Here is a 144,179-nt window from a genome sequence, read left to right on the forward strand (position 1 = left end):
CCCACACTCCCGCATGCCCCAGGGGCCGCCGAGTCCCGAGGCAGCGCGGTGCCGTGGGACTTACTTGCATAGGCAGGTTGTTGGCCATGGTGAAGCTAGGCATGGGCGGCAGCGCACTGTACGTGTTTGTGAGCGCCGTGTCCGTTCTGCCCAACATGGAACCTGATGTGAAAGAGGAAACTATAATGGAATAGACAGACAGATGAACACATTAGTTTAACAATTACAACTGGCGATACGCTCTCAGAGTCTCATTTTCCCAAGAGGATGGAGGAACGTGAGCGGGTTGGTGGCATTACCGGGGGTGGTCGGTTGTGGGATCGGCTGGTAAACGCTTGTGCTGAAACTACTACTGATGGGAATGTGGCTGGGAGTGTTGCTGGCTTGTCTTCGCTGGTTCCTCAGCTTCTCTTCCCTTCTCCACTTGGCCCTTCTGTTAGAAAACCACACCTGAAAACACAGCGTTTGAGAGACGTGAACGAGCTTACAGGGACCTCCCCCGCGTAGCTCAAGGCCGTGCTGACGGAAAGCTGGCGCGCAGCGCAGCGAAGCAGCGCGCAAAAGCAAACCCCGGCTGCTGTTATTCTCCTCAAGGAAGAGATGGACAAATACCCCATCATAAACAGGGGGCCGCCCTGTGCTTCGAGAAGCCACGAATAACAAAATGAGAACGGTAATAGTGAAAATAATAATAGGCACAACTGCACGGCAGCTCAGTACCTGTATCCTTGCTTCAGGCAGGTCTATTTTAGCAGCTAGTCTCTCTCTTGCAAACACATCGGGATAGTGGGTCCTCTCAAATTCTGCAGAAGGAAATCGTGTTGTGTTAGTCGCGGAAGAGTTAACGTGGCCGACTGTAAAGTCAGAGTCATTCTTGCGCTGCCTGGGCTCTAAACGTTCTTAAGAAACATCGCTGTTAAGGCAAAGCTGAGCTTTCTCTGCGTATGTGTGTGTGTGTGTGTGTATTTGTGTGTTTGTGTGTTAGGGAGGAGGACGCCTTGCCTGCTGGGGGATATTGCCAAGGGGACAGGCAGGCTCGGGTGCAACGCTGCATCTTTCAAGAAGCAGTGAGGGCTTCTGCCTCTGCTGAGGGGGTCCCCAAGGCAGCTCTGACCCTGTGACCAAGAAGCGAAATGGCACGTCGCTAAATAACAGCGGAAAATAAGAAGGAAGATGCGGAGCGGGTCAGAGGCGAGGTGCACCCGGGCTGGTGAGGGAAAAGGGCACCTGCTCCCAGCCCCGGGCAGCAGCAGCAGCGCTGGGGATGGGGAGCGAGCGTGGGGGCAGGCACGGAGGGCTGCTGCCAGCCCCGGCTGCCCGCCCTCGCCTCCCCGGCGTACGGCAACATGGCCTGGCCGGGGATGCGGCACAGTCGGCGGGAGGGGATTTATCCCCAGGGAGAGGAGCCCGGGGTGTAACACCGATATTTCAGTATGATCTGTGCCCGGAGTACGTTCCCTTTGAAAACATTTTAACAGCTTTTGGGGGCACATCGCAGCCACCGATGAATATTTGGAGCTCAATGAATAAAAGAGCATGGAGGGAGCCACAGACTTAAAATATATACATATATATAAGGCACGTGAGTGCCATGTTCAGCTCTTAATACAGCCAGAGCACATTTTGCTCTTCTCTGCTGCTTCTGCCGTAGGAAAATGTCACTCACCTTTCTCAAGGGCTTCGATTTGCTCTTGGGTAAAGGATGTCCTATTTCTCTGCAGCTTTCTTTTCAGCTGGAGTCTCATTTGGGCCTCGTCTGAATCTTCTCCGTTAGAGCTGATGGAGTTAGTGTTTTCCCCTCCTCCCTCTTGTTGCGGACAGCCATCTGCGGAACCAAGAGTTGGAAAGTGAAACGCGGGTACCCTTGTTTTAAGATCCCTATCAGAGAAATAACGTGATCAGAAACAAGTCCGGCCATGTTTGCTGACACCCTCCCTTAAAAACGTCTTGGGTATCAAAGCAACGTTGTGCTAATGAGACGGCTAACACGAAAACATTTCAGTTTCCAGCGTTATCGTAAACATCGGAGACGAGGAATTACGATTGCCTGGTCTTAATTTCATTTTGTTTTTCCTCTGGAATAAAACCCGCACAAAAATACTTTCCCCTGAAAGTGATTCTTTCCATGAATCATTGCTGAAGTGCTATGGCAGTCTCCTCTGCCTGCTGCATTTATTTACCTATTGCTATATTTAAAATAGTGATGTTCAGTATTTCAGATTATCTATAATCAGTAATTCCTATCTAATCAATTAGATGTTGATAGGTTTGCAGAAAATGCTATTAAGAAACCAAACCAAGCTTGTAATCTTTTTTAAAAAATATTTATCCAGTTTTTATTTGAATTCTGCACAGTCAATTTCATTTTAAAGGTTGTGAATTTAGAAGTGCCTGCATTGTTCTGCAGTTTTATTCAACTATTGTATGAGTGTGCATTGCCTTGACACCTATTACTGAGCACAGCTGTAATTATATCATCACCAAGAACAGGCTATAATTGCTGAAAATGGAATTTTATATTTAGATAAAAGGACTGTCCATTCTTTGTAATGTGTTGCACCAGAGAAAAGTAAGATTTCTTTTAAAATTTTAACATGTAATTTTAAAAGAAATAGTAGCGAGTTCACTAACTAGCTAAATACGCTATTCTGCAGCTGAACGTTTGGCATATCATTTAAGCGGTACATTTTTAATTAGGGCATTTCCACCACTTTTAATGTAATTTCTGTCATTAAACAAGGGGGAAAGTTTCATTGTGCTGTGCTTTCGGGCGGTCGCAGGGATGCGTCCCGGGGCCGGGCGGCTTTGCGGGGCGCTGCGGGCACCCCAGGCCGCCGTGGGCCAAAGGAGCGCACGTTTCTCTCGTGGTCCCTAAATTAGCTCTCCCTCTCCTTTCAAAGCATATTTTTCGAGGCGGTTTGATGTCGCATAAAGGGGGAGACGGGCCGAGGGCCGCATGGGCTACTTATGCTAATTCCCTTGAAAAGTTACGCCAAAAATAAATAGCGACACTCCCGCTACATCCTTTAAATATTGTGGGAAATCAACTTTAAAGTAATATCATTTATAATCGGCGAACAATGGCCCCGGCCTTCAAAGCTCGGGGGGAATTGTGACAGGGTCTGGTGGGACCCTTTCAACCACTTTGAAATGTTTTAAAACCCGAACTTTCTCCCCCATTTAAACACAGGGATTCAGCGGCCGTGGTCACCATATGGGCGGCCGCAGCCCCATTGAGGCGGCCGGCGGCGGGTGAATAGCCGGGGGGGGGAGGTTTCGGGGGGGGGGGGGGGGGGAGTTGCTGCCTTTCAGGGGCACACAAAGCCGCCGAGCCCGGGGAGCTCCGCCGCGGCGGGGCAGCCGCCCTGCCCAGCGCCGGTGGCAGCGCCGGGGGCCGCGCCCGCCCGCTGCGGGGGCCGCCGCTTAACCTCCGCCACCGCGCTCATCCATCACTGTCCGCACCGAGCGGACCGGCGCGGACCGGGGGGGGGGAGCGAAGGGGACAGAGGAGGAAGGGGGGGGGGGGGGAGATTGCGGGGGGAGCCGCCCAAAGGCGGCGGGGATGGCCGCCCCCCCCCCCCCCCCGCCCCGCGCCGTCGGGGCCGCGCAGCGCGTCCTGCCTGCGCCGGGCAGCGGAGCGCACCCGCGGAGCCGCCGCCGTGCTTCGCAGGGCCGAGCCCGAACCGGGCACCCCCATTGCCACCCTTCCCACACCCCTCTTACACACTTATTTTTAAACTTTTGCAGCCACATTTTTTTTTTTTTTGTCACCTCGTCTCGGTGCGCTCTCCACCGCCCTCCAAACCTTCGAGCCCGCTAAAACTTTCACCTAGAGTTTAACTCCCTTCTGATTATTTAAGACCCCCGCGCCTGACAATTAAGATATCTTCTTTTTAGACACCCCCCTTTTTTTTTTTTTTTTAAAAAAAAAGCCCCTAAAAGGAACGATCTCAATAGGGCTGTTCCACCTTCCAGACCTAATCCGTAAGAAAGAGAGTGAATGTCCGTCCCTATTATCCTATAGCCAGACCATCTGACGCTGGGTATAGGATTTGTTTCCTGGAAAGAAGAGAAAAAAAAAAAAAAAAAAAAAAAAGACGCTGGGAAATAAAATCATTCCTTAGTTTCTTAGTGTCTTAATCAGTGAGGCGGAAAACAAGCAAAAAAAGATAGCAAACCAATTGCGGCACCTCTCAGCTATAGAGCTGGGATCAAAACATTGTAGCATCTGTTGAAAGAGAAAGTGTCTAAATCCTATAGAAGGCTTTAGTCTTATAAGAGAGGGAGGGAAAAAAAAAAAAAAAAAAAAGATAAGAAACAGTGTCTCGGTGATCCCTAAAACCACTAAATCACTGGAGAATTTCTCCCGGATAGAGATGTCTCTTTTTGTTCTGTCAGCCCTCATGTATCCATTATTTTATTCACTGCTGCATGGCGTTTATCAGATTGAGACCATATTTGTACCCCTCTGAGACCTAACCTCGCCTTATGCTTTTTGAGTAATGGACTCTTAAAATCCAGTAACATACCCCTGCAAGGGAAAAACATTAGAGGGAGCATGAATATTCCAGAGGAAATCCATTTTATTAATTTTAATTTTGCCATGCGGATGTTTTAAGTGCCTGCCTGCCTCCCCCTCGCCTCTCCTGCCCACGCACCCGCGCACCCCCGGCCCCAGACAGCCCTGCCCCGACCCGCACCGAGCTCCGCACCGCTCCGCACCGCTTTATTTCGGTTGCTAATTTGGGAGATGGCTCCCGGGCTCCTGCCGCCCCGGCACGCTCCTGCCCGCGGTACCCCGCGGAAATTGCGCACATCCCCACGCCACGGGGTCGTAGGGGGGTGTCACCACAAGCCTCCAGCAGCTCCACCGACACCCCACCGCACCCACCACTACCACCCCCCCAGACACAGGCGCCTCCACCGCAGCGGCCAAGGGCTGCCTGGCCCCAGGTGCGCCCGCACCGCGCCCGCGCACACCGCGCGGAGCTGGGCCCGCAGACACCGCGCTGCGGCGGGGAGAGCAAGCAGGGGGGCATCCTAAATATCTCCATTGAACACTTTTTTCTAAACAAAAGGAAAAAAAAAACAAACAAACAAACACGATGGGAACGGAGGGCGCCCGGGCCGGTTAGAGCCGCATGGGCGGAAAGTGCGCTGCCCTGCGCCGCGCTCCGCGGTTTGGCTCTCGGATGCGGGGCAGAGAAGGGAGGATGGGGAACCGCGACGGCGGCCCCGGGGCGGGCAGGGATGCGGGGCAGGGATGCGGGGCAGGAGCAGCCCCCGCCCGGCCCCGGGCGCCGCAGGTAGGGGCGAACCGGCGGGCGGCTGTCGGTAGGGTCCGTCCCGGCTCCGGGGGGAGACATCGGGCAAAACAAAATTAAAAAAAAAAAAAAAAAAAAAAAAAGTGGGGGTGGGGGGAAGCGAGGGCTCCGCTCTATCTTTCTAGTGTCCTTCATAGATTGTTTTCTTCTCTTAAAACTGACATGTCTAATTGGCAAGCGGTGCCATATCGTGTCCAGAGGTCTCCTGTGGAACATTTCTACAGCTGTCTCCTTCAACTAGACGCTTATTCATGTCGCCTTAATGAGAAACAAAACGATCTCTAATGAGCAATTACATAGCGACAGAATTGTTCCCATAACAAATTCTTGCGTGTGACAGAAACATCCTTTGTACCAGATATTCCGCACACTGTTACCGATTTTTTTTTCCTTGCGGGGTGAAAACAAAAAGCAGGTTGTTGTATATAGACACCTCTTCTAAAGGAATGACCACAGCCAGGGAGAGAGCCGAGCCTCAACAGAGCCCGTATTCAAAAAGAAGCCATTAACCATCTTAAGTATGTAACGTAACATCCCATTATCCTTCATATTATCCCCTTGTCATTCCTACTACAAATACCTATTAATCTTCAGGATAAACAGTTTCCTATATTTACAAAGTTGTTTCGGGTCCATTGAGGAGGAACTATAATCAGCCCTACGGAGATAGTGACCGATCCTCCCGGCTTCGCAGCCCCCGGCGCGGGAAGGCGGCCGCGGCGGGGAGCGGGAGCCCTAATTACCGGGCTGACGGGCGAGGTTAAGGATCAGCCCCGGAACCCACCCGGCTGCCGGCACCGCACCTCGGCGGCCGCGGCGGCTGCTCCCGGGCCGGGGCCGGGGCTGGAAGCCCTCCCGCCCGCCACCCACCCGCCCGCGGCCGCCCGGGGGGACGCCCTGAGCCACCGTCCCCGGAAAATTGCGCGGCGGTCGGGGAAGGGGCGAGGGGGACCGGCGTCGGGGCCACCTCCGCCGGGCGAGGCCGAGCCGAGCCGGGTCGCCCCGGGCCGTGGAGCGGCGGCCGGGCTGTCCCTTACCTTGGGCGGGCTGCCCGGGTACCGAGGTGCCGGGGTACCAGCCGGGCCGGGTGCCCCATGTCCCCGTCTGCCCGTTCAGCATCCTTAGCTTGTCGTACATCCCGTCGGCACCCATCTGTTGCTTTTCGCTAGCCAGGTTGCGTAGGACTCTGTTTATCGACGACACCTGGAAGGCAAAGGACAGGAAAGGCAATGGTAGTGCGGTAGCGCGCTCCCCGCGAGCCACCCGCGCAACCCCCGCGCCCCTTCCGCGCTGCGGGCGGCCCGACCTGGGCGCAAGTCAGGGGTCCCCCGAGCGCCGGCTGCGCTGCGGCCGCCCCGTCCCGCCGTGTCCCCGACTCGCTTACTGCTGGTGGTGGTGCAAACAAACAAACAAACCACGGGAGGGGGAGAAAAAAAGAAAAAAAAAAAAAAAGGGAAAAAAAAAAACCAAACTAAAAAAAAAAGCCCCAAACCCAACCCTGCAAAACCAGAGTGATGGCTTCGACTGATGCTGGCAGTCCTGAGGCGCTAGGCGCAGGGGTGACCCGCATGTTTTTATTTTTTACTTTTTTTTTTCCCCTCCTTAAAGGCATTTGTCAGATTCTGTATGAAAAAATGCGCCTGACCCTGCCACATGCAAATGATGTGAACCTGCTATCCTCTCATCTGAGACCAAAACAAAGGAAGCAGAGGCTCGCTACGCTACCCAGCATTGTACACAGCACACAGGAAGGTTTTTTTCATGAACTTACACTGGGTATATTATCGTTGGTACAGACCCCCTCTGATAGTAATCTGTCTCGAATCTCCCACGCAAAGATGGAGGGGCACTCTCGTTTATACTGCGCTATTTTGCTTACAACTTCTGGAGTCGCTACTCTCGGTTTACTACCTCCGATTGCCCTGGGTCTGATGGAGCCAGTTTCGTAATACCTGCCCAAAATTTTACTCACACATCCATTCGACACCTGGATAGGGAAGCGGACAGAAAATCACATTATTAATAATTTCAAGACAAAAATAAAATTGTTTAAGTATGCATTAAACAATGACAAGCTTACGTTTTGATTGTCCAGCACTTGGACTTTTGCATCTGCATGGGTCTATAACACAAAAATATACCTTAAATGGTATGAGAACTTACTTAGAGAGTCTTTTTTTTCTTAAAAAAAAAAAAAAAAAAAAACATTCGTGGCCCTACCCTCTACAAAAGTGATACTTTAAAAACATTTGGAAGGAAAAAAAAATCTGGTCAAAACGTAATTCTTTTAGTATTAATGTTAAAATACGCCTTAAATGCGAACAATAGCTAAGCCAGACTAGTCTCCATCGTCCTCACTGCTCTTAGACAGAGTACTTGCGGGGGACAGGGTGAGTGAGGGGTTATCAAGACCTACATTTACAATGTACCCCTGAGCTGCGCCAGATCGCGTTAGTGTCCGTAAAGACAGATTCCGGGCTAAAACAGCGTGGCTTCGAGGGGGGTTCTTTTTATTTTTTTTTTCTTTTGCCTCTTTTTTTTTTTTTCGTTTTTCTTTTTTGAAGAAAAAAAAAAAGGTAAAAATAAAAAAGCAGTAAGCCACGCCAAATGCATACAGATCTCACAAAATCATAAGTAAATATGGGGGGAAGAGGAGGAAGGAGAGGAAACTGAAATTATGCCAAGCCGTATAATTCAGTTTATTACAGCCAACTAACTGTAACGAGAGTGCAGGTTATCACCGGATGGAAATAAAGGGGAACAAAAAAAAAGGGGAAAAAAAAAAAAGAAAAAAAAAAAAAGAAAACATTTTAAAAGGTGTATATATATACGCGTAGAAAGGTCTATTTGCAGCAACAATCAAGATAAGCAGATGGATCGTTTTATTAGGCTGGAAGGCGGGTGGTGGTGGCGGTGATGGTGGGTGGGTGGGTGTGTGGGGGGGGTCGGCAATTAGCGCCTTGGCGGCCAGCGGTGGACAAAGCGGCTCTGGAGCGGAGCGGAGCGGAGCGGTGGGAGGACGGGGGACGCCGCCGCCTTCACCTGCAGGATCCGGGAGATGTCGCAGGGCCGGGCGCCGCTGTGAGCGAGTTCCACGATCTTCTGCCGCGTGGAGTCGGGCAGCGGCCTCCCGTTGACGAACACCCCGCCGAGCTGGTTCACGCCGCTGTGACCTGCGGGGGAAGCACAGCGCCCACCATAGCACCCTCCGCTCCCGCGCACATCCCGCGCCGCTCCGCTCTCCGCGCCCCGCCGCGCAGCGCCGCCGCTCCGCTCCGCTCCCGCCCGGCCCCGCCGCCGTCTTCGCCCGCCGCTCCCGGGGAGCCCACGGCGGCTCCGAGATGCAAACCCCGTCTGTAAAACCCGCGGCAGCGGCGAACCCCCAAACCCAGCGCAAAAAGCCCAGAACATTCCGGGCTGGATCGCCTTGACTTGCTTCCTTGCTTTGCCCTTTTATTTCCCTCCCCCCCCCCCTCCTTTTTCCTCCCCAGCGAAAAAAATAATAAAAACCCCCAAACCCAACCAAAAAAGCCCAAGCCCAACCCCAAGCCCAACCAAGCCTGCCTGCGTCCGCACAGCCGCAGCTCGCTTGGCCGAAAGCAAAGCGAGAGGCTGCCCCGGCAGTGCCCAACCTGAAGCTCCAGGCTTTGGAGGAAGTCTCCCTGGAGAAGCTCTGCTCTACGCGCTCTCCGCTCTCCTCTCTTTGGAGCCTCCTGATAAATTGACTCCAAGAGCCCAGGCTTCTTAGCAATAAATAAGCTCCAAATATAGAAGAGGGGGAAAATATGATGAGCCTCTCTGACATTTGTCTTTAAAATAAAACTAGCTGCACGTCAAGTTTGAGCTTAATTTCTGGAAATAGGCGGAAGTCGCCCCGGATCATGCATGGAAGGCTAATTGAAAAGATCAGTTGGAGCACTTGTGGCAGGCGTGTCACTTTATGACAGTACTCTGCTTTTGAAAATTGCATCGTCACGACAAATAGTAGCATGATAAAACGACCCTTTCTGTCCGCATTTGGATATCACTCAGACTAGATTGAACTCTACTCGCTCTCCCTCCGAGGGAGGCTGCGGTTCGAGGTAGCCGCGGGCTCTGCGCGGACACAACCGAGGGGGCGCGCTCCCCCGCGCAATGGATTCAAAGTGACATCGGGGCTGGGGAATTTGCCGCCCCGGCCCAGCAGCGCGGCCGGCGTGGCGACCCGCGCTTCCCACCGCGGGCGGAGGAGCCCCGCGTCCCTCCCCGCCTGCGCCCCGGGGGTCGGGGCGGCGGGGGGCGGCCGGGGGGCACCGTCCCTCGCCGGCTCCCCCCCGCCACCGCCACCTCCAGCCCCCGTCTATGTCGTGTGTCGTCCCCCCCCCCGCCCCATCCCCGTCGATGCGTGCGGGGAGCCCGTTTCGGAGGGGGGGGGGGGGGGGGGGGGGAGAGACGCTCGCCGACATAAAAAATGGCAGCGGGGAAAGCAAAATCAAAGTTTCACTTAAAAGGTTAAGCCTTAATCATTATATAATTTCCCTGGAGAGCGGTGTAGATCTCGCCCAGTGGCAATGATTATGCGCCTTGTATTCTATTGCTAGTCATCTAATAGGAAAACATATGGTGTCAATTTGGATGCTCTGCACCATATACACCCAGGAGTTATTAACACAAAGCCTGAAGAGCCCGCCGCGACCTTTAAACAAAATAAAGGCTTCACCCGAATGATATCTTTTCTGCGTTTTGCAGTGGCGATCCCAAACGGCCGAGTGAAGGCATTCCCCCCATTACCATAAACCCTCGGCACGCCACGGCCAAGGGCAGCACCGTCGCCGTCCCTGCCAGCCGCAGGTGACACCCTTTCCCCGGGCCTCCGGGGCTCCCTATTTCTCGGGATAAATGAAAATACATCGCACGCACACGCGCAAAACAAAACAACAACAACAACAAAAATTGAAAAAAAAAAAAATTCGAAAAAAAATCAAATTAAAACCACTTCCACCCGAGGTTTTCTGAGAAACCCTCAAAACCAGTGTTTTTCCTGATGCTCATCACACGGAGGGAACACAACGTATTAAGCGATCTAACGAGGGGATGGTAAAAGGGGTCCCGGAGCCGCGCATCCCCCGCGGGATGCCGGGGGTGAGGGCCTGGGGTGAGGGGCGAGCGTCCCGCGCAAGGGCCGCGCAACTCGGCCTGCGCTCCTGCGCAAAGATAAGCGCTCTCCCCCGCGCCGGAGCGCGGCGGGGTTGCGCGACCTCGCAAAATCGCGACGGCCGTCGCGATTTTGCGAGGTCGCGCAACCCCGCCGCGCTCCGGCGCGAAGCTCACCCCGCGGAAGATCCGCGTCCCGGGAAGATGGGGCCTGCTCCGAACTGGCTGGGACCTCATCCCCGGTGTTCCGTGTCCCCCCCGACCTCCGCGCATCCCCTTCCGCCGGCGCGCAAGGAGAGGCCGCTTCTCGCCAACCTCCGCGCCCGACCGCGGGGCCGTGCGCCCCCGCGTTGTTCAAGCGCTTTCCCTTCCGAGAGGCGCGCAGGCCCATCGGCGAGCAACATCAACAACAACAACAACAAAAGGGCCAATAAATAAATAATAAGAATAATAAAAAGGAATAAAATTAATAATCCGCAAAAGCCGTCGGAACCGGGAAGCAAATAAAACCAGGAGGTGGTGGGGAACCGCACCTAGCGCGGTGGTGGCTTTTTCCTGCCCAACTCCCACTGCGGACAGAGCAGGTGGGGGCACACACCGGGGCCTGGGCCACGAACCGGGCGAGCCCCGCTGGCCCGGGGGCCGTGACAGCGCTGCCGACCCCTTCCACGCCGTTACCCGCGCCCCGACGGGGCGGGCTGCGCTCCCGACCGCGCAGGCACCACCGCTCCTCCCTCCCCCGCTCCTGCGCGCCCGCGGCCGCCCCCGCCTGCCCTCCGCGGCCGCGAAGGGGCGCGGAGTCACTTACTGTTCTGCATGTTGGGCTGATAGAGCAGTATCCCACGGGGCTCGCCTATAGCAGTCTATCAGTGACAAAATAGGCGTTAATCAGGGGAGGTAGTGCACACGGTTAAGCTGCAGAGAGGCTAATATCTCACAGGCTTACTTTGTTATGCTTAGGCGTCTTCCCCCGATTAGTTTAAGGATTTGGGGGCTTTAATACCTCAAGGCGAAAATGTACATATGTATCCCTAACACGCGAAAAAAAAAAGAAAAAAAAAAATTAAGAAAAGCAACCCGCCAAGTGGTCTCTCGTTTTAATTGCATGCAGGTGGCGTATTGCCTCGTCGTTAGTGCCCTTCGCTGAGGTGGTGTATTAAGCGGAGCGACAACAATCACAAAGAGAGTCCGAAGTCATGTTTTTAAACTTGCCTGAAAGCGGGGTGGACTGTCCTCTCATACAATTTAGGGACTCGCACATCTGCGTGTCACTAGTTAAAGTCTTCCCTCTAGGACAAAGCAGAAGAAGTACATTAAAAAGTGCGGAGCGACGCCGGGGAAGGTGTGCGGTGCGGTGCGGTGCGGTGCGGGCCGGGGGGAGCGGAGAGGAGGGAGCGGAGAGGAGCGGGCGGCGCTGCGCGGGGGCTGCGCGGTTACCGGCGGCGGGGGCGGGGGGGGGGACACACACAACCCTTAACCGGCTCTCCTGCTTGCTGGGAGCGGGGCTCCATTTTTACCTCCGGGTATTTCCTCGAGGTTTTTTTTTTTTTTTTTTCCCTCCTTTCCCCGCGCCACTACCAACTTTTTTTTTTTTCTCCCCCAAACTCCCCGTCTTGTGATTAACTTCTTTTTTGGTCTTTAGATCTTCCCCTTTTTCACTGTACTGTGACACACGCTGTCTACCTCGCCTCACTGCTTTAAAAAGTAAGAACAGGAGGGGGTGAGAACTGTTAAACAAAGCCTACAGAAAGCGAACAATGGCCTCCATTCTGCTCCTCTACCCAAACCCCGAGTGCAGAAACCCAGGCTCCTTAACCGGCCGCGCAGCTTCCCAACTCAACGGACCAACAACCCTCCAACTTACAAAGAGCAGAGAAACAAGCCCCTTCTCCCTTCATTAGTGCCTGCCTTGACCCAGCGCCTGGACAGTCCCCAGCGCCTTTTTTTTTTTTTCTCTCTTTCCCCCCCCTCCCATTCCTCCCCCCCCGCTCCCTCCTTCCTTGCTCCCTCTCTCCTCCTCTCGCCACCTTCCCTCCCTCCCTCCTTCCCTCTCCCCCCCCCCTACCACCACCCCGGGCCACTTATTTATTTATTTATGCGTCCCCCATGTATTTATTTGAAATCGTCGCGGGTGAAAATGGAAAAGTAATTTCTCGTTATAAATATCTGGCGGTAATTGTGTTACTGGTGCGAGTTGTTAGGGGTTGTAAAAAGATACAACAGCTCAGTGGGGTGCTCAATTGGGGAGGGACAATTACAATAAAGAGCCCATTCAAGGGGGTTGCTAAAAAAAAGGAGGTAAAATAATGAAATAGTCGCAGCCTTCATTTTCTCTCCCTTTTTTTCGCCTAAAAATACTCATTCTCTTTCTTTTGCGCCTATAATGAATATTAATTTTACTCTTCCTGCATATGATGGAGAATTCAAAGAGGCACGTTTCCCCATTCAGGACTAGCCATGGTATAATTTATTAAGTAGCTTTTAGTAATCTTAAATCCATAAAAATAAACATCAAACAAGTACTTTCTCGCAGCATGAAGACTTTAACTGGTAAATATTTACTGCTCTTTGGAGAGCTACCTGATTAGCAGCAGAGCAAGCTGCACTGTACTTCAATGGAGACGTGGCGGTATCTCCTTCAGCTGAACTGAACGTGAAGCCATCCCTTTAATACACCGAACACGTCTGCATAGACACACACCGAACGGGAAACCCACTTCTTCAGACACAATTTCCTCACATATTTCACGCACAACTCATAAACGTGGGGCCTACGGGGTTAAAGAAGCCAGCCGGGAAGCCACCATTAAACTTCCAGCCCTCAGCTCTGCCAGCACGGACCTCCGAAATGACAATGACTGGAATTAAAAGCGGAAAAAAAAAAAAAAAAAAAGAAAAGAAAAGAAAAGAAAGGGGGGGGGGGGGGGGAAGCCACGAAACAAAACAAAACCAAACCCCAAACACAGCCGAAAGCGTTTTACAATAGAGGGCGAGGGTAGCCAAGTGCTTCAGCAAGGTAAGAGGAGGTGCGGGGCGAGGGAGCTGCCGTTCTGCTCGCCAACTCTCCAACGCCTCCAGCAACCGGCCCGGCAGCCCCAGGCCGGCTCCGCCGACCCGCACTCCCACGCAACACCATCGCAAAATCGCTTCCCCCCCCCCCGCAACCCGAATTCGCTGCTGCCCTGCGGGGACCTGCGGGGACCTGCGGTCCCGCACCGGGGCCGGCGGGACCCGGCCGGCTCCTGGGCGAGGAAGGGAATGCAATTCGCCGTCTCTTAATAGGCCGGGCCTAATCTGCAAATCGGTTTTTAATCTCGAAATCTTGATATAATCTGACGGCGGAAAGCATTCCCTCCCCCCTCTCCGGGTGAAACCGTAATTAGACGTTAAGATGACAAAGTTTCGCGTTCTCGGGGCAAATAAGAAAAAGATAAAAACGAATCGGTTTGCGATTAGGCGTTAGTAAAGGTCAGCAGCTATAAACATTTATTGTCAAGGGCCACTTTTATTATTTTATGTCCCTAAGATGGAGAAGATCCAGCCACTTTTCTTCTCTAGGACGTTGTTGTTTTTTTCCTAAACAGCCTCTGCCAGGTACATTTAATCGTTCCACAAAGTTTGTTTTTAAACTTCTCGGAAATCATTCCTGCTCTGCGCGTCCATGTAACACCTCCGTGCAAAGCGTTACAAGGTTAAATTCAAATCCAGTTTTTTTTTTTCCAATTGCACTTGCGAGAGGAAAAAGAATCAAGTTTATTGTTGTGCTTCCCAGGAGCAATTTTTTTTTTTTTCACGCCGAAGAGTTTGTAACTTCTTAAAGAAAAAAAAAAAAAAGGCTTGGCTATAGCAGGGCGGGGGGATCAAAGGGGCGATTACGAGACTCTTGCAGAAATAAGAGAGATTAGGGTTTGTTTTTTAAAGAAAAAAAAAAATAAAGCATATCGATTTTAAAAGGCACAAAAAAAAAAATCCCCAAGCCGGGACCACGGCTCGCCCCGGTGCCGAGGAGGGACGGGGCGGTGCGGGGTCGCCCGGCGGGGCCCGCGGTGCGGACGGCTCCGCGCCCCCGGCGCTTCTCCCGCTACCGGAGCTGGGAAAGTTGCCGGCACTAGGGACAAGTTGGGAAGATCCCCGGGTGGCTGATTAAAGCTGACAGCCCTTCAGCTCCGCTCAGCTCCCCGCCTGTACCGCGCCTGGGAGCTGACTTGGCCTAGGATGTGATTTATTTTTTTTCTTTTTCTTCCTTTTTTTTTTTTTTTTTCCTTTCCCAACGCAACTCTCCCGACCTCTCTCTCCCTCTTTTTCCCCACCATCGCGGGTGATCCTTCCCTAACCGAGACCGCGGGAACACAAAGCTAAAGCCGCGGACGGGGCCGCCCCCGGGGCAACGAGGCGCCGCTTCCCTCCTTCCCTCCCTCCATCCTTCCCTCCCACGCGGCGTGGCGTGGGGCCGGAGCCCGGGTCCGGCCCCGCCGGCCCTACGAGCTGGGGGTACCGGCAGCATCGGCAACACAGACACCGGCGCTTGTGGTCTCCCTGGCCAGCAAAAGCTGCGTGGGAATTAACTGCTGCTGGTGTTGGCATTGGTTTCCCGGTCAGATGCTTTAGCTTTTCCAGAGGACACGGGCTTATGTGAAAGGCAGAAAGTTTGTGAGCTCCTGGGCTGGAAAGTTCCCTGGGAAGCTCTCCGGAATGCAAATGGGAATATGAGAGACACACACAGAGAGAGAGAGAGAGAAAGAGAGGAGGAGAGAGCGAGAGCCCTGCCTAAATATTAAAATGCAAGGAGGGAGAAGTTGGGAGAAGAAATGAGCAGACTCACCTTTATGAGGCATCCTGTCTTGTTGTCAAAGCTCCTGTCAATAGTTTAAGAGCGCACTGATTTGAAATGATGGTGCTTTAAAAAGAGTTGCCAGCAAAATAGTTTTTCTCCACTGAAGCTGCTGGTTGTGTGATCTTGAATTCCTGGGAAGGAGACAGAGATTGACAATAAAATGGGCTGTCAGTGACTGGAGAGCGAGAGATAAAAGAGTGTGTGAGTGAAGTGGGGAGAGAGAGACAGAGCACACCTATGCTGATTGGTGATGGTTCAAGTGTATTAATGTATGTGCGCCTTGGTCTCTGCCTCGCCTCCACTGCTCTTCACTGGCCCATTAGCAAAGCCTGACCTCTGTCATCATCTTCCAGCAAAACACTTCCTCCCTGCGCCTTAACCAGAGCGGGAAATGCGGCGGAGCCGGGGTTGGCTTTTCAAACCCACTAATCACTCCGCAACATGCAAATGCTCCCTTCGCTCCCACACAAAATATTGCTTTATGCAAAGCAACGCCAGCGCCTCCCCGCCGCCCATTGGCCGCCCGCCGCCGGGAACGGCTCAATTGGCCCAACCGTTTGAATATGAATGCGCTGGGCCCGGCTCTCGGTTCCCCGCTCCGGCTCCGCACCCGCCGCCCAGCCCCGGGCTCCGCCGCCGCCGCCGCCCCGGCCCCGGCGCCCGCCGCCTCCGAGCCGGGCCTCCCCCGAGCCGGGGACCGGAGCGCTTTCAGGTCGGGCTGGGGGGGGGGGGGCGGGGGGGCGAGGGGCGGGAGGGGGCCGGGGGTGGTGGGGGTGGAAGGGGCAGGGGGGGGTTGGGGGTGGTGTGGGGGGGAAAGGTCAATTTGCATTTAAACAGTTCGCTCCCGTCCGACAATGGAGATAAGGGGAAAATAACATTCAAATGGTAAAGACATAAATATTTGGGAGACAGGCGCTTTGTCAGCGGTGAATCGGCCGGAGCTCCCCGAGGCCGGCAGCCCCCACCCCCCCCCACCCCCCCGTCCCCGCTCCCAGCGCCGGGAGCCTCCCGCTCTGCCCGGCCGGGAAAGAGCAGAGCAAATACACCATTTACTTTGTGTATTGAGGGCTCTTGTGAAAGGCCCTGAAGAGTCCTTTACCAAACACTCACAAACTTCTCCCACGTGCCATTTGTTGACTAAGGGCTGCCGGGCTGGTTTGGGGTTTTTTGGTTTGTTTTGGGTTTTTTGTTTGTGGGTTTTTTTGTTGTTGTTGTTTGGGGTTTGTTTTTGTTTTTTTTTTTTTTTTTTAAGACACCACGAAGGAACTGGAGTGGTGGGGGGGGTTGTCCCGCAGGCTGCGGCGGGGGCGGGCAGTGACCGGGCGCTGGGCAGTGCCGCTGCTTTGTGCCCGGCCGCTGAAGGGGCTTCCCCCCCCCCCCCGCGCCCCCCTCCTTTTGCAAAGGGAGCCCCTTCACCGGCTGCCAGAAACTCGAGGGGGAAAGTAAGTAAATGACTTTGCTGCTCTGACCACACACCACAAGTACATTTGTTGAATGCCGGACTATTAAGACACACCTCAGTAAACTCTAAAGCAACCCCTCAGCGCATGCATTTAAGGTTACACTGGGAGCACCAGTCCGAGCTCAGGGTGTCCCATTCGGTTATGGCGAGTGGTTCGGGGGGGAGGGGAGAGGAGGGGGGGGGGTCTGCACAGGGGGAGGGAAAGAAAAAAAAAAAAAAAAAAAAAAAAAAAGGCTTGGGGCAAAGAAAGGGAAGAAGGAGAAGGGACAGGAAAAAGAAATTCCAAGAGCCACGGCGGAAAGTGGAGAGTATGAACGCGCAAAGCATAAAATGAAGTCGTAGCCGCATACACTTGACTTCTCTTGACATGTGAAAAGTGCTAAAAGTCAAAGCTCATCAATAAAGTATCTTGAAATTGAATAAGAGCCCTGACAACCATTGCATTCTTAAATAAAGTACAATGAGGAGACAAACGACTCTGCCAAGGAGTTTGCATGTGAGTGAAAGGGCGCCTCAATGGGAGCGGGATAATGGGCTGCCCGGCCGTCATGCACTGTCATCCCCGGTCCCGCCGAGAAGCTGCCACAGCTCCCTAATAGCACAAAATGGGCTCTTAAGAGACTGCTGCCTTCCCCTCCGCCGCTTGCTCCCCTTCCCCCGACGCCGGGGTGCCGCCGTGGCCACCCCCGCACCGCGCCCGGCGGGGAGGCCCGGGGAGGCAGGGGCCGAGGCGGGCAGCCTCCCCCCGGCCCTCCCGTGAAGCCGGGACCGGGCCGAGCAAAGTCTTTCCCCGGAGGCTGCGGGGACGGGAGAGCCGCCGGCGCTCCTGCCCCGGCACCCGGCCGGTCCCACACGCAGCGGCGAGGGACCGGGGGCCGCTCCCCCGGGCCGATCTCGGCTCCTGCCGCCTTGTCCAGGCCTAAAACAACCTGCTGGTTTGGTGGTTTGGTTGTTTGGGTTTTTTTTTCTCCCCCCTCTAACTCATGCATATTTATGGCAACGGAGCCGAACATCGCGATGGACGTACGGGAGCATTTGGGGGTGATGGGATCTCCCCTGAAGGTAAGGCAGGGCAGGAGCGGGGGAGCCCGGCCGTGGGGCTGCGGGGCACCCCGAGATGGGCTCTGCCAAAACTAGGGGCTCGGGCAGGACCCCCCTTCCCCCGGCAGCCCCCTGTTCACCGCGCTCACCTCATCTCCTCCTCCCCAAAACTTTCCCAAGTACCAGCGGCCTCTAAGTTAACCTGCCCGCGGCCAAACATCACTTCGGGGGCGCCGAGGAGAACTTGCAGAGCGACAAAAGAGAACCGAAACAAAGGCCAAAAGAAAGTACGAACCGCTGTCCCGCTTGTGTCCCCCTCCAGGGCGAGTCCCGGCGAGCCGTCCCGCGGAGCAGCCGGGTTGCCCTCCTACTTGCCGGTGGCCGAGGCCGGGCGTCCCGCCGCACGCATCCTGCAGGCGAGAGAAAGAGGCTGCGATTTGTAAGCTCGCACAAATCTCGGAGGCTCCAAAGGGATTTTAAGAGCTGGGATCTAGTCCTTTTTCTCGAGTGAAGTCAGTCGTGTCCGTGGGCTTTGCTTTTGGGTTTTTGTTGCTTTTGGTTTTGTTTTGTTTTGGTTTTTTTTTTCCTCTTGCTTTCTCTTTTCCCCCTGTTGCACTCTCTCTCTAGCAAATAAGCGATTTTTTTTTACTCTCATCCACGGGGCGTTAAAGGGGGAAAAGAGAGAAACCGCTTTGTCCGAAATCGCAGGCAAATATCATTTTTACAAGCTCTCAATTAGCCATCCCTTGGATTAGCACCTTCTTACGCTTCCTCGCCAGAATAAAGCAGCCGTAATCTTGTTGCTATTTTCCCCTCGGGCGCAGCGGGCTTTGTGTTCCCTCCCCCCAAAAAAACTTTTCACGCCCCCCCCCGAGCCGGAAAAAAAAAAAAAAAATACCCGGGCAGGGAGGGGAGGGCAGGGGTGAAGCTGGTGACGTCACGGCGGAGGGGGGGGGCGCCGGTGGAGCGGGAGCCCCGAGCGAAAGTTGAGAGGAAGAAAGAGCAGCAGGGCGGGCCGCCGGGGGGGCCACGAGTGTCGGAGTACGCGCGTGGGTGAACGCGGAGCGGGGATTGCGCGCACGCGTTGGGGGTGCGCGCAGCGGTGCGGTGTTGCGCGGGGACCGGCCCTCCCGCCGGTCCGCCCCGTCGCGTCCCGCGAAGCCGGGTCTGTCCCGGCGCGGAGACTCCGCGGGGTCCGGCCCGGCTCCGCGCCGCCATTTTACCTCCGCCCGCGGCGGAGAGCGCGGAGGGGCTGCGCGGGAGCGGCCCCGACCCAGACCGGCCCCTCCACCGCCGCCCCGGTTCGCCCCCTGCCCGCCCCCCCGAGGAGCGGGAGGCCCGTCCGGCCCCCGCCGCCGCGCCCTCCCCGGCGCCCCCGGGCAGCGGTGCCCGGCCGGGGGAAAGGGGACTTGCCGGGACTGCCGAGCCTGGATACCTCCGAGGGAAACGCTCGCTTTTCTGTGCCTTTTTCCTCTTTTCCACCAAGCAGCTTTCCAGCCGCCGCTCTCCCTTCCGAGAAGGCTGCCGCCCGCCCGGCCTGTTTTTCCTTTTCCTTCTATTTTTCCCTTCCTATTTTTAATTATTATTATTTTTTTAAATTGGTTTTTAGGGAAGTGATTTTTCGACTTTTAAAAATGCTCCGCTCGCCTTTTTAATTAGGCGTAGAGGGAGGAGAAGCAGTGCTGCGAGGTGCTTGGCGTTACCCCTTCCCAAAAGCCCTGCCCTCCTCCAAGCGCTCACCGAGACCGCCCCCCCCCCCTCCTTCCCACGGGTGCGGGTTGCGCCGGCGGCACCCGCGCCCGCCCGAGGTGCGCCCTGGGACCCCGCGGTCCCGGCCGTGGCTCTCGGCACGGACTGAGGCACCTTTGGAAGATTTCTACTTTAAAATCCGCACAGGATTGTTGTAACTACCATTTTCCTGCAGCTGTTTTTTTTTTTTTTTTTTTTCTTCCTCCCGCCCCCATTTTTTTTGGTAACTATTCCAAACAAAAAGAAAAAAAAAAGAGCATAATTAAAAAAGGTTTTTTTAAAAAGGTAAGTAACTATTATATCTGGCAAGGCTTTTTTTGTTGTTGTTGTTATTTTTCCTAATTAAAAAAAAAAAAAAGTTTCAACGTGATCTCGTGCCTGGGTATTGATTTGTGTAAAGCAGCAGCGTTTGCTTCCCTTTCGTATTTTGTTAGGTGTTGAAAGCAGAAAGTGCTGAGTTAGAGACTCCGGTATCGTCTCGTTGTATTAATATCTGGGCTGCAAACTACCTTTTTTAATACCCAGAAAAATGCTTAAAGTCCTCTTGTCCAGTTCGGTCTAAAACTGAAGAGATACACAAATCCTGACGTCTTAGACTACAATGCTTTTGCCTTCGGGACACTTAATGCCTATTTGTATATGTAGAGACAGTGTTTGAAACCTATAATGCACAGGACACTGAGTTAAGTGGAGCTTTTCTAGTTTATAAACAATCTGCAAAAAGTTTGGAATCGATTTAACCTCTTTTATGTTGGCCTTTTGCATAAGGCACAGCTTTGTGTGGAAGGATAAAAAAAAAAAAAAAAAAAAGAAAAAGAAAAAAAAAGGCTTTCTGGACCCTGCCGAAGTCGCTCTGAAACTGGAAGACGAATATACCTCTTTCTGTACGCGAAAGCCTTTGATTATAGATATGTGAAAAGTGTCATGCAACCGGACCCGCTCGAAAAGCCTTCAGAAAAGAAGGGGGGGTGGAAGCTTAGCGCATCCTGACGGGCTTTTTAAATGCTATTGATTGGGACAAGCTGTTCAAAACCCCAGTAACAGTTAATCTGCCTGTTAATCAAGCCACTAAGGAGCTCAATGCGAGTTTTATTAGCAACTGGAGAACACAGGCAGCAGAAAGGATCAAAAGCCTGCACCCTTGATATTTGTAAAACCAGCCTTTCCCAAAAATATATTTTCAATTACAGAGTAATTCCGAGCTTATCAGGGCTCGCTCGCAGCCCCACGCAGATGGTTCCGCAGGCGCTGCCAACGCCACAAACGCGAGTGAACCAGCATCGCCCCGCACCGGCCCCGCCGAGGTGCGGGGTTTAAAAATAACGCGGTTAAGGCGGGGGAGGAGGGGGCGTCCCGCTCTCGCCTCTCCCCCACCTCGGGCTCTCCTGGCCTCCCAAATTAGCAGCAAAACCTAAATTTGGCAAAGCACGAGGAAGCGATAGAAAAACTCCTCGGATTCACGTCAATTGTGTTATTAGGCTGAGGGGTCGAGGGCTCTTTCTCTTTTAGCCGGCACGATTTGATTTATCGCGGCAAGTTTGCAGGGGACGTTTCCCTTTGCCCATCCTTTTGGTGGACCCGTTCATATAATTCTTTTTATTAAAAAAAAAAAAAGTTTAAATCGCAAGATTCGTAATTTGGAGAGCCTGAAAGTTGAATTTCAATTAATTTAATGACCAGAAATATTATTAGATCGGCTAAAATCAACATTTGATCTTGTCATTTTTAATGCAAACCGATTGCTTTATATGTCAGCGAGATATGCATATAAAAGACTATCTGGTCAGAGGTAATTATGTCACAGCTTTTTCTCGGCATGACAGCTGGATAAACACCATCTCCAATAAACATCTCTAATTAGGGAGGAGGATCTGAGATAGATGGTGTTTGATTTATTACTGAAGGAGAATGTCCATTTACCGGTATATTATAGTGAAGCATCACAGGGAGCGTTCCCGCTAACGCACCGTAAGGAATATTTGGAGACGCTCGAGGACAGGTAAGCGGTGTTTCAGGTTTTTCGCTGTTATTTTGTTTCGTGTTATTTCGGAGGAAGAACGACCTTTCTAGGGTATCTCTCTCTCCCACCGACGCCCCGATTTAGCAGGGGCACCTAGTGCTGGGGAGGCGAACCTGAGTTTGCGGGGTGAGAGGTGGGCGCCTCTCGGCTGCCGGACCTTAACCCAGCCCGAGAAGGGCGACAGAGCCTGCACGGCGACCGGCGAGCCCTCGGCGTTAGCCCGGGCAGGGCGGCTGGGACGCGGTCCCCGACGACAGCCCACCTCCCCTCCCCGCAGCCCCGCCGCCCGCCCGCCTTTCCGCGCCCCTCCGCAGGGGCGTGCGGGCCCGCCGCGCCGGAACCTCCGCTTCCCGCTCCCGCCCCGTCCAGCCGGCCCAGGGGCTGGGGCCCGAGCCGGCAGCCGGTTGCTCCAGGGCCCGGGGGCTGAGGAGCGGGGCCCCCCGACAGACTCGGTAACCTGCAGCTGCCCCCGCCACCTGAGAGGGGGAACGGCGAGGGAGCGGGTCACGGGGAGGGGGAGGGGGCCGCACCGCCCGCACGGAGGGGGGCGGGGGGGGGGGGAAGTTTGGGAGGCAGCTCGCACCGCAGGCCGCCCCGGGGCACCCCCCCCGACGGGCGGGCAGCGGCCGGAACCGCTCCTTCCCACCCCCACCTGTTGTGCGGGGCTCCAGCCCGCTCCCCTCGCCTTCCCCCCGCGGGGTGGGGGTGCCCGGTTCCCCCCCTCTCCCCCCCCCGCCCTTCCCCCGTCGGGCCGGCGGCGAGGAGCAGCCCCGCGGCGGGGCGAGCGGCCGGGGGTGAAGGGAGGAGGGAGGGGGGGGGCGTGCGGAGACGTTACCTGTCAGCGGGCGCGGAGGGCCCGGGCGCGGCGGTCCCGCGGCCGGCAGGAGGTACCTGGCGGCTCCGGTCGCCAATTTCCACGCAAGAACCTGCCACACAGTTTAAATGTCAATGACAGCAAAAAGAGGGGTGCTGCCTTTGCACTAACTTTCCCTTAATATCCACGCCAGCGCCTCCCCCATTGGCTGGGCCGCCCCGGTGACGTCACGGCGGACAGTAGTTAGCTAATGAGACATTTTAGGCGGCACGAGCGCGGCCGGCGCGAGCCCGGACACCGCCCGCCCCGACGGCGGGTACGGCCCGGCACGGCCCCGCTCCGCTCCGGGGCCCCTCTCCGGGGCCGGGCCGCGGGTCGGGGCTCCCCAAGCCGCTCCTCCGGGCCCGCGCCGCTGCCTCCGCCGGCAAACGGGGGCTGCGGCCCGACGGCTCGCCCCAGCCGCTGCCCGTCCCCGCGCTAAGGTTTAGGCTGAGGTTTCCCCTGTGAAACTCCCTCCGAAGGGGGGACGCTCGTGAGTGGGTGCAAAGAAACCCCCCAAAACCCGACCCAGCCCCGCGGCTCCTCGGAAACGCCGTGGCCGCCCCAGCCCGCCCTCCTCGGGGAGTGGGATGCTGACCCCTGCGAGACGGAGGGCGAAGGCCGCGGAGAGCCCGGGACACGCGTGGGCCGCCCCCGCAGCCCGCCCGCGCTGAGACAGCCCCTGCGGGTGATGCGGGCCCTGCTCGGGCTCTCCGCTCTCCCCACCCGCACTCTCTCCCATTAGAGAGGGAGGGAGCGCGGCCGTTATTTGCACACACTTGTCAGGGTAAATAATTTATCCGCAAAGAGCCCCCTTCCCCCCCCCCCCCTCCCCCGCAGCCGATAATTTTATTGAACCGCACTTAAATGTTTCATGAACTGCCGCCTGCCCGGGACGAGGCGGGGGCTGCCGGATAACGTTAGATGGAGCCTTTGACGGCGGGTGGGAGGAGAGGGCTTTGCGGGGCACGGGGGTGCCGCGGGGCTGCTCCCCCGGTCTCCCGCTCCGGTTCTGCGAGTCGGGGTCCGGCGGGTCCCGGCTCGGACCCCAGGTGACACCCCTCCCCCCCCTTCTCCTTACGCGGCCGCCTAAGTCCCGCGCGTTGGCAGGTAGCGACGGCCCCGGGGGGGCGGCCCCGGCGGCGCTGCCAGGAAGGGGTTTCGCGGCGCGTTTGGAGCCGCTGCCATTAAGGGGCTTGCGGTTCCCTGCAACCCGGCAGGGTCCTCCAGGGAAGCGTTGGAAACACCACGGCTCCCGCCTGCTTATCTGGCTGTCAATAAAAGGAGATGGCTCCTAAAGCAGGGCCAGGTGCTGCCTCCCCTGCTCTCCAGCGCGCCGCTCTCCAGAAACTGCTCAGGCGTGAAGCCAAGTCTGCTTGGCCAGGCCTCGGCGGAGGCAGGCAAACAGTCCCCTCGCCAGCGCCAGAGCGCTCTCTGTTTGCCTTTTTATCTCCTAAAAAAAAAAAAAAAAAAAAAAAATTCGCGAGAGAGAAGGGGAAGCGAGGCAGGAAGGTCGGGGAGAGCACCGGGAGCAGAGTCCCTGTTTGGCTGTGAGATCGCCGCAGAGGCTAAAAAAAAAATAATAATGAAATAAAATTAAAATAATAATAATAAAAAAAAAAAAAAGGAAGGGGGGGTGGGGGAGCTGCAAAACGCTGCGCTCGGAGGCAGGCGGGACCCCGGGGGCGGCGGGGCCGGGCCGGGCAGCCTCTCCCCGCCGGGCGCTGGCTCGGGACGCTCCGTGGCGGGGGTGCCCCGGGACAGGCCCGGTGTCACCCCTCGGAGCGCGGAGACGGGGGTGTCCGGGCGGGGACAGCCGGGCGGGCAGCGCCCGGGGAACCCCGCGCCCCGCCGGGCACCGGGCGGCTCAGGCGGGGAGCAGTGCCGGGCAATCAGCCCCCCTATACCTCCCCGCGTGTCCCCATTATTTTTTTCTCCTGTCAAGGTCGGGTTTGCAGCCTTCACCTGGGCCGCGGAGGGGGGAGGCGGCTCCGCGGTGCTGCGCGGAGCGGAGCCCCGCGGGTGCGGAGTGGAGCGGGGCTCGGTGCGGGCGCCGCCGCGCCGGGCAGGGGATAGGAGCAGGGGCACGGCAACGTGTTACAAATTTATAAGCATTATACATATTTGATTTACACCAGGATACGAAGTTGGTTTGTTAGGCTTTTTTTTTTTTTCTTTCTTTTTTTTTTTTTTTTCCCGAGGATGCCCCAAACCCCCGTGTTCGCATAGATTGAGCAATTCTCAACACACACTGTAATAATGAGCTTTAATTCTCTATCCAAGCAGAACTTGAGCAATAATAATAAGCACATCAGAACAATTTGTTTACTGTGGCATTGCACAGGCTGCAGGGTCCAAGACTAGCTACAATAAACGGTAAAAACCAAAGGAAACTCTCTAGAACAGGAAAAATATTGCGATAGAAACGTGGTTTTGGCTTTCAAGGAAAGAGGCACTTGACTAGCATTTTAGCTGGGATATTTTGCCCTTGTCCAAGGTATGTGTTTTTAAATACTTTCTTTTTATTTTCCCCACACGTTTCTTTGCTTGTCTAACATTTCTCTTTTGCCCCCAGGATTGCGTTTAAACCTCCGTGCAGAAACGTAATTTTGCTCTAGTTTTGGTTTTGGTGTTTTTTTTTCTTTTCTCTTTTTTTTTTTTTTTTAAATCCTCTCGTCCTGTCGGTTCAGCCCTCTCGCTGTTTGATAGAAACTGAACGGCTCCATCTCTTCAAATAAAAAATACCTGAGTTATTCTTGAAATGGCTTTTTGCGTGTTGCCACGTAAAGGTCTGAGAGCTTTCCGCCTGTTGTGTGGATGGCAGCCTGCGAGGCTCTCCGGCAACCTGGTAAACGGTTGCACCTAGCCTTCTCCTGAGCAGTAGCCAAGAGCGGGCTGAACCGGCTGACACGGGGCACCCCGGTTCGGGAGCCCCGGCGAGCTGGAAACTTGTTGTAACAAGCGGGATTAGTGTGCCGGAGTGTGTGTTTGGGGGGGTTTAATTTAAGATGCTGCGAGAAACTTCTGTGAACTGAAGCGTCCTAAAGACAGAAATTTAGCAGAAAGATAACATTTCCTCTCGTGAAGAATCCCGCTGTAGCCGACTGTGTAATAAGACTATGATTTTCCATGCCGTAACCTTGTTTTCTCATCCAAAAAAAACCCCAAACCATTCAAGATTAAAAAAAAAAACAAAAAAAAACCCAACCAAAACAAACCACCAGCAACTTCTTGCTTAAAAAAGAAACATACAGCTATAAATCATTTCTTTATACCTTAACTTTGTAGCTGGGCTTTCTCTCGCTCCCTCTTTTTATTTTTTTTTTTTCTTTCTCCAGAGGATTCCAAATGCTATTAATTTGTCTAAAACTTTATTCTGGGCTGTCTTGAATTATTTCCCTTCTCTATCCTTTAAAACATTTTCATAATAAGCGTGACTCCGGACAATGTTTGATTTGTTTTTCTCCCCTCATCCCGGTTTAGACTGAGACATTAGCTGAATTCCCTGGGGGTGATTGGATGCAATTCGCTTAAAGTCGACAGGCACGTCCTGGATGTTAGAAATTCACTTTTCCTCAACGTGACAAGGCTGAGTTCGATCTACAATTGTATTTGAAAGGGCAATGAGCGGAAAGATCTCCCATCATTAAAGCCTCCCTCTTCTTTAGCAAAATAACAAGATACTTCATTTGCACACAAACACTCAGGAAAAAAAAATCCCCAAACCCCAACCGACCCGCGATAACTCTTTAATAAAACGCTATGTCCGCATAATTTGGGAGGGGGGGGACACACACGACATATCAAAAGGTATCGGAGGTCCCCCAAAGCGCCCATGTGATCAAGTTGACTTTTTACTTTAAATCTTGAATAAGATGTGAGTTGTAACAAGGGGATTTGCACTTACTCCATGACCCTTGTAATTGGATTAAATATAGACTGAGACGTACAAAAACATACCAAGATTGACACCTGCCAACTGGACTTCCTTATGATTGATTGTGATGCTTCGTGCTGGCAACAATAATGAAATAAATTGTATGGATAAAACAGCACATTTGTCATTTCCGTGCCATAAGAGAGGAAGGCAGCGTGTTAGGCAAGCTGTTATCTGACAGGCACGAACAGCAGACACAACTAAAGAGCTAAACAAGGATTCCAGACATTGACAAGACAAATTATAACTTGTCACAACCTTTTTAAATTCAGAAGTTTTCAATTAACATATATATTGCTGTTACATATAAGATCGGGTGGACTTAAAACATAAACAGGCAGGGACGGAGGGCGTCGGGGGGCGGCGGGAGGCTGCGGCGCCGGCTCTGCCCCGGCTACCGGCGCTCACCGGAGCCGCGGCCCCGGCGACGACGCCCCGCAGCCGCCCCGGGAGCCGTCCCGCCGCCCCTGCCCCCGGAGGACGGCTCTCCCGGGGCAGCGGGACCAGCCGGCGGGGACCGCACCCGCCCGCCTTTGTCCGCTCCCGCCGCCCGGCCGCGGCGCGGAGGGGCGCGGAGAGGGACGGGGCGGGGGGGGGAGGGTACCAGCGCAGGTAGCGCATCACCTCGCGGTGTGCCGGTCTTCCCGGTGATCAACCACCGGGCTGCAAAACGCGGTCGGCGGTGGCGGTGTGTCCCCTTAGGTAATTGATTGGGATTTACGGCTCCCGGCGGCGATTCGCGGCGGGGAGGGGGGAGGGGGGGGGGGGATGGATGCGGCGCAGGCGGGCTGCCGCGCTCCTCCGCGGCCGGCCGCACCCGCGCAACGCGGCCAGTGCCGGGCCGGGCCGGGGTCTCCGCCTCCCCCGCCCGCCGGGTCCTCTCCGGGAGCGGGGAGGGAGGCAGCCCCGGCGGGACCCCTCGGGGGGGGCCGGGACCCACAGCCGGCCCCAGCCCCGCTCGCCGGAGGGCGGCCCCGTCCTTCTGCTCCCCACGGCCACTCGTGACGGGGCTCTCCCCAGCACGGCCCGGGGGTCCCGGCGGGGAAAAGCCGCGGTCATGCCGAAGAGGGACACGTTCCCGGGCGGGGGCGGGGGGGACACATGGTGGCAGAAGGACTGGCGTTTGGGCTGGGGTTTGCAGGGTGCCCACAGAGGCAGCGTGCCCTGCCGGGGGCTGGGACCGGCGAGGTGGGTCAGGGGCCGGCTTTGGGCCACCTGGTCCCCGCCAGGTCATTTTTGGGTGAGCTCTGCCCATCCCGGTGTGCTGGGGAGGCGGGAGCGGGCTCACCGGGGAACGGAGCCGAGCCCCCCGCCCCAGCCCGCTCCTGTCGCGACCCTCCGCAAAATGCCAACGAAACACCCGAGCTCTTTTCACCCAGGACGTGGTGAGCTTTGCCCGAGGAGATGCTGACCCGACCCGGCCCGGCCCGGCCCGCACTCCCCGGGAGCAGAAAGAAATCCCGACTCTGCCTGAAAACTGTCGGGTCCCACTCGTGGTGCAACTCCGGCGCTTCTACAAACATTTCTCATCCCCTTTTCTTTTGTCTGAGCGGGTTTCTGCCGGGTCCGAGGTGACGAGTGGTAAAAGTGCAGGGCTGCAGCAGCGCGGCTCTCCCGGCCGTCGCCGGGGGCAGAGAGAAAAGGACACCCCCCCCCCCCCCCAAAAAAAAAAAAAATCCCAAAACCCACAACAAAACCAAACAAACCGAGTCCCAACTTGGGAAAAAATAACTAATATTCCAAGGCGACCTTTCCATTTGCTGTAATTACTGCCAAACTCATTCCTCTAAATTAAATGCTGCAAGTGATTTGAATCCTTGTAAAGCAAAAACCAAGTTCCATCGAATTAGTTGTAGCCTGCCTGCTTTCCCCAGTGACTGCATCTATTAACATTATAATCTCAAACACCATTTTTTATGTAACACTATTGTTAGTAAATCAACTCCTCAGGTCCACAGAGACGCTGACCCCTGGCAATTCAGTGAAAGTGTAATTATCTCCCCGAATCTTGGACAGATTTAAGAGATTACATTTCAACTAAATCTATATCAATGCTAATTTTTTCCAGACTCCAGGTGCTAGGCACTCCGAAATGGTGTTTCTGCCCAGCAGAATGGGTTACAAAGAGGAGAGGGCTTGCTGTGTAGAGGGCCAAAAGAAATGAAGCCCCACATAAAATTACACCTATTTTTTTGCTACAAAACCTGGTTCTTGTATGGCAAAGTTAAACAAAGCAGCTATGCTAAATTAGCGTTAAATAAAGGCTAGTTTAATGCTCGGTTACAGTCAACTGGTGTATATTTGATGGCTAATTGTCTATCAAAATTAAAAAGAAAAGAACAAATGATTCGTTATAAGAAGGTGTTAAAAGCTTCGACAAAAGGACATTTCACAAATATAATATCTGTGGATGGCGAATTGTCCTTTGGAAGCTTTTTTAATGTAGTAAAGGCCTGGGACTCCCTCGATATGAATAATGGGGAGAAACGCGCTCTTTTATTCGGAAAGAGCCTCTTTTAAACCAGTCGCTCTAATAAACCGGCAAGGACAATATTCCGGGAGGAACGGGGACCCGCGTTGCTGTGATTTCCGACGGCCACTTAAATAAATAATGCCTCGGCAGTAAAAAGGCATTTAAATGTTATTTGGTTTGCGCTTAAAGCGACCTAAGCGCCTTCCCGGTGGAGAGCAGCTCTCACTTGCAAATCAACCGATATCAGCAGGGAGAAAACAGGATTTGTAGGGCTGCGGGGACGGGGACGGGGATGGGGATGGGGACGGGGACGGGGACGGGCCGCCCGCCCCGCATTTATTTCTTTATCAGAGTAACGGGCCAGGAAATATTCCAGGCAGGGGGGTGCGAGAGGGGGAGAGCGGCGAAAATAAGAGGAAAAAAATGGGAAACGCACCAGCCCAACCCAAAACCTCTTGTGCGAAGTTAATTAAAGAGGATGGCGGCGAAGCGGGCGGTGGGGCAGGGTCAGCCCCGCCGCCTCCGCGGGCGCGGAGCCCTGCGCGGCCGGTCCGCGCGGGGAGGGAGCGGGTCCGCGCCCCCGCGGAGGGCGTGTGGGAGAGCCGCAGTATGCAAAAAAGCCCCGACTAAATCATGCAGCAAGAACGACAAACCGTCTGGAAAATGGACCTATGGAGCAGCAAGAATGTACTTTTTTATCTTTGACAACTTGTGTCCTAAAGAAACTATCTTGAAGATAATTGAAATGATTACAATTCATTGCTGCCTTACTTTGAGTAGGAACAGCCAAATAATGAAATCTTAGTAATACAGCAAAAATTTAATTTACATTACACCACTGCTCGAGGTTTCCCTTTCCCCCCCCCCTTTTTTTTTTATGTCCAGCTTCCGCTAGAAATTTTGTGCTCACACATAATTCTGCACTTCGTTGCATTATTCATATTTTTCGGGGTTATTTCGCATCCCCTCCCGCCCTTCTCCTTTAGCAATGGTCTTCCCTAAAACTTCCAGGTGCGGGGGGTTGGGGGGGCTTTTTTGGAAGGACAGTACCCCATAAGACAAGGAGGGACCCCAAAACTAACCCCAGCGAGGCCGGGGTGGCTGCTGCAGCCGGGCAGCAGAGGAGATGCCTCTGCCCCACAGCCAGAGAGGAGGTTTCAGCTACTCCCCCCACCCTCCCGCAAGCCCTGGTTGGAATAGCCGAAACCTCTGCTCAGGCTGCAATGAGTAAAGGCTGGGCAAGCAGACCCCATCAGGGTCTGTCCCACCTGGGGCAGCAGTGATAATTCATTTTTGGAAGCTGTTCTGGGGCTTGGTCCCTTTATCACTATCACTATCACTATTACTAAATTATCATCACTGTCAGTATTTATTGCTATTATTGTTATTACTATTACTTACTGTTTTCACCAGGAAAATGTTTTCTAGAAACCATAGGGTGTCCCAATGATGGGGGGGGGATTGATGGGGGGTGGTTTTTGCCAGAGCTTTGGGCTGGAGGAGGGCAACAGGGCTCACCTGCCCCAGGAAATGCGACGGAGCCAGGGTGACCCTCTGCTCCAAGGTCCCCCCAGTTCCCTCTTGGCCCCCCTTGTGGTTACCGGCCGTGCGGCTGCCCGGGATGCCCGAGCCCCTTTTCGGCCTCTCGCCTCGCAGATTGTGTGGGAGGCAGCCTGCCTTTTAATCCAAGTCAGAAATGGACCAGGATACATCCTCAATGCAACTACTAACTGTTTCTAAAAAAAAGACCATCTGGTAATTGTCTTCCTTTAGATCTTCCCTTAATTATGCTTTTAATTAAAGATGGTTCAAGGCATTGGACCACATGAAGGGCAGTAATTACAAATTACATTACAAACCCAACAGATGTAGCTCTATCTGCTGGGAAAAAGGTACCGGAATAAAATTTGACTAAACTTTAGGATAAATTAATCCGCTGCCTTGAGAACAGAAGCACATTTTTTATTATGCAGACTCTAGCCAGGATTTAAGTTCTCTGTCATGATTGTTTTCATATTTCTTTGACATCTATTGATTTGGAGGCAGCTGCAAGGCTTTGTCACAAGAGAGAAGAGCAGTCACAATATATTAGCTTGATGGCATAACTCGAATATGAGTAGGAAGGATAGAAACATGACAGGGAGCCACGTGACCGAGTGATGGGTCTCCAACAAAATAAAGAAATTAATTTTTAATAAAAAGCTTTAAAAATACCACAGCTAGTGCAACAGCGAGGGGAGCGACAGAACTTGTTAATTACTGGGTGTTGGAGCCTCTGAAATTTACCCCCAAAGACTCGGGAGGGGGGCAGGCTTTTAATTTCCAGTTAGGACATGCGCATCGGGCAGAAGTCACAAGGAGCAAAGCCCCCGCAAAGGCTGCGCTCGGCTGGAGCCCGCCCTGCCCCGGGAGCCAGCCCTGGCCTGGGGACGCGGGGGCACCCGGCCATCGCGCCAGGGCTCCCCTGCCCCGAAAGGCGCTGGAAATGAGCATCTCGTTTTGCCTGTGACCCGCTCAGAGGCAAAATTCCGAAACCCCAAGTGGAGTTAATGCGAAGCCCCCTCGGTGAGCGGATGGAAAGCAATGCAGACCCGATAGCCTCTGTAATGAGGGAAGGCGGTGCAGGCTCAAAGATTTCCAGCGGGAATATCGCCCCACTAATCTGTGGTCACTGATGGCTCCGCATAAACTACTTATAATGCATATTGCAGGGCTGCAGGAATACAGGCGTATGAACTCTTTTAAAATGACCTGGTTTGCAGAAGCTGGCTGGCACATCAGGAGGAGATCAAGAAATTACGGGCGTAAGGGTTTATGAAACCCAGTTCTGGTTCAGTGGATAAATACATCACTGACGATCAAGGGGCTGTTTTTAAGTCTACCTCCAGTTCAAAGTATGCGCCTCTCCCCCGTTTTTGCCAAAACCCTGTGCTAAATGTGTAACTGGGAGCTCAAAGTATTTGAGCAGGTTTGGGCAAGGTAACAGAATTTCCCTGTCTGGGGGAGGCTGTTTGTTAAAAGCAGTCATTGAAGTCAAGGTGGAGAGCAGGGACAGTGAAGATTCACATGTCAGACGCTCCATCAGACCATTAAAAAGAAATTAAGTTGGGACGTTCTGTCTTCCCCTCTCCCAACTTCACCTCTGTGGGAAACGCGCAACAAAAATCCCGCCAGCGCCTGAACGTGGGGGGTGAGGCTGTCTCCCCATCAAGCCGCAACACAGTCTGCGATGCCTTTGGCGTCTCTTGAAGGTGAAATTGGACACAGGAGACTTTGGGTGCGAGGTTGCTCGGAGTTCCCCCTTTTTTTTGCCTCCAACCGCTTGCACCTGCACCCCCCGAGACCTTACTGACTGGGGGAGCAGCGCACGGGCACCCCGAGCGCCCACGCTAAGCGCTCGTGGGGTGGTACCGCGTCTCTGGCTCCCCTCTCACGCCCGTAGACACGGTGATGCTCTTCCCGTCCTGTCTCAGGCGTGATTTCCAGCGTGCCTCTGCTTAGCTGAGCACTACAGGACCCGGCCCAGCTGCTTTCAGCCCCAGAAGATGCCGCAGCACAAACCAAAGACGGATTAACGCCCACGCACACCCCTTGCACCCCACCTCAGCTATACATTCACACTTCCACACACTCTCCGTTAATAGCGTCACATTTTTTTTTCCTTCTGAGGGGCACTAACCCCTGTGAGAGTCTAACCCCTCTTCGTACCAATTTCTGGATGTCGTCTTGCGTGTGGTGGAGAAACACGAACAGCTCCTCGTGGCTTCTCGGGGCCCCGGCGCCAGGAAGGCAGTTATTTGGGCAGACCTCTTCAAATGCTTCTTAATCAGCCGACTCTGGGTTTCCAGCAATACGGTAATTTATGATGGCCAAGTGTCAGTAGGTTTGGGTACGCACATACAACCTGCAACACACGACGGCTCCCGGACTCTCGTTTCGTTTTAAAATGGGCAAACACAACACTCCTCTCTTTGTTCAAATTTCAGCCCCATATTTCGCTCTCATTTCCCGCTTTCTAAAAGCGACCCCGATGACAGAATTCCGTATCAGAAACGCAGAATAATTTCAGGTTTAAAAATTACATTACTGTGAAAATTATGTACGTTAGCCAGGAAAACCTACGTCTATAATCCAGCTAGTCAATATGAGATCATAGATCTTCCTGAAAAGTTCATGCTGCATATTAATAGCAACATTTTGCATGTTTTTGCATATCAGCAAGCAAAAACTTTTGCAATAGTGCTTTAAAATCAGGTTTGGCATAGAATCTAGATTTAATCAAATATATTCATATTCTATATTTATATTTGTATAGTATATGTATAGTTTATATTTATATTCTACACAGAATATAAATATATTTAAATAAATCCATACATTGACTATGTTTATGTTATATACGGAATATGTAGAAATAGAATCTAGATTTCTACGATGCTTCATTTCTTTGCGATTCGATTGCTCTGCCTATGGCCCCACGTGTCGCCATTCAGAAATGATGCAGCGTGCTACCGGACAAACGTTTCTTTGTGAAATACGTGAAAGACTACAGATGTTTCACTGCTCTGCTGGGTAAATCTCAGACCATTTTTGGTGACGTGGTCCGTACTTGTTTACACAGCAAGTAAGCAAGTGAGGCGTGCTTTTCTTTGAGCCGCAAGGCTCACTTAGATATAAGGTTAAAGCCATACATACAGCCCTGGCTTTCAAAGGTCTGATCCAAAGCTTGCTGGCGTGATGGACAAATTCCCAGGTCCACGCGATACGGTCACTAGGCTGAAATCGCAGCTCGGACACTGCACGAGGGCGTTTATAGCCATAACTGAATACTGCAGGTTTTATTTCTATTCCTCTTCCATGATTAATACCGAGGACACTTTTTTTCCTATTATTGCCTAGAATCGAGCTTTTTCTTGAAAAACGAGGGTCCTTACAGCTATGTAGTGTGGAGAATGTGCAGCCTTCTACATGAATTACCCGGTTCTGGCGGTCTGCTCGGTGTGTTGGGTAGGGAGGGAAAGCAGACAGCAAACGGAGTATGTGGAGGAGTCTGAGCCTTTCACAGCGTATCTCACAGCCACGGTCGCTATTCGCGCGTGCATCGTATTTCATGCAGTAATGATGTTGCATAAACTAACAGTTCCAGAGGTGTAGAGTAGATGCAATAATGTCAGCCTTTTGCGGTGCAGAGGAGCATGTTCTGTGGAGTTTCTCCGAGCTGATGGTGTCTGCGGAGGGTCATGAGTTGGGAACGTCCGTAAGATTCACAGCAGCAAAATCCGGCTCTGCAGGTCCGTCTAAGTGACCAGAAAATCCTTCTGTCAGGCTGTCGTGCACTTCGTGAAGCCATGTTTTTAAATATATTTATAGGCGGAATATTGTACTCTTTCTCCAGTTTTAAAGAGAGATTATCTCAATCATCATAGCAAACGAAGGGTGAGAAAATACTCTCTCCACGCAGAACAGAAGCAAATTTAACACTTCCAAAAAGCCCTGACAATTACTTGCCTGGGCATCGGCGATGGCACATTTTTTTTAGGTGTCATATTTTGGAGTTCAGTCCCTGTTAGCCGTTTTTGTCAGGCATTTTATTCGGGGAATACCTTGCTCAGTGGCAGCAACTTCACCTGAAGCAGGTCAGATGTTGCAGGCTTTACACGGAGACTGGAAAACTGCCCATTCTGCACCTCTGCCAGAACGTTCTTTCCAGTTAAGTTTGGGAACAGATTACTGTTTGGGTAAAGAAAGGATATATATTGATATATTCGTCACAGGGTAAGTGGGGAAAGCTCGAAGCTGCTGTAGTGTTTGGAATGACAGAAATCGTCCCTGGCCATGACATCCAGGGTATTTGTGGGAATTCCCAGTAATTCCAGGGTATATCTATTACGTGGCTTTTGAGTGTAATACCCAAACACCTTGTCTGGGTGTGTATTAGATCTTAAAAATTAACTGAAATCTGAACATTTCTTCATACATTTTTACTTCTTTTTCTGATTAATTTAAAATTGAGAACTTCGAGACATTGCTGGGAACTTTTCCCTGCTTTCTTTAGCATATTATTCCATCGTCCTTAGCCGAGGAGCTGCGAACCGTTTCTTGTAAATATTTGCATTGCACTGAGGTTCAGTTACATGAAACATTGTGTAAGTGCGTAAGTTTGGAGAACTCTGTGTGTGTGTGTGTTCACACACCTATAGACAATTTTCTGGGTCTCTCAGAAAGAGAATCTTTTTGTTACAAGGACACGTTTGTCTGTACAGATCTGTACTGACTGGCGCTGAGAGCTAAATGCTTCTTTCACATCACCGCCTCACCAAACCCCACCAGGAACGGTACCTCCGCTTGTACAATACAAGCGGATTCCCAACCAAGGCAAATCTGGGGCAAAGCTGGAACGTTCGCAAACATTGAAACTGTTCTTTTCTTGTCTTAAAAAAGGCGACGATGTTGGTCTGTCTGCAAGTCCCCGGCTGTTAATTAGTGGTGTGCATCGCAGTTGGGTTTTGAAGGACCCACTCGTGGTTCTGAGCCTCCTCAGCTGGGCAGCAGCAGAGCACTCTCTGCTTACATTAACTTTTACACGGTCTCCCCAATGAAATCAGAAATCCAAAGGCAAACCCCATCGCTCAGGGACAATGTATAGATTTGGCACAGTCCTTGGAGGACTGAGAATCCTAAAATCAATGACTGGATTACACTGATCCGTATTTGTAGATGTCTCATCTGCCATAGATACAGTATTGATAGGTTGCTTCATTTTACTGAAGCGTTTCAGATCACCATGTGGGAAGGCACAATGGAAGGGTAATTACATTTTCTGGTGTGAGAAATACTTCTTAAGGAAGCCGAAGCCACGGCATTTGATGTGGCTGTAAATTGCTGCCACCTCCTGCAACATGTCTGAGCAGACAGTTGATTATGGTATCGCTCTCCTACCTATGTTTTTGCAATAACGACCGTACACTTCTGATTCAAGCACTGGGATGGAGAGACGTATACATGAGTATACGTGTGTGTGTGTGTGTGGACAGGGAGACAGAGCCTTTCCTGGAAATGTGCATTTCAAATATTTGATGCAGCTACACATACCCAGTCAATACTAAACAGTGTGATGCGAAAAATCCCATTAATAGTGAAATTAGCGGGACTATTAGGACATGAAAAAAAATCGGGACTGTAATGTTTTATGTTACATTTTGTGAGAAGTAGGACTTTACACTACCAGTAATAGTGGGGTTTGGGGGAGTATATAAATTGCTTTTTATAACCGCTATTTTTAAATACAGAGAGTTAGAGAATACAGAGCAGTGAGCAATTGCTACATGCATAAACCAGAGATTCATATTGATCTAAATGATATGTGATTAACACTAACCACAGCTGGCAGAAGTGCGCATCATAGCCCAAAGCCAGATTTACACCTAGATGTGAAAACCAGAGAGTAAAGCTGCGCAGAGGAAAGCTCAGTCTTTCTGAGGCCGATGGAAGTTTAGGCATTGCCTTCTTTCCCTGTCTGCTGCTCGGTGCTTTACCGCACACATCACTTACTCGATCCACTATCCGCAGGTAAAAGGAAAGAGATATGACTCAGATATTGCAAATTTTGCGGATTTTGCACTTGGATGTCCAAGTTTTCCAGACAATAACGTGTTTTTCTAAGGGTTTTTCATGAAGTCCCGGTATCCTGTGTGATTTCTCTCTGAGTCACATTCCAAATCCCCCTATTTAAACAAAAAATCCCCTTTGCTGTCAGATTTTGACTAACAGCCATAATACCCTCAGATGGTTGTTTCAAAATCTGCTGTATAGTTTGTGCACCAGCACGCAGCTCGCATTCATGAATAATTGTATGTCCCATACTCTTACATTCATGAGGGTGCAATGGAGGCTTGGGCACATCAGTAGGTGTTGAAATTCTTAGATGAGAAGGAATTTTCAGCAGCTTTATCATAGATTTTTTTTTTTCTTGTCTTCAGCCATGCCCTTAGCGATGTTTATTGCACATAGCCGTATTCTTTGCATATTTGGAGGAGTAAATTAAGCATCTGTGTTACATGCACATCTCTTGGAGCCTGTGTCTGAAGTAAGATAAAAAGGATCTAAAATTAAGGGAGTGTTATATTTTCCCTAAAAGTATTATCCAAAGAATGAAGCGGACACAAATCGTGTGCTTTATCGTAAATAAGTATAAACAAATTCATTACTTTTAGATACCGCCCTAACAGTTCCAGTTTGACTCAAACCAAACCACTGAAAAAAGCCATGGTAAAAGCAGGAGACATCAGCGAGGAAGGATAGACGTTAAGAGAGAGGAAAGTCTAATGAAAGGAAACCCAATATCGACGGATTACGTAGAGCAGAAGGAGATGGGGTAGAAAAAAGCAGTCCAACACAGACAGAAATAGGCTGTTAAGCAGGAGGGGGCAGCTACATAAGCCAGCTCCAATTTGCGCTATTTGCCGTTCCCCTAAAACGTAAGGCAAGCTCTCTTTAACGCAGAAAACTTTCTGCGGCCCCGAATCCTGGGGGGGGGAAGGCTGCAAAGGGAACAAACGCCGAGCCTTCGGTGAGCTCTGAGCCGCGGACGGCCCACCTGCCTGCACCCCGGGCTGCCACGTCTTTCTGGGTCCCGCAGATTCAGTTGGGTTTGGTTGGGACAGAAGGTGCCGCCCGCACATCTCAGCCGGAGAGCGTGGGACGAAATCTGCAGCGACCTCCGAAAGTGCAAGGGTGGCCCAGCCGGGCTTTAAGACGATTTCTTTCTAGTTTGTCCCTGAGACAGACAGCGGTGGTGAGAGTGTGGCGATGGTCCTTGAGGGGTGCTTCTACAGCCCCCGCTGCTAAAAATATTCCGCCCGTGCTTTCGCCCGTGCTTTCACCGGGGTTCTGAGCTTCCTCGCTGTGCGCAGAGGTAAAGCTCTGCCCGAATCTTTGCGGGCTCAGGGGTCTGTGTCTGAATTACAAAGCGGCATCCACGGGCGTAACTGATTTGTGGCTAAGAAAAGTCTTCGTATATCACATCTAATGAGTTCATGGTTACGGTAACGATGGAGCAAAAGCAGCCCTTGCGTTACAGAGCTTACAACTGAATTGGATTCAGTTAGCTTTGGTGCACTGTTTTGCGAAGGGCTTTTGTCTCGTGTTACATGAAATAATTTTATTTTACTGATACGAGACACTTCAAAGTAATAAAGACTCTCTCCCAGTATCTGGTGCTCGCTTAATGCTAGTAATTTATGTTGACTGTGTGCATTCTTCTCTTAACCACTATTCAGCCATCTATAAATCAATCACCTGAGGAAATTCATTGAGAAAAGCGCAGAAATGCATTTTTGAGCACAAATCTCTCACGCGGTAGAATGCTGAAGTTTTACTAAGTGGATTTTACCTCCAGGAATAAAGCCTTGCACGCATTAATTTTGCACATTTTTAATTATATTTTATTGCCCAGCAAAGCATATCCACAAATCCCCCCCCCCCCCCCGTACACGGAGAGCTGGTATCGCGGCAGAGCAGGTCTGTGCCTGTGTCTGAAGGGGGGCACTGGAAACTAAATGTGCGAGTTCCCGCACGGCAGCATAAACCCGCCAAATATTAACAGCAGTTTATACAGGCAGCTCCGATGTAGCAAAACAGTCTTCCAGCTTGCACGTAAGCGGTAAAAATACAGAAAAATATTACACAGACAGCGAGCGCTTTTGAAACATCAACATCACGGTCACAGTCATATAATAATTTTGGAAGGCTCTTGGGTGGTAGGTTCAAAATATGGATTAAAAGCCAGAAAAATGCAGTGTTAAATAGTGTGACTGTACTCTCCCAAGCACAAACCACGGTATGAAATACCAGGAAAACACACCGTTACGCTCCGAGCATTTTTTTTATCAAGGCAAGAAAGTGTTCATAGATGTTCAGCGCCCGGGACCCGCCTGAAACCCTTGTGCCTGATTTTCAGCAGCTTTGTACCCCTGTCCCTGGGACGGGGACAGACTCTGGATCAGGCCCTGCAGGAACACTCCTGAAAACTGTCAAGCACTGGCAATTTTCGTTTGCTGCAAAAGCTTGACAAATGTATATACAAAAGGTAACGGAATAACGAGCCCAGATACTGCCTCGAAATTGTAAAGTGATTTCCTAAGTTATTTCACTCATATCTGCAAAATATTATCCAAATATTAACTGCATAGTGCAATAGGAAAGGGAAAAGATCAGCCTTGGAAGGTCTCAGACTCGTTAATGATTTCCTCCGGCAACAAGAAAACCTCCCCATACCTCCAACTTTAGGAAGGGCAACTATACTCACAGAAATCCCTGCTAGTCTCTGCCCTGAAGCCAGCTTCTTAGCTTTCGGATCACTTTTATTTAAGTTTCTTACACTTCAGCAAAATGCAGCAGAGCTTGACAAATTCATTTTGCAAGAGAAGGTCTGCTACATCTTGTTTTCTTTCTGGTTTCGAAACGGGGACGCAGTGGAAAGCATTCCTAAAAAAAAAAAAAAAAAAAGAAATTCACCACAGTTAACCTAAATTTTGCAGCGACTGTAACACGCCATGCTGTACACCGGGAGATATTAGCTTTGGTTGATAGGCAGCCTTGGTAAAAATCCTTGTATACATTTCAGGTGCAGTTCAGTTGTTTGGGCTTACAGATTTTACCGTCGTAGGCAAAAAAAAAATAATTATATTTTGTAAATAAAATTTTTTTGAATGCAAAGCTACAATTAGCTTCTGAATGGCAAGAAATGATTATTAGAAACTAATGAATTCTGTCAGGACCTTGAAATTATAAGTATGCACTGAACTGGATGGCTGTGTTTAATCTCCAGTGTCTTTGACTTCACTAAGTAGGTCAGACCAGCAGCAAGTACAGATGTCACAAGATAAGGTTAAAAATCCCAGCAAAAATATGGAAAATGTGTGATACCCAACCTCTGCAACTCAACGAATACTTAAAAACACTCAAACCTGTTCTTGGGTAAGAAGTGATATCTGCAGAAGATCTAAGTATGATTTTCTTCTAAAGAAACAATTCAGAGACAGTTGGTGGTGGCAGAGGCCATCTAAGGAGAAATGAGATGATATATGGGTTCATTAGGACTCTGTCTTTATTTTGCACAGGGGGCCGTCTGCAGGCAGTGGGACGGGTCAGGCAGGACAGACGTGTGTCCTTGCGAGTCTCCATCCTGAACCACAGAACTGTGCTTGGACAGCAGGAGCCATCTCAGCCATCTCCGGGAAAAGGCACGTGGTTCTCCTTTCTGATGTAGGCTACCAAAGACTTCAAGGGGCTTCACAGAAAATGACTTATTGCCACGGTGCTGCATGAAAATATCCCAAATATACACTGTGCCCACCCTCGGGAGTCTAGGATCGTGGTAGCCAAAATGAGGTCTGGGGTGGAAGGCCCAGCCTGGGAGGGCGCGGAGTTTGCACCTCAGCCTTGCGGCACTGCCCACGGTGAGGACAGGGTGTGACGGGGTAGATGCGTCCTGAGGTGTGACCTGGGTTGGCATGTCCCGAGATGTGACCAGGGATGGCATGTGCCGCGATGTGGTTGAGAGCAGCAACTGCCCAGGGGCAGGGCTGGGGCCCGGGGGGGGAACAAGGAGGTACCTGAGTCACAGGGCTGTCACGGTGTCACCTCGGTCTGCCGGCCCCAGCGGGCACGGGGGTGCAGCCCGGGCACTGCCCTTTCCCCGGGAGCTCCCAGGCACCGCAGGGCACCGCTGCAAGGGGACATCAGCCCCGGCGGCCTGGAGATGTCCCTGGCTGGGGGACGAGCGGGTGGCGCAAATATGCGCAAATAATTTGTAAGGAGACTTAGGCCATGAGGGAGCTGATTTAAACCCGCAGAGGGTCTACGCAGGGAGAAACGAGCCCAGGCGAGTGTTGGCCTGCGGACACGATGCCGCTTAGACCGGCCGCAGCGGCTGCTGCCCCACTTTGCCTTCTGAAAGGGTTAGGCAGTGCCCTTGCCTAAAATCGTGGAAAGGCTATAAAACCAGCACATTCAGGGGTACCCTCTGTCTCCTATTTTTTGAGGTTTCCGTCCCAGTCAGGTAGACTGGAAGTGTACCTCTGAATGAAAACTGAGCTTCTTGCAGAAGAGCCAGACCCCCAACAGCAGCGCGTACTGCCTGGTGCTGGGAGCATCCCGGTGCTTTCAGGGGGGGGTGTCCTCAAACTTCCACCTTCTCGCGCTAGAGGTGAATGTGGGAGATGCTGACATTGGATGCTGACGTGGGATGTTGATGTGTAGCGAGGAATCTGGCGTGTATCCTGCCCATGTAGGAGGCTGGCCACGGTGCCCCGAGGCCGGAGGAGACCTTCGGGGAGGATGCCCCGAACATGGGACTGACCCTGCACAGTCACGGCCACCTGCAGCAGCGGGGAGGCTGCGGGGGGGTGGCTGCGGGCTGGGTGCTGGCAGCAGCGAGCCTTTCCTGGGGCCTGGCTGTGCCCGATCCTCTGCCACGATCCCAGTTTCGGCTGTTGCTGCGGCGGGAGCAGGCGTGAGTCCAGGTCACCCGGGCTGTCACCCCGGTTCGCTCTCCCTGCAGCGCTCGCTGCCGCCTGCCAAGCGAGCGGCATAGGGGAGACAGTGGATAATGCGCCGCATTGTGCTCTCCCACCACCTTTTTCTCTTCCACAGTCTACCCATTGTGCGTGCTTTATCGCGATTAAACTCCAGATGAACATCAAAGGGAAAGAAGTTCATCAAAACAGGAACGAAACAAAAGGCTTTCAAAGGGCGGCTATCGTGCACCGAGCAAGGCTTTTCAAAGGCAGAAAAGTTCACGTTAAATATAGACTACCTTACTGGCACTGCCTTAATGGCGAGAGCACCCAGGCGGCCCTCCGCGCCATCCGGCAGCCGTACTTGTTGCTGGAGCTGACAGCAAATCCCTCTCGGTTTTGGAGGCTCTGTCATGCGTGGGTGCCGGAGCTGGCCGAGGCCGCTGGCGAGCAGGGAACAGCCAGCAACGGCCTGGGAAAGCACATGCTTTATTCATACAAGCGAGTGGCACTTTTCTGCTCAAAATATAAATAGTGAATGTTTCTATTTTTTTTTCTAATGAAGTGCTCTCTAATGACAGTTGGGAGACTTTGCTTTTCCCCAGGTGTAAACGCTGGGAACTCAAATAACTAGTAATAGTTTTGCAATTTGCAATCCTGTTTATAAGCTATAAACTGTGCAAAATGTACTGGCCGCTAGAGAATTTTAAAATGTAGTTGCAGCTCATGCACAAGCTCATTTTTTTTCACTAAAAAGCAAAAAACAACTAGGAGGAGATGGGGCGAGGGAAGGGCTGGCTATGCGATTAGCACTTCTTGCCCAGGGAAGGCAGAGCGGGTTCTCCTTAGGAAGAAGTCCATTAGCTAAGGTCTTGTTCCAAGAACGAGCCTGAGGTCTGATCCAAAGTCCCTGGAATCTGGAATAAAAATTAATGGGATTTTGAACTCACAAATAAATATTTATTACTTGATTACTTACTTTTCCCCCTTAAATCAGAAGATTTTTTTGTTAAGACAAGTTGACGTCTTCCCATTTCCTATTGCTCCGGTGAGAGAAAACACAACAAAGTGGAGCAGAAGGCGAAAAATGTTTCAGCCCTCGGTGAAAGGAGTGAATAAAACTCATAGTCTCAGAGACAATAAAGAATATTTGTTTTTTTTTCAAATATCTGTGGAGAAATACGTTGTTTATAGATTTGGAGATCTAGATCCTGAACAAAAAAAAAAAAAAAAGAAAATGCCTCCTATTTACCAGCCCTGCAATCACCGAGCATGCCAAACTCCCGTTGAGGTGATGCTCATTTTGTGCCAGAGAGACAGCATATGGCACAAAGCAATTTTCTTTCTCAACTCTAAGTAAAAAGTTTGTTACCACACGCTTACATGGGATGGATTTATTCACCCCAAAAGTGGAAGCCTGAGGATGAAGGGCTGTAAGGTCTGTTTTGCGGGGGCGGGATACAGGCCACTTTCTCCCTTAACCCTATAAAGCAAAAGGTTTTGTATGCAGAGGGAGTACATTTTTTTTAATCTAACACAACAACCCTGCTATTAGTGACCAGAAAAACTGAAGGCAAAAACATCAAATAAAAATCAGAGTGTGAAAAAAAACCTCTTAAAGTCTTGTTTTATCCAAACCAGCCATGCCCTCTCCGCTAGCTTATGATTAAAAGCGATCCAGGCAGGGAATATACGTGCCACAGAAGTCCACGGGCTGAGGGTATTAAGCAGTGTGATCCCGACAAAGAGGATATTTTTTTGTAAGTCCATCTAAAGCTGAACCCAAAGGGAATCCACAGCTCCAGAGAGCCTGCAGGTTGCTACAAAAACCCCAAGAAAGCCTCTGCAAGAAGGGGTAAACAATTAACACAAATTTTAAATCAATGCGCTGTCACCTTAATAGCCAGCGAAGTCAGCTAAGATGGGTGTAATATGATGAGACAGTTTAATTCTTGTTATGACATTAGCTGCAGACTTTTACAACAGCTGAAAATGCCGGAGTGAGAAGAGTTTCCAATTATCACTGAGCTACGAGACACAACTCTGGATTAGACCGAGGCATGAACAAGGGCTCCTCAGCCTGACAAGAAACATGCAACAAAACCCACGGAAGTTCCTGAAATCCGATGAAGATCGTTTCCCTTCTCCCCTCTCGCCGATGCGCTTCTGAAAAGGTTTATTTCAGATAAAATGAAGCCATTTTTAAGAGCCTAGCAGCAGCACCAGCTCCCAGGCTGTGCGCGCTGCAATATTCTATATCATAAATCCGTACATCCAGGAGGTGAACTGAACCAATCTGAAGCGATTCTGTTTTCTCAGCATTAAGCTTCAAAAAATTAAAAGTCACCCAGGCTTGAAGCGCAGATAGACAGGTAATAAGCCATGACAGCACTTCACGGGAATCCGCAGGAATAGGCAAGTAGGTCTGGGTGTCAGCCATATAAATATGATCATCAGACCCAAAGCTCCGAATAATACCGCCAAGTGTGAGCATGTCAATATTAAAGGCAAGCGGGCTGTGAAGGGCCCGAGGGAGCGGCGAGGTTAGTGGATGGCCCGCAGGCCGGGGATGCTGCGCCCATTCCCCAGAGAGGGGCTAAGCCGGTCGGAAGACGCAGATCCCTGAGCTGGGAACGGGCTGTAATCCACATGCCGGCGGGAAGGCTCTCCTTCTGGGTAACACGGAGCTGTGCTCACTGGCAGGGGATTATTTTTTAGGTGTGTTTTGGAATGGTTTTGCTCCAGTTTTATTTCATAGCTTGTTTTAGACCTCTTTTTTTTTTTTTTTTTTGGGAAACCTTGCAAGAGCGACGCTCCTCCTGGACCCTGCGTACAGAGAAGGATTTATCATGCCAAACCACGCACCTCCTTCATAGCTTTTGTCAGTCTCTCAGGGGGGAATTTGCACATGTGGGAAGGAGCCGGGACGTTTGAAATAGCGACTCTTTAATCCAAAGGTGGCTCGTTTTGTATTGCTCATGTCGCATTGCTCTGCTTATTTTAATATCTCTTTTGGAAAAGTGGGTCACGGTTTCCTTTTCAGATCATACAGAGAGAAATCACTTTGTCAGGCCTCCCCCTGCATAGAGCTTCTGGGTTTCCTCCGCGTTATTTCTCCGTAGCTGAGAATATAAGGTCTAGAAAGGAGAAAAGTAGCCTGGTAAGAAGATAACTGGGGAAAGCCCCACCCTGACCTGGAAAAGGTCTTCACTGAAAAATAAGTTATAATTCTCTAAAAAGCCTTTTCCGCTCTCACGGAAGCCCCACGAGTGTTTCACATTCACTGATTATATCCCAGAAGTGCCCCCCCCGCCCCTCCCAGCTGCATAAGGCCTTTGCTGAAAAACAAGTCGTCTCTCTCTAAAATGCCTTTCCCCGCTCTTCTAAAAGCCCCGTGAGGGTTTGCGGAAGCCCCCTCAGGTGGCTCGGGCCGCAGAGAGCAGCAAGGGTCCTGCTGCCCCGGGTGCTGACAGCAGGCAAAGAGAAAGAGGGTGTCACAGAGGGAAGAAAAGCTGGAACTCCCCTCAACCCCCCCAAATCCTAGCAGGGGAGACCTGGCTGAAGTCAATTTTTTTTTTTTTTTTTTTCTTTTTTCTTTTTCAACAGTCTTTATTTGGCAACTCCTTTTTTAAAAAGGGTGACCCGAAAAGTCGCTGTGTCATGCAGTACCTTATTCTGCATGATAAGGTAAGATAATTTCTCATTAACACGGTTGGCTTTCGACCTCCTCCCCTCCCTGGTGAATGAATAAATAAATAAATACGCTTGACTATGTCCTGGATGTGCTCTCTCTGCTATTTGCAAAGCAGAAATGGAAGCTTTGCGTTTGGCATGTGCCACTCTCCCAGAGGCTCCGGGGGGCCGGGGGGCGGCTGAGGGGTGGCCGAGGGATGGTGGAGGGGTGGCCGAGGGAGGGCCGAGGGGCACCCATCCCCTTGCAGGTGCCCCGTGTCCTGCAAAACACTCCTTATCTGCTCGGCTCTGCCCTCAGCCCCTTCGCACGCGGTTTCCTTACCCCGGCGCAGCCCGCAAAATTCTCGGTTCAGGATGTCACTTGCTATCTGCTCCTCTCCCAAAAATTCACCTCCAGCTTTTTTGTTTCGCGATGCCAAACCCCTGGAGTGAAAAGGGGCTTTCGTGCCTTTATATGGAATTGCAAACCTGTATTAAGCTTCAAAAGATGTTTTTATCAAAAAATCTCGACAGCCGCCAACTTCCCTAAATCCCAAACTATCATTACGTGTTTAGTCTTAGACAGGGGATTTTTCTGGATCTTCCCTCCTGACCCAATGATAAAGCCAAGTTGGTTTGAGATTGAAGATTCATTTATCTCTCCTTGGCAATTATCTCTATTACTGCCCACAATCCTTCCCAATCTTTTTAAACAACATCCTGCTATTAAAGCCACTTGGCAAGCATTTAAAGCCCTGGGATAAGTTAACCATGCACAAAATATCCCACTTGGGGAAGGATCCAGCTATAAAAATAAATGGTTTACGTTCCGAAGGCCATGGTTCAGGATGGGTATTCTTCATTTGTGAAGAGAGGTCATCATTGCTGACAATAAAATTATGTAGGACCTGATCCTCCCCCACTGAGCTCAATAGCAAAATCCCTCCTGATTTCAATGGTGTTTTCCGGGGTCAGTCGCCGGGAAAGCCGACATTCCACAAAGTTGCTGAAAATCTATAATTGGATATATTAAGAGGGCTTTCAAAGAGATGTCAGATTTGGAGGCTTAGTGTAAACCGTGCTGCAAAGGGGATCATTTCGTATAACCGAATCAATAAAGCGTTTTTTTTTTTTTTTTTTTTTTTTTTAATGTTACTTTTCTACTTGATCTCTGATGGCGGAAAAGCTAAGCTCCAGAGACTCACCATCAGCACGGAGGAGGCGCCGGGGGCCTGGCCAGAGGGTGAGCCACTGCCCGGTGGGAAAGATCCCGCCAAGCGACCTGGTGTAAGCTGCCGATGCGAGGGGTGTAATCCTGCAAGCGTTTGATCCAGTGGCTTTGCTTATGCTACGGAGGTAACTCGTGCGTGTAAGTACTGGAATACCGAGCCCATATTTTCATGGGGTTGCTGGTCTCCTGTCACAACACATCTCTTTGGGAGATTTGATTGAGAGTTTTGATGAATTTTGCCGTGCCTTACATGTCTATATTTAGTAAAATGAAGCTTAGTTTGTATCTTTGGAACGAGATACGGATTTATCCCCCAAATGCATTTTTTTAAGTCACGGGCTGTACTTCAAAGTGTTCTTTAACGCCACTTTGAAAATGCTCACTGGTAGCTCTTTAGGAACTGGAAATCTTCCATTTCTACTTACATGGTGCTTTTCTGGCTGATGAGAATTGTTTTCTCTTTGGTTCTCACGTGGAGAAAGGTCCGCTTGGCGCAGAGCGGCTGTGCCGGGCAGGGCAGGCGCAGGGATGGCAGCCTCACGGCGATGGGCACCGATGTGCCCGAGGGGCTCCCTTGCCACAGGACCCCAGGGCAGGGACACCGGCATGGGGTTTGCCCCAGGTTGCTTCACCCTTGCAGCAGCCTGATTTGTAAACGTGTGCAGGTCACCTCCCCTCCAGTGTCCCCACGCCACGTGCCCCAGTCGTGCGGGTGGGAATGGGGAGACACCCACAGCTCCCGCAGGTGACACTGCCATCGCTGCCATCGGGACCTGCCGCAGGTCCCCTCAGTAGTTCAATCAGGTCCCCTCTGTTGTTCAATCACGCTTTCCTGTTGCTTCTCTTTCCCCACCATGTCTGCGAAGCAGCCCTCCGTGGGGCCACAGTCACAAAGCTTGCTCCTCATTCCTAGAGAGCCTGGGTTGGTTTTTTTTTTTTTCCTTCTTTCCTTTTCAGTGAAAGCTGAAATTCAGCAGAAACTGATGAGACCACCATGGAGAAACCCTGGTTCACCGCACTGGCTAGTACCAGCTTGATCTGGCTCTGGCTCCGGGATGTGCAGCATACAGACACAGTAATGAAAAGAAATATTCTGAAAAGGATGAGTCAGCTGGAGGCCGGTGGGGAGAGCGTGCGGGATCTGACTGGAATTTAAAAAGTTATGAGGCTACATGTTGTTTTGAGCCCTGCCAGCGGAGAAACTCGTACACGCGAAATGCTTTGTCATCTGGCATAACTATGTGACTTTGCTGATTAGCTGGTGAACTCTTTTCAAAATGTTTTTAGACAATAATAAATACATAAGGTATAAAACCTTCCTGCTGACACCACCGACAAGGTGGTGGCTTTAAGTGTTATGCGTTATTGTGAACTGTCTTCCCCAGAACCCTGCCAAACTACTGAATAGCCATGAAATTGTTTTCTTGCTATGTATTAGATGACTTATCCATGAAAACAGCTGAAGTAGCTTTACGCCTTCACTTCTGTGCTGTAAGTACATCTACACTCATGTGAGCTGTGGGTACACCCTCACTCATAGTGCAAAACATATTTCTGTGCTTTATTTTTGTACGTTTGCACCGATTGGGACACCAGCAGTTTGGTGCGAAGCTTCTTTGCTCACTTCTCCAGCCAGGTACCACTGCGTCCCTCCTGCCTTCCCTGGAAAGCAGTGCTCGGCATTCAATGCTTCAGAGGATAATTTGCAAGCCAGACAACAACTTCCAAAAATTTGAGGGTTTGCGTGTAGGGTTCTTTAAATAAATGACATCGGAACTACATTTGTTTGTTGTGTGAAAATACACACTTGCCATTCCCTCTTTATAAAGAGACGATAAGCCTAGCCCCGCTTCCCAAACCTGGTCAAACCAGTGGGGAGAGTCTGTGCTGGTTTCTGGAGCATCTTCAAGCAGGGGGTTGGGAAGGAAACGCCACTGACACCGGCTGTGACTGGCCACCCTTTGCAATGGCGCTATGCCCGCCTTTCCTGCCTTCCTTCACCTTTCCTTTCAATGAACCTTGTCATTTACAAAGATGCTGACATAAAGTGCCTAACCGGTAGTAAGAAAGACGGCTACGAGGAATAACTAATTGCTACCCCCTCTCAAAGAAGGCAGGTCTCGTTTCCACGTGTGGATGAACGAGACATCAGTTCAATCACACTAAATCAGAACAGGTAACTTCTCAAAGTTATTTCCTGTAATCTTTTGGGGGAACCAGGGAAGTATAAACCGTGTTTTATCGCTCTCGTTGACGTGGTGTGAGAGGTTATTCCCCAGCTGCCTGGGATGGTTAGCAAAGGGCCCGAAGCGGGCTCAGAGCCATTAGCGGTTTTCACCGAGGGCTTGTAGAGGACCTTTACACTGGGAAAAGAGGCACTGGTGAGTTTTAGACAAGGCAACCCTATTTCAACCCCAGAAAAGTGCTGGAGCAAACAATCATACAACTGTCTGTAAATGCCCAGAGGGGAAGCTACCAACGGGGGTTTGTCAAGAGCAAACTGTGTTAAACCACTCCAGTTATTTCCTATGTCAGAGGAAGTCCTGTCATGCAGAAGGAAGTAGTGGATGTACCCCTGCCTCCAGTTTTCTCTCACTTTAGGAAGGCAGCGCTTCACATGATGTTTTCTTGAGGTTGGGCAACATGGTTCAGATGAAGCCAGTGTAAGAGATGTTGCAAAACCACAGCAGCAGCAAAAGAGTAGTAGCTGATTCAGTGCCAGTTCAGACCAGCAGTGAGGTGGGCTTGAGGATGGTCAGCCTTGCAACCAGCCAATGCTAAATTGTCATTCCTGCCCTGGATGGCGGAACTGATATTACCTACTTACAGTCTCGGATGACTCAAAGCAAAGAGGACCAGTGGTACGTGAGGAGGTGGGACGACATTCAGGAGGACCATGTCAGGCTGGAAGAAGCAAGCTGCAAGGCAGGAGGGACAAGGGTGCTGCATCCAGGGATGGGTGAAGCACAGCCAGATGGATGCCATGCTCCCCTTTGGATGCTGTGCTTCAGGAGTTCAAGAGATGCTTGGACAGACTTCAGGCGTGAGCAGCAAAAATGGTGAAAGATCTGGAAAATACAACCTATGAGGAACAGCCGAATTACCTGGGGTTGCTGAGCTTACAAGAGGAGAAGGTGCTGGGCAGGAAATGATTATAACAACCTTCAAGTGCGCTAATAACAACCTTCAAGGTGGTCACAAAGGGGAAGAGAAGGACTTGCTCTCTGTGTTCATCCTGGGTAGGACAGGAGCAAACGAGCTTAGTGTGCAGCAAAGATTCAGTTCAAACCTAAAGCAAGTCTTCCCTGACAGTAAGGCCAACGAGACACCAGGACAGGCTGCTGGGGTGAGCCACGGGAGCTGCAGGGACCCATGGGATCTTGTCTAGGGGCAGAGGGATGGTCCAGATCACCCACTGAGATGCCTTCCTGGCCTTTTTTTTTTTTTTTGTACTGCCATGAAACAATCCTATGGATTTCATTATGTTACCTCCTGGAATAAAATTTCCTCCATGGGCTTGTTTCTCTGCCACAGCTCACCTGTGTGATCCTTCGCTCCAGTGCGAAGTGGGTGTGAAACGCTGCCGCTTGGATGTGTCGCTGTCGTACACCTCCTCTCCAAAGTGCAAATAACTCCCTGGGCTGCGAGCCGGGGGGACGGGCCCACGGTAAGCGGTGGGCTCTGATTGATGAATTTTCACAGCAGGTGAGAGCAGCAGGAGACACACACATTACAGATTTCATGTACAGACAGCAGCACTTGGGAAGACAAACTGAGTGAATACCCCAAGATGTGGCTGCCGGGCCAGACACCAGCCCCCAGCATTACCCAGTGGTGGACAAATCCCTGCCCTCAGCCCCTGCTCGAAGGTGGCACTCACTCTGTCTCGGCAGGGACAGAGGGGGTGACATCACTCCGGCGGCCGGCTCCCAATTTTCCTCATTACCTGCTCTAAGCTTCTCTCAAAGATAAGTGGTTCCTGTGCAAAGCCGCTAATTTAGTCCCAGCAAACAAGAAAATAAGTCTGGATGCAAAAGGCTGGTGGGATTTTGACAAGATGCATGTAGAGGTTGGGCGACTAGTCTTAATTAGGCCATCTTTGTTTACATTTGATGTTTATCAGCTAATTGGCATGGCAAGGTGTGAGTCACACAGCTTCCCTCTGGCATGAAATCAGTTCGCAGGAGAAAAACTGGGAGAACAAATGATCCCAATTATAAGAAAACCCACTGTGCTAATTACCATCCCACGGACGATGGAGCCTCCCACCCGCAGCCTCGCGCAGCCGCCTGCTCCGCCATCTCCCGCGCGCAGCCCCGGTGCCGGCACGCTCCTCCTGCCCGCGCCCAGCCCCTCGCTCCACCCGGGGACCTGCCGTGTCCCCCCGCTTCACCCTGGGAGCAAAGGTGACGCTTTGCCAGCCGGTCATTTGGTGCCACACAGCATTTCTAGGGACTAAGGCTGCTGCCTGTGCCGCTGCCCTTTCTTTTTTCTCCCCATTTTTTTTTTTAGCTTGGTGGAGACCATGTCACAGCAGCAGCTCGTAGAGAACATCTTGCGCTCCCAACATCGTGATGCCCGTCAAATCAAAGACTGGATGTTTGTGGAGGTGGAGCTGGACTGGAACCTCACTGCTTAGGCCAATTAAAACCAACATTCAAACCTTGCCTTGACTCTTTCCTCCTTCCCATCTTTTAAAAATATTTTTAGACCATCTGTAAGTTGGCCAGTTTCCTGCTCTACCCTCCTTCTACTGCCTTGGCACCTGAATGTGGTGCACACGCTCGAGGATAATTGCATGTATGTGTGTATGTATGTACTGTAAATCTCCATCTTTCTCCCTCCGTCTCCCTCTCTCTCTCCATCCTTTGGGGAGATGCGTTGTCCCTATATCCTTTCAGGCCTTTCGCCTCTACACTAAGGGTCCAGTGCGCAGGAATGTTGCTTGGCTGCCCTTGAGTTGAATGATGATCCTGGAGGCTTGGAAAAGCCACAAAGCTCAATGCTCTCTGTCTCCCTGTGTCTCTCTTGTCTTCCCTTCTTAGTAGGGGTAACAGATGGCTGAGGCTTTCACCAACAGTCCCGAACACATTGTCACTCCCAACTGAAAGTGAAATATTCAGTGGCATTTAAATTAAATAGACTCTAATGCTTCAGTAATATTAATTACGGTTTCATTCATCCCTGGCCTAATAAATCAACACATAAAGATAGGATGATCCCGTGGCTGGCAGCAAAGCAGGGCTATTCTGCCCTTTGTAAGGTTATGCACACAAAGCCCCCATTCTTATAGGGACATGATGGCCCCCGCAAACATCTGTGCTCAGCACCACTTGAGGAGAAGCCAAAGTGGTAACATTTAAACTTTTCTTGTCCAATTTGTCCACGCAACGGGGCTCAATTCAACAAGAACTTGCGAGTTAAAATTATAAAACCCGTGTTAAGCGGGTGAAAACTTTTTAGCAGTTTGGCCGGGGGGGGCCCAGATTTATTCCGGCAGTGCCGGCTGAAGCCAAGGGCAGGGCGTCCATTCTCGATGCTGAATTTGTTACCCCAGCTTCAACCTTTAAAAGAGGGGGGGTGGGGGCGGAGAAGGCTTGAAGGGTTTGAAAACATCATGGCGTTAAGCTAAATTTCAGGAGTTTGGGGAGGCCCTGGGCAACAATTTTTCACACAATTTTTGTGTGTGAATACCACAGGGGAAATAGGCTCGGTACTTCACCAACAACAGGTTTTTTCCCCTCACCGCTATACATATGTAAAAGGAGGCTAATAAAACGGTCGAAGAAAAGCTCGCTGCCTGTAAATCTTCTGGAGACAAAACCCTCCACTTGCGATGCTTCAAAGCTGCCCAGAGCTACCAGTTTACCCCAAAAGTCCCAACTCAGGGCTGCCGATTGGAAAATAAAAAGCCCTGCGCATAAAAACTTCACTCCAATTGTTATGCAGTGAGTGCGACGTTTACATACAGCAGCTTTCCTTGACCACATGACTCCCAAGTATACAAATGGAAAGCCTCTCCCCTATACAGTGTAGCTCCTTCGGAAAGGTCCAGCTAGAGAAGGTTTATAAAGAAAATAAATATATTATAACGACAAAGCAATGCCATATCTTGTAAGTGCCTCATGGAAAGCTGGACCACTTAAAAAACCAAAATGAAATGGGGAAAAAGCTACAGAGCCGCTCGATGAAGTGTTGGGAAGGTATAATTCGGCAGCAGCCCTTCTGGGAGACAGCGGAGAGGAGCAACCTCCTTCCCTGCAGAAACGCAGCCCCTCTCCGCCTGCATTTCGGCGCGGCTGCCCCGCGGTGATGTCTGCGCTGCAGACGGCAGCCTGGCGCAGCGGGGCTCCGGCTCGCTGCAAAGAAGGCAGCGCAGCGACCGGCAGTGGTCTTGAAGCAGCCTGAAAGGAGTGAGGTGGAGCCTGTTTCGGCAGGTAGCACGCATCCGAGCGCGGCCGGCGGCTCCCAGCCCTCCGCTGAGCCATCCCCTCTGGGGACACGCAACCCGAAGGAGGCCGGTCTGCGCCAGCAAGCTGACCTGTAGTTAAGTGCTTAAGAAAGGGATTTTCAGAGCCAATCCCTTAAGCAGAAAACTATTTAAACTACCCTGGGACTAAATGCTGAGGAGCTTACCCTAAATTTGGCCAGGTGGAGGTGTCTGCTAATCCTGCTAGCCTGCATCGTGCCTCTTCTAGTTCATGCCGAACCAATAACACCCGTGCTGTGCAGTACAGGTATTCCTGACCAGGTGTCTCACTGATGCTATCTGCCACTGTCAGCCTGGGGTTATCCCACTTAAACCCCATTAGCTGCTCAGATAACTCATTTGCGTTCCCTCTTGCTAATGCCTGTCCATTTGAGACCTTTTTTTATACTTTCTCTAGGTGTCCCCAAAATCACAGTATTTTATGAAGGTGCTTTCTGACGACACCGCTTATCTACGTCCAGCCCATCCTTTGGGGGATCCGCACAGTCAGGCTCATCGAGTTTCGGAGCGGTGCCCCAGGTCACTGGGGAGCTGATGCCAGGCTGCTCATTAACCGGAGTGTGCCTGCAGTGCTTTGGCAGCCCGGGCTGCCATTTTAACATGTTCGTGATGCCCACCTGGAAGGCTGGGACACTGATGTTCTTGCTCAGGGGTGTTTTCTCCCTATTCTTTAATGCCGCGTTGCCTGGCAGGCATACGGCCCCTCTCTGTTCTCCATTTGTGTTACCGAGAGGGAGTTACAAAGACAAAACAGAGGGATTGATATGGGGCAGTGTCCCACAAGTGCCTTTCGGCAGAAGCTATGCGTGGGATGGCACCAGGCTTGGAGGTGCTGAGCGTGGTGATGGGATGTGCCAACCACTCCACGTTCACCTCCCCAAAGCAGCGCCCACAGAGCCTGGCCTGGCTGCATGAGTGGGGATGATTTGTCACCTGTGAGCATCCTCCCCGTGCGAGTGCAAGCGCAGAACCTCTGAAAAGACTTCTTGAAGCAGGAAGGAGAGCCCAGCCTTCCTCCCCGCCACCTTTGCTCTCTCTCTGGTTTTAGGCTTTGCATCTAATGCAGCACAGTTGGGTGTCCCCTGGGTTCGAGGCACAGGTCTGGGAATGCTTTTGGGGAGGCAGAAGCCTCTTTTCCGTGAGAAGGAGGCCTGACACCAAAGAGGGGTGACTGTGGGCCACTGATGGTCCCTGCTGTCACTGCCGTGGCTCCAAGGGAGAGCATGAGGTGGGGGTCCCCGTGCCAGGGCAGCCCCGAGCCAGAGTCAGCACCGAGCAAGGGCAGGGCTGCGGGCAAGCAGCCAGAGCCCTCGTAACTGGGAAGAAAGATGGAAAGGGGCTGCGCCACAGGGAAGCAGGGGGCCTGGGGAAGCCTGACAGGGAGCAGCAGCTGCTGCTGCTGCACCCCGGGGCACAGCTTGTCCTCTCCCGGCTGTGATTTCGCTGCCTCCACCAGCCTGCCTCTCCAGGCAACTGCCGATTTCGCCTGCGCCTAAAGCTGGCCCCGAGAGCCGGGCTGGCAGGGAGCTACTCGGCTCCTTAACGCTCCAGCTGGCTCCGAGTCCGTCACAGCAGCTGAATGAGGAGGACGCACTCCTCTGCATGTCCTAGTTCCCATCAGTTGGCCAGGGCAGACCATACGCCCGTTAAAAACGGACAACGAGAGCATGTGTTGCTCCAGCCCGTCCTTACCCAAGCCTCCAATTCAGGATCACGAGAAAAGAAACTGGGGCAGGAGTTGCACGAGACCCGTGGCGTGCTCCTGGGGTGGAGGTGGCTGAGCGTCGGTCCCTGCACTGGCACCGCAGAGGAGCTGGTGACGGCCCCGGCCAGGCAACATGGGCTGGCATGCTGCAAAGGCAAGCACAGAAGACACTGCGTAGGTTGTGAAGGCAAAAATGCATCCAAAGATAACTTCTTCTGATTTGGCCGTTCAAAATAGTTCATAGAAATCTTAAACAAGTCTCCTTTGAATCCTAGTTTGGAAAAAAAATATTTAAAGTATCAGGACTCAAAAATTAGTATGCGTTGATGCAAATCAACATTTTGTCCTAGCCCTTTCTGGAAGAGGGCTCACCATGGGTTTGAAGTGCTTGAAACTACCCTTTACCAGCTGCGCTACTGTCCCAGTGAAGGGGCTCCTGCAGGCTGCTGTCTTCAAAGTAAGACCACTCCCATGTACTGGTAGCTATACCAGTAAGCAGTGGACGGGGTCTGCTGCATAGGTCATGGATAAAAATACTCATCAAAACCATAATTCCTTCATTTAGGCTACATTTCATTCTGAAATACATCTCCATGGCCTGGTCTGCAGACAAGGAAATAGCCACTGGGGAGACTGGCCTGGGAGATACCTCCTCTTCCATGTATTTATGAACCACAGGAAACATTTGAATGAATAATGTTGCTAGATCCTAGGCAAAAGTTACTAAAGCCCCCTGGTTTTAACCAAGGAAACGTTGTCCACGGTTCGTAGACGAGAAGGAAAACACGAAGTTCATCATCCGTTCGCCGGGCGGAGTTCGGCAGTTGTTTTTCAGTAATACAGAAAGCATATACACCAACCTGCATTTTGGGGGCATTAGCAATTGGTAACTATTCCCAGAAGTACAACATACCATGTTAAACCATGACTGTTTCTGTGCTCCGACATAAACCTTATGCAACCAGTTATGGGCTAACAGAAGAATATGTTGAAAAGCAATTTTTATATGGCAGAGATTAGCAGAGAACATTTCACTGAATTTATCTCAAGATATAATTTGCTAACATCTCTTTCTTCCTTGCTCAAAACATTCTCTGGTAGTTATTTTTAGTAATGACATATATGTTTCCTAGTAAGGCACTTTGCATTTAATAATAATAAGAAATAACATTATCTGCTTTTTATGATTGAAGATTAAGGAGTCTATTCTAATAGCTTCGGTTGTCAACACAAGGTCCTCTGGTGCTATGTTTCTTAGCTTCCCTGTTGTAAAAGAACATGTCTATGTAGATATTATTAATTTATCATTGCACAAAACAAAGTTTATGAACACTTAATATTTAATGTGCTGTGAATTTAATAATAAAAAATTAAGACTCTACCTTACATCATTTTTTAACTACCTAGTTTTTATTCTTCTCATTAGCTCTTTATGGCTCTGTTCTGAGATCTTAAACCCCTGGCTTGGGTTTAAAAGCATTTAGTTGTGTATACTGAAATGTAAATACTTAATCTCTAGCCCAGTTGAATACAAAGACAACATCATGATGGTATTAAGCACCACGACATTTCTACCATATGTGGAACATAAGGATATAAATATAAAGCTGTACCGAAGTCCGTTGAGTGGCCTCAAGTTACATGACCATATGATTTGGGTGCTTTTGCTCGGGACCTACAACAGATAGGCACGCTTGCTCTTCTTTCAAAAAGCTCTAATGCTTTTTGCATTGATATTTTGCCTGGTGAGTGTGTAGCTTCTCCAAGGGCCTCTACTACTTCTGCCTTTCTGAGTAGTTTCTTGCATAAGCATGATTAAAAAAAAAAAGTTTTCTACTGCAAAAGATTAACAGAACTTATCCGTTATTCTGGCTTCAGCTTTCCTCAGCACAACCTGACAGATCTTTTCGTTATCTGGAATTGCTCTCTGGGCGCTCGGAATAAACAAAACAGGTTGAGGTCTTAAACCAGGGAAAGCGTCTTTTGATGCCAGTGACATTACGTGGCCCAGGCCCAGCTGAGGGTCTGGCTCTGTTATGTCTCGACACACATATGCTTATGGTATATGATTTTGTTCCTACAGCATGATTCATTCTAGATTTCAAGTACAGAACATGATTCATACTCATTTCTTTCTTTACATTTGTATTATCTACCCTAGCTGTTGAGGGTTTAGTCAGAAGAATAATTAATGTTTGGTTGATAACCTGAATCCCAACAGCTCATCCCAGACAATGTTTCTTGACAGCAAATCCTGCGCTACGGAGATTAAGGGACAAATTTGCAAATGTCAGAAGGCGAGGACCGCGTGCAGAAATGCAGACCACATTCGCCAGCGCACCCCGTCTGCTCTGCCCCGCGCCGCTGCGCAGCGGCCGTAAAACTCACATTGCACCACCACGGAGATGCAGCCCCAATTCGACGCGGTGGTATACAGCGATCGTGTATTTAGGAACGCAGATCACCAGACACGCATCTAACTGGACGTTTGTACGTGCAATTATCTGACTTGCACACCCAACATGTGTGTGCCTCTTGGGGTTTGCACACCCTGCAATCCAAAGTAGCCGAGCTTTAAAGTGGCTGCAACAAAAACAGAGAGGAAGCATTCATTTTGTTGAAAATCTGGCACCGATTTCACTTTTTTCTAAATGAGACAGAAGGCAAATGTTCTCCAACAAAAGATAAACAACGACAATCAGAGCTGGAATATTAATACGCCTGAGTATGGGAAACAAGCAGGACGAGCCAGAAAGGAAAGCAAACAATGGAGCTCGCGCCTTGCAGGGCGATTATCCCAAGCGGAGAGCCATTGTGAGGGCTGCTCCCTCCGAGAGGAGCACACGCGGGGAGAAGAAAGAAGAAGTGACACTGTCCATAAGAAGGAAATTTAGAAAACCACCACGACAGGACTTGGAGTAGAAAAAACAGGTTGTTGGGAATGGAGGGAAAAAAAATAGCCAGGGACTGATGACCACTGCATGTCGTCAGGCCCTCTTCAGAAGGAAGGACAGAAGGAAGACCCACAATTGCTTGGTTTGATACCCAGGCCAGTGAATACCAGCAGATGAAGTTCAGCTCCCTCTTTGCTTTGGCTGCCTTTGCTAGTGGGACAGTGTCTCCTGGGAAGCTGCACCGCCTCTTCCTATGGGGAGGAAGAGGATGAGACCTTCGTGAACTGGACCTTACAGGAATCCCCAGTTTGGGATCTGTCCTGTTTTCTGTAACATGAGGGAGAGGATTTTGTGTCTAGAAAATGGCTGAAACTGAGGAACTTAATACAGCAGTTCCTGAGATGCTTTTTGTCTGAGGGTGACTCCTGTAGGCCATCAGCACAGTACCTGTGGGTATTTTACTCAAGAGGAAAGCAAGAATTTATACGCCTGTATTTGATGGGATAAGGCTTCACAGAGTGTGCTGGAACTCCAAAAAAAGGGTCATCATTTTACTACTACAAGAAGATGAGGCTGTGCTCATCTAAGGGAGAAATTTGGCCTTAACGGCCAAAGTATCCCAATAGGTCGTTTCACAGTATTAAAACTGTAATCATTGGAAAAAATGTGGAAAAAGGCCAGCTCCTGACTAGGCATAGTATTTTCTAGCGATCTCACTGGAAATACCAGGTGTGAGTATCTTCCAGACACTCACCACACAAAATACAGCGGGTGGGGTGGGAGCGTGATGCAGGGAGTGGGCAGAGCAGGTATCCCCTCAGCCACCCACTCCTGCCGGACCCAGGGGTACCTCACTCCTCTCGAGATATAACAGCTATCAGAGGAAGATGATTTCAGGGAATAAACAAAAAGAATGGCAAGCACGGTGCTAGGAAGATGACAGTCATCACCTGATATGTCACAAATCATCTGCCACCATATCACGCTACGGGTCCCCTCTTCTACTCCTCACCGTTGCTCTGAGAAGCTCATGTTCAGTGTCTCCAAGAAAGCATCCTCACAGGTCAGAGCTGGTGTGAAAAGGGGTTTTCCTCTCACAGTCTGCGTGCTGCAAAAGAAAACGACTCAGTTCCTCCCCTCTCTTCTCTGGGTAACAGGACAATCCCTCGTTCAATGTGTCATTGACCTGCTTGTTACAGGTGACTTTCAGTGCAACACCTAGGGGACAGAGCTGCAAAATGCCACCAAATACAGACCTCTAAGACAGTAAACAGCCTCCACCAAATATGAATGATGGTACCTTGGCTTTTTTAAAAGGAGTATCACTTACTTTAATAAATGAAAGTAACAGGGTTCTTTTTTTTTTTTTTTTTTTTCACACTCTTTCAGTTCTTGGAGTCTATTTCTGCTGCAGTCAATGACTGTGCTGCCTGAAACATGGAGTGACATTTGGCTCCAGAGCCTTCCCCACCCACAAAGGCTCAAACTGTGCTTTATCAGCCAGGCTGGTTGGCTCTGGCTGTGGTTAGCTATCCCTCAAACCCAGGCTTGTCTCTCTTGGTGCTTTACTGCTTCACAGCCCTCTGCAGACAAGTTAGTATCTAATCTCCCTCCCGTGCAATAAACGTTATGTTACAGATACAAAAAACCACACAAAACCATAATGTAAGGACCAAGGGACTGAATGACAAGTGTCCTATGAAAGTGATTGTTCCTTGAAGATCTCATCATTAAAGTGCTGTCATATAAAATTTTGGAATACGTGTGGTGTGTAACTGTTTCCTGCAAGTGTCTTTTGAAACTCAATCTGGATCCTTTAATAGCAAGGCTAGTGAAAAGCAGTAGTGAAAGGCTAGTGAAAGCTGCTTTGTAATTTGCAGAGGGTTTGTGTAATGCATGTACATATTTAGTGAGAGGTAATGAACCCTCCTTCACCTCCCATCCAATGAAGCAGTAGCACCACCAGTTGGTCACCAAGCCTGAATAACACCCAGTCCCAACCGCAATAATAACGCAAGAGCTTTGTTCAGGTTCTCAAGAGAAACATGTTGTGCCATCCAGACGTGTTTAGTTGGCCTGAAGCTGAGGCAAGTCATGTTAAAATTGCATATGAGCCTTTTTTTTTCTGGGTTTGTTGATTGTACCTGATCTGTTCCAGCTTGAAATTTAAACCACACTAATTAGGGAATCAGAAAATTGTAATGAGAAGCTCAGCTAAATCCCAGATCTCTCAGCACAGTCACATTTTTCAGTTCACTGGTGAAAGACTGAAGAGGATCCAGAGAAAACACTGTTAGTGTTTTGCACTTCTCAAACATCCTGATCCAAAGGTGTACTAATCTGCAGAGGGAAGTGGGGCAGACTTGGGTGCTGATATTCAGTTCTCGGGCCAGCAAATTTGCTTGCAAAGCTGTTTCTGCATGGCACATGGCTAGACTGCCATGGGCATGCATGAAGTCTCGATTTATACACACATGCAGTGATGCTCATGCCTTCAAAGACAGGTGTGTGCCCCTGGTTACTTGAAGGGTCTGTCTGCTCTTCTTTGCTGTCATAGTTTGCATAAACTGCAAATGTTTTCCCTTTTCCTGGTTCTCTGTCTTCCACTGCATTTGCTCATGAAGAGGGGTACAGACATTTCACAGCACTCACAGAGATTTCAAGTTTCATTCTTACTTGCACTAAGGCCCCTGGCATCGCCCAGGGATTTAGCAGGAACATGAACTACCTTTGTACCTGCTTTACAGATATTTTCTATTGTGAGAGTGATCTAAGAAAGCCTTTGTGTAAAAGGGAATCAAGATCACCATGTCTGGACTGTTTCAACCACCACTTCATGACTGGCTGAGATGGAGATCGGGTTATAACCAAGACCACGCTCTGCAAGGAATAACATCTCCTGATAAAGGAAACAGATCGTCAGTTAACTGCATAAAAGGCAGGTAAACTATATATTCTGCTCCCTTACAGAAACATTAACCATTACAAATAATAACGTGATTACAGGCAGACAGACAGGCAGGACAGGCTGGAGAGGTGGACCCAAGCCAACCTCATGCAGTTCAACAAGGCCAAGTGCAAGGTCCTACATCTGGGTCGGGGCAATCCCAAGCACAGATACACGCTTGGCGGGGAATGGCTGGAGAGCAGCCCTGAGGAGAAGGACCTGGGGGTGCTGATTGACGAGAAGCTCAACACGAGCCAGCAACGTGCGATCGCAGCCCAGAAGGCCAACCGTATCCTGGGCTGCATCAGAAGAAATGTGGCCAGCAGGTCAAAGGAGGTGATTCTGCCCCTCTACTCCACTCTCGTGACACCCCACCTGGAGTACTGCATCCAGCTCTGGAGTCCCCAACATAAGAAGGACATGGACCTGCTGGAGCGTGTCCAGAGGAGAGCCACGAGGATGATCCGAGGGCTGGAGCACCTCTCCTATGAGGAGAGGCTGAAAGAGTTGGGGCTGTTCAGCCTGGAGAAGAGAAGACTCCGGGGACATCTTATTGCAGTCTTCCAGTACCTAAAGGGGGCCTACAGGAGAGCTGGGGAAGGACTTTTTACTCAGGCATGTAGCGATAGGATGAGGGGGAATGGCTTTAAACTGGAAGAGGGCAGGTTCAGATTGAACATTAGGAAGAAGTTTTTCCCTTTAAGGGTGGTAAGGCACTGGCCCAGGTTGCCCAGAGAGGTCGTTGAGACCCCATCCCTGGAGGTGTTCAAGGCCAGGCTGGACGTGGCCTTGGGCAACCTGGTCTAGTGGGAGGTGTCCCTGCCTGTGGCAGGGGGGTTGGAACTCGATGATCTTCAAGGTCCTTTCCAACCTAAACCATTCTATGATAGGTGACGCCCAAATTCTAACATTAATATCTGGCCCATGGCACTGGTTTGATGAATACATGTTGGTACTTTACTGCATCTCATCTGACTCCATTCAAATCACATCCTTGCTATCCTCCCTGCTTGGGATGGCATCTGACGGTGGCCTTCAAGGCTGTAAAAGCTAATTCAGTATGGCAGGATTGTCATTCTCAGAACCAGCATGTCCAACAAAATGCAATGCCCCAGATATTTTGAGTTTGTTAGTATTTTTTAATTAATCTTGCTTATAGGTGGGTGCAAGAGTCTCGGCAACGATTGTGGCCCCCTCATGCTACACCGTCTAGAAGCACAGATCAAGGGGCGCACTTTGGTGAGCAGTTTCACACTCCAGGGCCTGCTATTGTGAGTCACTGGTGGCGTGGCAGTGCGGCACTGATGCAAAGCTCAGGGATTTGCCAACGCTCTTGAAGCCTGGGGGACTGAGACCTTGACAGGCAAGACAGATGAGAGAAGGAAAAAAGGACTTGGAACTCACTTTTTCCCACTGGAAAAGTTCTGATATTCTTTGTGGCACTCTTGCCACATGCTTTATGAAATACTCGCCCTGTTTACACTTGACAGACTTGTACAAATAAACGTAATAAAAATATTTTTGTTTCCTCTTTACTTTCATGTTCCCCTCTTCCTTAGTCAAAGTGAGCTTTGATTTGAAGATAGTCCCACAAAAACATATGTAATAGTTGAATACAAGTCACCTATGATGATTTCACTGACACAGTCAGGGGTTAAAAATGTAGAGCAAAATATCACAGTTCTCAGTGTGACTTTGTGCCCGATGCTGGCACATGATGCTTACAGAGCAAGGAGCTTGACTTATGTGAGTAACACCAGAACTCTTCACCTGAGCAAGCATTTATGATGTTCAAACCCTGCCTTTGCAAGGCTGGAGGGGTTTTGAAAGATATTTTTTGTTTCAAGAGCTTTTTAAGATTGAAAAATTATGCAACCCATTGCTTAGTTGTTTCTCATAGGCTTTACAGTGCTCAGAGAGCATATCATTTTTGTACCCTGGTTCTCGGCTCTCTCTCTGAAGAGGTTGGGCAATCTTCAGTGCCACGTAGCACTCAGAAGTGGCGCTTAGACTGTAAATATTATATGCTGCTGTAAGAACATTTGAATGGTAATACTCAAGCAATTACTTTCCTTTCAAGATCATTAAACACAAATCTGACTTGTATTTTAATAGGACTGCCAATGTATTTAATGGGGGGCAGTAAAGGGTAGTTTTTTTCTAATGGATGAATGTTTATATTATTATCCACTCTGAGAGACCACATTAGGAGGAGACTGTATAACGCTCATGTGTTTTGCTTCAGTCCTTTTCGCACAGTATTCAATTTTTTCTCCGTTCTGCATCTTACAGTATGATGGCAAAACTGCATCTGCAATAAATCCCACCACCATATTCTGATTATGAGACAAAAAAGACCAAATACAGTCACGTTGAAAAGAATTTGCAATTTACATTTTCCTCATGTCTGTTAAAATTTTAGAGAAAGCCAGTGCTTGGCAAGTTGACAGGTTTGGACAGTGACACCAGCTATGCAGCCACGGGACCAGCACTGTAGGACTGAGAGCAACACCAGTTTCTCCATGCCACCTTGCAAACACACCTGGGGACTGCCTGGAAGCATCCTCAGCGGGGTCAGTAGTTGTTTCTGCCTCTACGTGCATTTCCATCTGTGCTCAGGCTGCCAAGAAGAGTGGTCATCAGTGTGAGACACGTGGCAGGCGGTTGGGTCTGCGCTGAAGTTCGCAATTGCTTTGCCACAGCACAGACCCACCCCACTGCCGCTGCTGCCTCCACCACAGGGACTCACTGGTTGGAAAGCAAAAAGCTGCCCAGTCTCTTATCAACTTTACGAGCAATCTGGACAACCTTCCTCCTGACTACTTGTTTTACATTAGTAAAACATCTGGATCATCTTGTCATTGTGAATTTAAGTCACCTATTTTTAATACAGATGGAGTATGGGGTAGGAAGGAAATCAAAGCCAATTTGGGATGGTCCTCAATAGACTCTGCATTTTGGGAGCTCCGGAAAGAGCAAATACTGCAGTCTGTTTCCACTTTCCACTCACTCTTTGAAAGCGAAGGCTGGTAATGACTCTGCTATACAACTGGTTAGCAGTTGGTAGCCTTTGGACAGTAGTTAGTTAGAAAATTTTGACTATTTTTTCCTTCCCACTTGCACACATACCGTAAACACACACCCTTCCCTGCTGACTGCAGTGAAGGTTCTGCATATACTTCAGGGCAAATGTAGCTCTGTAGATTGTATGATGTTATTACCTGTGCCCAAAATCTGGGACTGAGAAACACATTTCTCAGAGGTCAGCGCTTCCATATCAGTCTGTATTTATCCATGGAGGTTAGTTGTTTGAAATGGCACCCAGCTCAATAGCAGAGAATGTGCGCTTGAACCACCTGTGTCCTCACTAAAATGTTTCAGGTGCGAACCTTGATGTGTCCCTGTCAGGTAGTTGTAGGCAGTAATTATTACAAGCCTACCAAGTAGAATTTATTAGGTGTTTATAGGTCTGCATTGTAAACATTGCAACAAAAACCATCAAGAAGGTGGCTCTGAAGCCAGAGCTCATGGAAAGAAGCCCAGGAGGTAAAGGTGAAAGCAAGGTGGAAGGTTTTCTATTGCTTTGCGTTCTGGTGAACAACAGCAATAGCCAACGAGGAATTACTACTGGACCAAATTTATAACCAGGGTGTATGGTGGTAATAAATGGAGTGAGGCAGCAAAGGCACTACACAACTGTAAGGGCAGAGAAACATCTGGAGCACAATATCTAGTATCTGGGATACAAAGACAGAATACACTCAGTGGTGAGTACGCTCCCAGAAATGAATGGCTCGCCCACTCCTGAGAGGTACTCCAACCACTACAGCTGCCACGTTTGGGACTATTACTATAGAAAACTGTTGACACTTTCTGGGTTAAGGATGGTTATCTGGCATTCATGGATAATTTAGTCCTTTTGCTTGCAGAAATAGTTTGATATGCTCTTTAAATAACCATATAAAGAGATTGATGTGTGATGTTTGTGGGTTCAGACGTTCTGAAAAGTGACATTCCTGTATGGCAGAGAATAAGGCTTAAAAGGGGATATTATTTATAAAAGCACCACCATGCACAGGCAGTGTTTATTTACCATTTAAATGCCTCATTTCTGTTCTGGCTGTCTGTGCTATAATTTGCACAGGCACTTAAACTTGAGTATAAATAAATGCAAAGAAGTAGTGTTTATGCAGAGTTAAGATGAGGAAATCAAGCGCTAAAAGATGGAGGCCACTCCTGCAACATCGGTTCAGCCATCTTACCTACCTTTCACTTCTGCTGAGGGCCCCTTTAGAGACAAGCAAGAAGCCATCCAAGCTTGTGTTTGAAGAGCTTGATCAGTGTATCAGTGCTGAAGATGTGGCTGAGATTTAATGAGCGGGCGGGCAGTGTGAGCCAAGCACCGGGTGGCATCTCATCATTACTGAAACGCACGGGATGTGATGAGACACCTCAGGTATCTTGCCAAGATCCTTGAGATGGGAAACATTTTCCTCTGGGCAAAGCAAGACACGGACTCTGCTCCAGGATGAGGGCAGCAAGTGCCAGGGACCAGCCCCAGGACGGCAGGCTGCAGTGGGGACATTTGTCAGTGTCCCCTCATGAATGTTGGAGAGGGTGCGACCAAACTGCACCTTGAGCTCTGGCCCCCTACCACCAAATCTGTAAATGATCTCTTTGCTGCCACACATTTGACACATTTGTCTTGCCACTGTGCTTATGAACATCTACATGGGAGAAGTGAGGTCATGTCATGCGTGCACAGCCTCATGGGGACACGGTGCAGGGACACTCTGCCTCCTGTGGGCGGGGAGACGTGGATGCTCCCTGGGGTTGTGGGACGCCTTGCAGTTCAACTGCCGAACTCAGCAGGAACAGATTTATACCGGTTTTATGGTTGTGTTTGAGGAAAAAAACAGTGACAGGGTTTGATTAAAATACTAGGAGTATAAATCCCTCATCTGGTCCCCTTTATTTGTCCAGGCAGAAGTGAGTCATTTTGGCAGATGAAAGGAAGACACCTCTCACTTATTATGTCTATTAAAAGGGTCGAAAAGTCACATCTTTTTTCATCATGTTACAGCAAACTCCTGCCTTGAGCTCCTGAGAAGAACAGGCGGTAGGAAGAGAGATGAGCAAAAGAGAAGGTTACGCTGCTTACTTACCACGTCTGCTCTGGTGCGGTCCATCGGGAAGGTGCCCTCACTGGGTTGTCCTCTTCTATAATAGTGGCGGTGATGACTTTTACAGCACAGCTATACCATCTCCTGCCTTTGACAAATCGTCAGGGGGTGCACAGCCCCTCCAGCAAGTCCCTGTGAAGCCTCTCTGCGCTGAGTCAGCACCCCCAGGGCAGGAGGAGCAGGAAGGGCAACAGAGGTGCACCAAAATCTGGAACGACTGTTTCAGAGTTGCAGTCTCAGGAGATGTTTCTGTACTTGGGACAAGCCCTGTCTGGAAAGTCAAATCTTCCTTTGCTTCTGCTTTGATTGCATCAAGGAGAAAAGCCTGTGACCAGTAAGATATCCAACGACATTGCAGGTAAAAGAGAGGAGATGCTGACTGTGATCTGCTTTGGCATCAAGTGGGGATCAGGCAGTGTCAGTGCCATACTGCAGTTTGTGACTCTAACTTGTCTGAGGAGTCATCTTTCTTAGACCAGTGTTTTCCACTAACATCAGTACAGCATTATCCAACATACATGTTGTCACTGCAAAAGCATTTTCTTACGTCCTGCCGTCATGCAGGGAAATCTAACAACTGAGACATGTTTGTTTTGCGGCTATGAGAACACGTCTCTTCCTACACCAGGTGAAGGGGCGCAAAGCAGCACACAGGCAGCCTGCAGGATTCACAAGAGTTATCAGGCCAGCTGGCACGGCCGTGCCTGGCTCACTGGCATTGCACGGGGAACCTTGCACCATGCGTGGAGCCGTGCCTTCCACAGCACAGCTGGACACCAGGGGCGCAAAGCGCCCGAGTGCTCTCGTGGCTCCAGTCCTGACTGTGCAACAGCAATGCGAAAACTGAATGTGTCGGTCCCTGGCCAGTACCAACGAGCTGTCAGGTTCGCAGGGTGTTTGAGAGGGAAAGACAAGTTGTCCTTAATGTCCAACAGGGAATGTCAAGCTGTTGTTCCTCTCATGCTCCCTAACAACTCTCCAGCTTTGCCCAGAGCAGCATGTTTGTTCTCAGTCATATTCTGATCTAGTTACAGTTAGCTTTGGGAACAGCCCCCGTAATTACTGACAGCAATGGTACGTAGCCTATTGACTTCAGTAGGAGGGGAATGTCACCCCTTCCACGTGCATGTGTGTGTATGAGTGTCTTTTGAAAAGCATTAGGCATACATTAATACTAATAACTAAGACCGCTACTCTTTTGCGTCTGCCTGATAGGCAGCAGGCAGAATGTGAACCACTCTATGTATCAATTAAGTGAAAAATAAACAATAGGGAGAAAGTAATATCTTTAACAGTGTATTTACTGGCACATACATATTTATTAGATATCAAATATAATGCTGCTCATATCATTGTTTATGTGTATCATTTATGATATCACGGTTTGAATGATGAAATTCAGATGCGGTAGCATTGCCGTATTCCTCAAAGCAGGCTTGCTGATAAAGCTCTGCTTTTTATTTTTTATTTCTTTCGTAGACCTGGTCCATTATTGATGTGCATCCTGTGTGGGACACCAGGCTTTTCCAACCTAACAGAATAAAATTAATTGCTAGACTTTTTCAGTCTGCAAGTTTCAATGTAACTTTATCCCAGTCATCCCATCGTTAGAGACAAACCAAAGGGAGTCAGAGGGAGCAGGGCTCATTTAACGAAGGTGCAATGTGTGGGTGAGGTGAGTCAGGAAACATGGCAAAAGCATGTGTGATTTGCTGGGTGTATGAGTAGCAAGGGGACTGTCTCCTGAAACATGGTTAAATATGTAAACTCTGCCTGGGGAAAATGTTTATTTACCTAGATTGACAGCAATCAGGGTAAAAAGCACTCAAGATAAGTGGCTCTTTAGCCAACTTTAATTTGTTGATGGATGGATTGATGGGAGGATGGTCAAAAAAATGACAACATAACTCTCTGTAATGGAGATATTCTGTCTGCTGGAGTTTGCAGTACCATTTGGTCTAATTATTCCTGATCCATCTTTGAGCAAACTTTGCTCCCAGTGAGACAAGTTGTCACTCCTTTTCTTTAAATAAAAAGATGAAGAGAAAAAATCAAGAACAATTAAAGCAAAGGATGATGACATCTTTTGCAGCCAAAAATACATACAAAATCATGCGTATTGCTTAAAGATGGTTCACTATATTAATTGAAATAGTTGCACATTCTATTACGCAGTTTGTATGGGAACAGATGGCCTATTTCACAAATTAAGCCTTGTCTTTTTTCATTGCTTCAACAAAATAATGGTGAATGAACACTGCTACCTTGAGGTAGCTCATGGCATCAGGAGGCCACTGCGATGGCAGTGCATGTGGCCAAATATGGCTGTTCTGGGAGTTGGGGGGCCTATGGCCTGAGAGATGGCCTCATGTGGGAGAAGGAGAAGGGTCAGGGGCCTGAGGGCCCCTTTTCCTGGGGATCTCTCCCCTGTATCCTTCTGCTGCCGCTTGGGCACAGGGACTGTCCTCCACCGCCCCTCGTGTGCCCGGGCTCCAGCCGCCTCCTCAGCCCTTGCCTGGACTCCCCTGGACAAGATGGTGGCAAGGGTGTTCCAGGACAGTTGGGGGTTCTCAGTGACCTCCCCACAGACCTGGCTCCCTGCAAGTGGTGCAGTCCCCTGTGCCCGGCAGTGGTTGAGAGAGGGCAAAGCATCCAGACATCCTGCTGGCAGGAAAGGGGGGCGCAGCCAGCCTGCACAAGGTCTCCCAGCACTCCATAAAAGAATTGCTGGTTGCCAAGTATTGCATGTGTCCTTTTTCCCTGGCCCTCCCTCTGGAGCTTGGGGAGGTGCCATCCCCTCTGCACGGAGCCCCAGGGGAGAGGGGAGGAGAGGGCCTGGTGTCCTTTGGGCTGCTGTGCCGGTGCCACGCAAGGAGTCTGTTGGAGGCCACCAAAGGGAGGTCCCCAGGCCCTGGAGGCGGTGGGGTTCCTTTTCAGTCTGAGGTTCACCCTTGCTCTATTTCCTAGTTTTAAGGATAAACTTTCTCACTGCTTTTTTTTTTTTTTTTTTTTTTTTTTTCCTTAATCACTGGGGATATTTTTAGTGTTCTTCTCTAACACAAAGCATGGTCTGATTTCTGCACTCACCTGGGAGTTTCACCAAGATGTTTCACCATGGCTATGGCAAAGACAAAGAAGAACTCATAACACTTCAGTCTTGCTCATGCTCCTGGAACACAAAATAGATTAGGCTACTTATCTTGCAGCATGGAATAAGATGGGAAATGGGCTGTGGGTTGGGGCAGCGTACGCATTTTGCAGACTGCAGTCACAACAGCTTCTTGGTCTTACAGCATCAATGACACAATTGAGAAAGGGTTGTGTGTGTGAATATGGCCTGTTCTGCCGATCAGTCAGAGGTTACTACTCACAAAGCAACCTGAGGAACCACGGAAATACTATTACGGCACTTACTGCAGAAGCAAAAGCTGCCAATCAGCAGCACAAACTGATGTCTCAGATTTTCTGATCTGGCTCCAGGACTAGCAATAAAAGAGCAAATACCAGTAGCTGCTTCCCTAGCCAGAGGGACGGCTGCCCCCAGCGTAACTAAGGGCAGCCACGAGGTTGCTCTAAGGCAATGCAGCCAATGCTACCACTTGTTTTCCAGGGCTGGATAGCCTGCAGTTTCTGAAGAATCAGTTCTCTTTTAGCTCATATTCCCAAAATTTGGGTTAACCCATATCAGTGTCACTACTGGAAATTGCATCTACATTGCAGCTTATTTTATGTAGGCTGGCACAAGGATGGGTGGCACAAAGGAGGGCTGCCATTAAGGGCAACTGCACGTGAAACGGGTGCTGGTGTCAGCTCATGTCTTCATAGAAACCATCACCACAAACAACCTGAGCGTGAGCTCTGCATGGGCCTCTCAGAGGAAAATTCATCATGGTGGGGGGGTGGGTGGGAAGTAAATTACTCTGGCACCAAATTCACTTAGCCTTGGACCCACTGAACAGGCAGGCCTGCCCGCCAATGTTTGGTTTGCTAAATGGAAGTCAGCCCACGCAATGACATCGGGGTGTTGTTGTACAGCCAGGGCCCTCCCCACAGATGTCTGCCAACAGCACGGGGGGCACCAGCAGCAATTAGCCGCCACTCTGAGACGTACCACGGACTGCAGACTCCTCTTGGATCCAGGATGAGGCCAGGTCAAAGCACCAGGTACGTGCTGCAAGGAGCAGGGGACCTCCAGGAGACCACGGCTCCATCATGTTGTCCCTGCTGGGGCGGCTGGCACATGGCGAGGGATAACCAGGAGCCCTTCGACAGCTTTTCTCGTGAGCGCAGCACTGCAGGGTAACTGCGGGCACGACCCTATCCAACGCACTTCTGCATGGCTTGGATCAGCCCCAACTACATGACAAGCACATATGCTGCTGCTGGAAATTTTATGTGGAAAAAAACTAGCCTAGATTGTAGTTTATAGTTCTTTTCAGCAGGACTGCATGAAGCTAATGACACAGAAAGCCATTTGGGTTAAATTGTGAAACTGAAAGATGCAGCACCTGCTTTTATGCTTCACGAGTTACTAAAAATACTTCTTTTCTAAAACACAACACAAATGACAATACAAAAGAAAACTCTAAAGTGACATTGGTGACATTATTAAAGGGGTGTTTCATCAGTGACCCTGTGCAGAGAAAGATGAAAAAAAGATAGAAACAGAAGACATCATTATGCTATTGCTTAAACCCTTGGTGCATCCATATCTGAGGTAATTCATTGCCCTCCTCGTCTCTCCATGTAAAAAAGGGGATACTGATACATTTTAGACAAGAGAGATGAGAATGATCCAAAGTATGGAAGAGCTTCCATATGAGGAGGAACTAAATAACATCTATTTATCCTGAAAAAGAGACTCCTGAGGGGAGAAACATGGCAAAAAGGTGTGGAAGAGGCAAATCAAAATGCAAAGTACTTCAACAGACAGATGAGAGGGCTTTAGAAACAAATAAAAGTGCCAAATTTAACTGAAATCTAACATTGCAGGGGAAGGTGTGGAAGCCAGATGAGGTCAATGGTTCAAACAAGGGGTTATGCTGACCACCTTGGGGACAGCAGCCCCAGGGTCCCCTGGGACCATGTGGTGCAAAGGCCACCCAGCCTGGTTGCAAGCAGTGGTCCCACCCCTGCCAGGGCAGAACCTGCAGTCAGCCGTGTCCTCGCCCCCAACCCATGTCACCTCAGGCAATGGGTACGGGTGGGCGCATGGATGCTCACCTCACCGGACACAGAGAACCCCAGGGCAGCTCTCTTCCAGAGCTGCCACCAGGACCTCTAAGGAGCCTTCTTGTTGCAGGTGCAGCTCAAATGATTCAAATACCGCATTTATCCTTAAACATTTTCCCCCTCCACTCTTCAAAATCAAACAAAAAGCCCTGACTCAAGCAAATTTCTTACCGGTGAAAAGGGAGCATTGCCAGAGAGTATGAACCCCTGTAGAGATTTTACTTTTGCTATTGATTTTATGCGTGAGATGCTTAGCTACTCTGATAATATCTGACAGTATAAGAAGCCAGAGAGAGAATAGAAAGGTTAATACAGTAACAATGTCACCAGGATAACTGGTAAAATTTTTGGAAATTGTGGTTTTAAATCTGACTGAAATACCTCATTGTTTATCAAGCTAAGTGTTTTGACAAAAAAAAAAATCATCCCCACATTGAGGAGTTTTAATTTTTTTATCTTTATTTTTGTGAGAAGGACGTGCAAGGTAAAATGGGATATATAAGAGAGCTATAAATGTTTCAGAAAAGGAAAAAAGCAAATGGCAGAAATCTAAGTGGTGAACTGAGGCATTCACGGTGAAGGTACATACATTTCCTACCTTGCTAACAGCTTGCTATGTAACTTATGTCAGATTGGTACTACGGCAGTTTCTCGAGTGTTAAAAATCCTCATTGAAAACACAGTTTTTGAATAAAGAGGTCTCTGAATAACAGCACTGCTCCTCTGGGGACAACGCAGACCAGAAGGCATGGGGACAGGGGATAACGCGTCCTCAGCTCCTCTGGAGCCTCAGAAGACATGCAGCCAGACCTGCCCTTTCAAAAAGCTGCTCTACCAAGCAAGGCTGTTCTCTGAAGACTTCCACCCACCCAACCCAAAAACTAGAGCCAAATGTTTTCTCGAAGACTCTTCTTTTCAAAGGCAAATTGCTTTTCAAAATAAATAGAAGTTTAGCTGAAAGGCTGGCTGTAGTTTGGGTGCTCCCTGGCTTTGGTTTCCCTCTGGGGGCAACAGTTTGGATCTTTTTGGGCTGTCCTATCAAGTGCTATCATATCAAGGGTCTTCAATATAAATCATAAGTTAATGCATTTTAAAAGTGCATGTCTGGAGAGCTGAGTGAGCTATGGAGGACAGGCAAAAGTTGGAGCGCAATCCCACCCTTTGTGTTTCCAGCTGGTTAACGCCAGGACCTCAAGAGGGGCAAGGTTTTAGGCATTGCCCTTCTGGGCAGTCTGTTCCTCCTCATGCATGGTCCAGAGACCTTGGGCTTCACACTAGGTTCACACCACTGGCCCAGCCCTGAAAAACAAGGAGGTGCCGTGTCTGACCTGTGCTGGACTGCCTTTGCACCAAATCTCTTCCCAGATGGGCCTAGATTTGGGAATTTGAATTATGTGTCAGAAATATTTATTCATTATAAATTTAGTGCTTTCCGTACAATTACTTGAGGATTGTATGTCAAGAGACTAAAATATCTTTCATTTCAGTTCATTTAGTCCAGCAAGTCTCCCCACTGTAACTGTAACTGTAAACCACTCTGCTGTCAGGGAATGTACTAGAGCTACCGCAGAGTTAGAGAACCAAAAAAATATACATTTGAAGTGACAGCATGAAAAAAGTGAATGGGAGTGAAATATAATTAGCTGAGGCAAGGACAAGTAGGTAAGTCTCCACAGTCATAATTTATGTGGGATATTGTTATAGTTATTACCATGCAATTTAACAGGAATACACCAGAGCAATTTTCGTATCTTAAAACATGCAGATGCACTCACATATATATGAGAAAAGTCTCAGAACTCAAATCATCCAAAATAATCAAGAAAGTTATTATCATAAACAGCACAATTAACACAGGGATCACAAGGGATGAGTCTCCATTTCTGATAATCTTAAGAGAAAATGAAAGCATTATTAAAACTTTAGTCTAGAAATGGTAGCTACATTCACATCTCTGTGCACATCACCAGCACTCTGTAGTCTCTGTCAGTCCCTCCTCTACTGTTTCTTTGCCAGTTCCTGAACCACCAAAATGTGTAGATTTGAGATCTCCTGAACCGTCAGAGGATACGCATGGTACTGAAAAATATTTGGATTGATCTTGCCAGTTTAAATTGATTTCTTTTTTTAAACTAAAGAGGAGCAGTCTTCAATCACTTAAAAGGAGGAGGAGGAGGGGGTATGGACACTATGGGTACAAGCTTCTGGGGATTTAAAGTTGTAAAACCAAAAACGGTGCTTTATGAAAGTCTGTGCTACCATCCAGAATTCACAGGCTTTTTCCTAATGTTGCTGTCAATACAGTATTGCTCTCATCAGCTGTACAAATTATTTCTACCAGTAACATGAAACACAGTGCTACCATTTCAACAAAAGGAGACATTAATCATTTTAATTCACACTAAAATTGCTGAAGATTATCCACTGTCCATTAGATTTCAACAATATCCAAACCTAAGTTGTTCTAATCATATGCTAAAATACAATAACCACCAACTCTGAGAATCATCTGAAAAAAAATCTGTCACTCCCACACTGATCAAGTTTCTATCTCCCTCAGAAGTTTTTTTCTCTTCTGTCCCTGTACTAATGTGTGCCCAATGTGCTTTCAACTTAATTCGCAGCCAACCCTTGATTTCTCATAGTTGCCTACTTAAGATGAATAGCTTGTGTATATACATGTTTCAGCGTAGTAGATAAGGTTTTGAAAGATTTTCTCCTGTCCTGGGGCATGAGGATAGGCTGGAAATGCTCCTGAGGTTTACTGTTGCCTTTAAAAATCTGTTCCTCAAACTTAAAAGTATTGTCCGATATTTGGAAAGGGAGCACTTACTTAAGAAGGAGGGATGAAGTACTGCAGCTGTCAGTGCCATTTCTGGATCACAAAATCATTCTCTGTCTCTTGGCCATGGACTCAAATAACAACAAAATGAAGCTCCAGCTAATGCAATTTAGTGGTTTTTATCTTTTTCATTTTGACCCTAGAGGTGAGTTGGGACCTTCTCTGAGTTAGCCCAGTGAGCCCCATTACAGGGAGTCTGCCTTCCCAGCACATGACTCTCTGCAGTCAAAGACTCCTATAAAACTCTTACAAATTAAGGTTTATGCATGTTTGTTTAGATCCATATTTTACGTGCATGAGATAAAGAAATCCCACCGTGTTATTCCAGTTTCTTTTTTTCATCATTTTTTCTAATACTGTGCCAGTCCCTGTCTGTAAAAGTCTTCTTCCCTCTGTTTGCTGAATCATGCCTGGAATCCATATTAGAAGTCAAGTGTAAAAAAAAGGAGGGGAAGCTGTGCTACAGGCAGCTGTTGTTGTCAATGCCCTTTCTTTCCCTGAAATAAAAGTCACACAAAAACTTAAAATCTTGCCAGGCCCCTGCTCCTTACTGTCAACATTACCTCCCTTCAGATCTGTAAAAGGGCAAATCTTTTCCTAGCAACAGCATTAACCCATTCAGAAGGTTTTGAAAACAGGCTTTCTGTCTTTCCCATAGCTGACAACACGTTGTACTGTTCCTACATGCCCGTGGTTTAGCGTGTTATAGTCTCTCTTTAGCATTAGGAACTACTTCACAGTAACTCCAAAAGGAGCAGAGAAACAGTAAAGCTTGACGCTCGCTGGAGCGTTTGTTCTGCTCTAATCAAGGCACTGAATAACAGAGCAAGGGAAGAGCTATTGATAGCACTTCAGAGGCAAATGTTACAAATACACAGCTATGGCAAAAAGTTTTATAATCCAGTATTAATTTGAATATGTGGGAATATTCTGACACAACCTCAAGTCAATAATTAGGCTGCTAATTGACAAGAGACTTACACTTGTCTCAACAAGAGTCATGATTATACTCCTTAATCATTGTGCGGTGCTCCTCAAATAGGAAGCAAGACAGATAAGCATAGCCACATAAGAAAGATCTACAGTTCATTTCATATATATAAAAATAGATACAGAGACAGATATATTTTGTAACAGCACCTAAAATGTTTTATGTATGTATTTTTCTAGCTTCTGGACCAAATCAAACTTTATTCCTTTTTCACAGACCACCAACTCGATAATCTTATTTCCCATCATCAGTGTGAGGTACCAACCCATTTGTCTGCATCTCCTAACAGACTCTCAGCTAGGGAGCTGAAGCCAAGGTCTAGAGGCACTATTTCCCTCTCTTATTAGCCATGCACAAAGCATATTTTCAGATAATTGGGTTTCAGGAGCCACATGCTCCTGTCTCCGGTTGAACTGAACTAACTTCATCACACTCGCTGATGAAGAACTGGGGCCGTATATTGCCTGCTGAAGGCCTGACCAGGCGCTCACCAGTGCTGGCAAGCAATGAAGCTGATTCCTAACAACAGGTCTTTGGATTTTTTTTACATTGTTGTAGTTTCCAAACTGTGGTTGACTCATCCCTTGCCATCCCTGAGGTCCTAATAAATAGTCCTCACATGCTCTAGGAAAATACTAAACAGCAACATATATGAACCTGTCAGTTTTTTATGACATGGACCTTCATTGAAACCCCTTATGTCTCTGCCCTGTCACCTTGTGTCCCAGGCTCCGTAGGAAGATGAGGAGTTTGCAAGACATATCAACGGCTGACAGTGGTTCATTGGTATAAAGTGCTTGGGAGTCTTGGGGTTACGGAGTTATGCATCTTTAATGATGTTAAGAGTGGCCTGTTGAAATCCTATCTACCTTTGGCGAAGGACCTACACAAAAAAAGGACCATAACAACCATAGACTAGTCAAGGCTCAGCTCCAAACCTGAACTTTATGATGGGTCCCTCACTACAGAGATAACACATAACACTGTTATGCTACATTGGAAAAAAAAAAAAGAATTCAGATTATGAAAGTCAAACAATGCTTTCTTTTTTTTGTATGCATGCAAAAATGTGGTATCTGTGCATTCAAATGACAGGCAGTTCCAAAAGGGAGTGGATGTCATTTAAAACACATAACTCTAGACCAGCTGGTAATCTGAGTGTTTTATCATAATGCTACTAATATTTAGTAAGCTACTAACACACCTGGAATCCATTGACATTTCTCGTTCAAGACAAGGGTGAAACCTAAAGATGCATACTTGGTGATATGTCAATGCTGAAATGAAATGAGGAATAGAAACCCCATGTGATTTTTGCAATATTTCTTACCAACTAGGAGTTATGTATTTTATCGAAACTGTTCACAAGAGTTCTTCATTCAGAACTTATCAAAGAAAGTCTCCAGCCAGTTGACCACAGTGGGTCTCCAGAAGTGTTCTTATTTTTTTTTCCCAAAAGGAAGCAAGAGGCAGAATCTTTTAATTTGCCCCTCAGCCAACGATCTCCTTGCCAGCAGATGATCTGGATTTGGAAAGGGGAGACTGGACAAGCACTTGAAAGAGATCTACTGAGGGCACTTAAACAGACAAATTACATTAGACTCAGGCAAGCTCTTGAATCAAAACCAGTTTGAGACTAGGAGAGTAATATCTTATGGAAATATCATAGATGCATGCCTTGTTCTTACTCTACCCTAAGCACTTGCTATGGCCACTGCTGGAGATAGGATGCTGAGATGTTGCCATCCTCTGAGCCCTTAGGGTTATTCTTATGTTCCAGTGAAGTCACAGTAAAAATTCCTGTTGGCAGGAAAGCCATGTTGGCTTCATGTTGGCATGAAGCATGTGCTTAGCTGTCCATCTATTTTTTTGGATATTTTCTAGTCTTTAGTGCTTCAGTTACCTCTCAAATCTATACCTAGCAATACATAAATGGTTATTCTGCTGAGTTTTAAATGGATTACATCTCAGAAGCTTCAGACAACATCAAGGTGAGATGACTTCCTTATACTTCTGTGATACATCTGAGAAAGTGGTGATACATCCAGAGCAATTTCTGTCTTGCAGTTCTTTCCACACACACATCATCATCCCTTATTTTTTTTATTACTTAATATATTTTTGTATGTTGCCTTTACTTATCACTAGTGTGAAGTTACATAAGGTGATTAATGTTCTCTGACTGTGTAATGACTTCATTTGATTTGTGAAAAAATAATTAGAGAAGAAAGAAACCGCCCTTAGAAAAAAACGTGAGACCAGATGGAAAGGTATGTCTTGGGCGTGGGAATGGTTATACAGTAGTTTTGGGGAAACAATCATTCGGTGATTTTTGTCACCTCCTCTGCTTGCTCAATGATGACCTCAGTGACCAGTGTCTCTTCTTAATTATCAGAAAAGTTTAGGAGAGAAATTCATTAGGGAACTTCGCCCTTCTTGGCCAATAGATTCATTCGAGTTAAGCTTCTCCAAACCTTTTGACAGGCCAGGGAAGTCCTTCCCCATAACTTTAGTATTTATCAGAGGGTTGGTTCAGTTTCAGAGGACAAATCATCAGGCTGGCATCTCCACACCCAGGTGGGAGTGAAAACAAACCAACCTCTGCCAAAATAATAACAATAATGGAGAGATGTGTTGACTAGTACTTGTGCTCAGCCACTTCCTCCACTAATGAAGCAGGAAACAAAGGGGAGAGTTTCAGAAAACAAAAGCAATGAAATGCCATCTATAAGCATTTACTACTGTCACCTTGAATCTATACTTCAGTGATATAGATTTAGGACTACACACCTTGCAACAGACCTCAAAGTCCTTTTGCCCTTTTCCATAGGATTTGGAACAGCAGTAGTAAGCACATGAGGCTGTGCGACTCTCACTGTACAAAAAGCTGTATAGGGACCTAAGCTTAAATGTAAGGAGTTACCTGACTCAACATATTGTGTGAACCTGAAATCAGATTAACATTTCAGAGAAGTTCTAACTTTATTCGCTTGAAAAGATTTCCTCCTAAAAATATTTCCAATAAATGTCCAAGGGCACTAGAAATCTCAAAAAGGCACCTGTTCCTGCAGGTTTTCTTACTACCTTTCAAGGTCAAAAGCTTATAGCTTGATTTAAGTTGTACATATTAGCATCACAAGGGAGAGCTCTGTCGGTGCTGATCATCAAAACTGTGCTGGTTTATATAACACTGAGCAATTTATGACATCTGACAAGAATGAATGGATCATCTTCCTGCATGGATACAACAATCATTTCCACTTAATTTTGATAAAAATCCTCTAAAAACTCAGTATTAAAATAGGTCTACCTACTTTCCCATCCCAGGATTCTTCTTCCTCTCTAGTTAAAACACCCTGGCTTTTCTAGGACACAGCTTTACATTTGGTCTGAGAAACCAGTGACCAGGATAGGGTGCAATACAAGTAATTTCCTCCAGCTCCAATGTGATCTCAGAGGTTTTCAGCAGGAGATGTTTTAGAGCTGGAACCAGTTCTATACAGTTCTGAAAAGTGTCAGGCCAAGTTTTGACATGTCATAAAACATTCATGTCTAACCTGGGAACTTGTGTAGCAACCGAAATGGGATTAAAAGAAAAAGACCCAGTCAGTATGGTGTGGCTATACATATAAATGTTCTCACTCGGTCTTGCATTTCACTACTGAATCTTAATTTTGCTACAACATCACATTGGTTCCACTTAAAAAACACTCCCACCCCCCAAAAAACAATCCACAAAAAATGAAGAAGAGTTAGGAGCTATACTTTGGGTCTCACTTCACTCTCCAGCAAAGCCAGGGTGTGCAGAAGTTTGATTCATTTCAGCCTTAAAACCACTTATTAGTTCAGAATCCAAATGACCTATACTGGCTCATTTAAATAGAAATAATGAGAATTTTAAGACTTGGGGAAAAAAAATCTCACCATTGTCAAGTCTGAGTTTTCTCTGTTTACCTTCCCAAAGGTTCTCTAGCTTCTCCCAGCATTAAAATCCATACACATATATTTGTGACATCAAGAAAAATGTGGGATTTCAGAAGCTTCTCATCATTTGCTGGCAGAGAGAACCTGCTGGGACACAAATCAAGTATTGATTAATTGTTATCTTAGCATACTATTTATATTTCAAATGTCTACTTAATTAGGTGGCTAGTTGTGGTAGAGATCACTGGGAGATTATCTACTTATTTATTTTTTATGAAGAAAGCATGTTCTCAAATCTTATTTACTTCTGAAAAATGAATGGGACTGAGTAACCAGTGCCAGGGACGAATAATCAGTGCCAGGTTAATCATGCTTCACTGGCTTGCAAGGGATGGGAAGCTCACCGACATAGCAGCTCATCAGCCCAGACTTACCCTCTGCCTGGCTCAGTGTCTGGTCACCGTGGATTCCCACTGTGCTGCTTTCTGCCACCTCAGATGGCCATGTCAGTCAAGTGGATATCAACTATTTCTGGCTTTTTGAGGTAGATGTCTCCTTGCTCACGTTTTAAAGGTGCTTCTGTTATGCCTGTGACACAAGCCGTAATTCAGACTGGCAAACGCTATTCAGTTCCATCAGGCGTACCAATGAGTTTTCACAATGACGGCTTAGGTAAATTTCCTAACTATAAGTTTCTTCTTGACGGGGAGTTGTGGGCCAAGAGCTCATGAGAGAGCAGTGCACTCTTTCCAGGAGAAAAAGAGGTCTGTTCATTGTCCATGTAGAAATTCAGATGTTAGAGGGGTGTTCGAATAAGGCCTGGCGAGGCAGACACAATTAGCGGACGTTGCACCTGCCAGACCTGCAGCAGATATTAATATTGCTTAGAAAAAAGGGTCATGAACAGAGATGTCAGACTCTGAGACTCCTAAGGAAATTACGCTGTCAGCAAAAGGCCAGGCAGACCCCGGAGACGGGAGAACGCACCAGGAGGTTCCTTTTGCTGGGAATGCAGAGTTTTCCCCGTGGGGAGTGGGGGTTGGCAGCTGCACACCTGCCTCCTCTGCAGCTTCCCAAGTGCCTCCCCAGATGGGAGCATTTGCTGGAGACGGCCCACGCTGCTCCGAGCAGTTTCCTGAGCCCTGTGGCTGCTGTCAGGGGAAGGAACAGTATGTGAAACATGGCATCGTTTCATTTCACTAAAAGGAAGCAGATAACACAATGGATTAAACAATGTTCACAGTCCCCATGTGTGGCTCAATACTGGTGCTTAGAAGCATTGTTTGAATAGAGTGGACCAGCAACAAGCACACAGAGAGGAGTTTTTAAATGCTTCCAAATTGCACTGCAACAAATTCCCTTCATTTCCTCCTTGTTTTCACAGTCTCCATCACCATGACACACAAGTAATTGATGTAGTGCCTTGCTCCACATACCTTCTTGTTCTTGAAGCAGTTGGGCTGCTCTGCGCTTTGAGTGTTCTCCTTTCATTTGGACACTGAAGGACTCACATTAAAAAGCAAAAGAGCTTTGTTGAAACTTCATCAGTGGAAGACCCCAAGACAGGACAGAAGCCCTGGAGCCACAAGCTTTGCCATACCTGATTCTTGAGACCTGGCCCCAGTAAATGTCCTCACATGCTCGTAGCCACCGTTTGTAGTGCTCGGTGACAGTGAGGGACCTCAGAAGGGTATCTGCCCCCCCCTGGCCTCCTGCACTGCCCTGCAGCCAGGGTGCTGCACAGCCTGCTGCTTGGAGGTAGCCCCCGGGGAATGGGGTTTCCTCTCCTGCCTGCCCCTCTCACTGGCCAGCTGCCCTGTTTGGGCAGGCAATGCTTGTCTGGGATGCAGTGACAGGAAACTTCTCCTTCAAATAAGAACCTTCAGGCTTTTCTTTTTCTCCTGTGAGGAGATCAGGGAGCACTCTTACTTTAAGACATGATTAAGAGGAATTGATTATTCAGTCACAAACCAATTAGAGCACTCACCAGAATATGAGGGCTTGGGATCCTCTTAGCAGCCCAAGGACGGTTGTGCCTTTGAACTTAAATCCTGAAAAAAACCTACCCAAAAGCAGATAAATCATCCCATGAGCAAGACCAATGTCCAGGTCTCCTCCAGGACTCCAATGAACACTCTAGGTGTTAAGTGCCACTAATCCTTTCTTCTTTTTGGTCCAATGAGATCTGAGTCATATTCTAGAAAGTGGAAAGTTCAAATCCATCATAAACCTCACCTGACCTGCAATATAGAAATGAGCTAGAATAATTGCTAAAATATGAAATTAAAAGTTAACTCTTTCTTCCTGCTTCCACCTTGTTTCCTAGAAATATTTATTTGTATTCTCAGATTGAGAGTCACTGCAGCCAGCTGCACTGGGAGATCCCCCGGAGTGCTCACTGAAACACCTCAACGGCCCAAACTTCAGCAAGCTTCCGGCAGCAGCATAAAAACCTCAAAATTTGCTGCACCAGTGAGAGAGAGAGCACAAACCTGCTGTTCCTTTTGAAGAACTTACTGCTCTCCTGTGGACCTAAAGTGAGCAGAGAGAAAGCCTGGAAGTTTGTCCTGCAGTTGAGACAGTGAGCGAGCTCTGTATCACCAGGGAGTCTTAACACAGTTACAAAATTAAGAGAAGGGTACTGAAAGAGGGATATTCTGCCACCTAGTCACTTCTCCTTTTGTGAAGCCACACATAACACAAAGTTAATTAAAGCTTCTACTCGGAGAAAAAGGAATGTTCCATTTGGTAAATTTAGAAACAGCTGGTTAGTTTTATCCATTACTTTTGTGCTAACATCAGTTGAGCTCATTCAACTCTCTCTTTTTATGAAGCTGTCCTTCCTATGCTACCTGATAGCTACTAATTGCTGCAACTACATTTCTGAATTGCAAATTTTCTGCACTGATAAAAACTTTGATTGCCTGTCAGCTACACATAAGGAAAAGATCACCAGTGCTAAATGAGGTGTTCCACGCTTGGATAATAATGCCTAATGAATTATTCAAAAAAGAATGCTTGAATGAAGCAAACAATTTGAAGGGTTACTAGCAGCCGTAACAGTTCAACAGCCAAAAGAACAAAAGTATCATCCTGAAAATTACACTAATGATTAAAAAATGCGTATTAATTCTACATTTGGAGAAAAAAGAAATGCCAATCTGATTTTAAAGGTTAATCATTATTTTTTCACTAATGCTCTAATCTCTGGGAAAAACATCCTTTACCAATATTTTGGGACATATAATATTATGACATAACATATTTATATAATTTTCCAGGCATTAACCCTCTCTGCAAATTTCAAATTTCACTGTAAAAGGAATCAAAAGCCCTGTTTGAAAGCTATTACTGTCCACAGGATTCTTTCTATCGCTTCAAATGAATCTCGGATCAGGCCCAGTTACCAGCACAGCAGCGTCATACTGGTCACATTGTGGTCAAGCACCACTAAAGGTGCTCTCAGGAGATGGACTGAGAGCCCGGCCTCAGCCATGCCAAAACACGGTCCAGAGTCTCTGAATTACTCCAGACTGAATTTGGTGTGGTGAAGCCAGAATCTGGCTCTCACTGTTCACTTTAAGAAAAGATTTGCTAAATGAGAGTACGGGTGATGGAAGCAAGACCCACACATTCAAATTATAATAAAAATAATGGCTATAACCACATAGCTGCTGTAATTAGTAACTCTTTCCAGCCCAGATTTGATTACATCTTTAAAAAAGAGTGAATGACTAATGAGGAAAGAAATATTTCCTCTAAATGCTGCTGGCTAAAGGGAGAAGGATAAAAGAAAAAGAAATCCTTAATAAACCATGAGAATTTCATGGGTGTCCAATGCTGACACATTTTCAGCTTTCATAAAAAATATATTTCCAAGACTAAAAGTGATAATTTATTATGACAGACTCTCTCTGGTTGCCAAAAACCAAGAAAAATCTGAGAACTAAATCCTAACAAACGTCTCCTGTAAAATATTAGCATTACATATACATGAAAAATAACAGCACAATGGCAGTGACATGTTTATCTGCTTTGCTATTAAAAACACTCCTAATTGTTTCGTTTGGAGCTGAGCTAACAGAGACACACCATCATATGCAGAGAGGTCTCACAATGATAGTACAATGTTGACTACGCTAAGGAAGGATTTGTAAAATAGCATTTATTAAAATGAAACCCAGTCAACCACTTAGCTACCTCTGTTGCAATTTTACAGCTATAAAGCCTTTGGTATTAGACTCCAATTAGTGATTTTATTATAAAGATGTTCAATGTCAAGATAACACTTCTTCTCATTTCTGGCAGTGACACTGAATGGTGGATAGAAGAAATGACTTCAGGAAAGCTTAGCTGACCATCTGCTTAGGCCTGCTCACTCACTGATGATTAATCCTTTCCCTCGAGGACAATGTCTCCATGTGTTTCTCTTGCTGTCTTTTTAATGTCACAAAAAGAGGTTGATAAACACATTCAAGTCACAATTAAAAAACATTTTAACTGACCAGTTGCCACTGATGATATTATTAGACAGTTTTAGTCACTGTTGTAACAATGCGTTTAGCGGTGTTGATGTGAAGTGGAGATGAAGTTTCTTTAGTGTGCCTTCTACCTATTTTTGTGTTTAAGTGACGTTTAAATGTTTACCTTGATGCTTGCAAACAAGTAGTTTGCCAGGGGCATGGGGAGAGGGTAATTTTTTACCCTACAGAAGCAAAACCTCTGAAAACACTATTTGCAGGACCGCAAGGTAGCTGCTGTGCTCCCTTGCCCGGGCCGGGGGGGTCGGAGGGGAGGAAGAGGAGAAGTGTCCTGGTTTGAGGCCTAAACCATGACAAGGAGCCAAAGGCCCAACAGACATTTTAGGTAGATTGCAGCGATTACTTCTAGACCCATATATGCTTCTGCCAAATGCACAAGTGGTTGATTTCCCATTTCCTCACAACAGGTCAGAGCACAGTGGTGGGCTCAAGGGCCTCGTGAACACATGGGAGTCACACATGTGCAGGGACATCCTGCTGGTGACATGGACGCTGTTATAATAATGAACAGAGCGGTGCTGGCTCCCACCTGCCCTCTTTTCTCTCACGGATGATGGCATGAATTTTGCTCCGTGTGGGAGGCAGGTTCATGCTCACTATTTTACTGAGCTGTCCCAATGGAAGAGGTGATTAGAGAGGAACTAACTGCTGACAAATGAGAGGACCAGCTTTCATGAGGACTGGCAGTCGCAGAGCTCAGCTCCTCTGGCCACAAGATTACTTTCTATTTATATTCTCAAATAAGGATTTAGGGGGTTAATTTCTAGTGCTCAGGGCCTGACCTTCCATCTCTACCCCAGCCTTTTATTGCACAGCTTATTTTTATTCCTCCAATTGGTCTGCATGTACAAACAACAAAATCACATTTCTTGGCAGTCCAGAACGGAAGCATTATAATTCCCAAGTAGCTGGGCTGACCTGTTTATCACCTACCTGATTTAATGCAAATTTGGCCAGCAGAACAGTTAACGATGATCTGCTTGCAATTGATTCTGAATATTGTCCTGCATCTATGATAGTAGTGGTTTTCAGACTCCATATCCACATTGTTATGTTTACTTTCATGAAGTCTCACAGAGTATATCCACAACCACCAAATAAAGTACATTGAGAACTTGATAAATCAAAAATCAAATAGCCTCAAAGGAAGCATAAGATCTAGTGATGTGAATCTACTTTATTCTTGTGAAGGCATCATGGGGGCATTGACTTCACAATTCTAGTGATGCATTCGAGCGTCTCTGCACACATCGACTCTCAGAGTTTCCTTTACCTTTCCCAGGCCTATATCTACATCATTGCCTCTCATTAGATGAAGGGACTTAAACTATCCTGTGACTTGGCATTTCTACATCTCTGATAGTTTCCATACTAACAAACAAACTGCCTTTCAGTATCAAAGCCAGTCGGTATTTTCCAGTTTGACCCAGAGAACTGCTACTGCCCCTTCTGTGGCTATATGGGGTGGAGACAAGACACTTCTTGGTACAATCACATCCTCCCCTTGCAAGCTGGTGTCTCTCAATAGGAATTTTGTTGATGAATTGAGGTCACGATATGGCCCTGAATGGTCCTACTTCACCTATTGTTGTAATGCCTTAGTTTCACACGCATGCATAAAGCAGAGCAAGGTTAGGAAAGTACACTATAATTACCTGACAAAGTTATTAGATATGCCAATAACACCACCTTCAACATGAAAAGGTAAAGAAAAGGCTCTCCTGTTGAAACAGAAACATTTACTACTATTTTAGCTTAAATTTGCCCCAAAATAGTCCTAACAGAAACGTTATCTCTTTCAGTTCTATAGACCTTAGAAATTAATGTAAGATGTGACACAATAGGAAGCCAATAAGTTCTGAGGGAGGACATAAAAAGGAGACAAGTAGAAAGTGGTTACTTGTTGAAGGCAGATTTGACTTCTGATTTCATTGACAAAATTTGGAGAGGGGTTTTCAAAAGCCCTGGGGTGACTTAGAAAACCAAGTCCCATTGACTTTTAGTCAATTAGACATTTTTGAAATTCATGCAGATAATAAGTAAGCAAGTTTACAGTCCAGTCCAACCTGTACTGAAGTTGACAGTAATGTTCACTTTATGAAAGAGATCCAGTCCTTAATTAGATTTTCTGTAGGCATTGTAAAAAAAAAAAAAAAAGAAGAAAAAATAAGTGGTTTATATAAGGAAAGGGTAGTGGCCTTGCAGTTTACCAGTTCAGAAGGAGCATTTCACGACATTAGAGCAAAGACACAGATATGGAAAGAGGTGACAAGCAGGACGTCATAACTCACATCACTGGTGGATGAACCTAGATAGAGTGAGATTAATAATAACATTAGGCATAAGAAGGAAAGGCCAGACAGCCTGAAGATCATAAGAAAAAGTAAGAACTTTGTATGACATGGAAGAGATTCAGTGGAGGAATATAACAGAGGATGAGAGGTGATTACAGAGGTGGGCCTTTAAGATGATTTTGGCTGAAGTATTTTTTCTGTATGATGGCAGCAGGAATGGATACTGAAAACTTATTTTCTCATTACCCCCCAAAAAATAGGTAATAAGGGAAAGGCCACGATTTTAAATTCCGTATCAGTGAGAAAAAGTTTGTGCTCATAAATGGTTTCTTTGGAAATCATCAGGATATATATACCAATTTTCAGTGGAATCACATAGATGTTTTATAAGGGGAGAAGAGGAATAACCCTTGTAGAGGCTCTCAAGGGATGGTTGCTGACATGGAAAACCATTTGCCCCAATCAAACTTTTGGTTTTAATCTGAGATGAAGGATCTAAGTCAGTTAAGGGTGTTTCTGTTTACCCCTCAAGCTTCCTGGAGGCAAGAGAGAAGCTTATGTGATCAATAGTATCAAATGGCATGAAGAAGCATAGAGCAATACATATGAACGTACTTTCTTTTTCAAGAGCAGAGATCATCTATTAGGTAACAAGGCACTTTCCACATCATAACCTGCATCAGTCAAACAGACCAATCCAGTGTAGTGGTAAGGGATAAAAAGACTGACTTCTGGTTTATTAGAGTTCTTAGAAAATGGAAATTAAGCAGTAGGTGGTACCTTATGCAAAATTTTGAGAGTGGATTACTGCAACAGGTCTAGGCAAGTATCAGCTAGCAACAATTTTTAAAATGCCATTTAAAGACTTCATCCTGCAAAAATTTCCTGTGCTTATTACAGAACCACCAGTTTCTCCAATGGAGTTGTGACAGTATCTTCGTAGAGCTGGATGTGAGAGGTAAAATTCATTCATTCCCAATACCTAGTTCATATATTAGCCAACTTTAAAAAATGCTACACCTCATCACTTTAGAATATTGTTTCCAATGGTAAACTACCTGCTCCCTATTTTAATTCATTATTACCACATGTTCCTTTCACTAAAAAAAAATAATAAATCCTTTATTCTAAGAGTTTTGGCAGAACAGTAGACAAGAGTCTTCCTCTTTGTAAAAAAGGCTATCAATTTTTGTTGGATCAAAGATAAATTCCAGTTAAAATTTTACGACCGAAAATTCCTGACTTAAAATTTTGGAAGCCAAATTAGTCAAGAGTCTCGGGGAGACTGTTCAAAAATTGAGATACCAAGACTGTCCAGACACTCAAAAACATAGACTGTTACTTTAAAACTGCCTGCTAAGTCCATGAGAAGTCCAATTTTAAATTAAATCATAAGCCCAATTGCACTTACGATAGCAAAAGCAGGAATGGATCTGGCCTGTACTGTTGAACTAGAAACTCATTATTAACATGGTGTATTTTAAGAGTTGAATCAAATGCTGTTGTGTTTGCAACTGAATTCTACCGGGGGAGGGGGGGGGCGGGGAAATCCAGGGGAAAGTAAACTGTCACACAAAGGTAAGTCTTTTCACTTCTCTTTCTGTGTATATTTGGTTTGTGAGATGTTTCCAAATCATAAAAAGTTGGCTTTGTAAACAGAATGTGTAATATGATCCTGAAAAGGAGGCATTTCCTTGCTTCATGAAGCAGAGTTCAGATGGCAAAAGAAATTAAGTAAAAAATTAAGAGAATAGTGACAGATTTTCATAGACACATTTTAAAATGTTGACATTCAAAGTAAATTCAAAGAGATTAAATGGCTTTGAGTAGTCAAGAAACAAAGCACATAGATCTGTCATCAGCATAACCCTGGAAGCTGAAACCAAAACCATCCTAATGGCTGAAAAAACAAAAGAAGGTGCATATACCATAGAAATAAGTCTGCATTCACCAGCAGCAACTAAAAGGAATAATTCTGATAAGATGTTAATTTTAATGAGTCACATAGTCAAGTGTGTTATAACTGTAATCGAGATGTCAATAAAGCTCTATGAATATCCTGTGGTCATCGGAACCATTCAGAGGCACTGCTGTCTTGTGACTCGCCCCTGTGACTGTGTCTCTCTCTCTGCTGCAATGAATTTAAGCACCACAGAATTGTACCAAAATGTCACGACTTAGCCCTTCCTTAAAAAAAAAAAAATAAGAAGAAAAGAAAGAAAAAAAGTCAGATATACCTTATTTTTCTGTTTCTACTCTGTCACTGTCGGCAGCCTCGATCATCTGTTTGGCTATCTCTCCTACAAATCTCTGTATTTTTCTCTGGTGGCTGTTTGTGTCTGGAAGCCCTTAGCCCTGCTCTTCCTTGCAGCACCAGTCCTTCCACAACATTCTGCTGAGCAGCAGCTTCTATTGCCAGTTGTTAGCGGAAAACTGCCCATCACACCTGGCAAATTAAGCTGGAAACCGAGAAGTAAAAGTAGACTCCGTCTTGACTTGATCCAGTGAATTCAGAGATGCATAACTGTAAGGAGATGAAAATAGGTATTGGGAATCACAGCAGCCACACAGAACGATAATGGGAAGTGCTGGTGTTAACTCTGAAAGACCAAAACAAACCACACAGACACTGCCCTGGGCTATTAGATCTGGATGAAGTAATTAGTTCATCAGATCTTCCAAGATCCAGGTGTGTGCTTCAAATCTTAGCCATAAGCAGTTTTAACAACAACACAGAGTGTGCACATTATGAAACACCATATATATGACCAAACCCACATCACCCATTTCACTTGAGCCCTTTGAAATATCTGTTTTCATTTCGCCTTACCTTAGTGCCACCAATACAAGGGTAAAATAGTGTTTTCAGGGTGGTCATTCCAGCACGTTTTAAAAGTTCAGTTATCGCACTTTCCCTGCTTTTCTGGTTCCAAGATCGAGGGAGTTTTCTTCATGCATCCAGCTCACTTCTTTGTTTTTCACCCTATAAAAACCACAAGGTATGGAGAGGAGATTTCAGAAAACCTGAGCAACTTAAGAGCTTTGCGTTGAACTGGAAAAACAAGTGATGAATGGGTAGGAGCAATACACTGTAATAAAGAGAAAACCAAATGCCAAAGCCAGTCCCACCTGTGTTCAGCTTTTCAAGTATTTCTGTCCCTGTATACATTGTCTAGAACAGCTATCTTCTAGTAAATGTTGTTGAGTCAAAATGTTCTAGAGAGACTTTATGTTTGTCATCTCTATATCAAGAACAATGTGCCTTATTTCACATTTCTCAGTAACAAATGTAATTTGCCATGTGTCAGCTCAATTACTGAGCTGATCTAAGGCACGATGAATATTTCTTGCCACTCATTTTGTGCTCAGTATGCATCATAATTTAGTATCATCAGCACATACAGTGAGTTATGGTAGGTCTTTCTAGCTAGGTAATTTATTTAAAATCAAACTATGAATCCAGGTATTAATCACACTTAACTCTTCCCTTTTGGGGGACAAAGATCCCTCAGCACAGAAAATTCATTTTCTTTCATGTATTTCTATGCCATGTCCTTCTCAGCCCCTGTTAGGTTCATCTTCAAAACAGCCTGTCATGTAGATCCTTATCAGAGATTTTCTGAAAACCTAGATAAAATATGTCATATGCACTGCAATTATCTACTTTATAACTCCTAAGCTCATTAAAGAGGTCAATTAGTCATTATTGCCTTTTTTAAACCCCCTCTGGCAGCCTCAGGTTGGACTTTGGCTCCTTAATGCAGGCAGTACTCAAATGGAGCGAGTGCTCCCAGGAGCCAAACGCTTCTGCAGCCAGAGCTGAGTACCAGCACATTTAGAGGGAAAAAAAGGGAAAAGAAAGGGAAGGTAACTGCCCACTGTTCCACTCACATATTAAATATTGATGAAAAGACTGAGAAAATAGAGCTGGAAATGTAAGGAAATCACATCTGAGAGAAGAAAAAAAAAATCACGGAGAGAACAGGAGGAAGGGGGGAGCAAATGCTGCAGAGCACTTTTGTAAGCAGAAGCTGAAATTAGCAGGGGGGTTATCTATTTGCAAGCAGAACAAATACAATTAGATGGTCCCCCTGCTAATTTTGGCTTCTGGTTGCACAAGTGCACTGCAGGGCACACACCTTCCTTACCATTTCCTCCTGTTCTGTGCTTTCCAGGTGATATCTGTGAAAACGGCAAAGGAGGAGCGCCTCCATTTTGAGCGCTGACTGCAAGTGCCTGGCTAGGATGATTCCTAGCCGTTTGTTAGGAAAATAAGCACACACAGATTTGGGCTTATTCTTAACAACACCTTCCTCACAGCTCCGCTCCAGGGTGGTGCGTTGCCGGATGAACCAACACAGCCAAGCATCCAAGAAGTCTCATGGCTGCCTCATTCCTCCTCTGTTGGCCCATCTCAGTTTCCCTGTGGGTCCCAGGCAGGATCACAGAGAGCCATGTGAAGATGGAGAAACCCAGATCAGTGGGGAGGATAGGGAGAGAAATGTGCCCCAACTCCAGCTGAAACTCCATCTAGGACCCCTCTGCACAGTGTGTCTTCCCTCTTGACCACAAACCATTCCCAGCTCATCTCCTTGATGTTCTCTCTGCCATTGCTGTGGTGGAAATTGGAGGAGAGAAATGAAATGGAATAAAAGAATGAAAGAAGGCTACTCCTGACTCGATCTCATTATCTCTGCTGAAAAAAATGAGCAATCGTGGCAGTGAGAAACCAAATCTGAGCAGTGTTCACTCCAGGCAGAAAAGGCAGCAACAGAGGGAAAGAGATCATTAATATGTGCCTTTCAACCAACTGCATTCCAATTTACTACTGGACTCTCTCTCTCTTTTATTAATTTAGGAGCATTTCTAGTTTCCTCTGTAATCTGTGCTCCATGTTTTACTGAATTACTATCTATTTTCCTTTTCTCTTCTTTTTTCTTAGTTTTGTTTGTCAGTGTTACAGATGATCACATTTCCTTCTATTTGCAAGTTTGCTTTATCTATATTTCACAGTTGCAATCTGGGCTGTCCACTATCTTATTACTGTGTGATAAGTGCTATCTGCTATAACTGCACATGCACTCATTTTTCTCTGTTCCTTCATATCCCTTCAAAGTTGGCTCATCTGAAATAACAAATTGTTGTCTTGTGTCTGGCGATTATTAGTTTGGGCTTATTAGTTTTGATCTCTAAGGTAATCTAATGTGTAACCTTATTATAGTTACTCATAGCTCAGGACTCTATTTAAAGTCAAATTTGGTTTTACCTTCTCAACTATTAATTGCAACCTAATTGGGCTGTGCATATATTGGAATGAAGCAATACTTTCTTGAACAAATCTCTGCATCATTTCCTGATACCCACATTTTATGGGTGCCCAATTGATGAGGACAACTTCTATGCTGAGGTAGGTGACACATGCTATACTATTTGTGACAGTTTATTTTGTCTTTACTAGAATTCAGATTAACAACATAACAGAAAGGTTTTTTTAATATATAGAATAAGCCAGTCTTGCACTACGACAAGCTAACAGATTTATTAATGTCTTAATATCTGTTATATACTGAGTTCATTTTTTTTCTGTATGCACTTCTGCTATTTGTGTCCCTGATCCTCCTGTTTCATCCATGCAAGTGGAACTTTATATCCATGCTGAATCCTATGAAAGGCCACCGGGACTCTCTCAGAGGTAGGGATATGTCCATTTGCAGCCAGTCAAACACACAAACAGCTGAGGTAGGCCAAATAACAAATACTCAGATTTTTTGCATTGCTTCCCAAACTAGACACGTTAATTATTAACCTTGTTTCCAAATGGCCTTATATGCACTGGGTATACTTTCTTGTGCTAAAATTCCTGATGACCTAGAGCTCAGAAAGCTGATGTAGCTGAAATTTATTAAGAACTTGAGGGTGCCTATAATAATGCAATGCAGAGAAGCTTCATCCTGAAGGAAGAGTGGATGCTAAGAGATCAATAGTGAAGTATAGAAAGCTAAGTTTCATGGTATCACCGGTAAGAGATAAACATATGAATAAATAGTTACGAAAGTAAGTTATAATGAATATCTTGATGAAACTGGGAGAGCACTTAGGGGTTTTGTCTTACAACTGAGAAGGCTGCACAGCAGCAGGAAAGTTAAGTAGTCTGTGAATCTGACCCTTCACATCAAATAGATGATGTTTTACTCCCCTTCATTTATTTATTTGAAAGTTTCCCTGTTTGTGAAGACGCAATATCTTTTTTTGGGTGGATGTGAGTATGTGCTAACATGCTCCTCTGCTCATGAATGTGATCATACAAATCTGTGCATTGTTGAGAAACAGCTCTACATGTAGCTGCTGTCAAAAGGGTTTTCTATGGTGATCACTGAGTCTAGTGAGAAAACAATATAATTTCAATTTTTTCTAGCACTCTCGAATCCTCAGCCACCTCCTCTGTAGGAAGGAGATACACTCCTGTTAATGTGAAACAAGACCACCACAGATAAGGGCACTTGGAAAACCTCCACACCACGACTAGGACGATTTCAACATATTTCAATAGCCAGACCTTTAGACTTTCAGCGGTGCTCAGATCTGCATCTCTGGAATACTAAACCCAGTAAATATTCTGTAGCAAAACCATAAGTCTGGGAACAAAAATCCTGTTTTACTCACTAAAAGCCACCTTACGTGCCGTGCAGCACTTGCCAGGACCATAGGCATTAAAGGAAAGTGCTATGTAGATCAAATGTGGGCTCACCTGCCAGGCAGCATATGTTTTGCTACTGTCAAACCCAAGGGCTCTGTAAAGAATTGAGACAGATGCTTATCTCACCTTCTGCACCTTTCGGAGAGATCATGTCACAGCGTCCACATCGTTGGAATGCTTTATTATGAAACACAGCACCTTTTTTAACACCAGTTTGCCAGCAATCTGAGACTTGCTGGTAGAGGTTTGCTTCCACGCCAGCCAGTCTTGGCTATCTTAAGTTTTCCTAAAGTGACATGTTGGAATTCCCTCCACGCGTACCAACCTGGAGATATACGAGGTTCAGTGAATTGTAAACTTTCACAACTGATTTACATGTTCCAGGTTTTAATACCCTCTCAATTCTTAAACGGATTAAGGAGGACAGTCTTTAGCTACATTTGACAGAGATTATTCTCGACATGGCCTATTTTTCATAGTAGTCATTTATTGTACTTGATAATTAGCTCTATGGCCTTTTGCATTGATTTTTCTTTCTGAATCTACTTTAGGTCTGCTCCCTAAATACTGGATATGGTGTTTAGTGACACCACTTTTGTTTATTCTGCAGTCTGGCATATTTGATAATTCATTCATTTCTTCACATGACATAAGTTGGCAATGAATAAACTAAGGTTGGAAATAAAATGATTTTGGCTGTCATAGGATGGATAAAAGCCTTGGAATGGCTGCCCAGTAATAGGAATACTGAGGGCCAAAAACCCAACTGCTTTTTTAGATGAAGCTTAATCAGTTTCTGAAAAGGTTTATAAGACCTAACGTAGTGGTTCTGATAATGAGACAATGGGTCCCAAAATACAGAATGCCTTTTCCAGGCATCTGAGAGATGAGTATGCACGCACAAGATGATTCATCATCACGAAATATCACAGCATTTCCTTGTGTGTGCACAAAACAAACAAAAAATTAATCATAGTTGGTTATTTGTAGGCTCTCCTTTGTGCCTTGGAAAGGCTAACTCTTAACTTTGAACAACTATTGTTTCCACAGAGAAAGTCTGAGTTTTAAAAAATTTAGGGGCACATGCAGACAACTCCTGATGCAGCATTTACTTGCAGTTTCTAAGGCTGTACATGTTAATAGTCAAACAAATCCTGCTTTTATGATATTTTCGACAAAGATTAGATATCACTGTACATGCTTTTTTTTGTGTACACAGTTGTAGCCTTGCTATTTTGATAACCAAGCTACCTTTTTTCAGGCTTTTGTGTTTGTCTGGAGACAAATTTCAGGAGGTTGTCAGATGCACAGAAAGCCTAAAAGCAGTGAAGGAAATGATCACAGAGCAAGTGTTCCAGCTTCAGCTTATCCAAATCTTGATGATGGATGACCTTCGACCTCGCAGCAACAAGCAACAGGCACTAGTGAAGACATGAGAAAAGTCTCAATAGCAAGCTTTGGCCCATAAACACTCCCTCTGGAACCATAACAGTGCTTCAGCAGCACAGTGCATGGAGCTGTATTTGTGCAAAATGCAAAAATGCAATGCAGCTTGATAGATCAGGGCACATTTGGACTCCGCCATCTCCCTGAGCCTCATACACACGCCAATGTGGACGTAGTAAGATAGATGATGTCCAAGGTCCCTACTTATCCACCACATCCATTCTGCTCCCATGATTTCTTCTGCCGCTTCTCTCTCCTGAGTATATGCCACTTCTGAAGCTCTTTCCAGCTCAGCTTGCATCTATGGACCCACGGTCCCTTCTCTTGGACAGTAGCAAGTGACAGAATTCAGGGTCTGCTCCCTTTTGATGCATTCTTCACTTTCACCATATCTCTGACATTACTGGAGAAGGCTGGGAACCACAATAACACAGAAAAGTACCCTTCAAAATACAAGTCAGTTTAGCAGAAGAGTCAGATAACATCCACATCTACAACATGTAGAATACATCTGCAACCCTTATGCTGAGATCTCCTTGCAGAGCGCAAGACAAATGAAGAGCTGCCAAAATCCTTTGAGGTGCCTTGCGAAGGGAGAAGCCCAGCTTTACATGCCCTGGTCCCCAGTGCTTCACACGGGAAGCTCTGTAACAGCTGAAGCCACCTAAAAGAGAACAGAAAAGCATTTCCTACCCTTCTCTGTATCTGTAACAACAACAGATACCATGACTGTGACAGTTTGGAAACAGTCCCATGGGGCTCATTGTATATCAGTGTGAAGGTGAAAGGCAAACACAAGCACAAAGGCAAAAGGAAGCACAAGAACCCAGAGCATAAGCATTTAAACAAATCAATATGCTGTTCTCCAGAAGTGAGTTCTCCATCAGAGCAGACTCATGGCTCCATTTGACATATTCCATGCTCCAGTCACTCACTCAAGTCATTGACAGCAGTGATGCTTCTATTGCTGCTGCAGCAGCAGGAGAGTATAATTTTTCAGGTGTGGGGGATGGGGTAAGGCTGAATTTATCTGCCACTTAGTGAAAGGAGTAAAGAGCCAGGAGGGACAGTCAGGTAATAGACAAGTAATAGTTAGACTAATATTTTCTTCACTGAATGGGATCTGTAAAGCTGCCTTTGCCTCATGTAGTAATAGATTTGGAAATTGTTTGTATAGCCCTTTATATTCCTGAACTTAGTTCTATATACCAACTCAGTCCAGACCTACAGGAGCCAATGGAATATGGAAGCATGAAGTTACCACTCCTTGAGCCTAAGAGAGGTCAGGCTCTTCTCTGCATCAGGGCAAGGCTCTTAGGGCAGATTTGCCAGCACCTCAGGCAACAGAAAAAGAGTTTTACCATGGACATCTGTTCAGGAGCACAGGCTGTGGATGAGTCTCTGTAGCCAGAGATTTTCTAGCTGTTTCATGTTAACTTTAACAAGCTGGTGTCACTTAGACAAAAATATTACTTACACTTGGGACTATCCCAACCCCAGGGTAATGGGACAACCTTTGAGGGTTATATCAGTATCATAAAGCATCGTAAAACTTTTTCAAACCCTACTCTGAATGTCCTCAGCCAGAACGAAGAAATGGAGTCAACCACCATCACTTATAACAGAGATCAGTAAAAACGCAACTAGGACCATCCCGCCCCATTCACCAGAAAGCCAAGAGAAAATAGAAATGCTAGTTCACGCTGAACTGACGAGAGACTTGAAATATCAGTTCAACAACAAAAACATACCTATCCCCATCTTGAGGCAATCTACAATGCCAGGTCTTAAAGAAAATCGGTGTAACAAAACATCAAGTCAAACCAATATTACCTGCAATCTCAGTTTGGTTAATCACAATTATTTTAAATATTTAATGTTGGAAGTGTGAGGAAAATGCAGAAAATGGATTGAAAATTGCTGTGAAGATGTAAGAAATCCAGTAACATAATGCCTTTGTATGATGGACTACTAATAAAATGCCTTATGTAATCAGATGCACAACAAAAATGCCTAAATGTATCTTGCCATGTATCAGATAAAATGTGGAGTACTTATTTGGCATCAAAACTAGCTCCTATTCCTTCAGCATCCATCCCACTTGCAATAGCTTTAGAAAGAACAAGACACAGAAGCATAAGAGGGAAGAGAAAGAAGACAATGATAAAGATATGAAAAATGCCTGTTTAATTATGCTCTACATTTTATCTCTCTTTCATATCAGCTCTCTCTCTTTCCTCTCCAAGAGAAATAACTGGCATGTTCTGTATTTTGAAAGTAGATAGACACAAAGAAAGAGAATTGGCCATGTCTCCTGGCATTAATCTCCCTCCACAACAGCCTGTGATTGAGTCGGAGCTATTATTCTCACTTTCAGGTCTGAGTCACTATCAAAAAAGATGTTATTTCTCCAGCATCCTTTCCAGCAGGGATATACACTGTCTGGCAGAGATGGTACAGAGCACTTCAAGTCCTACAGAATTTGCTCTGGCTCTTGGTTTTGACCTGTTCACAGCTCACTCAATGAAAAACACAAAACCAAAAGGAGGACAAGAAAATAATATTGCTGTTCCTGCTTTCTTATTATCTACTTTTTTACATCCTCCTTCTTCTGTTTACTCCAGGACAGCATCTAAATTCTTGTCTTCCTCACTATAACCACATTGCTTCATGAAAACCCTTCCCCAATAAATTTGAACTCATTCCCTTTACTCCATACATACAAAAAATGTCTCCCAGTATAGTTTCTCTTTTGTCTTCTCTGCTCCTCTGCCTTCTGCTTACATGCATCTAAAGCCTTTTTCTTAAAGATCAGTTGGCATCCTCCTTCTGCTCTGAACTTGGGACAGTCCTTAACTGGCCACTTTAAATGTCCCCGCTTACTACTTACACAAGGAATTGAAATAACCTGCACAGTGTCACTCTACAGCCCAGCTGCTGAGCTCAGTACAAGACACCAGGTACACAGAAACATTAATTCTCATCGTACATATCAGGTCTGCTCCCTGCCCTCAGCTTCCCCTCAGCAAAGCCCTGCACCCCACCCCATTCACCAACCGAAGGAGGAATGACCCTGTGCAGGAAGAAGATACTCAGAACCACAACTGCCTGCACAGCTGATGAAGTGGTACAAGGTGCAGCTCACCGACCCTTACTTTAAAGCTTCAGTTCTTTATCTCCCTCCAACCCACCTTTAAAGTAACTATGGAGCTTTTTATTTGGGTGGGGAGGTGGAAGAGACTGACTTCTGAAGTAGTACTTCCTCCCTGAATTTTCCCAGCTCTCACTAAGGTTTCTGGGCAGCCAGGACTCAGCGCAGCCAGGGCAGAGAGCAGACGCCTTTCACTTTCCCCTGGTGATGACAGTATCGCACTCATATCAGAACCAGCAAACTGAATGCTGATCTTAACAAATGTTCCTGGTCTGCTCTACTCTGAAGAACCATCTCATCTTCTCTTTATTTAAGATCTTATTTTGTTCTCTTCAGTGGAGTACCTGAGTGCTTTCCTCAGCCAAATTTCTCAGCTCACCACCTGCTTTCCCTGCAAACACCTGTGGAGATCTGAAGGCGGAATTGTGTCTGTTGTTGCAGTTATGAAAATAACCCAGGACTCACATCATGCTATCCTTATGCTTAGACCCCTCTAATCAAGCAGCTTTCCTGAATCATCTTATTGAACGCTTTTCAGGAACAGTTCTGACTTCTAGCTTTAGCACTGCCGATATTCAGGTGACGGGCTGTGGGACTGGCTGGCACATGCACCCGGCTTCAGAAGAGAGACAAGGCTGAAACCGCTCTGGGGTTTATCCAACATTCATGGGAGCTCATTACGTGCAGAAGATCACATTCCAGTATTTCTATTAGCAAAGGGATGTTTTGCCAACACAACTGGGTGCCAGTGTCGAGGGCACCCGTCCTTTGCCACCCCAGTAGCAAAGAAACTGGTGCTCTAGAATAAGGTCCCTTCTAGCAGCTTTTGAACGGGACCATTTCTGTTCCTGAGGAGCTGACAGGACTACACCTTCCTCCCCCTCCCCATACCTAAAGCATCTTTTTTCCTGTCATTTGAAAAAAAACAAAAGTTGAGCTACAGCTTAGGTCCAATTTTGTGTCTGGACAAATCTCAAAGAGCCATCACTTAATCCCTTCATCCAACATCACACTTCACTTAAGTGACTTTTCAGTACTAAGCCTGTATGGAACTGACTGTAGTATTTTACCCTTGCTGTGAAATATTCTTCTCCTTTGTGACACCAACTAGTCTTGAAATGCCGTAAAAATGCTGACAGAAGAAATACCAGAGAACGGTTTTAAAAAGCTTGTGAAGGAGCGGTAGGTCCAGAGGTGTTTTTTTCAGCATCAGAACAGCTAGGGGACATTTAAAACCAAACGGAAAAAATTCTAGAGGACACGGAAGATTTAGTGTATTTGAGGGAGTCACCAACATGAAAGGTAACATATTTTGGTGGAGGCTGGAGGGGACAAGGCCTGATGGACAGTATGTCAGCCCTATAGTAGTAATGGGGGCGGGGGGGGGGGCAGGCAGCACTACTGGAACATGGGGAAAGCAATGAAATGAGAAAGGTAAATGAAGCGAAGTGTAGCATCAGGCAGAGGCCCCAACATCACAAACACAGTCGCAGCGTACAGTCTCATAGATCCCCTGAGTTTTACATTGAAGAGAAGTGACAAAATCATCAGGAGAGAAATGAGAATGACCAGCAGAAGCCTGAGGAGGAACAGTGTGAGAAGGGAGTCAAAAACACTAAAGAGCTGCCTGAGGTTAGTGCTACTGGACTACGATTTATGAAGGGATACGTTCAAAACTGCCTCAAAGGTTAAATGTGAAGCTTGGACAAGGGAATGAGAGAAAAGAAAATCTTCAAGAGTCCAAGATGTAAGCAAGATACGCAGCAGGACCAGCTCAGCTAGCACAATTACACTGCAAAACTGAATTCCTGAACAGCAGCTCTTTGCTTTACTGTCCTGAAGCGGCACTCCCAGTCGTGTCTTTGTCATTTGAACCCTGCTGGCTTCACCTGCACCACAGCAAAGGAAGAAGCCTTAAAATAAGGCTGTGGAAGATTCATTAAAATCATACTAGTCTTCCAGGATTTCATTTTCAAAAAGCACCAATCCACGTATATGCTTACAATATAGATGCATGTATGCACACAGAGGTACATATACACATATAGATGAGGTTGCATATTCTGCTGCTCATCAGAGCTCTTACAGTACTATTTAGTCATGTTTTAAAGTTTTTCTTAGGAATCCAGATAGAAATAAAAGTAATTTATGCAAACGTGTCCCACAATCTCACTTGGAGACCAAAGCAGTACTACTCAGTCTCCCAAACAAAAGTCAGAGTAGAATTACATTTATAAAAAACTGCTCTCATTGAGGCTTTTCCCAGGTCTTTACTGCATTCTGGAAGAGGCGATTCACCTTCCAAAGCAAGCGGTCCCACAGGCTCTTTCCTGGACCGACACTCCAGGCTTCCCCTTTGCATTCGCCCAGCTGCATCAAGAGTCTTGTCCACCTACGGACTGCAGTATGCGGCTCCTGAATTGTGGAATTTGTGGCCAGTAAGTTTAATTTTGCACCTTCTCTGATTATGGGGATTAGTCTGCTTTTCATTCAAATCATATAGCCATTTTTCACTTAGCTTTGTTACATCTTTAATTACGACCTTAGGTTGAGGTGGTATAATTTTACTTTAAGAGATATGCCAGAACTCAAGTACTGACATCTCGAGGTTTCGTAGAAATTGCAGGGATCATAGGAATATAACTTGATAATTACCTCAATATTTCAAGTCAGACAATCACCATGTAAAATAATTATGGGTTGTTGTTTTTCCAAATTCACTTTATGGGTTACTCTAGGTTACTGCAGGTTACAATATATGATGTTAGATAGATACAGAAATAGAGATAAAAAGGTATCATATACCTAAAGGCAAGATTATTCAACCGGATGTATAAGGAGTGCCAAAAGACAAAGAGAGGCGCCTCTTTCAAATGCATAAACCAGCAAGTACTACATTTCCAATTAAGGAACGTTCAGATCAAGGATCCTTTTAAATCATCTCTTTAGCCACAAAAATTTCTTTCCCCATGGGACTTGCAAAGATGCAGACTGGCACAAATGGGAGCAAAAATACCCTTTTTACACTTCTTGCATGAAACCTTCAATAACAGGCCCCTCTGTCACCCATGTAATCCCTCTTCTTTTACTAACGGAAGCATTCTTAGCCAGCATTTCATCATGTTCCTTGGCACAATCATGGTGATTTAAGCTATAAGCTACTACTGACTAAGGTTTCCTTTCTTCAGTTTTAAAAAAGCAATAAACAAAGGCCAAAAGGGGAATATTTTAATATATCATAATTTGATTACATTTCGTGTTTTTTTTTTTCCCCTTCAAAACGCCAATGCTTTTGTTATCTCTTGCATGTAAAGATGGAGAAAAAAATTACTTGGCATGATTTCCATCATGTTGATTCTTCTGGGTTCTCAAATATTATGATCCATGGAAAGTCTGGATTCATGCTTACTTCTAGTCTTCATTAAGTCAGTTGTAGTTGAATTGCTAGTAGGGCAGGCTGCTGATACAGTAGGTGGGCATGCTGAATAAAATACATACCACAGCTGTACCTGCACTTGTCAGAGAGCCAACCTGCTTTACGCCAGTCTGTTCGCTACTGCTTCCTGGTCATAGCCCATCTGTTTCTGAATTCATAAAATGCTGAAGAACACAAATATCTGAACCTATTATAGGTAACATGCTTCAATTAAATTCTGATTGTGGAGCTGTGCTTACCAGACTAACATTGGTAATGCATCTCTTTCAAATTTGTCAATAAAATAGACACCCATCCATAGATATTTCTGTGGAATTCAGAGGCTTTTCTATGTAGTAGCTTCTACATATGGTGCACCTGGCCAATATTCTTGCAGTTGCAAACAAAATCAACCCCCAAAATAACTGCCAAACCAGAGTATGGAAGGTTACTAAGACAGATTATATAAAAACCTACATATAGGGAGAGGTTCCACAGTAGGAGCACTTACAGGTGAAGTAAGCCAGACAGCTATTAACCTGAAGTTTACCAATAGCTTAAAGGAGCGCTTCACTTTTCAGTTGGATTCGGTGATAACATAGAATGATAGTGCACACAAAAATGATGAAACTAATAAAAAGTTTACCTCCTACATATAATTTTTGCACTGGGGGTGAAACAATCAACTTTACAAGGTCAGTTTCATAAAAACTAAGAATTAGAGGAACTCAGCAGGCTGTCAATAACTGATTTAATAGGAACAGACTTTAAACAGAAAAAGTAGGTGAGGGATATATCCCCAGGAAATTTGCTGAGGATGCCTACAGTACCTATGATTAAACTATCTGTCCTCTGGATGTCATCATTGCTCTTTTTATATGCTGTTGGTTAAAGGTGTATTTATGTAGAAGATAACTGCAGTCCTAAGGAAGCTGGCTTGGGTGCATCATTTTGGTAGCTCAGTGCATTTCTAATTAGAACTGAATACACCAGAGTGTGGTCCAGATCATTACTATTTATAATCTACAACGAACCATTTTCTATAATGTAATGCAAAAAAAAAGGCCCCCCTGCGCACATTTCATTTGACGTGAATTCACATCTCTGCTTCAAGAAGCACTTTATGCCTCTTCACGAAAAATTTCCGTCTTTCCATATGTGCAGCTGAGACATAGCTGCCAGTCAGCAATAGCGTTTGCCGTATTTGCAAAAATCCTTGCTTTAACACAGAACCAGAATTTAAAATTTCAAAATAAGGTGCTTTGTTTCTCCAGAGAGGGAATACCCCATTAGTGCTGACGCGCCAGAGCAGAAAGGAAAAATTTGGAATACACCTTACTGTGGCAAGATCAACCCCGAGAGATTTCAGCGAGAAGACAGACCAAAGTGGGACACTGCAGATATTTACCATATTTCTACAAGACTTTTTATGAGATATTACCACGAAATAGTCTAAGTAGAAGCAGATTCTGGGCTGAGTCATTCTCCCAGCATGAGGCATGAGGATGAATTCAAATCTTCTCAGTACCTTTCAAGTCCGGATGAATCCAAAGACAAGGAGGGGCTGGCTGTCCTAGCGCAGTTGGGTCTGCTGGCAGGTGGTGCAAGCTGAACTGGCCCCAGCTAGCCGGTAAAGGAGACTGTCACCTTTGCACTTCTTTTCCTGAGCTGTGCCAAATGTTTCTCGGCTGCTGACAGCATCCATCCTGAAACACCTGAAACAGCGTCAATTTTAGCAGCATGGGGACCACTCCAGAAGTCTTAGAAATACAAGTATGATGTCCTTCTCCCATCTGCATGGCCATTGCACACAAAGTGAGTTGTCAGAGAGATACATTGCACCAAAAAATCCTACAGCTTTCACAGAGGAATTATGGAGCTTTCAGAGAGATGCACTGCCCGAGTTGTACAAGCTAATGCTTAACATCTTCCTTCCCAGCAACAAACACTCCTCCCTCACAAAATTGACCGAGGTCGAATTTTGCATGGGAGCAGGGAATTCTCCATTCCCGCCTTTATGCAAAGTACTGGTTAGGTGGCATTCAGCAAATCATTTACACTTAGGTCTACGTGAAGCACTTAGACTGAGCCTTGCAAGAAACGGACAGTTTCAGTGCTGAGCCTCTGAGCTCCTGATCAGCCAAGCAAAGAGGTGCTTAGTCTGTTAGTTTTCAATGTACTTATGATACTGGGAACACTCAAAAGCCTCATATTGTTAGCAGGGCTGAACAACTCGGCATTTTTTTCATGCCCCAGCCCCATGAGGATCATGAAATTTGGTATTCTTGTAAGCAGCTCACAGGTGGAGCAGAACCTGTTAGTGACGTAACTGGGCAAATCCCTCGAAAAGGGCACTGACCTTTCTTTCGAGGAAGAGGTGTGGTTCTCTCATCCTTTTAGCCAATAGCTAGTAGGCAGCATTCCAGCTACTGAGGAAAAAGGCAATTTCCAGGGGTCCTTACTTCTATCTAAACTGAAACACAGGAACAAGTCACAGAACAGGCATAAAAGACAGGAACCCCTTCTCCCAGGGAAGAGCCTCAGCCATATAAGTAAACAATGTGGTGTGAACTTGCTCTGTCTCTTTAGTCCAATTAATCCTTTTAGTTTCATGCAAGTGGGGAAGCTTGAAAGAAAAACTTTCCTTCCTCATACCCCAATAGCCTCTAACAGGAGGCCAGAGCACTTCCGTGGGAGGCAGGAGATGTAGAATTGAATAGCGTCAGACAGTGACGTGTTTGGAGCTCCCAAATACCGCCTACTGATCTGTTGTGTTGGAGAAGGCACCAACACTGCCCTGGCCATGTTATGCAAGGATGGCTGCTGGGTTTCTTTTTGAAAAAAAGATGCCTCTGTCTCTGCCTTCAGGAAAATACCTCTATTGCCAGGTAAACAGCCTAAATACTACAGGGCATACCTATTGGCTTGCTTAAACACTGCTCCACACTCAGTCTGCTGGGGTTTTGTGCATTTCCCAGCAGAGGTAGGGCACCCACAGGTAGACCAGAGCCCCTCCACCCACTTGCCACACTAGCAGGACATGGGCCAACGCTGATCAGAACATGACAGAGCTGCATTAGCCCAGTACTGACAGGCTCAAGCTTCGAGGAAGGCTTATTGGTTTGGACACAGCAATGCGTTACTATGGCTTTATGGCTTCTGGATCAGAGCTGGCTTCTTTTTCATCCGGAATGCAGAGACACTCTGCCCCTGAGAAGCCTTATAAGCCAAACAGGGCTGTGCAAATGTCTCACTGGTGATCACAGAGCCAAACCTCTTGGAGGATGTGCACTTTAGCTTCATCATGTCATCTTTTCCTGACTACCCAATATTTTCAGAGGAGCTAGGCCAATTCATTTATTACAGTTGGTACACCATTTTGTAGCGAAGAATGAAGCAGCATTATTAAAAGGTGTATTTTAGGATGTTGAGTCTATTGTTTTTAAGCATCCTCTGGAGATGCAAAAACATGGCTAGAAAAATAACTTTGATGTGCCGCCCCATTTCAACACTGGAGTTTTGCCTTGCATGTTAATGTGTATGTTTTCATGCCTCAGCTACACTAACTGTACTCCTTTCCTGTTTCTATTTATTTTGGAAGCAATATATGTTTACTAAATCAGTTGAAAAGTGTTAATGATCAGTTCACAGAATACTAATGTGGATTCAAATTACTTTCACATGAATCAAGACAAATTAAAAAATACTATTTGATCATAAACTGCTTCAAATCCATGTCACAAGAATTCTAGTATCTTGGAATAAAGATTCCTTTTTTTTCATTTTGCTAATGTCCCATTAGATATTTAAGTTGATCAAAAAGGTGTGGGGACAAGAATGCATGGATTATCTCTGGCTCACGCAACAGAGAAGAATCAAATAAACCCTCACTGTGTGTGTATGTGTGGCAAGGGAGGAGGGTATCAAAACCAGTTGCACCACAAGAAATGTCTCTTTCATGTGCCTGAAAAGGAAGAACGAGGCATGTAAGAGCAAGCAAAAGAGTTGTGACATGGGTAAAGCCAGCCCTGACTCGTAGCATATTATTCAGCCTTGAGAAATAGATGTGAAAACTAAAGCCCGGTAACCTACGCGGGCACTGGGTCAAAATGTTTCCAAGAGAAATTTTTCTTACTCCCCAGAAAACTCACTGAAATTGAAATGTACTCCAAAGATGGACCAATTTCAGTGACACTTCAGCTTGATCCTGTCTTGATGTGAAACAAAGCTGTGTTTCAGAGATGCATTTCAAGTATGTCTCATATACTAAAGGCAGGAACTTCCAAACTATGAATTTCCTGCAGGTTTTAGTAGAGGACAGTAACCCAATTTAGTGACCTCCGCCGGAGAAAGGCAGACAACTCAGACATTGCAGTACATGTACTGTTGGGGAGCACTGTGCTTAGTAAGAGCATATGCCATACCCACCAGCCATTCCTATGTACAGGTGACAAGGAACATACAACCTCTAGCAAACCAGGCTTCAGTAGTTCTGCTGCTCGTAGAAAGCCATTTTCCCCCATCTGTTAAAATCTGCCCTTTCCAGGCTCCCAGGTGTTGTAAGTTAACCTCTTAGTGCTTTATCATACAGGAATACATGTATGCTACGCTAGCAAAACACTTCTTAAATGGATGCATCATGATAACACACGTGGCCACTTCGCCGGGCGAGTCAAACTAGCATCACTTGAGCAAATCATTATTGGCAGGCAAAAGCAGTTTTGCTAAGAAAATTGAGCCTATACTGGGGCACTTGCTAGATCCCAGTGCAGTGAGGCTGCGCAAGCAGAGCAGCCTGTAGCGCAGACCAGTATTGGGCACAATGTTCTCTACTTTCTGCTTTCTCCCAGGAGAAAGCAGATAGCTTACAGCAATAATGCTAATCATTATATCTGCCTCGTAAGCTGAGCCGTGAGGAACTAGTGGATACTAAGAACTTATCTCTTTGCTCACCTTTTCCTTACCTGTGAAGGAATAAGTGCAGACACAACATTTCCATAACCATAGTTGTCCTGAATTGTGGTTTAAGAATGTAAGGCAAGATGTAAGGCTGGGTTCACCTTGTCCACTACCGTTTTGCAGAGTCCAGGTAGAACATTCAGCTGTTCCTTTACACTTTTTTTTTATTTTTTGTAGAAAAATGTAATCTATTGAGGATATTTTATTCATGACAATTAAGACACATCTGGGAAACTCTCAGAAGGAATAGGATCTCCGACCTACTCTATTTCATTCAAGACCATTTTATCTAACCAATTTTTAACAAATTTAAAACATTGCCCATATCTACTCTAACTATGAGGCACTGGTAATCAAGTCAAGCACCATTGACTATGAGAATAGTGAACTGTAGAAAATGACTTCTCAGCATTATGTAGTGTCACAGCACAATTTAAATAACACGTTCATTATTCAAGGTCTCATAATTCGTACATATAGAAATAGATACAGGGAGCTGAAAGAGGCTTTCAAGCCTTCAACAGTTAAATAAATAAGTGACCTGTATCATTACAAGTATCCTGTACGTTCCTGAAATATCTGATACGTTGTTGGAAAGTCCTTCCAAAATTAAATCCAATGATACAAAGTGCTAATTTAGTATGAGATGTGTATACGATAGTGACAGCTGTTACATATTGACAGTGCTTTTAAATGAATGAAGAGAAGGTCTGAGAGAAACTGTGCTTTCTGGGTAGGAATCTCAGACATTATTATTATGTCGATGTATAAAAGGGGTCTTAAAATTGTGATTACAGAGATTTAATATTAAAGCCATGCTCTTTCCTATAGTTTTAGTAGATGTCAGTGTTTCTGTGCAAGGTGGAATTTATTGCAGAGGTTGTTGTCTTGATTTTCGTATGCATTTAGAAGATTTCAAAGTAAAATTGTTGCAATCACATTCCAGCTGAAATTCCTGGTAGGAGCAGAGTTGAAGAAGAGTATTCTACATTTTTTTAAATAGTACTCAAACCCAGTCTCATATAATTTCCTGTAACTCAATAATGTCATATTATACTTAGATGCAAGTTACAAAATATAAATATGACATGAATATTTACATATAGATAAAATACATTGATACAATAACCTGAGCTGTTTATAAGTAATTTTTAAGGAAATTTACCAATTTAATATTTGCTTGTGTATTTTGTAAAACACCGATAAATTTGGCAAAAACTATTTAACAACGACAAATGACAAAAAGACAAAGAAAAACACACAAGAAAAAGACAAATCAAATTTTGCCAAAGCAAAAGAATCTCAGAAGTCTTTCCTGCACCTGATACTTGCCCACTTGGGACAGGTTATCTGTTTCTGCTGAATTTAAATTGTGAGCAAGAGATGAATTTATGCCATGCTGTTAAGTATCTCAGTAGAAAACATTTTTCCTCCTTCTCTGAGAGGAAAGTCTGTGTCTCTAGACGGAGCCAGGCCTGAGAGCTGTATTTCCCTCATTACTGAGGAACAAATGAGTTGCACCGTCTTCTTCTGCCTGCCACTGGAGCAAGTCTTTCAGAGGCCTGGTATTTCTGGGGCATTTATGAGCTTATTATTCACCCACTGTTGACCTCACAAAGCCGCCTTCCCAAACAAAACCACAATTTCCCTCACCTCAGGACACACAGGGAGGTCCACGTGCTCCTCTTTCTGGGTAGTCCTGCCCGGACACCCATTTAACACTGGGGCAGGGATTGAAAGTATTCTTGAAGCCTTGTAAATCTTCACTTTGCCATTTGCCATCTTCATTGATATTCCAAGCTCTCCCCTTTGTCTCTCAGTCCCAGACACAAATATATAGCCTGCCTACATCACCCCGTGTTTCAACAAATCCTCACTCTTACTGACTCATCCAGTTTATACAGCAGGCAGCCATCTGTGCCTGATGTGATCATAATCCCTTCTGAATTTCTCCACTGCCCTCTCCTAACTTCCTTCCTGTCTTTTATTCCACCATATCACATAGAATTTGTTCTATAATTTTGCCTTGGTCTTGTTATCATGCCATGTCTTATATCAAAAGTATCCTCTCTTTCTTAATACTTCTCGGTGTTACCAAGCCAGTGAAGCTTTAATCCATTTAGGCATTTCTACCATTTGTTCATGGCAAATCCCCATATAGAAATTCTTTTCCATGCTGATTACTTCTCCATACACAATCCTTCCTGACTCCTTGTTCATGACTACAGGGGAGATATTTCATATTTACCAACGGATAAGAGCACACATGAGCTGGTGATCCGTGAGCCCCTACTTCAGCAGGTCTTGCAGTATCTTGCTTATGTAGCCATGTCTTACTTCAGCATCTCAAACTAGGTTGGGTCTATGCTGCTGATCACATACTCTCCATAGTATGTCCGGCATCCTCCCCTGGGTACTCCTGCTGCAATTCTGCTGCACAGTTGGATGCTGTGCACCTGCCTCTTCCTCTAGTAGAAAAACTGTCTCTGTGTGTAGGGAGGATGCTACTACAGATCCCACAAAGTCCCACAGCCTGGATGATCGGGAGATCATGACTACAGGCACACTGTGGAAAACACTTTCCCTATAGGGCACCAACAATCTTTGTACCTTAGCGCTGGTGTAAACTGGCTTTACTGAGGTCAGCTGGACTGCATGAAGTTGCAGTGGATTTGGCTTTGCATTATCTGCCTATTAAAAAAGATCACCAGGCCACATCATTCATTCAGTGAGCATACCCCATGTTCCTATGCCTCCTCTGCTGTCTGTGTTGCTCTTTTGGAGAGCTAGCTACGCACATGAACACGTCCCTGTAGGTCAGACCAAAATCCATCCTTGCCCTGTATCCTGTCTTTGGGCTATTAGCAGGAGATTCTCAGAGGACAAGAATAAGAAACAGGACAAATCAGAAATCCCTGTGCATACTCTCTCAGCTTCCAGCAATCAGCTGCTTAGAGGACTTTCTGAACTAGAGCTTGCCACAGTGCCATCATGTTAATAGTCCCCCATGGACCTATCGTCAGTAATACATCTTATTTTTTTGAACTCGTAACATCCTGTGGAATGAGTTCCGCAAAATAATTATGCCCTGCATGACAAAAGTTTGCTTTAAATTCCCTGTGTGATTATAACATTGGAACCCCCTTAGGTCCTGTATTGTCAGAAACAATGCATTAGTCACTCCCTAATCACCTTCTCCATGACACTCATTATTGTGCACATCTCTGTCTTTTTTCCCCTTAGTGGATCCTCTGAAGGGTCTGGATTATTTACTCTCTCCCTGTTATCTTTTCCTGTACCTTTCCTAGTTCTATCCCTTTGAAACACAGCAATCAACCAAATACAAGATTCAAGATGAGGGCACATTAGAAATGTGTGTGGCATAGATTTTAACGGTCTGATTTGACTGGTCTTTCTTGTGACTAAATTGTACTTAGCAAGTTCGGCCACCACCAGGACAAAAATCAAAAGAACAATTTAAGTAGTATTTGCTAACAAATGGTAGTAATAATAATCAGACTGGTTTCTCAAGGAACAATGTGAAACAAAAAATAAAATAAACAGGTGGAATAAAAAATAATCACAAGATAATTTCCAAAACTAAACAGTTAGTCCTTTTCCCCAGCATCTAGCGAAAGCTTCTCTGCTCTGGGAGGAAATTCTTGAAGAAGTTTACCTCTTCAGAGGCATGAAAAATGAAGGGAAACGCAGAGTTAACTCTCGAGGTCTGTGATACAGCAGACAATTGCATCTGCTCTGCTATTGACCCCTTGAACAGAGTTTCAGAAAATCCATGCATTTAAGAAACACTACATGACAGCTTATTACTTGCTAGAACTGTCACTTATCTCTGCCTGCAAGTGACTCAGCTAAACAAATATTGTCTCATACATTATTATGTATCTGTTAGCAACAAGATTGGTTTTCTTATGCATGGTCAGCACAACACTTGTTCTCTTCCAGAGGCAAAAACCTAAGGTATAGTTAGGCTAAAAATTTCAGTATTTTAATAAGATGCTTCTAGAGGCACCTCTGGACACTCCCAGAGCACCTCTGTCAGGAGCTGTGCTCCTCAGCATTGTTTGCTTTGGGCTGGCAAACTCTTGCCGTTGCTCCCTAATTCACAGCAGAATCGAGGCACCTCTTCACTAGGACAAAGCATGTTTGCAGCCATAGTTAGCTAACGGGAGGCAAAATCCTAGCAAGGATGTGACAGTGCAACTGGTTCAGTCCCTTCACAAGCTGAGTCTCACAAAGCCTACGTGACCATCACAAGCTGCCTTGTCCTCATCACAGCGTTCTCTTACTTACTCTTTTTCCCTAGTGAAACAAAACTTCCTCATTCAAAAAATGGCTTTTATACAGCAGTCAGTAACCAATTTAACCATTAGTAATTGAGGCTACTTCAGTGGGATCTGGAAACGCCTTCTTCAAACTACTCTTAAGAATTAGTACCTTTAATGACCTATAGAGTTAAGCAACCAGGCTCTTGCCTGGTTGACAGACATCCAGACAAGTTGTCAATAATTATGCAAGAACATACTCCCAATAATTATGCAAGAACATACGTATCATGCCCAGCGTAACTGAAAGCATTGCTGTTTTCTTTGATCTTTTAAGTCAGTGGATATTTGGATATTCTTCGAGGAAACACTAATATGCCAAGTCTCCTCTGTTATCATTAAGAAAACATTAAACAGGTTAAGCAGGCATCTCTTGTTCTGCTGGCTTTACTAATCCAAAAGTTCGTCTGTCAATTGACAGGTAGCTATCGCAAATTCCATGAAATATGTGTGTGAAAATATCTTCTTTCCCTATGCTTCTGAATAGAGATGGAAAAATGGAGCATGCTGTTACATATTCTTTACTGAATCAGTGTTTCAAATTTCTTCTCAAGCAATAAAGAACTTGCATCTAGCCCCAGTGGATGTGCACCCCGCTGCAGCTGCAAACCCCAAGCACTGCCATTTCCTAAGGGCAAACCCTTCTCTGCCACAGCTGCAAACCTGACCAGACTCCAGGGCCCTCCTGCCGTCAGGGCTACCTCATATCCATGTTATGGGTCCAAGCTGAAAAGAATGACTCTTTATCTATAGAAAGCATCCAGACAGAGCCTTTTGACCCACGCACACTCTTTTCTTCTTTCTTGCTCTCACCTTGAAAATTGAGCATAGTTGTTTTTGCAATAGAAGTGATGCTGATTCGAAAGATGAGTCCTCAGGCCAGCAGGAAAACACTAATGAACACCAGCAGTGCAAGACTAGCAAACCAGATTAGCAAGCCAAGACTAACTCATACTGCCTGTTCCACAGCCCAAGATACTAAGTTCAAATGGTAACATTTAAGCTTACACTGTCCAGATATAACTGGACATGGTAAGAGGTGATGGAAGATGAAGTCTCTTCTCTGGTGGGAATTTTTAAGATACTTTTATGGGATCCATTAACAGGATACGGCCGTGGGAGAAAGCAAAGAAAGACGGTGTAAGCCAGTCTTGATGCTGGCTTGTGGCATGGGATGTACAGCAATGCAGGGAAACAGGAGAAAAAGATTCTGGTAACCATCCAAATTTAGGTGATCTGAGAAATGGCTTAAATGCAATCTCCAGAGTAGATGCCGTGAAAATGTGGGGAAAGCAACTTTTCACCTAGACAAAACGAAGGAGCTACAGCTACAGAGAAATTTGCAAAGTGTGGAAGAACCATTTGGATTAGGAACTGTGACTAAGATGACTCTTTGGAGAGGTTGAAAGATGTTGAAAAATGAGACCATAATGCCCAGTCAGTATAAGGGAAGCATATTTTTTGAAACAAGCCTGATTTTTTTTTTATTTGTCAAAAAATTTGGTTTTCAAAAATAATTGTATTTGCATTTTGAATTCATATCTTTGAAAGATTTTGCATTACATTGTTTAAAAACAACACTGCTCAAACGTAGTAAACGTAGTAACGTAGTAAAACTTATTAAAAACTAACAAAAGCACTGTTATTATTATCATATCCGAATACGGGTGCATCTAGTAGTATTTCCAGATGGAAAATATGGAAATATGTTTATCTGTCCAGGAGAGAAAATACTTAAAATATTTTAAATTGGCTACTTTAAAGGTATGCAAAGGGAAAAAATGGTCAAATAACCATTGGAGAGATAAGAACTGGTCAGTTATAATGTGCTATTTGAATCAGCTTGTAAAATGAATTAATATTTTTTAAAAGGTTTTAATACAGGCGGACACAAAGTCAGATATGTCAAAAGAGAGAATGTAGGTCACACTAACAACACAGAATACCATATCCTGAAATGCAGTGACACTGAAAAGGACTTCAGAAAATCAATTTACCATGAATTCCCTATGCAATCTATGGGCTAAGGTTAATGCAATACTTACACGATTATGCAGCAGACGATGATATTACAGGTATGTATCACTGATGGGACCAGCGTCGCTATGTCCAGTTCTGGTATCCAATTTTCAAATAATGATGATCCTGGAATATTGCAAGGGAATCAAGAATGAGTCACTAAATTATTTGAATTTGTGGAAGCTTTACCTGTGCATGACAAACTGCAGACAGCCACCCCAAAAAAGGCAGACGTAACTCATCACAGTGCCAGGGAAGTGCTAGGAAGTCCTGACAGCAGTGGACTTGCAACAAGGGACCAAAGTCATAAAAGTAATTAATGATTAGAAACAGGAGATAGACAAATGCAGGTTGGAAAAAAATGTGTCTCTTCTTTTAATGAGTAAAGTAAGTATTAGGTTAAAATTAACTGGTTAAAAGCAGTGGATGTAATAAGCTGATGTCTTTTCAGCAAGAATAAGTGTGTTTACGAAAGATACACTGCGGCTCATCTGGGACTTAGGGGCTGAAATCACATGGCTGGCATGATGCAAGAAATAACACTAGATGTTCTTAAAAACCATAAAGCCACAAAATCATAACACAGTCACTAGAATATGGATATTCTGACAAAAAGAGGAAGCAGAAGTCAAGCAAAAATAAATGTTTATGTTTACATGGTAAGCTGTTTACCAGCTACCTTTCAAAACGGAAGAACCCACATCAGCTGAAACCGATATAAAAATACACATGCTACTGCCTTAAAAAATGCAGGACAGAGATAAGGTCCATGAAAAAATTTCACAAGAAAGCAGTCAAAAAAAAAAAAAAAAAGTAATTCTTTCATACATGCACACAGACAGAGGCACATACCCAAGAAGCAGGAGGACTGAAGGAGGAACACATGAGCATTTAAGGATGATGTGTTCAAAGATCCCAAAAATTTTATTTTCACCTGTATACGAAAGAGGATTTTAAGTTGTCATTTCAGCATACCTATTCTCCCACGTAAGAAAAATAAATCAATATTAAAGACTGTTTTCACGGCAGAAAGTGCGGCAACATTTGCATTTGGGAGCACCAGATCTCCAGAACTGGCTCGTGTGCATGCAAATATTTTCAACTATGTGTTGGAGGAACTAATTAAAACCTCTACATCCTTGCTCATTACCATCAGCTGCTGGAGAACTGGAGGATGCTACATGTGTGCTAGCTTTAAAAAACATCTTGAGCTAGCCTTGAAAACTGCAGTCTGCTAAACTTTACCTCCAGGAAAACAAAACTCTTAAAACAAAAATAAAGTATGAAAACGACCAGATTATAATTATCTAAAAGAGGGAAAATAGTCCAGAATTTTTTAAAGAAAACTGCCTCAAGTACAAGCATATCTGATTAATCTACTGCTCATTCTAAAAACAGCTGATAGCCTTCATCACAAGAAGTGACAAAGGGAACAAAACCAACTTGGGAAGTAAAAATCACCAAAGAGGAGGAAGAAGAAAAGGCTTTCAATTGCTTTGACAATGAGGTGACTCAAAGAACTGTGTTAGGTACAGCGTTGTTTAATATGTTAGCAAACAGGAGAAGGGGCTTGAAAAGCCAGCTGATAACACTGGAATTTGACAGAATTATTAAGACTTGTCCAATATTATGAGAATATTATGAACCACTTCAGAAGGACCTAATAAACTAACTAAATAGGCAGAGAGATGGCAAATGAAGGTCACTGGAGAGAGACGCATGTGAATGCATATTAGAAAGAATTACTCCCATGCCTCTGTGCTAAAAGGCCTCCACTGACACCGCCTTCGAGCACATACAAAACCGTATTTGTGGGTATAGTGCTATTGACATTGCTGGAAGAGCTCCGGTAGGGAAACAAAATGCTTGTCTGGATCAGGCCCTACGCTGAATTTGTGACCGTTGTGGGGGGAGGTGGAACGGAGTAAAACTGTGGGCAGCTGGCCGAAAATCTGTCCGTGTGCAAGAACAGGGAAAGAAATAAAGCAAAACAAAACACGTTCCTTCTGCTCCACCATAAACAACTCGTCCACGAAAAGAAAGACTAGGTACAGACTAAACTAGGAAGTAGTGAGGCCATTACAGTTTCATTTTGTAAAGCAGTGATTTGGCCTTTCTGCTCAGCATAGCCCAAGGAATTGCAGAAATGAAATGGGTCCCAGAAGAGGCCACAGAAATTATTAGCTCGCTGAGGAGAGAGCAGAGGGAGGCTCACCCCCAGTGACGCATGCGTCCGTCCTTTCCCTGCAAGAGCTGAGCTGGCATCAGGAGCCTCTGGGAAGAAGCTGTAGCTAATTACCCCCAGGGAATTACCCCAGAAAATTACCCCGGGGAGGGTCGGAGGAGAACTGTGGTGGAGTCACGTTCCCCACAGTGCACTCCCAGCCCCGGCGGAGAGGACTAACCCCCGGAGAGGCTGCGAGCCCTCCCAATCCCAGAACCGGCAACAGGGCCCCTCTGTGGGGACCACAGCTCAGGAGGCTTGACCAGCACAGGCACCTCTGTCCCTTCACACAAGGAAAAACCTGCTGGCACAAGAGATTTCAAAGCCTTCTTCAGGATAAGGGCCAAATGCCTTAAGCACCCAAGTAAATGTAGCCAAGCTCCAAAGATGCTGGAATGATATTGGCTTCATTTCTGTGAAAATGGGGACTTCACACAGGTTTGGGTGTCTGACTACGCAGCGCGTTCTAAGACTAAACAAAAAGGGTCTATCTCCATAATGGAAAAAACCTCCACATATTTATTATAACTACATTTCTGAAGATATTAGCAACAAAACACAAATTGTTCAGTATTTTCTGTTATAACAAGCAGATATAGAAGAGAATAAGAAAATATCCGGGTGTTTTACGTTATGCTTTTATGTATTGTGCATTGAGCTTGCCTAAGAGCTAAACAGCATTTGATTTGTGCCTAACAATAAATAGAAAAAGGATTGCCAATTAAGAATGTGGGGCATCTATTTTTAACAAAATGTTTTTAAACTTTTGGCTAACTACGAGAGAAAGGCAGTGCCATCTGTTGGGGAAAACCAGCCGGTTCAGGGAACAGCAGCAGGCACGTCGCCGCTTTGCCTTGCATAGAACAAAAGCCCGTTTAGACGCAATACGTGACAAACCTGGTTTGATACAGGATAAACTTTTGCTGGTGAATAGAAAGGAGAGGTAAAACAATCTTGATGGATTCAACACCCAGCCGCGTTAACCAGCAGCTATTACATGTATTTAATACCTTTGCGCTCTTTCCCAGCAGCAGGTTCAGGTTCATAGAGGCTGGACGCGGGGCAGAGGCTGGAACGAAGAGGGCAGGAGAAGCCACAGTGGGGTAAATCCACGCAACTTTGGCCACCACAGCAGCAACAGAAATTTTCCTTCCTTGCCATTTCATGAGTCAGCACTTCTGATGTCAAGACTTCACAGTCAAATTGAAACAAGCAGCAGTCCTGCGTGGGAGGAAGATAAATCTGAGCTCCACAAAGGGATAAGCTGGCAAGCTTAGGTGGTCTGTCAAAAATTGGAGCTTGTGTAATTTTTACTCAGCATTTGCAGACTGCTAGTGATTTCACTTTAAATATGCAGCAGTTGAATGGTTGTAGCCAAATGCAGGTTTCGATAGTTGCACCGAATTCGAAAGCCAATGTATTTAACATTTAAATACACTGCATGCACCTTATGAATTATTTACTTACACCAGCCTTTCTGGAGATGTACCTATATTCTCACACCCACACATGCATAGCAGCACAAACACACCTATGTATATCAGCTGAGTCTTTTAGCTAATCATGCTTTTCTGTAGCTATTTAGCATGTTACTATTTTCATTTACAGGTCAGAGTAGGGCAGTGGATATCAAATATGGACATTTTTTTTGCCCAGTGAGGGACTGACACATCGGGTAGAATCACGTTGATGGTTATTCAACAGAACTGCAGTAGCCGCTATTTTTGCTCCATTCCCACAGCAGCAATAAAACAGTAGCACAAAACAGAAAGTGACACACCAGATACATTGAACAGCAGCTGCCCTTAAAATCCAAGCAGCCCCCATGGACTGATTTGCCATTCGCAAACGGCTATTTTTTTTTTTTTTTAACTGAGGGGTTGTAATTAAAGAAGAAGAGGGGGGAAAATGGGATAATACTAGCAGTAAGAGCAAAGAATAAACAATGAGACCAGAAATACATTTCCTCAGTTGAATAATAGTGCTTTGAGGGATGCACGGAGAGGAACGCATCGGTAAGGTGTTTTCTTTAAGAAAAGATTGTCAGGAATAGCAGGTGGATGGTCTCATGCTTCGCTCTCCCGTCCTTGCCTGATTGGTAAAAAATTCATTTTTTAGTCAATACCAAAGCAAGTAGTTGTGTATAAAAGCCACATAAATGGTGAAAGCATACATCAAATGTGCCCTTGGGCAGGATTAATGTATAGACAAGCTTCTGGAAAAGAATCTTTTTCTTTTTTAAACAGATAAATGTATTTTGAACTAAGCCAGGAAGACTTATTTTTATGGTGTTCCATGCTGCCCTGTTTTAAGTATTGCACATCATAAGATATGAAATGGAAAAAGCACTTCTCTGGTGCCAAAGGGGAGCGGGACTTGAAAGAATCATTCACAGAAGTACCATTTCACTTGTAAGAAGCGCACTCTGATTTTTTTTTTTTTCCAGCTGAACTCTGTAAGTGTGCAAAGTCCAAGCAAACAGGATATTAATCTTTGATGAAACAAACATAAAATTGTATAGGCTTGGATTGCAATCATAATGACATTGTATTCAAATGCCAGGGCTCCTTTCTGAATAAATGCACTTAAAGTATTCTGTGGAACAATGTTCTGTGCAGCACTTTCAAACTCAAGATGATATACAAGCCAACCAGAACCAGATTTGGAGCTAAAAATATTCAATGACCCTATCACTGCATAGCTTGTGAAAGTAGTCTTTTTTTTCATAACATATGTTCACAGATATGTCATCATCATCTGTTGTGAGGCTAGTGGCAAATAAAGACTTGCAAATTTTCCTAGATTTTTCACATCTCTGCTTGTTCCAGCAGTAACATTGCCTGCTTGCCTTTTATTCACCATGTCTGGCATGTTCTAGTAATTCTGTCATTACAAGATCTTGTGCCCTCAATATTTGTTTGCTTGTTGTTTTTTTTTTTTTTTAAATAGTCGTACAGCAATTTATCTTCTTTTTTTCCTCTTTCTTATTATCCGTATTACATTTATTTCTTCTGATTTAGGAAGGACAGGAATCCCTTTCTATATCCTGCACGCACTCTCAACAATTTAAGACTCAAGTCATCCTCTTATTTAATATTAACAAACAAAACAGCCATATTTGATACTGGATGAATATATAACACCCAGCACAGCAAAGCTCAGCTAAAAGGCCTGCCCCTAGTACTTCTAGCCTGGGGATCTGGAAACACTTCCCAGCTCCTGCGACTGTTCTGCCTGCATGTCAGGATGAGTCCCAAGTGTTAATCATCTCTCATACTCTGATTTTCACTGGGAGAAGGCCAAGGCATACAGGTTAGGAACATGCTGTAATAGGTCTGGATGATCTGAACAATAAGACACTGGGACTACAGGGTATAGCCACAGAGAGTGATATGAATTTTGCTATTTACAGCACTGGAATGGGATTTTTTGCCCCAAACTTGGGAACTTGCAGTACAGGAAATTCATTTCCAAAGTGCAAGAGCAAGCGAGTATTAACTAGCATTAGTGGCTGGTACCCACTGCTAGAATTCTTTCATCATACCAAACAAGCCACAGTTTTGCTCAAAATTTATTATTCTGTCTATTCAGGTCTGGATCAGCAAGCAAGGTAAATATGTGCAGAGCCTCACACCCACACAGTGGCATGACCCAAGTGAGTAAAGACAGAATTGTATTAAAAAAAGTGTATTATCAATGCTCACAATAGGTCAAACCCATCCACTAGGTAAATTACATTTACCTTAGGGTAGCTATACCAAACATGCAGATTTTAAGACTATGAGTTGGTTTCCCTGATGCTGATGGGCATTTTAACCTCAGTCAAGGAAGTGTCTGGGCCTGAAGGAGCCTGAACATGCTGATAATCACTAGCAGGTGACGAGTGTCTGTGCTGAATGATCCCATTTAAAATCCTGCCAGGCATCTATTTGCCTCTTCAGCTCCTTAGTTACTTTTGTGTATCTGGCCTTTGTTATTTGGAGAGTCTTTGGTTTATTCTTCTTTCTATAGTCTTTTGTCTTTGAAGGATTGATTTATTGCTATCTGATATGAGCTACATAATCCAGCAAAATTGCCTTGTCTCAACAGTTTATAGTTCTGCTCAAGATTTATGTTACATCCATCCTTCCGAGGAAAGTACTTACTTATTCTTCTTTATGATTTTAAATGTTTGCCTATTCAGAAATAAAATCCTTTTTTAGGAAAGGAAATTAACCTAAAATCCGAATCACTTTAAAGGCTGAGATAGCTCAATTTAGGACATGCATTTTGTAACATAAAAACATACACGTTTCCTGCCATCCATGTTGCCCTGTGCATTTTTCCTAATGCACTTGGATTGTTCCTACCCCTCACTCCAGCTCTTCCTCAGAACTTCCTTGCCTTCTGTCCAGGCTTCTCTTTCCTTTTTGTTGTTTCACCTTGTTTAAAATACTGTGGCCAACGCAATTTTCATTGGTCCAACCATGTCATTCATTCGCTCTTGAATCTCTGTGATGTTTAAATCCAGATAAGGATTCTGCCTTAAAATCCTCATGAAAGCAAATGTTGTGAAAGCTCCTGAAACAACAGATTGTTTCTGTTGCAATGATGAATGCTGCAGTTTAACATAAATAGCTATTTTACTTATCGGTAAATGGTTCTATTAGAACATCGTAAACAGTGTTCTGCAATGCACGTCGTTGGCATCTTTTAGGGTGCACCTTGCCACCAAATGCAACACCAAAAGGGATGGTCCTGAGAACAGTAGCTTTCTGCCCACTTGTGCATATACCAGTTGTGGAATTGCATGGGGAAACCGTGAACAATTCCGTAGCTCAGAGAGCTGCAAGGAAGGGAACTCCAACTAAGGACTGATCACGACCTTCTTCCAAAATTGCATAGTGCCTAATCTAACCCTCTGTTACCCCTGTTTGGAGCCCTCAGTCTGCTGGAGAGTTGTAATCTCTTCACAGCACCATTGCACCAAGGAGCGGTAGCAAAAATAGAACACGATCCTCCAGACCTGAATGTTCAGTGAATTAATGAGGCTGTGAAGAGGGGACAGGGCCTGGGTTTTTCTTCTGCAGAAGTTCTGGTCCCAACTGTTGGGTCTGGAACTATTTTGCTCTGGAAGACAGTCACACTGGTACTTTAAGAATCCAAAATGATCTTCAAGCTCCTCCATGTTGTGGATACGCTTATAAGCAAATACATAAAGAAGGCCAAACATGCAGTTTTCACACCAATAAAACTCACATTCAAAGTGAGAATGTTGTGGAAATTAAAAGCCTCTGAAAAAAATCAGGTGACCTTTATATGGACTCCTTGAGTCACCTATATAGCTACAATTTTCTTGCATCAGCTACTTTTTTTCAAAGGTGTCAGAAGTTCTGCAGCCTCTATGTACTTCAGCAGAAGGCACAGATGCCTGATATCTTTTAATGATCAAGCCATTAAGTTCGATGCCACTGACCTCTGCAGCAGTGCTTACAATGCACAAAATACGATAATATTAAACATTTTAAAGAGTTTTTTTATGTTTAATTTCAAAGTAAGGATTTCTGACAGTCTGTTCAATTCCCATCACAGTTTGCTTCTAAATCTTTTTAAGGTTTATAATAGTCTTCTATACCTAAAAAAAAGTGATGACTAACATTAGATGTGCAAGCAAATATTTTTAACCCCAGAGCACAATGGGATTTCTGATGTGATCATTCACGTTTATGATGACTGTCAATCAAACATCTGCTTTTACTGTGAATATTTCAGATCAACAACTGAAATCCAGATGTGTTTGTGTCATGAGTTCTATGCATTCTACTTGAAATGATTTGTCTTTAAAAACAGAACTAAGAATGCACTCACGCTTGCAACAGTATCCTGAAATGTTCCTCGTGCACAGCAGAGCTTTTGTGGGATAATCCAGCCACCTGCGTCCAAATTCCCTAACACTCTGGGCAAGAGGCATGTGCAGATGCGACTCCCTCTCTTCTCAGTGCAACAGCTGGAAGTACAAACCAAATCATCATCACATCCTATGCCACTATTATCCCCACTTCTAATTTAATTCTCTTGCACTAAAACCCTCAAACTTTCACTATACAGTCTCCCCTCTGAGGATAACATAACACTTTATATATTGTCACAAAATCAACAAAAGCCATACATATTTTTCCCATGTCTCTACACAGCTGGATAATTTAAAAAAGAAAAGAGTTTATACAAGCAGCACATTTGTGACCTGCCATGTTTTATCAATCAGTTTTATCAATTACCTTTGTCTCTTTTTTACTATTCAAGTTGAGGATTTCTGTCCTGGTCACTGGCTTCCCCTTCCTTCGCTCATGTAGGGGGAGAGAAAGGATCAGAACTGTAGGAGTGCTGGAGGAATCATGACCTGTAGGGAGCAAAAGGGGCAAGATGGGCTATGGAGCACATTATGTAACCTGGGGGTACAGCTTTGAGAATTTTTCAGACTGACTTTATGAGGACCATGGCTTTAGCCTAAATATTAAACATGGGGGATTTTGCATATATCTAATGTTTTAACATTCCCCCCCCCGCCAATAGTGGAATATTTCTAGTTACAACATAGGAAAGTTTCTGTTAAGGCTTAACTCATAGTAGAACTTCTTAAGACCAATTATTAGCTTTTTTCTTTGTTTTATCCTTCCACCAAGCCTGGGTACTAATTGGTACTACAGATGGAGTTCATGTGCACACGTGCGAGAGTCACATACCCAGCTGCTCACTTGCACATGGAATCAAACAGGGATGCCCAGATACTGGCACCCAGCTCTTACCAAAGTCCTCAACTTCCAAGAGAAAATAGATGTTCACAGATTTGACTGGCTCCATCTGGAGTTTAAAGTATTACTACTTTCAAAGGAGTATGGAGGACTGCTCATTTCTTTGTGTGTGGTAAAACACTCAGAATTGCTCTCTACCATTAACATGGTCCAATGTGGCTTTAAAACTCCCTGCAACGTGATGGGGAAGCACAGGGGTGTGCACAGCTACGCGGCATCTCCCTCCCAGCCACCAGCCCAGCTGTGCACAGCCCTGCTCAAGGCTGTAGGTAAAAGTGTACCCAGAGGACAGAGAATGGACTCACTCTTATTAGAGCTACGCTTCAGAACTACGCCACAGAGCCTAAAAACACAGCACTGAGTAGGGTAAACAGATGGGAAAGAGATACAGGGAAGCGCTCACTGTAGCCAGGGGACCGACATTCACCGGTCTGGGTCACAAGTGCAGTTATTTTCCTCTTTTCTGCTCATTAACACATTTATTGGATCACCCAGTTCAGACGCATGTAACTTCAGAAACGTGTTCGCTGTTTGTTAAAGTTGCATGGCACTTCCAATATTCTAAGGAGAATTTGTATTTTCAGACAAGAGCATAAGTAAAGGTGCTTTTAAGAGAACAGCTACAACCAAACAGGAGTATTCTGTCAAAAAATTTTAACTGGAAAATACTGATTCATGGAAGCCTGCCCTTTCTTTTACTTTTCCTTTTTTTGGTAGGAAGAAGGTCAGAGAATTTTTTTTTTAACTTTAACAGAGTTTTTTGGAGAAAAAAAAAAAAGCTATAGAGAATAAAGACATAACTGTATTCACCTGAGACACAGGAGTCCCAGATTCAACTTGAAGCTTTACCTGATTTGATTTTGACCTCAGGACATCCCAGGTGAATGCCCTGACCAACTGCGTGCATCTCAGCCTCTGGTACTGGCCCAGGGAATTTATGGAGCTTGGGAATTAAAAATATTCCATGGATATTCATCAAGAAGGCAGGACAATGGCAGGAGCGGGACCCAAATCTGCACAAATAATGGGAAAGAAAAAGAAGTGCAAAAAGAAATTTGCCCAAATGAAATGAAAAAAATCTCATTTTACAACATGTCAGTCAGAAAATGCTCTAAAACAGTAAGATGCCTAGTTCTTCTAAAACCAGGAAAAAATAGAATTTCTTCCATCAGGACTGAAATCCCCATTTACAGCGAAAAATATGCTTTGACCATCCTCTTGAAAAAAAAGAGTAAGGACCATCAAATTCTAATATCCCCAAGTTTGAGGAAAACTCCCAGTGACTTTATTAAGAGTTTTGTCTTGATGAATAGAGATTTTGGAGTTCAGGAGGTGGCCCTGAAATTTCAGGGTCAGATCTCTTCAGTAGCACAACTGAACACAAAGGAATCACCCAGGACTCTGAAATTCTTCTCCTCCCCCTAAGGCATCTTGCAGCAATGTACAAGTTGCAAATGTGATGTGCGATTTGCCTCCTATTTGCCAAGATTTGGATTCCTTTTCTGATCCAGACTATTGTGCTATCACACTGAATGCCACTGCAGTCTCAGTAAATGCCGTAAGATGCTACAAGTCCATGCTTTCTCAGACTCTGCATTTCCCACGCTGCTTAGATTTACTTGTCACTATTTTCCTGCTTGATAACTGCAGGGATGAGAATATTAGGAGTGGCAGTCTAATCAGTGACCACTCTGGGCATTCAACCTGTCAGAGCTGAAAACTCATGAATGAGCTGCAGTGGGTCAGTGATATGTTAACACATCAACCAGAGCAGGAGGTTCCTCTACAACCGGGCTCTTCTTTATCACATACTCAAGAGAGAAATGGAAACCATAAAATAAAAGAAAGAAAAAAAAAAAAACGAACCAAAACAAAAACAAAAAGCCAGCCAAAATCAAGCAAGGAACAAAAATCACAAACACAGATCTAAGTCTTTTTTCAGCTTGGTGAAAATATAACAAAAATTTACTTGTCCTTTAGACACGGTATCAGGCAGGTATCAAACTAAATATGATATCTTTTTTGGCAAAGTCATATCAAAGATCAGACACTTTCTCACATAGTGGATCCAAATATGAAGTGTGCACAAATTCTTATAAATCTCATAAACAGCTATTTAAATATATATGCATATAGATACATATAACACAAAACCCAGAAGTACAAGTAAATGAATTCAAATGTTCACATTGCTCAATTAAAGCTCAGCCAGAGATGGGCCTGGGCAGCTATGGCCCCAGTTCAACAAACCACTTAAGCATATGCTTAAAACAAGCTCTGGATCAATTCCCAGTGAGGATTAATGCATATTCGTAAATGCTTCGCTCCTTTGGAGATCACAGAATGAAATACCCCTGGAAAAGCCTTAAAAAGTAAAAGCACAATTTTGGTTTCTTGTTTTTAAATTAGCTTAAGCCAAACTGAATATTCTAGACTCAGCAAACTCTTCACAGACAAATGTTTATTTTCAATCTATAGCACCTTGTGCAACGAAATTAAAATTCAAGATTGTAGCACAGGGCAGCCAGAGGGAAAGATGACGACAGAAGGTGGAGGTTAATGCAGAAGGACTGTCTGAGCTTTCCAAGTACATTATAATAGAAAGCACATGAATAAGATGGCTAAACCGGTAAATAATGATAAATCAATCTACTGCTATTTCTGTGGCTCTGCAAGATGCACATGTCCTGACACTCCTGCTTATGTATTAAATTGAGAATATGAATTGATACAAAGTGAAATGTTTTCTTCCCCTCAAGCTCCTTTTGTGCCTAGATGGACTGATGTTCGCACTCCACTTTTTTCCTTTGGTTAACCAAAGAAATAAATTCTTGATTAGATCCACATTATTCATGTTTTGCAGAGAATTTTTTGCCTACACATACAAGTCCTGCTGGGGTAAGCCAGCAGAGACCTATTGACTTAAGTGTCGTAGCAAATTACATGGCCCTATAGTCAGATGAAATATTAACTCAAGGGACTGATATTTTCACTGGATCAAAGACTGACTAATGAGAAACAGAATACTGGTTTTCAAAGAGGGCTTAAAAAGTTAGAACAAAACACAGATCACTTAATATACTGCAAAAGTTGCAGTAACTTCCTGACAGTTTGCTTGCCTACAAACCTCTTAGCCCTGATTTATTAATATTAGATGCTGTGCCAAGTTCATGTCATAAAGGATAGATGCTGTGTGCCCACGCTCTGCTTGGAACTGCATAAACACGATCATCAACTAGATTTGACATCATAATCAAAACAATGAAAATAAGTTAAAGGTGGCAGGCAATATCCAGGAAGCTGTATTAAGAAGCTCTGTCTACATTAAGGAAAATAAAATTTGTCTCCACTGATGGAGGGAAGGACCTGTTTTTTAAAGGAATTCAGGTGCTTAAAGAAGCAGATGGGTGCACAGTGGGATTTTTAGAAGCTCTTAGATGGCAACTCCCACTGAAATCGCTGTGTATTAGGCAGCTAGGTATTTCGGAAAATTCACATTACCTGCATCTTTAAGCACCTAAATACCTTTAAACATTTGGCCCAAAGACAGCTTACTGTAACGTCATAGGAAACAGAATAGTCCCTGCTCAAGGGAAAATAGTTTAGTGTATGGTCAATTAATTTTCAAGCAACAGAAATCCATTTAAGCAATTTTTAACAGAAATAAGGCCAGAACTCCTGAGCTATGACTTCTGAACAGTATTTTGTAATTGAATGAAGAGATACGGTACACAAAGAAGTCTTGGGCGTTTTTTGGCAAGATTATAACAGAGATCATAGGGATACAGATTAGGTGCTCATCTTAAACTGGAGCACATCTGGAATGCACGGGCCTTAATCCCACTGAAGAGTAAAAGATAAATGTGGTACCTCGGCGTTTGTGAAGGGCGTCAGGGTCCGGTAAGTGCGAGGGCTACGGGAGGGACACACACCCTGCAGAGAAGGCAGACAAATGGACGTAGGCGTCGTTTGTCTCTTTGGTCTGGGAGAACATCAGCAGTTGCAGTTTCTGTCCTGAGGAAGCTCAGGAATTCCAAACTTGAACCCGTAAGATTTTTAGGGACATTTATGCCCACCACTGTGATGGGAAGGGGGCACTGTAGGTGCCCCAGAGGCGAGACATTGCATCCAAACTGGCTCAGTGCCATTTAGTTTTCTAATTCCACTGGTCCAAATGTAAACTGAAGAGGCCTAAGAAAGCACATCCCGCACAAATTCTTTTAATCCCTTCTTCAGCAGTGGGAGCCACAAGAAGGCCATCTACAGCCTGGCTTGCATCCAGGCTTTGCCCCATTAGCCTGAGGCCCAGGAAATCAAACAAGTTTCTTGGCTTACCTTTTACAGAAGAGGAAAATAACAGTTATAGTTTTGCACTGTGCCACCTTTCAGTGGCAGAAGAGGATTTCTCCTGCATCACCAATCTGTGTATCCCATCCAAGTCACTTCATTTAATGTGGAAAAAAACAAGCAGTGACAGAACAGGGCCCTTAGAGTAATGCTCCCAGCATAATGCAGCCACAAGAATTTAACAAGTGGGATTTACTTAACTGGTCACTAAGTGTTAGCATTGCTTTAAAGACATATGGCTGAAAGTGTTTCTCTGGCCATAAAGAAACAGAACCGAGAGAGCAGAGAAAATGCCTGGCAAGCAAACTCTTTCCCTTTTGTTTAATAGTTCTCTTCGGACTTGTAAGCCTAGGACAAGCTTCATTAAAGTTAATGGACAATCTTCCAGGAAAAAAATATTAAGTACTTAAGTGTTACTGGTTTTGGTCTGAGCATGCAAAATTTCTCTTCCTTGCCAGGCTCACCCCAAGGTAGCAATCTTCAGGCAGAATTACATAAATATTGACAGCTTTCAGGCTGGCTTTGTATCTCAGACCTGATGAGTGACTGGCAGAGTTCACGGGCCAGGTTCACAAGCCTTGTAAGTGGGCACAGCTTCACTGAAGGCAGTGGGAGAGCTGAACACATTACAGGAACCTTCCACAAATAGAACAGAGCTGTGTCCGTTTGTACCAGAAATGAGTGCAAATTATGCCAGCAACATTACAGAGAACATTTTTCACCCTGTAGACTTCAGACAAACAGTTCCTGAAGATACCATACAAAAATACCCCTCCAAGTCACTTCCTTAGCTACTGCCATGGCACCCTTTTGCTTAACATTTAAACCCTCTCTTCTACAACAATGCTAATTGCAATTAGCCTCGCTACACCTCCAGTGTGCTACTATGCTTACTTTTTTTGTGGTGACTCAGGCACAGATTGTGACCTTCACTGGGTCCCAGTGAGCTGATGGGGTGACACAGCAAGGCGCTAAGACAAAGTAAGTTGCACACAACCCCTTATATAACCGACTTAACACTCAGTCTTTACCCACAACAGGCATTTCACAGAAGAAATGCTTTAAATAGCTTCTTTATAGGTTCACAATACAGAAACAAGTAAACTTACCCTGTTGTATGCTTCTAAAGCAAAATTTAAAAAGCTCAGTTAAGAAACTCAGAAGACCCATATGTGCTGCCATTTGAGATTTTAAAGGGATGGCCATTAAAAAAAAAGGCCATGTGACTTCCACCCTAAGCTGGATAAAACTGCAGCTAAGGATGGGACTCTGCACAAAGACGACTGTATTCTAGTACCACACAACCTGAGGTGAGACATAGCAAACATAATCCGCAGTTCCCATTTGGGCGTTGAAAAGTGTAAAAACAGTGTTTGAGATGTCCTATTCTTGCCAGACATGAATGCTGCAATCAAAGATAAAGTACCCCGCTGTGAAGTCTGCAGTTCATACAGGGAGCAGAATGTAACAGAGACCACTTACACAACATGAGACTCCTGACTGCCCTTGGTACAAGGTTGGCAGAGATCTTTCTGGGTGAATGAGGAGGAATCATTTTTCATTAGTGGACAGTTCCCGAGATTTTTACATACTATCTTATTCCAAGACAGTGTGATAGCGCTAACTGCTGTTTGTTCAAACTAATACAGTTAAAACAATAGAAGAATGGATGGCGTTTGATACATAAGTGACTTGTTTTGGCAATTTTCAACAGTACATCACTGAAGTGCATTGTGTCGTGGCTTCTCTAAGCACAGTCAAGTGCGCTGGCAGAAGAATCAGTAAAATACTCCAAAAGAGGTTTTAAAACTCTGAGAGGATTTAGGAGATCTCTTGGCAGCACTGTCAGGCTATTCGGCAAAACTCACAATGTTTTATTACTGACTGTCAGCTCTCCAGCTCATAAGCAGAGGCCAAAAAATGTGGGTCTGGTGATATTCCTATAAGCCAGAAGACTGAGCACTTATGTAGAACCAGGAGATCTGACAAGGCTCTCTTTGACAGAAAAAAAACCCCAACCAAACAAACAAAACTTTGGCGGTTTCAACTTGACAAACCTCAAGTTTTTCCCATCAAAATTAAGGTGAAGAAATACAATACTACCCTATGCAAACTCAGCTGTCCAGGTCGGGGGCTGACAGCACTATATGCATTACAGGACAGAATGGGATGCACAGGGGACCTGATGTTTGTGGCTTCACATTTTGATCCCCAGCATCTGTTAAAGTTTCTGCAAAGCTATTCTAATTTACTCCTGAAAACACGCTGACCCAAACAAGCTGTAGGGACCAAGGCTCAGATCACTACAGGTAGTTACATGCTTATGTCCTGACTGACTTCCTGAAGAAAGTTGAGTGAATACCTGCTTTTCAAAGCTGGGCTTCACATTTTGGGCATAATCTAGTCACAAGGCATAATGTAGTTAATGCAGACTAGGTTTTTCACTTTTTACTTTCAAATCCAAAAATTTATTAACACTGACTTCCCTAATTTTTAACAAAATGTCTGTCTTGATGACTTTGCAATCCCTGAAATAAAGTGTCAGAAGGCTTTGAGAGCTCCCAACAGCCTTTAAAGACGGAGACAAGTATTCCCATGATACATATAGGGAAAGGTTAATAGCTAATAACAGCTTTTCTTCCCCATTCCAGCTCCTGGCTCTACTCCCTACGCACAGCCATGGTCACCGCAACTTTCATGTTCATTATTCCTGCAACTGTGGAACTGCACATTTCTCCTGCATGTCTTCACCTGAGCAGCAGCCCTAGTTCACACCTCCCACTCCCCAAGGTCGTTCACTTGAGAGAATTTTCACCAGTCATTAGTTTTCAGTCCTCTTTGGATTAGAGATGACAAAACAATTTCTCCGGATTAATCTATCATCTGTAATTTTGTATCTGGATTGAGAAATCCTTGGGGCAGGGCCAGCTTTTTGTTCTGTTTGTACAGTACCTCCCATAAGGGCTTTCCTGTGACAACTGAAATAGTAAATACGTAACCTCCATGTCATTAAAGAAAGTCATTGGCAAAAGGAGGAAATGAGTAAGGGCTAATACTCATCACACTAATCTCTGGATTATGCTTCCTCTCTATGACCACAGCGATCCAATGGAATAATTAAAACTGATCAGTGTAATTGTTTCAACATTAGAAACTGAGCAGCTGCAGGGATTGCTTGAAAGCCAGTATGAGTATCACCATCCTTGCCTGTAGGTAAAGTGGTGGGATTGAAGATAATCTGATTCACAGCATGCTAAAAGTACTTTATTGCAACATTTTCCAGTAGGCTTCTCTGCAAAGCTCCCATAACTAAAATGAATTTGAAAAGGTGTTCTTCAAGAACTCCGTAGTAAAAGAGGAGGGGGAGGGATTTTACTGCTTTTTCCAAAGCATGCTAGTATCACTTGACAATTTTTTGTCACATTGATTCAAATTCACTTTTTCCCCTGAGAAGTATAAGAATTCATCAGCTTTCCCTGTCTGATTTCTGCTGTCAAACACATCAAGAAGCATGTACCTCTTCATAATTCAAATTCTTTCCTGCCCACCTTAATTGTATGTCTCTTTTCTAGATGTAACATAGTAAGAATGGGATGTCTAGAAGGGAGATTTCCTCTAGATGTCCTTATATGGCAGGTATGCATGATCACCGAAGGATAAGTCCTATGCATAATCCTTCTGTCATCAATTTATTTTACGTCCCCGTGCTTCATGACAGCCATTTTGATGGCCTTGTCTACAGGGAATATTGCCATGAACTTCCTTAGACTCTGCAAGGAATGAAAGGAAATTTGTTCCTCCAAGTATAAGTAATTCCAGCTGTTTCAGGAGAAATCAAAATGGTAAATTCATGCTCCTCAGAGGCAGTAAAATAAATCCTGATTTAGCTGACTGTCTTAACATAGAAGTTGAGAATAACTTCACATTTCTGTGGAAGCCAGTTAAGATCTCACATATTTCCATTTACCTTTAACAACTTCCAGTCAGCCAATAAGCAGATCTGTTGATAACAAGAGGTTGGTGTGACAGACAGTAATTGCTAGAAAAGAGTAGGTGTTCATCTCTGTGCTTCATTTCACAGAGCTCTAACAGACTGTAGATCCTGGAATTTGGATGCACATGGCTTTTCTGTTATACTGCCTCTGTCCCTGGTGTTATGTAGAAGGCATTTGTGCCCCTATGTTATTTGCACTACATCTTCAGGGATCAGGGCTCTGCAGCTCTGCACCTCCAGCCTTTTAACTCCAAATGTCACACATTGCTAGGGAAGATCTTTAAAAATACCTAAAACTTGGTCTGCAGCACTGGATTCCTTCAACACAGTAGCTTTCTGAAACATCTTCACCATCAGATGTACTGTAAACATGAGTAGAGGTATGAAGGGAAAAAAAATAATTTCTTTGCACCACCCTTCTTTGTACCATAAAAATATTGAACAAAAAAAGAAAGAGAGAAGAATGAAAAAAGAAGGAAGACAAGCCAACTGTAATGAGGAAAGATGTTCTTACACTGATACATTGGGGACTTCTGAAAACAGTTCACAACTCAGTGGTGTGAAAATATGTCAATGTTATGGAACTTAACGCATGTCTCTGCTAACTAACTGTTGCTTACTCTGCTTGACCTTTAAGGGTCTGCTTACCCAGCTTCCCTAGGACTTTGTAAAGTGTACAAAATGTATCCTTTACACTAGATGACCAATAGTTTGGGCTGAATTCCCATTGCTTACTGTGCAGCCAAAGAGATGTCCCCTTGTTTTGCTCCCACATCTAAACGAACCAAACAGCCATCAACTCTAAACTTCATTGTAAACATCCGGATGCCTCAGAATAAAGTTATATACAGTTAGATATACAAAGGAGGTGTTAAGCTTGTTTCTGACCATACAGCATAAATACGGTGGAGGGGGGCCCGTGCACATGTGTGTGTGGTGGTGGGGAAGCTATGAAGCTCTGTCATCGATTAACTTAACTGTCAATCCATCAACAGAAAAAAAAAAACCAAACAACCAAGCAAAAGGAAGCACATGAAATAAACAGCTGTTCCATTCTTTTCATATTCTCCCAGCATTCCAGAATATCTATAGTGGAGATTTCTCCTCTTTTAATAGAAGAAACTTTCTAAGACTTCTGATTCTGTGAGACCATTCCAGGCTTACCGTTATTCAAACAATTTCTCATTCAGTTAAACCACCGCATATTTTAGAAACCTGGCGTTCAGACTTGTATATTATTGCTTGATGCTCTCAGCAAATCTAAAGCTATGGGTCTTCGGAAAAAAAAAACAACAACCCTCCCCCCTAGACCTGGAAGAAAAGGTGCCAGTAGCTGCACTTGAAAGACACTACTCTTGCCTTTCTTTTCCTTGCTCTGTTTAGACAGATTCAACCTTGAAAGAATCCTGCCATTGCCTACTGCTGGCTGAAGCCCCTTCCTTTTAAAGTCAGAGAGAATCAGAATAAGGTTTGCAAAAACCTGAGAATAAAAATAAAACAATCACCCAGCAAACAGAGTAAAAAGAAATTGTTAGCAAGTATTTGTATCAGTAAACTTGACAAACGTAATCTGCTGTCTTCACTTAATGTCAATAGTTACTGTTGTCCACTCTCATAAATATCATCTTGTAACAGGCTTTTCATCCCTTTCCATACATGCCACCCTTCCCCCTCCACACGCACTCTTTTGTAATGTACGGGAAAATTGAGCTCTGTAAGTAAATTCCAGGCTGGCATATTGGCAAATCTCAACAGATTTCCATGTAGTGCCGGCAATTTACACTGATAGCTAATTTGACCCATTAAAGAAGTTATTCTGGCCAATGAATTAGTTTGTTTATGAGTAAAAGGAAGTAGGAACTGTAAAGTAAAGTGCTATTTGAATATTCCTTATTTACAAACTCTGGTTCAGCAAGGCTTACGCTGCAGTTACATTTGATTAGAACTGATTTTGTGGTGCAACTTGAGTACAGGTTATTTAACGAGTATTCAGCTAAAATAACACATTTTACTAATAAACGGTATTACTGAACTCTACCTCTGTTCCCCCAACTCTTTCAGAAAAAAAAGAAATCCATAAATATACATACATTGTTCATATGCCTGAAGGCCAAGTGAATATACTTAGTGCTAGTTGAAATAAGACAGTTGAATGCTGCTGCAATCTTACTGAAGTAGCTAGCAAAAGGCCCGAGGAACAGAACACAATAAGTGTTCAAAAACATCTCACAATGTAATAATCAATGTGTAATATGAGCTAGGGGTTAGTTAAATAAAATGTGAAAGCTGTATTAATGAACCCTTTCGCTGTCCAACACAACATTTCATTTTCTTTCATAGGCTGCATAATGCAGGGCCTAGGAATAAATTATAGATGAAACCCCCATCATATGTTTATAAATACACTAACATTAGCATTTTACTTCCTCATAAATCTGCACCAAACATTCAGGCGCAAGATAGAAAGCCCTGTAAAACAATGATATATTCTCTGCTTGCAAGACTTGCCTAGTGGCCCATTCATTTCTACCGCTGTTCTTCAAACATTACTTTCTTCGCTCATGCCCCCTCATTTAAAATCCATTTTAATTTAAAGATGTTCGATGCAGTCCTAGTGGTACATTTACTCATCCTGGTTATACATCATGGAGCAGGGAAAAGAAAATTGTTTAATCTAGAGATACGGTTCACTGTGGTCACCACTGAACAGTGGAGTAATTACCAGATCAGCTCCGCTAAAAATGCACTCAGGGTGTTCTGTGACCTATCATCTTCTAATCTGCATAGTGAAGTATAGCTTCATAACTATAAATTGCTGACTTAATTAAAACCAGGACCTTTCTGTCATTTAATTACAGGGAGAAAGGTTATTGCTTAAATGCAATTTTCCAAATGTGATTTCTTAACAGTTATTAACTGCTTCACCATCATTTATTGTTTCAGATTTTTCAATTTGAAAATAGTCCCTGTGACAGAAGTAATGACTTCATGAAAAACTCAATCTAGATGGAGCTGAGCAGACCCATTTGTTTCTCGTAAGTGGAGCAGACAGAAAACTTGAAAATGTCACAGGAGGATCCTGTGATTGCTCCACTTTACAGGAGTAATTAAAAACCAAGAGGTTGTATTAAAGGTGAAGAGAAGAGGTTTATGACAATTTCAAGGTTTTTCCTCCTTACCAAAATATTGTGCTTGCATTTTCAACTCTATTAGGAGAGGTACAGATTAATAATTGTTAATTTATGCCAGTCCAACGATACTAGTACCAATATACTAAGATAAGCCAGTTATCTCTGTAGCTTTCTATTGATCTTCCAAGAGCCACCTTCATTTGAAGAAAAATAAGTTCCATATAATTTCCCTCTGCACATAAAGCTTTTCACTTCCAAGAACTGTTGTTTCCATGAAGTGTGCAAATGCATTTTAACTAAAATTTGAATAGCAGCCCATTGTCTAAGACAGATCTTCTCATCCAAGAATGAACTTAATTCTGCCAAGCCACTTTTATTGAAATCTGAGTCCAGAGAGAGAAAAATCAGCATCAAGACCTCTGCTGCAGAGTACTGCATGAAATTCTACTTGAAGGACAAACCTGGCCATTATAACTCAGAGAAACAGCTAAAGCCTGAAATGTCTCTTGCAGGGCACTGCAAATCCAACACAAGGCCAAAAAAAAAAAAAAAAAAAAGTGACAGAAAATCACCAAATGCTTGCTGTTGCCAGGACAACAATTATTTTACTCCCAATAAGAACATATTTTTAATCTGAATTTTCCTTGCATCACATTTTGTGTAATTAACAGTCCTTCCGAAATACATGTGAACGTTACATGCAAGAGGTTTTGCAGACCAAGGGCAGCTTCATTGTTCAAGAATACCATAGGGTGACCAGAAGCTTTCTACCTGGCAGTCACATATTCCTTTGCCCTTGTGGTGAGACTCCTAAATTCACATAAAGCTTCACTGACGGGGGCTTTAAGGTATCGGAGGAACTAGCAGTGGGCATGGCAGGCAGCATTACAGATCTATCCATTTTAAACAGCTTTGTGATTTTATAAGCACATCGTAGTCTTCAGTTCATTAATCCATCAACATCCTCATTAGTGAGGGGAGAGATGCTATCCCCAGGTCATCCGTCTGGAGCTGGAGGAGAGAGGCCATGTCACTGTGGTCCAGCACCTCGAGCTCCCCGGTTAGAGCTCCAAGAACAGAGCTGCTTCTTTCCTGAACAAACAAGTCACAAGGATTCATTTTATGATCACTTTTCTAATGTATTCCCCTGCATACGAACTAATTGTGAGAATCTGAAACTTAGTGGAAACTGTTACTTAGTGGTTAAATTCTGCAGAGCAGTTTGCTGCAGATATTCACCGTATGCACTGTGCTGCCTGGATTGCATAAGCCTTGTGGCAATGTTTCCTCCCCCTGCAGCAACACAGCTGAATATTGCCCATTCAGAATTTTCTTGGGATTTACTATTAACACAACACCCAAAATATTTTCAAACCATGTGTCACCTCTGTCCCAAACTGTATTACTAAGCTTTTAACTCTTTTTTTTTTTTTTTTTTCCCTATTTATTGTGAGGACAAATCATGTTTTTGGTTAGTCACCAAACATATGTGGTATTGGTTTTGTTCCCTGACTGGTAGACTTGCATAACTTAGCAATGGAATCAAAACTGTAAACAGACAACATATGTGCATGTACGATGTACAGTTTGCTTTCAGCTAATGATCAAGCACTCCGGGTTACAGTTTGCCCTTGGCAAGTATCTGTACTAGCATAGCTTGAATCCTTACGTGTTTACACTCAGCGCTGGCAGGGGAGTGGCAGTGTGGCACAGGAAATAGCGCAAGGGAACATGAATTATCTATTTTAGGACTCTCTGGAGATGGCCTGTGCAAGAATAAAAACTAGAGAGAAAGAAAAGGCGAGAGAGAGAGAGAGAGAGAGAGAGAGAAAATGGAAGAGCTTAGGAGAAAATGGGAAAGATAAAATGCAGCCACAGTAGACAGAGAATAGGGAAAGGGCTGGTGGGATACAGCCACGTTCCCTGGAATGAAAACGCAGCAGCTCTGAGCAGAAAGCACCAGGCACAGACTGTCTTGACAAGGACTCAAAATCTGGACTATCCTGCCAGGACAAAGCAACATCTTATACTCTGGCCTTGCCTGTTTATTTAGAAACCACTGTTATTGCCAGGTTCATGAAATTACATGGTAGGGCTAATAAATTACATGATTTTTGTGACCTTTCCGCTACACAGAGGCAAGCCTCCCTACTTGCTGAGAGATCTGTCAGAGTGCAGAAGTATCTCCTAAAGAAAACAATGCACCTTCCATCCCCATTTAAAATGAAGCTAGAAATTATACTCTAAGGAATGTGCACTACTTTAGCTCACTGGAGGAGTTTGGTAATAATTTCCAGTCTCAGTTTTACACTCAAAACATTTCTGTTTCATTCCCCAAAGCCAATTCCTACTCTGGAGCTGCAGGAGGGAAAGCCTGACACTGCAGACTGTGCTGGATTGTGTCCTGTGGAAGTTGCAGAAGAGCTCCCTACTATCACATCCATGCTGGGTGTGAGTTTTCATAAAGCCCTTATATTTATACAGGACTCCTAGGGAACAGACATTCTCTCGAAGGGCCTAAACCACACTTGTAGAATGTAATGATGGGTATCTTTTGTCTCCAACCCTTCTCAAATACTTTTCTATCTCTGATGCCATTGTAGATGGGACTAATCTGAGAATCAGAGACCAAGTTCCTAATAGCAAAGGACAAGTCCCCTCCACACAACGGAGAATTTTCCAGACTTTGATCACTCTTACCCAAGTTTAACTGAAATTCAAAAAGAAGTAAACGTAATAAATTCCAGGTGACATTTTCCATTTCCCCTTGCAGCTGCTGAGTCTCACAAGGCACCAGGACACATACCACAGTTCAGGGACTTACAGAAGTGCACTGAGGACAATGACAGTTACTTTACAAATACTTGAGGACTCAATTCAAGTGAACCCACTAACATCAAAGCTGTTTCTTCTTTAACACCTGACAGATTCTCATAGGTTTCTGTAATGTGGATACTTTTTTAGTGAACACCAAAATAGTAACACATGCTTATAGGTCAGTTAAATTCATCATTTAACCTTGGATATGCTGAGGACCAGTTATCTGCTCTGAAGCAAACTTCTCACGCTCACCTATTCAGAAAGATGCAGTGCTATTTCACAGACAGAATTGGCTTGCTCATGTGAAACAAGACCCACTTTCAGTGGGGTCTGCCCAAGCGTGTGCTTACAAAAACCATCATGCCAGCTGTCTTGTGAGCTTTACGTGTTTCCCTATGAATTACAAAAACACATGCTCTCAGAGAAGCAACACATGGATTGCAAACCACACCATTATAACAGGACATAATGGCCATGCAGGTTAATAGCCTGAAAATATAGAATGAGCCTTTTTTGTAATTCCCTATAGTTTGTTCATTTGATTAATTGAGCCCATTCAATTTCCATTTAAGACTATTAAGAAGTCTGTAGCTCTAGCTATTTTTGTCTGAGACACTCAGCTTGGAGATTTCAGAAGCTTAACATTCTAGCTGCATGTCACTGCCACCATTGTCTCTTGTCACAATTCTAATTCTATGTTCTGATAATAAAATTTCATTAGTGTCTGCACATCCTTTGCCTTACCTTTGAAGTACTGTCTTGTGCTGAAACGATTAGCAGTACTTTACGTCATATCACTTGACTGTTTGACAGCCATTGTGAGTGAGCTAAACGGGGAGAAATTAAAATTTCTGACAATTTCCATTACATCTAAATTGCTGAGAAATTAAGGGATATTTACTTTTACAAATATTAAAGGTTGTTTAAAATGTAAACTGACTTCATTTTATTAGTAGATTCCACAATGTGCTAATTCAAAATGACTACATGGCCTTATGTGAATAAATTACCAAGTCATTTTCCAAAAGCGAAGGACATTTCCTCCAGGCTGCTTTTTGACTGTTTGTGTCAGTAGAAAAAGAAAACAAAAAAACTTATGAATATTTCAGAACAGAAGATCTTCCTTGGTGCCTGTATTCCTTGTTTCATCTCAACAGAATAATGAGGTTATTCCTGTATGATATGATTTTTTTAACATCTTAACAAAAAGCATGCCATGAAGCACTGAGTTTATCATATGACGTTAATTTATCTTCAGAGGGGGTCCCTCCTTGACCAATGTTTTGACCCCTGCTAATCCAGACAATCACACCCTACACGCCAATCCATACAACTGAGCTTCATTTTAAAACTAGTTTAGGTTTTTCTATTCCCCTTCTCCTATGCACTCTGCACAAGAACCTCCCTGCTCTGAGAGGCATATACATATGTATAACATGATGACTTTTGCAGAGTAGTAGCTGTGTTCTTTCCAAATGAAACGGCCTTCTTTCCCTCTGAATTCACCAGCCAGTCGTCCAGGCCTTGCTGGCTGGCCATATCAAGTTAGACCACCTATGTTGTGACTTCAAGTCACAAGATTGAGGGTTTACCTGTTTGGTGTCACAGTTTCTTCCATGATTTGGTGTTTCCTCAAAACTAAGTGGCCATTATCATTGCAGACTCTGAAGAGACTTCAAACACTCAAGCAAAAGAGATCATAAGCAGCCTAGCACACCTGCACGGGCTTGTGGGGTGCCACCAGTCAGGTACCTATTGCAGACTCAGATATGTCGCTGAGCTCTGGTTTGTCATTTAACTACCCAGAGCTGTAGCTCAGTTCTTGTGCTGATTTAAACACTGAGTTAGTACAGCTGCCGATAGTTATTTAGGTTTCAGGTTGGGAATGAGTGTTGTTAACAGCAATCATGACTTTCTTTTATCTCAGCTGAAGTGTTACAGGGAGGCCAGACTCTCCTATACATTTTGGATTGCAGCCAAGAAAATCTGGTCATGGCTCCTCCACTCTAAAACCTTTCCTTTGATTTCCCCAGACCCATTTCCACACTAGCTTTCTTTCCAGATTGCTGAACCTCTATTCCATCATTTATTAGGGTTTTTTATCTTGAATTCTTTCCAAGGCTTTTCCTAGTGTCTAATCCCAGCTTTCTTCACAAACTCTTCTTTTTTTAAAGGTCTCTGCACAAGGCTCAAAGACAAACACTGCTCCTAAAAGTCCTAATGCTTTGCCTTGTAGGTACCTCTTTTACAGACTCCATTGTAGACAGCATTCACATGATCATTCTAGGATGAAACCCCTAATGGCTGTTCATAGTGTACTGGCATGTTGAATGCAGCTTATTCCATAAAGTCTGGGACCCGTAAAATAGGTATAATAGTTACCTACCGCATAGGATGTTGTAAGGCTTAATTTATTACTGCTGTAAAGCATTTTAGACCCTTAGAAGAAGGGTGTTACGAAAACGTAAAGCGTTATTTGTCTGGCTGAAAGCTCTCTTATAGCACTGGTCTGCTTGAAAAACAAAGAGGGATGTAGGGAATCAGACTGTCTTACCAGGCATTTTCCATTAAGAAAAAAAGTACTGCTTTAATTTATTTGGTGACAGCATGCATATTCTAAGAATCTTGGTGATGGAGAAGGAGGAGGAGTAGTGAGTATGTCTGTTGCATAAAGCATATGTGAATAAAAGATTACTAGGACATAGAAAAGCATAGAAGCTATTTCTTGTCAGCTAAGCGCATTTACCAAGAGAAACAGATACGCAAATGCAGGGACTTTTAAAACTTTAAGTCCTTCAGATTAAAGCAAATCAGTATGAATAATGCAAACTGTGTAAGAAATCCTGAGTGAGGATGTGAAAACAGAGAAAGATTACAATATTTTTGATGACTTGTTTGTGGGCACATATTTTGTTTTGTTGGGAATTTTGAGGAGCAAGAATCACAGCAGTAAATGCAACCATGTTCACTGGCTGCCACCAAAGCTCACTGTGCTTGAAATTCTTTTTTACATGCTTTGCTGAATCAAGACTCTAGGATATGAAATCTACTTTGATCTTGACAGTGGTTCAAGTCTTCTCCTTAAAGTCAAAGACCATTTGGCTTTTTTTTTTGCTTTGATGCACCATCAAGCTCAGGCGCATTCTTTGTCAAAACGTATCCATATAATAGGGTTATAATAAATAGTTCTTTTAACAGTTCATTTAGGATTCCAAAATGATGAGGTTTGCAAAATGCAAAGAAAAATCACATAGATTTTTTTAAGCAAACAAACTGTAACAACCCCTGAATTAATACTACGACTGGAAGAAAATTAAATCTGAGATAAGTTTACGTGACCTAGAGGCTTTGGGGCAGCACACAGCGATATGCTAAAGAAAGACTCATAACCACAAGCTACACCTAGGACTCAAATGACATATGACTGGCACATTTCAAATGTTGTTCTATTCCTTAAAACAGACAAGTACTTACCAGATGCTGACAAATGGCCACTCCATAAATGGGTAAAGAAAGATTTCTTCTTGTTCATATTTGATTTTTTTCTTGCTTTTTATGTCATGTCCAGCTTCTGCTCACATGCTACTGAGTCAAAAATAGAGCTATTCCATGAGAAAAGTTGATGCATGATATTTTTGATCTGCCCAGAAGACAACATAGCATGTGACAGCACATATTTCTTACAAGATTTTCACTGAGTTCACTAGAAATCCCCATATAGGTGATCATAACTTGGGCTTTATATTTTGATTCCAAGAATCAGAGGTTGCAAGTCTCAAAAGGACATTTAAGACCCTGGGCTACCCTCCAGCAAAACAAATACCACAATATTCCTCTAGCAAATTGGAAAGATTCAGAGAAGCATCTCAACTTTCAGGAATATACTTAGATCAAACTTCCAAACCTCTTCCAACAATATAAAAACAGAAATAAAGCTGGCAGGTGCATCTTTTGCAATGTCTTGGAACATAAAAATCATGGGTCACTTAATTGAAGTGATCGGAAGTCAAGAAGATAATCTAAATATATACAGCCGTTCTGTGAAGCTGAACATTGGACTTCCAAAAAGTTTGCTATGAAACTAGTAGTAATATCTAAAGTTAAATATAACAAAATTAGCCTTACTTTAAATTCTGATTAAATTTAAGACTGCTATTGTATACAATTATAGGAACAAATCACTGCAAGAATAGTTTAGGTGAATTCACCATGCAATGACCAGTTTCACAGCAACTTGTCTGTGTCTGTGCTCTCCCTTGCTGAAAGTGTGCTAACACCACTGTATAGATAAATGCATAGATAAATGTAGACTAAATCCATACCTTACCTTGCTTCACAGTAATTTGTGTAAGCATACTTGGAGAAGGGATTATTGTCACGATGATGTCAACAGACATCGATGTCCAGGAACTTACACAGAAGGTACTTGTTGCTAGTAAAACCATGGCTTGCTCTAGGTTGAACACGGTGTATTGCTACCAGTGAGATGGCAGCACTACAGCTCCCAGGGAAGCCACAAAATTTGTAACCTTGTGCCACTATTCTGCAAGGGTCTGCCCCAGTGATATCAGATCTTTGACAAGTGTTTCTAAACTATGCAAGGGCATGCAATTCTACCTTCAGACCACAGTCTTTCCCCTTACAGAGAGTATCATCAAGTGAATTTAGCCCACAACTTGGTTGGTGTGCTGCCTACCTCTTACCACCAGTTTTTACAGAGTCATTTCTGCATTTGTTTCATGTGGACTAACAAATTTAAGTACCCCGCTCTAATTTACTTTAGCCTTGGAAATTTCGATCTTAACAGAACAGTTTCACTGATTGCATAGTGGCAAATGGAAGATTGTCACTTGTTTTTAAAGTGCTTGCTTTTTACAGTGAAGAGCATGAAGTGTACCAGCAACGTTAACCTTCCGGAAACACACAATATTTAAATTACACTGCTCAGAGCACAGTAATTGAGCCAAACAGACATAAGTTCATATCCACTGAGCTTTCAACGTAGCAAATGCTGCCATCAATCCCTCTGAAGTGCCCTAAGGATGGTTCATATGCCCAGAACGTTGTGTATTTTTTTTTCCATCTCTAGCAGCAGATTTAATAAACTAATAACTTCCCCTTACAAATCTTACCTCAGCCATATACTCTAGGGATATTCAGATTGTTGGCTGAGACCTTTCTAACACGCTCAGCTAAAACCCTGAGTAAACAAAATACCCCTCTATATACTTTCTTTGACCCATTCTTAAGTGAGCAGACCGACAGGAGCCCATGCATAGATATGATCATACATTTGTTAAACTGCCATGTTCATGAAGAGTCACCACATTACTAACAAGCATTTTAAGAAAAGATTAATCAATCACTGCAGAGTCCCCTATTTGTTTATGACCTGTACCTCATAACAGAAACAATACTTTCCACAAAGACCGTCATGATGTTTTTATCCTCAGAGGTCCAGATTCCTGTTCATCAGTCTTTGCTACATTATATGCAAACAAAAGTATAATAAAGGATGACCCGCTTGCCTACAGAATTCCTCAAGAAACACATACTTTCATTCCTGTTGTAATTTTCCAAGCATCTGAATCTGCTTTGCACTCACATAAGAATATTACAGACACCAGAACATTTAGTTGCCACACAAATGTTGTTACCAGATGTCTCAGCCTGGGTGCTGCTGGATTCCAGGATAAATGAATACCAATATTTCTAGAAAGGGAAGGACTCTCTTGCCTGTAAGGCAAAGCCAGAGTGCATCCTTACTTGTTACACGCCACTGCAATGACTCTGGCATCAGAGGTACCTGGAAGGATGCTTTACACTAAGAAAACAAATAAGGCAACTTCCAGATACTTAGCATCTTGCAGTGAAACATAATATATAACATACCTACAATGATATTTCAAAAGGCATCAAAAAATGCATCAGCTACATTGTTCTCTCTCCTCTTTACTTGTACGTCATGCACTGAGTTGCTGGAATCACTGTGCTTTGTGGCAGTCCTGACATTTTAAGTTCTTGCAGGGTAAAGTGTAACCTCTATGGAGAACCTGCACATGGTATATGAACCACTATTGTGCCTCCCTCAACTTCAAAGCAAGACACATTCACCCCTTCTGAGAATATCAAAAAGTGCTGTGCTCTCCCTGCTGGGTTACACAGGCACAAAGCAGATTAGGCAGAGGCAGCAGCAAACACATTTACTCATCTAAGAAATCCAAGCATCTTCTTAAAAATTAAGGTCTGAACTATCTTCTGAGAGAAAGTGTATTATATCCATGAATAAAATAAATACCTTTGTTATCTGCTAAGAATCTGTGGTTAAGCATTTTTTGTTTTATTGACTTAAAATCTTGCTTCACTGACAAATCCAACTCTTTACATGCAGGAAATGGGCAGATGCTCAACGTTGCCTATTAGCTATCATATCAGCCTGTCAAAATAACATACTAAGGCTTAATAACAGACTTTTTTTAATAAAAGTTTTATAGGCCCAGGTGTAAAACACATGGTATGTCACAAATACAAAGGGTTTCACAATGTCAACTGAAGCCACTTTTGTTGGCTTTTTGCAGACCAGGTACCTCAGAAGCAGCTCTGTCCACCTCAGATAATTACAGAACTGTAATTCTACTCATTTTAGTAACAAATCAAACTATATCAACTATCCTAAGCTCCCACACTGTCCCAAACTAAATAACAACACCTTTTCACTCTGCTTCTACCTATACGTATCATATTCTATAAGCAGGAATAACAACACATACATTCATGTACTCTCAAGGTCACATTTCTAATAGATGAGCCTAAATAATCCTCATAAGCAAAGTGTTTGGAATCTCATTCCAGACCCACATTTTACTGTTTTGAGTCACGTGCTAATCCCAAATGCAATGTAATGTGTCAAACTGCAGGCTAGCAAGCTCTCCTAAAATAAGATACTTGGGGAGACGGCAATAATTTTAACTGTAAATTTGTTCTAGGGAAAGAAAAGTGGATGGTCTAGATCCTGATTCAGCAACATCTGTATTGACTGAAACAGAACTGTTATTGAAAACAGGCATGAGCTGAAGTACCTTGCAGAATTTGTCCCTTAAAGGTATAAATGATATATAAAAAAAGAAAGCCTTTAAACATAAATCTTTTTCTGCTCCAAAAGCACCCTCATCTCAAATGAATTCTGCTGTGTGAATAAGCCTTACTCCTGATCACTGTTCTCATCTCACAGAAGAAGCAGTTCAATTTCAGAAAAAGTCTCTTAATACATTGTTTAACACCTTACCCTTTTTACAAGTATTCGTCAAATAAAAAGTCTCATATTTATTTTCTTATTGTAGGCAGACTTTTTTATTATTGTTCTCCTTTCTAAAGAGAAGAAAATAATACAAAGTCACCCTCCTCAGATTAGAATAGAATCATCTCACCTACCCTAACTTTCTCGTTCGGATTCACAGACAGCACAAATGCTACTAAGAGCAAAAGATCAGGGTTATTATTATCAAGCACTTACATTGTGTGTAAATTTACTTAGTGCTTTACAAGCAGAGATAAGATATACTTCCAACCCCGAAGAGTTTAGAATCAACATAAGATACGACAAACGTAAGGACAGCAAAGAATTGGGTGTAAAAGGGAGAACGCAAGTATAAAAGAGGGTGATAAGAGATAGGGTAATCTAAAGTGACTCACTTTATCACATAATCAGACCGCATTAAAGGACCAAGCCGCTTCCCTCCCATCCAACAGCAGGTGGGGCTACTGCAGTACCAACCTCTGCTCGGGGAGGGCTGGGAGCTGCGCTGCCGTTTCAGCCTTGCCAGCGCCGTCAGAACCGGGAATCTCCGGCATTTCCCACTCACCTGCAGAAAACCGAAGTCTCAAATTCAGAACCACAGTACAAACGGCCTGATTTTCAGGTGACTTACTGCATCGTTCCTGTTGGCCTCAGTAAGGTTGACCAAAACTCCAGAGCACTTTTTTGTGTGTGATTAAAATACAGATTCAGAAAGATACAGGCCATAGACTTGTCCCAAATCTGGATCAGATCTTTAGTGGCAAAGCTCCACTGGATTGTGATACAAAGTCAGTCTACACCAGTTGAGGAGCACACCTGAATGACTCCTAAAAAAACTTCAGGACTTTAGAACACATACTGCAGATCGAAACTAACTATTTATAGTACAAGGGTCAACTCCATGCACAGATAGTTCCTATTACCCTATCAAAGTTAGAAGCACGTAGAAATGATATTCAAAGTAGAATGAAAGAAAAAGTCCTGAGGGCAAATCTCGTTAGCTGAAAGAGGGAGATTATTTTCAAGTCCAAAGGTCCAATTCTGCTGGACTGAATGGGAAGCTGAGCCCCTTTTCAAGAGAGGGAATGGGTACAGAAATGTAGTGTTAGTTTTAGCATCCAAAAACTACCTGTAAGGATGATAGATCCAAGTTCTAGACTCCACCAAGCAGGCACAGTTCAGTGAGGAGAAGTACTGGCTGCCACTACAGAGCCCAGATGTTCAGTTCAGTTCTGTGGACCTTCATTAGTCTGACAGCTTATGTAAGCCATGCCACAGGGTAAAACACAAGAGCCCCGAGGATCAGTCAGTGGCAGGTAACATCCACATATTGTTGTTCGGGGTTTGAGGCCCAGTTTTCATGCTCTATTTCTACCACTTCCGAGTCAGTGGCAGGTTGTTCTGCAGCACAACGCAGTCTCTGCCAGTGCTTTGTTTCTTCCTGGTCATCATTTTTCTGGCATGGACTCATACTGGAGCACTGGAGTGGAAGCATTACTTTGTCCCCATCCGTTCTCCGACATGCCAGCCATAAAGTTGATCTACATAGGACCCAGTCTTCTCTTTACCTCATTTTCTATCTTTAGTCTCTTAGCATTGATTCCATATGTGCTGAGGATGTGACTGGATGGGCACTTACACTGCTCGTCCCGACCATTGTCACTGTTTCCCATTAGCTAAAACAGGTGCATCCCATCCACGGCAGCGTGGTACTCGGGACAAGCTGCAAAACCCACCCAAGAAGCAGAATAAACGTTGTGGCAGTTATTTAACTTGGTCATTGGTAAGTAACAATTCACTCATTGTGAAATTGTTAACAGCTATCTTGGTATCCCTGCAAGCAGCAGTTGCTGCAGTGTCTACATACCTTGAGATATATACACAAGGTCTCTGGAGACTTTATAACTTGCTTGCTAGCCAGTGCTGCTGCATCCTCACTGCTACTATTACCTCTGCCAGTTAAATTAAGACAGGCCAACATGCTACAATCACACCTTAATTTTGCCGGGTAGACCTATGGAGATAAAGACGGCCTCAAATCAAAAGAGAGTCCCTGATCACAGTGAGAGACAGATGCATAAAAGACAGACCAAACTGTAATTTTTCTAGTGAACATAATAATTCCACTCTTTGAAGAGCAGCATGCAGAACCAAAAGATGCTAAACCAAGCATGGGGCTGGCCACGCCTCAGACACTGCTGAGGCAGATAAAGCTGCTTCTTAACAAGAACACAGCACTTCTCAGGCCCAGGTTC

The 144,179-nt window shown here is 45.3% G+C and overlaps 1 protein-coding gene across 1 annotated transcript in view; it reads right to left on the bottom strand.

Annotated features, from left to right (window-relative positions):
- PAX6 (paired box 6) overlaps positions 1-9,129 on the bottom strand; it is a gene marked incomplete at both ends in the record, with an annotated part of 12,183 nt that extends 3,054 nt beyond the window's left edge. Inside the window, 10 exon segments of the mRNA XM_082485345.1 lie at positions 65-180; positions 300-450; positions 721-803; positions 1,667-1,825; positions 6,362-6,527; positions 7,096-7,311; positions 7,405-7,446; positions 8,367-8,497; positions 8,957-8,982; positions 8,984-9,129. Coding sequence (XP_082341471.1) covers positions 65-180; positions 300-450; positions 721-803; positions 1,667-1,825; positions 6,362-6,527; positions 7,096-7,311; positions 7,405-7,446; positions 8,367-8,497; positions 8,957-8,982; positions 8,984-9,129 — 1,236 coding nt within the window.
- Positions 9,130-144,179: the final 135,050 nt, after the last annotated feature.

This window comes from Vanellus vanellus (genome assembly GCF_965231255.1).
Source record: "Vanellus vanellus genome assembly, chromosome: 6".
NCBI lineage: Eukaryota > Metazoa > Chordata > Aves > Charadriiformes > Charadriidae > Vanellus > Vanellus vanellus.